The following is a 126,544-nucleotide window of genomic DNA, read 5'->3' on the forward strand; positions in this document are numbered from 1 at the left end:
AATAATGAAAAAAAAAGTTGAGAAATGTTGCTGTAACCCATTTGGAGAGTAGCTAATGAAAGACAGAAACAGAAGTACGAAGTAACATTCAGAAAGTGGAAAAGAGAGGAGTTCCCATTGTGGCTCAGTGGAAACGAATCTGACTAGCATCCATGAGGATGTAGGTTCCATCCCTGGCCTCCCTCAGTGGGTTAAGGATCCAGCATTGCCTTGAGCTGTGGTGTAGGCCAGCAGCTACAGCTCCCATTTGTCCCATAGCCTGGGACCCTCCATATGCCATGGGTGTGGGCCTAAAAAAGATAGACAGAAAGAGAGAAAATGGAAGAGAGGAATTCCTTCTGTGGAGCAAGGATTAAGAATCTGACTGCAGGAGTTCCCAACGTGCCTCAGTAGATTATGAACCCAACTAGTATCCATGAGAATGCGGGTTCAACCCTTGGCCTTACTCAGTGGGTTAAGGATCCTGCATTGCCTTGAGCTATGCTGTAGGTCACAGATGCAGCTCCCATCCAGCATTGTTGTGGCTGTGGCATAGGCCGGCAGGTGCAGCTGTCCTCTGTGTTGAAGAGGTTGATGGTCTGCTGAAGCGTCATATAGTAGCAACAGGTACCTTGAGATGAGTGTGTTTGGGTGATTTTCCCTCTTTCAGAAGGAAATTTGAAGTCGGCTCTGTCCTTTAGGCATGATTGAAGGGGCTCCTTTTCATTTGTGTCAAATGTATGAACATTTCCCTGTTCTCTAGTCTATGGATCCAAGGCAAGTTCTAGCCCAGAAGTGTAGCAGGGGATGGAGCAGAGCATCGTTGTTGCCAGCAGCAGATAGAACTGGGCCACTCAGTGTTTTAGTGATTCTCCAGGTGGCCGCGAGGTGCCACGGGGCACCACTAAACAATTAGCATAAAGGTTTCTTGGCTGGAATTTCGCGCACTGTTTACTTTTCTAAGCAGGTATGGGAAAGGCGGATTGCTAAGCTTGCAGTTTCAGCGTCTAGGGCAGCGGGAGAGAAAGAGCAACTCGTCCTCACCGAGCAATTGTGTGGTGATTTAGTAGTGCAGGAAAAACCTTCTTTTTCGCCGTGCTGAATACTAAGAAGAGAATTTTGTTGCCGCCCCGCCAGCGACATTTTTGCCTGGTAGGAATCACGAAACCTTGCATTTTCTGGGCTTTCCCTTTAGAGTTTTGTGGGTTATTTTCGCTCAGAAATTTTGGCGAGGCCATTTTTACGGAAGAAAAACCGTTTACTGAGATATCTGAGGCGGGGAATTAGAGTAGCTGATTTTACAGATTCGGGCTGGTTGTGGCGCGATTCCGCGAAAGCTCAGAGAAAGGGGGACGCTTCTGCAATGAGACGACTGGGCGGTGTTGGGGACACCTTGCGGGTGCGTGGGGGCGTGAGCACCGCCCGGGCTGAGGATAGAGATGCTGAGCCCCTAGATGCTCTGTGACTTTGTTGGTGTTTTTCAAGGGTACAATGCCAAGTGGAGGAGAAAGTATTGAAAAAAATGTAAAGTAAGGGATTTCTCTTGCGGCACAGCATGTTAAGGATCCCGAGGTTGTTGCTGCTTGGCTCTGGTTACTGCTGTGGCAAGGTTTGATCCGTGTCCTAGGAACTTCCACATACCTGGGGCATGGCCTAAATATATATATAGTAGGAATATATATATATATTATATAGTAGGAATATATATATATAAAAATATATATATAGTAGGAATATATATATATATAAATATATATATATAATATATATATTTTTTGCCTTTTCTAGGGCCTCTCACGGGGCATATGGAGGTTCCCAGGCTAAGGGTCTAATCCGAGCTGTAGCCACCGGCCAATTGCCAGAGCCACAGCAATGCGGGATCAGAGCGGCGTCTGCAACCTACACCACAGCTCACAGCAATTCCGGATCCCCAAACCAATGAGCCAGGCCAGGGATCAACCTGCAACTTTATGGTTCCTAGTCAGATTCGTTAACCACTGAGCCACAACGGGAACTCCAATATATAGTAGGAATATTTTTAAATAGCATTTTATTTTAATGATTTTAAAGTAGATTTATATTTAATTTATGTTTAAGATTTTTAAATGTTTATATTTAAAATATTTTAGGTAATAAGTATAGAATTTTTAAATATACTTGAATATGAATATACAGCATCTTATTAAACTCTATTTAAACTATAGGTTTTTTACGCCAAAATAAGAATTAATATAATTTTACTTTCCAGGCTTTACTGGAGGCTAACTCATTAGTATTTTCAAGAATACTTGGGAGTTCCCATCGTGGCGCAGTGGTTAACGAATCCGACTAGGAACCATGAGGTTGCGGGTTTGGTCCCTGCCCTTGCTCAGTGGGTTAACAATCCGGCGTTGCCGTGAGCTGTGGTGTAGGTTGCAGACGCGGCTCGGATCCCGCGTTGCTGTGGTTCTGGCATAGGCCAGTGGCTACAGCTCCGATTGGACCCCTAGCCTGGGAACCTCCATATGCCACGGGAGCGGCCCAAGAAATAGCAACAACAACAACAACAAAAAAAGACAAAAAAAAAAAAAAGAATACTTCTTGTTTGAGAGAATTGCTTTGCTTGACAATTTCTTGTGACTCTGTGGCAGTCTTTAATAAGTTTTATTTAACTTGAGTTATTGAAACGCCTTTCCCCACCTGGACCCCACCTGACTATATTGTAGAAAAAAGAGTCAGTGTCCTGTGCAAGAAGTTGAGGACATTTACCAGGTCTGATCTTCTCATTTTCTTTGGTGAGGATTTTGTAGACTAAATGCAAATTGCCCAAATTTCATTGGCAACAAAAGCTTTCCCTGTGTAAGACTTAGGGTCATACAAATACAGGGTCTTTATTTAAAATTCTGATATTTTCTTTAGCATGAATGTTTTGGCACTTTCATTTTAAAATATTGAATTAAAGTAGTATTTATCTCGAGTACCTAGATTTGGTGCTTTCTTATATTCAATGCTTGAGGGAAGTCCTCGCTTTCTTTACCCTAATACTAACCCAGGAAATAGCTCTTGAAGTAGTGTTGTGATCGTCTCTGGATGAAAGTATAGGAGTGCTGGAGTTCCGTCATGGCGCAGTGGAAGCAAGTCCGACTTGGAACCATGAGGTTGCAGGTTCGACCCCGGGCCTCGCTCAGTGGGTTAAGGATCTGGTGTTGCCGTGAGCTGTGGTATAGGTCACAGACACGGCTCTCAGATCTGGTGTTATGGCTGTAGCGTAAGCCGGCAGCTGTAGCTCTGATTAGACCCCTAGCGTGGGAACCTCCATATGCCATGGGTGTTGCTCTAAAAAGACAAAAAAAAAAAAAAAAAAAAAAAAACAAAAAACAAAAAAGAAAGAAAGAAAGAAAGTGTCCAATTTCTCATCACCCTCTCCTACATCTATATTTTATAACTGATTCCCTAGTCTCTATAACTTTTAAAAATATCCATTGTTCCCTTAAAATAGTATCACCAGAGGTGGTCTGAGACAAATTGAGGATTTGGGTGGGGAATATTTGTCTCATTTATATTATTCACAGAGAGCCACTTTTGTCAGACAACTTTCCTAATGCTGGTTCTCTGCAAAACATTTCAAGTGCTATAGGATTTATCTCCACAATGTGCCAGGCCCTGCTCTAAGGATAGAAACTTAGGCTCTGATCCCTCATAGTCCTGAAGGCAATCCCTCTCCTAGAGTTTGCATTTGGGACCTCAACCTGCAGACCCTTGACAGTGGGTAAGGGAGCTGCAGTCATAGCTTCTCTGGGCTGGGCTGAGCATGGACTCTACAAGTTACCATGTGTTATATTAACATAAAAGGCAGCTATCATTCACCATGTTCAAATTCTCAGCCTATAGTTTGCAAACTTTATTTCATTTAATCTTTACAGTTCCCTGTGTGCTACTCCTTTAGTTGTCTCCATTTTTTAAAGGAGGAAATGAAAAACTGAGGTCATTGAAAGTCAGGAGCCACAGATTTGGTGATAGTGGATCTTTCTACTGCTCCCGGTCCCTCCTCTTCATCAGCTCTGAGTACTAGCCCTCAGCTTTGCTGAGCATGTGCTGCTTCCTTCTTCTTAATCCTGCCTCTAATATCTGTCCTCCCTGCTCCCTGCAGGGCAGTCACCATTCCTGCCTTACTCTCCTGGAATCCACACTGCCAACCACACTGGCAGATATATGTGCAGTTTTTTGGTAACAGAAAGAATACGGTATGATTTAACCCTTGTTGTTCATCATTATGCTGCTATCATCTGTAGACTATCAGAAAATGAGAGCTATGGTCCTGAAATAATGGTGAAAGAATTCAAATCTTATATATTAGACCCTTAAAAAGGAAATGCAAAGATGTGTAGCTTGATGTATTTTGGTGCAGTTTAAGAAATGTCAAAATGGGAGTTCCTGTCGTGGCACAGTGGGAAAGAATCAGACTAGGAACCATTAGGGTGTGGGTTCGATCCCTGGCTTCGCTCAGTGGGTCAAGGATCCGGTGTTGCTGTGAGCTGTGGTGTAGGCAGGTGACTACAGCTCTGATTTGATCCCTGGCCCGGGAACTCCGTATGCCAAAGGTGCGGCCCTTAAAAAAAAGAAAAAAAAAAGTTAGATTGAGCCTCAGGTTTTAATTTCAACCTGAGTTGACTCATTTACATGAATATACCCTACTGGATTCAGACTTCTGTCACTTTCCATGAATATATTTAATTTCCAGTGTAGTAATATAAAAACATTGAAGTTGTGACATTTTCTGATGCCTGTAAGTATAAGAGAAATTGCAAAAAGAGCAGAAACAAAATTGAGGTAAGTTTAAAAAAATGACAATTCTGGCCTATTTAAGAATCTCATTTGTGGGAAGGTGCAGAGAGGAGCAAAAGGCTGACACAGCTAGACATCTGCATCACTAGGCTCACCAGAAGTCAGCCAACCAACCTCTTAACTGACAACACCAAGGATGATTTTCTCTAGCTCTGTAAAGTGTGAGGGATGGAGCATATCATCCCCATTGCCACCAGCTGAGAGACCACGAATCCCTAGATTCAGAGCCCCACTTGGACCTCTGTGAAACAGGGGAGGGCCACAGCTGAACAATGCGCCCAAAGCTGCCTTCGCTGCGCCCAGCGGCCGGAAGGGGGCACCCGAACTCTTCTTAACGTACTGGCCGGCACCGCCCACCCGGCGGTGGGTACCCGGGTCCAAGACCTGGAACTCAGGCCTCCCGTCCAAAGGGAGAACCGTGCATCGCCGTCAGCAGGAGCCCCGACCTGGGCGAGGCGCTGTCCGGGTCCAGGAAGAGCGTGGGGCCGCGAGAGCTGTGAGTCAACTTCCTTCTCCAGCCTGACTGCCGGGGAAACTCTGCCTCCGCTTCGCTCAGAGCCTTTCACTTTCTACACCTGCCCCTGCGTAGTCCTTCCCTTTCTGGTGGGAGATTTTAGCCAGTTGACACCAGTGCCCACTTATGCAGGGATTGGCGGCTCGAAATCGGAGCATGTTTTGGTTTGTTTTCAGGTTCAGGACTGATTCTGGAAAGAAAGTTGAAACACATCAAAGAAAGGGGAAACACATCTACAATCTGGACACTTTTTAAAAAAATGATTTTATTCAATTTTAATGGCTTATTTCTTCTACAACGTTTTAATAGTTAAAAAACATTGGAAAGTATTAAAAATTCAGATTATTTTTACTTTAAACTTTTTATCCATACCCAAACCAGAATTTGTTATAATTTACTGGGCTTTATTGAAAGCAAATTCAACAATACTTCTGTCAGAATTACTTCCTTGCTTGTCTCATTTTCAATTGAGAGAATTACCATCTTAAATAGCTTAATTTTAGCTTACTGAAATAGTTTTGGAGAAACAGCATATAAATTTCTGATTTATCTGATTTCCTTTCTCGTTAATGCATTTCCAAATTATATACTTCCTGTGCCAAAGTTTGAAAATATGATACTATGGCAGGTCAGTATTTTGATATCTCTTCTATAATTGACAACAATGATAGACATTTGGCTCTTTCTCTTGACAAAATCAAAAATTCATTAAGTGCTTCTGTGTGTATTGAGGCTGAAAAGTGACCAAAACTTTTCATTATAAAAGCTTTAGCATTGCAGATAAGCAAATAAGCACCCCCTCTTTAGCAATATTGTGTGAAAGGTGTTCAATAATTAGCAAGTCAGTATATTTACATTTTTTTCTTTTGGTAAGAAATATATGGAACAAATGGATGGAATTTGTCACAATTTAACTTTGCACCCCTCCCACTTGTACAGCTCTCAGGCTTTTTTAGTTGTGGGGCCAGATCTTGTCTTTATTTATAATTTTTATAGTTTCTTCATCAATGGTTTTTATCATTAGTTTAAATTTTTAAGATATTGCAATAATATATATCACATGTCCATATTACTAAGTCACTTGACACCCACTTTCTGTTTGTAGCTTAGGGAAGTTCCTAACTCACCTAAACCTAAACCCTACACTGGAAAGAGTTTTTGATGTGAAGTGTTGTAATTTTCCTTGGCTGAAAATTATGTCTGAAAATCAAAGAACATCCCCTTCCCCATCCCTCACTGTATTTTTTTTTTTACACGTTATCTTTGTCTTTATGACATTGTTTTACTAGTGCCTTAAACACTATCACCAGAGGTGATAGGAAACTAAGTGAAGATGAGAGTTGAGATCATTTATATCATTTATTTATACATTTCACAGAGTAGCTATGATCTGCCAAATAACTTGCTATGATTCATGTGCTCCCGAAAGAGCTTCAGGTGTGCTGTGTGATTTCTCCTCTGTGCCAGGCATGGCCTTAGCAGTGTAGCCGAAGCTCTGCTTCTTCCCAGTCCTGCGGATAGCCTTTGTCCAGGAGTTCCCATTCAGGAGGCGCTAACTTCCCTGACTCTGTAGCTTAAAAATACCCAAGAAATTTTCAAATAGTCAAACTGTGCAACACCCAAAATACAAAATTAGGGCAATTTATGTAAAATGCCATGGAAAGATTTCTATGATGTATGTTATGTAGAAATATCAAACTGTGATGTCTTTGGTATAATTATATAAAAGCATATCCAGAAAATACTTTGGTTCTACAGAGATAATTTGAGATGCCAAGACCTCAGCTTGAGTGCATGGGGCCACCTTGAGATCTCACTGTCCTCTGTGCCAGTCTTGATATTTCTAGGGCACTGGGACTGGTGGGGGGTAGGTGGAGTCTGGACAGTGTTACTTGTCAGGTCCATGTGGCAACTCTAACAAGACCTTAAATTTGTATAAAGTGCTTACCTCTTTATTCTGTTCTTCATGACTATGTTGGTATGTTTGAATATTCTCCAATCAGTAGATGAGATTTGGGAGTTCAATATCATAACCTTTATTACCGTTATCTTCATGGAACTGCAGCAGAGGAGGTAGGTCCTGACTCCATCAGGCCCAGATCATGAGCAGCCCTGTGAAGACGTGCTGAGGCTAAGGCTGTGCATAGGGGATCTGAGCTTTCAAGTCTTCTCCTGGTGGATCAGCCCCAGAGGCCTCCAGAGCTGATCCTTGCCTGCTAAACAGTGCTGGGGAACTAGGAGAAGGGGACAGGGGACACTGCAGTGTTCCCTAGATGTTCAGAAAGCTGCACCAGAACCTCATCTGTGAGGCTAAATCACCAGCTCTTGTCTTTCAGAAGCCACAGAGGCAGAGCAAGTTTCCTGAAGTGAAACCTGTGGTGGTTTCCAGCAGACAACCTGAAGGGGGTCTTTCTGGCGACTCTGTTCCAAGACGCGCTCTGGGGGCCTCTCTCCAGCTAGCTCTCTCTTTTCTCATTTACTTCCCAAATGGCTCCTGAGTACCAACTAAATGCTAAGCACCTAATGCTGGCAATAAAGCAGTGAGTACCTGTTCTGGAGGAAAATTGATGATTAAGCCAAAAAGTCCCAACACAGACGAAAATGTATGCCTGGAGAAGTAGAAGCGCTTTTCCCAGCTGGAAAAGTAAAAAAAAAGACTACTCCCAGGAAACCTTTTTCACTATGATAGGAGGAGAGGAGGAGAGAGGGGTGGTAAATGTTTTTGAGTTTGGTGATGAAAAGTTCTCTTCTAATAGCTTCTGCTTCCCCTGTGAATATCCAACACATCTGCTGAAGCTGGGGGGAACAGAAGTTTGTCAAAGTGCAGAATGTTTGAAACAGTTTAGTTAAGGATAGGAGAGTTGATGGTGGAACTATCGATATAAGTGCCAAAAAATTAGGGAGCTTTGTCAGTTTTGTCACTTAAGCATCCAGAATGTACATAGAAGTAACTTACCAAATATATGGGGTGAATGAAAGTATGAATTCCTTGCAGCATTGGAGAGACCCATTTTTTGTAGACCACAGAACTATGGTAGCACAAGATACTCATTTGTACAATTATCTAGTAGGTCTCTAGCATTTACTAGAGCTCAGACATGGAAGAGGCAGAGGGTTTGGACTTTTCCCAGACAGGAATGATGCAATAAGAATGAGGTGAGGGTGTTCAGAATGTTGCTTAACTGATGGACCATGAAGTCCACTACTAGTTTGCTAGGGTTCTCCATAATAGAAAACCACAGACCAGATGGCTTAAATAACAGAAATTTACTCTCTCACAGTTCTGGAGGCTAAAAGTCCAAGATCAAGGTGTAGGCAGATATGGTTCCTCCTGAGGCCTTTCTTCTTGGCTTGCAGATGGCTGCTTCTTGCCACCGTCCTCATGTGGTCTTTGTTTCTGTGAGGGCCCATCCTTGGTGTCTCTTCCTCTTGGAAGGACACCAATCTCATTGGATTAGGACTCCACACTAAGGGCCTCAATTTGACTGAATCACCTCTTTATAGACCTTACTTGCAAATACCATTAAATTCTTAGGTACTGGCAACTTCATTATATGAATTTGTTGCGGGGGGCGGTAGGGAGGCACAGTTTAGCCCATAACACTACCACGGAGAGAGAACAAACCAGAGGTTGCTGATGGATAAGGAGAAACTATAAGGACCAGTAGACAATAATTCTGGACTAATAGGCCAGTGGAGGACAATTTGGAAAAACTGAAGGTGTAGGTCAGAGGGCAGGATGCTAGACTGTATTACTGTGTTGCTTCAGAATGCAGAGCAGCTCCTAGGGAAAAGCAAAGATCTGTGAATCAGATGTGACTTGTCAGGTGACCTGTGGCCCGTTTTTGGCACTTCTTAGTCACTGCCTCTCTTTGGATGAGTAATCTTTGGCTATGAGAGCATGAGGAATGTCCCTGTCCTGAGGGTCACCTCGTCTGAGTTGTCTAGTCCCAGGTTTTCTACCTCTGTGGTTACTCATCCTGTCTGAACTTCAGGTTAGGAAAATCAAATTTTTTAAATGAGCAGCATTATTAATTATGTAATACAAAGCAGAGAGTAATTTCCTCTGGGCTTTACTTGCTCTCTAAGTGTGAACCTCTCTAAAGGAGATAAACTTTAATTCTCAAGGCATGTATTTGGGAGCCAAGACAGCTGAAGAGATAGATGTGGAGCTGCATTGACTCTGACCTCCTCTCTCCTCCAGGGGGAGATGGCATAACAGTGACTCCAGTTGTTCTTTTCTCTTTTTCACGGGGACTCTTCCCTTTGGGTAACTCCATGTCTTTGTGGCTCGTCTTTTTCAGCCATAACTCCACATGGCCCTTTAATGGAGTTAACCTAGGCCACATGGATGTAGAAGAATAAGGAGAGTCTTTAGAACATTTGGCTACATTGGCTTCAGTGGGCTGAGTAGTGGTCCAGGGTGAGCCCAGGAAAACTGCACCCTTGTCATAACTGCAGGACCACCTGTGGTGCATGCAATGTGTGTGTCCTGAAGAAGATATCCCATGACTCCACCAAGCATGTAACTAACAATCACAAAGAACACCTCAACCCAATAGGTACCTGTTTGCAGTGGGAATAAGATCCTGCACAATATCAGAAAGAATGTCTGTAAGGAAGGCACTTACCCCCCCCCCCCCAGAAAAGAGTTTGGCAGACCTCAGAACACTTCTGTGGGCATTGTTTTTGTGTTCAACGACAACTCTCCTTCTACTACTACCTGTCCCCAGGACAGGCAAACACGCTCTTGCCAAAATGGCACCAGATCCATTTCACTTGATCAGTGTTCTAGTCAGTTACCAGCAGGTGGTGCTGAGACAATCTCAGTACATTCCCACCCCCTTTGTTAGCTTCCCTCCTTTCCACCCACTCAATGCCTGACTTTTCCTCATTTTCTCCTCATTTTTCTCCAGGCCCTGTGTGGCTGCACTGTGAACATTCCAATCCTTGACGGCCATGGGACTCATTTGCCTTGCGTTCATGTTATCAAGTCAAGCAATATGCAGTCTCAGTGAGGAGTTATTTTCTTCTGCAGGGTAACCAGCCAGCAGGGAGAATTTATTTATTTTGAGTTCAAAGTTTGTTTCATAACAGACGAGTATTGGAGTTCCTGTTGTGGCTCAGCGGGTTAAGGACCAGACTAGTATCCATGAGGATTTAGGTTTGATCTCTGGCCTCCCTCAGTGGGTTAAGGATCTGCCATTGCCATGAGCTGTGGTGTAGTTTGCAGATGTGGCTAGGATTTGATGTCGCTGTGGCTGTGGTATAGGCCAGCAGCTCTAGCTCCAATTCCTCTCCTAGTCTGGGGACTTCCATATGCCAAGGGTGCAGCCCTGGAAAAAAAAAAAAAGAATATCACAGATATAGCAGATCTTTAAGTATTACTTACCATAGTATTAGGCCTTAGCACTTCCATCTCAATATCCAAGTATAGCAGCATGACCCACCCTCCATCAAGTTCTTATCCAGTTCTGTGTCTGCTGTATAATGGATACTTTTCCAAAATCTAACAAAAGCTACTTTTTAAAAGTTAAAAGTCCAGAGTCTGAACCCAAGAGTGGGGCTGCTTGGAGAACAGAAGATGGGGTGACCCAGCTCTCAGGTCAATTTTTAGGTCCCTATCTTTGAATCTAGTTCTGTTCCAGTGGCTAGAGAATGATGTATTACTTAATAGATATATGGAGATTTCTTCCCAAGCCTGTATACAGTGTATTCTCCTTCTCCTCTAGCTCTGCTGAGGCCTTTATGGCTCTGCTTTTCCTTAGCTATGTCCTGTCAGGAGGAGAAGGAGCAGAGGACTTATCCCGCTTTAGCAGCCCCCTCCAGACCCTGGGTCCACAGTGCCCAGCAGTCAGAGAGCAATGACACACATTTCTGCCCTTATACTGCCCACCCGGGGCTTTCTACCACCTCTCTGTGGTAGAGATAGGAAAGGAAGGGAGGTAACCTGGGAACATTTTTCGCATGGGGCAGGAATGTGAATCAGCACCCACAGCAGCCTTGTGGAGAGTTCAATCCCTGCCTCCACCTCGTCCACCACCACTACCACTTACCAAAACACAGAGCCGGGGTTCAGTGTCCCTTACTGGCCCAGAGCATGTCTCCTGGGGAGAGATGAGGAGATATGGTATGACCAGCTGTATGTTTTCGTTAAGGCTGAGAATGGAGTAAGAGTGCCCACCACTCCAGCTTTCATCAGTAAGCAGATGAGATTCATGGTTGTAGAGTTTTTCCTTACCCTTCCAAACTCAGGGCCTCACTACTGCGAAATCTTAAGTTCCTCTTTGGGGACGTATGAAGTTTATTTTCTCTTACTATTTATTCCTTGATGCTCACTGAGAATTAGCCATTCCATGCCATGACTACTTAATGTTCAGGGCAATGAGGAAGCAAGGGAAAGGAATGACTGGTCCAGATACTATGGTGCAGTCTTAGTTACAGTTTCTCACTTTTATAAGCATCAGTTGATTGCTTGGTAGTTACTTGGTTTTCAGTATTATGAAAAAGTAATGAATTTTTCAAGTGGGCTATCTTCTGAAATACAAACAAGGGAAACCCGGATGGTAGTACATCAGCAATGCCATTGTCAACTTTCTGCCCTAACCTTTGTCTCATTTTATAAGCCAAAGCTAGTTCTCAATAAGAGTTGAAGGGACCCTTTCCCTTCCCTAAAATCCAAGCTCATAGGGTACTCTATTTCTCCCAAACACAACAGAGACAGATGGCACCATTCTTCTTTAAAAACAAAAACAAAAAAAACAGGAGTTCCTGTCATGGTGCAGCAGAAACAAATCTGACTAGGAACCGTGAGGTTATGGGTTCGATCCCTAGCCTCACTTAGTGGGTTAATAAGGATCTGGTGTTGCTGTGAGCTGTGATGTAGGTTGCAGACGTGGCCTGGATACTGCGTTGCTGTGGTTGTGGCATAGGCTGGCAGCTGTAGCTCTGATTTGACCCCTAGACTGGGAACCTCCATATGCTGCAAGTGCAGCCCTAAAAAACAAACAAACAAAACAAGTATGGGGAATAATAAGTCTTGCTTATGAAAACCAGAGAATGTAATAAGAACTAATTAATGTTCTCTAAATGTAATAAAACATCTTTGTGAGGGAAAAATTCCTCTAAAAGATTATTGAAGAGTACTTTCTGGCCAATTGGAAGGGTCATCCCTACAGACAAACCTAGAGCAGAGTTAAGGAGAGCCAGGGGCCTGGGATCCATGACCCAGGCTGGTGGGATCTGGCAGGGGACTGGGATTCCCTGGAGAGCATTCAGATGCAGCGCAGTTAGAGGGGGTAGAGCATAGCACTTGCTTCCGCATAGTACTTTGTAGATGCTTTCACGCCTATTCTTTGATTTATATCCTCTTTCTTGTAGCTCAGACAGATGTGAAGATGTGTGAGGCTCAAGAAGGGTGGGGACTTGCCCAAGGGACACACTGGAAGGAGCAAAGTCAGATTTGAGCAGCAGACAGATTGGGGACCTTTATTTTCTCCTCCATTTAACAAATGATGGCAGTAACTGAGGCAGGGTGGGATGTATGTATTAGAGTACCTTACCTCCAGGGGGTCCTGCCCAACCCTTTGAAAGTGGTTGATGCTAAACTTGTATGAAGCCTGAGACTGCCCTTGTCTTGGAACTGAATTTCAGATGCTACCTGAACCCTGAGATTCCTCAAGAGAGCTGGAGATCTCACAGCCTTCTTGCCTGTGATAGAAGAGCTGGTTACTTAGTGGATAATTAGTTACTCAGGCAGATAACATAGGAGGATGAGAGGGGAATTAGAAGGAGATGTGAGGCAGACATAGAGAACAAACTTGTGGTTGCTGAGTGGGGAGAGGGAAGGGGTGGGCGAGGGAAGGATTAGGAGTTTGGGATTAGCAGATGCAAACTAGTATATATAGGACGGATAAACAAGGACCTACTGTATAGCACAGGGAACTGTATTCAGTACCTACAATAAAGCACAATGGAAAAGAATATGGAAAAGAAGAATATATATATATTTACATATATAATATAATTATATATATATGTATATTACAGATATATGTATAACTGAGTAACTTTGTACAGCAGAAGTCAACACAACATTGTAAATCAACTATACTTAGAGAACTAAAAAAAAAAGGAGGCATGAGGCATGGGGTGAGTAGGGCAGAGGCTCTCTGTGAACCCAGGTTCTAGAAAGGGTGACTTGTGGGAACTTGATTTTTCCTGAGAGCCCGCAGCCACCTTGGGGGAGAGGACTGTGGCGACATTTACTCAATGCTGTGAACACACAAACACTTCATCTGGTTTTTAAAGTTACTCTTTCATGGAACCTATAGCCGGAACTGGAGCAAATCGCTCACCGGGATTTCCGCTAATTCCCTGTGCTGGGCAAGGGAACCATTTCTGTAACATGGGGGGACCCAAATTCCTGCATTCCATCTTTAGTACTCTCCTTCAAAGAGTCTCCTAGGCTGTTGTCTCTCCTTAGTAGATAGTGGATTCTTGTTCTGTTTGCTGTCCTTCCCAGTCTAAGGGCTAATTCTGCAAGCCTATGAGGAGAATTAGAGCAGGCCCCTCTCATGGGCATCTGGCCTTTCCCTGCCACAGGTGAGGGTGCAGGGAAAGAGCTACACAGGCTAGGGACAGAATTTCTTGTGATAACGTCTTCTCCCTGATACACTGGAGGGTTTCTTCCAAGGAGCTTTGCAACCTTGGCCATGGAGTTAGTTTTGAACTAACTTTTACTTTCTATTTGTGTCCATCTGGAAACACTTTAAGCCAGAAACCACAACAGAACAGGAAGTAGCTGTGCAAATAGGAAAGGGCAGTGCAGATAAAGGGAGTGAAGGAGGAAGGCTCCCTGGTCTTTTCAACTCTGAAGGAGTAGGAAACTATTGTGATGTGAAAGTGAAGGAATAGATCCAGGAATGCAGGGAAAGGGGCCAGGAAAAGTGAGCCAGTGTGCCAGAATCAGCAAAAGAATACAATATATCTTTCCCATTCTGGTCCAGGAGAGGCCCTCCAATTTCAGACACTGATTTAAGCCATTGTGCTGATTGAATAGAAATCAAACAGGGAGTTCCCGTCGTGGCACAGTGGTTAATGAATCCGACTAGGAACCATGAGGTTGCGGGTTCTGTCCCTGCCCTTGCTCAGTGGGTTAATGATCCGGCATTGCCGTGAGCTGTGGTGTAGGTTGCAGACGCGGCTCGGATCCCGAGTTGCTATGGCTCTGGTGTAGGCTGGTGGCTACAGCTCCGATTCAACCTCTAGCCTGGGAATCTCCATATGCCGCGGCAGCGGCCCAAGAAATAGCAAAAAAGACCAAAAAAAAAAAAAAAAAAAAAAAGAAATCAAACATATCTTTGATACGATCATACCTATTTTTCAGTTGTCAAGGTTCTTATTTCTTTCTTTCTCTTTCTTTCTTTCTTTCTTTTTGTCTTTTGTTTTTTTTTTTTAGGGCCACATCCACGGCATATGGAGGTTCCCACTCTAGGGCTAGGGGTCTAATCGGAACTACAGCTGCCGGCCTACACCAGAGCCACAACAACGCCAGATCCAAGCTGCGTCTGTGACCTACACCACAGTTCATGGCAACACTGGATCCTTAACCCACTGAGCGAGGCCAGGGATCAAACCTAAGTGTTCCTAGTCAGATTCGTTTCCACTGCGCCATGACAGGAACTCAGATTCTTACATTTTCAATTGACTTTGTCAGTGTCAAGTAAAAAAATATGTACACACACACACACAAGAAGTTGAGAGTTAAGTTTTATTTGGGGCAAAATGAGGACTTAAGCCTGGGAGGCAGCATCTCAAGTAACCCTGAAAAAACAGCTCCTAGAGGCGAGGCCGGAGCTAGGATATATAGGAGTTTTGCAACAAAGTGAAATAATACAATAAGAATTAAGGATATATAAAGCATAATTCATAGGGACAATGTAAAACTAGTTAATGTCATAAAATGAAGTAACAAAAGAATTAAAAGGAGCAAAGTAAATGAAAAAGCATTCTACCCAACTGGTATTTAAAAATAGGGAGTTCCCATTGTGGCTTAGTGGTTTAAGAACCCCACTATATCCATGATAATTTGTATTTGATCCCTAGCCTTGCTTGGTGGGTTAAGGATTCAACGTAGCTGTGAGCTGTGGTGTAGGTCGAAGACATGGCTCAGATCCCACGTTGCTGTGGATGTAGCATAGGCTGACAGCGGCAACTCTTGATTTGTCCCCTAGCTGGGAACTTCCATATGTCGCTGGTGCCATCCTAAAAAAATAATAACATTAATACGTTAATTAACAATAAAAATTTAAAAATAAAAATGGTTTAACAATGATGCTTGACATTTTAGCCTATTATATGAGCAGTCATTTAAAAGAAACAATTCTATACATCAGTTCTATATGCTTTGTGCCATTACATCTATTTCTTGAAAACTATCCCTCCAAAAGTTTTGTTAAAAAGTTTTAAAATTACATCCAATAATATAAACATACATTTTTATTGTCCAGGTCCTACCCTTGCTCTCTTCTTTCTTTCGCAGATAAACTCAAAAGAAGTTTCTATCCATTCTGTGAACTTCCGTCTTATTTAACCTTAGTATACTTCAATCTGGATTCTGTAGAATTATCTCTGCCAAACCTGGCCTCATTTCCCCTGAATATAAGACACTGTCTTCTTCCCTGAAACATGAGCTCATCACCATTGTCTTCTGATTATCCTCCTACTGTGTTGCATTCTATTCTGCTGTTCTTTTCAGACTCCTTATTCTCTTCCCTACATTAAAATATGAAGGTCCCTAAGGTTCAGCTTTTGGTCTTCCTATTCTCTGTTCTTTTTCTAAAAGAGCTCATTACTTCCTGGGCATTCAGGGGCCAGGGTAACCCAGCTCCCAGGTTAACACATGTAGCCATTGCACTCTGTAAATTCTAGAACTGTACATCCAATGTCAAGTCTTAGAGTCTGCATCCTCCAGGTTCTGGGATCAGAAGCCACTTTTCTTTTGCCTATGGTGTTAGTATATAATGTAGTTGAAATTAATTAACTGATTTATCAATACTTTTATGTATCCTTCCAGCAAAAAGGTAAGTTTCAAGAGAGTTGGCACTTCATTTCCTTTCTTCACCTTTTTATATAATGAAGGCAGCCATAGAACCTGTGATATAGATATATAACTTGAATAAAATGAATGAATGAAGCAGTGCTATCCTTTAAAGTTGCAAAATTAGTCTTGATATTAATTTATTGAAAATAGGCAAATGTAAAAAGATGAAAATACAACTTTAAATAATAAATACTTTAAAAATATAAAGATTAGGGATTTCTTTCGTGGTCTAGTGGTTAAAGATCTGGCATTATTACTGCTATGGCTTGGTTTTCATCCCTGGCCTGGGAACTTCCACATGCCTAGAACGTGGCCAAAAAAATATGTATATATATATGTGTGTGTGTATATATGTATATATACACACACACATATTTATACACACACACACAGATATGTACATATAAAAATACACACATATAAAGATGAGTACCTTTGTGTAATTAGCACAAACACAAGCAAAATATTGAAATACAATAAATAGCATAAAATAATTAAGTTCATAAGTACACTAATAAGCTTATCTATGATAGTCTGGGCCCCCCTTATGAACTGGATGATTTAACTTATAGTTGTTTAATACTATCAGTAAACGTTTCCGATAAGTTTAATCCATTTATTTCATGATGGAAGCTGAAAAAAAAAACTGTCTTTTAAAATTACTAAACGAGTGGGAGTATGGTGGGTTGTATCTGTTTGTAATAATTGTTTCTTTAAGAGCATACATCTGGGAGTTCTCCTGTGGCTCAGCAGGTTAAGGATCTGGTGTTGTTAATGCAGAAGCTTGAGTCACTGCTGTGGCTTGAGTTTGGTCTCTGGCCAAGGAACATCCACATGCCATGGGCATGGCTGGAAAAAAAAAAAAAAAAAAGCATATCTGTGGTTTCTTAGTTCTTAATCTTTCTTACAAGATTGATAATAAGAAGAAGGATTTCATGGTTTCTTACTTTGACAACTTCCCATGTACAGTAGCTTTATTTGTTCTTTCCCAGAGAGAAACTGATTCCTTGGAAGTACTTTTCCAAGTACATTATGGAGTCTTCACAGCTGTGGGGAGTCCTTCCATTCCCAACTCCTCCACCAAGCAGGTCTCCAGGACTTGCCCAAGCTGATAAATCCAGTAGAATTTCTCCAGGTCAATCCCATTTTAATTAACCTCTTATACTGAACAGTTTGAAGATTTGCTGACGCATTTGATGGAGAACAGTAGTGATCTGAGCCTTCTGGACCTTGCTGCCATCCACCAGAAACAAAAGAAAAACACTGGAACCAGCTAAATGTCCATCAGTAGGGGAATAATCAAATAATGGGAGAAATAAAATATTGCCTGCCAAATCAGTTAACAAAAGCTATTGACCCCAGATAGCTGAAGTGCATATCAAAGGAATGATTTCAGTGAGCCCAGACTCTTGCATCTTCCCATACATACAAAAGAACTAAATTCTTTAACTTGAGATATCTAGTTATTTTTAAAATTTTTTATTTGTTCATTTGTTTGTTTATCTTTTCTAGGGCCGCACCCGCGGCATATGGAGATTTCCAGGCTAGGGGTCTAATCGGAGCTGTAGCCACCAGCCTATGCCAAGAGCCACAGCAACACGGGATCCGAGCTGTGTCTGCAACCTACACCACAGCTCACAGCAACGCCAGATCCTTAACCCACTGAGCGAGGCCATGGGTCAAACCTGCAACCTCATGGTTCCTAGTTGGATTCATTAACCATTAAGCCACAATGGGAACTCCTTTTTTTTTTTTTTTTTTTTTTAAATCAACAGTAATCTTTTGTTCTGATTGTGTGCCCTTTGTTGCACAACTCCTATATATCCAAGCTTGTCCCTTGCCTTCTTCACAACAGTTTTCTAAAGATTACTTGCAGTGTGGCCTCCCAGGCTTGAAGTCTTAAGAATATCTGCAGAATAAAACATAACTCTCAACTTTTAGGTTGTGCTTTTTTTTTTTTTTTTTTAATTTGAAAAATATGTGACACACACTTATTGGGAAACAATACAACTATTTAAAAAGATAAAGAAGAGACTTCCCTGGTGGCTTAGCAGGTTAAGGATCTGGTACTGTCATTGCTGTGGCTGTGGTTACTTCAGTGGCAAGGGTTCCATCCCAGGCCTGGAAACTACTACATGCTGCTGGGGCAGCCAAGAAAAAACAAGATAAAGAAGCTCTCTTTATATGAATGAGAGTATCTCATTAAGTATAGAACAGTGAGTATGGTATGCTATCTTTTAAATAAAAATAGGGAGAGTGTAATATAAGACTATATAGTCATCAATTTGCATATGCATGAATAAAGTGAAAGGATTTAAAAGACAGTAATAACTTCAAACTGGAAAATTTTGGAAGCAGTGTGTCAAAGTATACATTTATTAATATGCTCAAATCTCAATTTCTAGTAATTTTAAAAATGTAAATTCATCAACTATCCTTCAATTTTTTAAAATGTTAAGTTAGTAAAATATCCATAAAGGGAAAGATCAGTAGAGGGGAAATGTGTACTCAAACACTGCTGATGATATTTTGGAAAAAAAAATTTTATATGTCTTCAATCATTATTCTGCTTTTTGGATTTATCCAAAAACAAACATAGTTTTGTGCCCAGATTCTATAAAACAGTGGAGGACAAGAAGGTATATATTTAGGAACAGGTGATGGGTAAAGTAAACCATAGTATGTGTAGTTATCTCACAACTGGATTATCTATTTAAAATTTTCTTTTTTTTGTCTTTTTGCTATTTCTTTGGGCCGCTCCCACGGCATATGGAGGTTCCCAGGCTAGGGGTCGAATCGGAGCTGTAGCCAATGGCCTACACCAGAGCCACAGCAACGCTGGATCCGAGCTGCGTCTGTAACCTACACCACAGCTCACGGCAATGCCGGATCATTAACCCACTGAGCAAGGGCAGGGACAGAACCCGCAACCTCATGGTTCCTAGTCGGATTCGTTAACCACTGCGCCACGACGGGAACTCCTATTTAAAATTTTCTGATTGGAAAACAAGAGCAGGAAAAATTTACTGATAATAGAATTCCATTGGGAGGCAAAAATTCAGACTGTTATTTACATAGCGTGGTCACAATTTGCTATTTAAAAAGAGGCACGTGACGTTTTAAATGATTTAAATCTGAAAATATGAACCAAGGCTATAATTAAAGTGTTCATTAATTGTGTGGGGTAAGAATCATAAAGATTTTTTTTATAGAGGAAGAACTTTAAGATCTTCCCCGTTTGCCACCATTTATCAGGTTTTCTTTCAGTTTCTACTAGAGCCGCATTTCATTGTTATGCAACAGGCAGAAGCCAGGAAGTGTAAATCCCAAAGTGTTCATTTAGGGGGAGCGTTCAGCTGCTTTGAAAGATTTATACCAAACACGATGAACGTGTACCCACTCCGGCTTCTTTAGCCGCTCTAAGTAAACCGAAGAAGCCCCGCCCCTGCCCACACAGCACAGCCCCCCACTTGCACAAAACCCGCCCTTCCAGTCCCCCTTGCCCTTCCTCTCATCCCCCACACTCCCGCCCACTGACAATGTCAGGCAGCCGCGCAGCCGCAGTATTTGCGACGGCCGCTCCTAGCCCGGGGCATCCTGGGACAAGGCCTTTCCGGAAGGAGCGGCTCCGCGTCCCGGGGCTCGGCCCGTTTCCCAGGCCCAGGCCGCTGTTCCAGGCCCCTGCTCAAAGACGGGTCCGTAGCCGTGGCGACGCACCAGGGTTAGTGGAGGGCGAAGCGGGCTGCTCGCTGAGGTGCCCGGCCTCGCCGCCGAGCGAGCCGTGGAACCGCAGGACGTGGCGGCACCTCCCCCTTTGCCGGCAGCGGAACTGCAGGAGGAGCGGCAGCACAGGCCGGACGAGGTGAACCGGGTCACTTAACTGCTTTCAGGTGTTGAATCATCTACATAATAATCAGATTTGAGGTCCACAGCCCTTTGTGGTCCTGCTGCAGAACAATATTCAGTGTATGACTGGTGTGTTCTGAGAGGCGCCACGGCGATTGTTTGCCCTTGTTGATAAGGAACGCGAGCTCTCTTGCTCTTGGGACATCCTCGGTTCCTTTAAAGCTTGCAGGTCGTAACCTCCTTGTCCGGCATACATCTTTGTGCAACAGGAAGGCTTTCACATGAAAGTGTCTCTTGGTAACGGTGAAATGGGCGTCTCTGCCCATTTACAGCCTTGCAAGGCAGGAACCACACGGTTTTTTACCAGCAATACTCACAGTTCGGTGGTATTGCAAGGCTTTGATCAGCTTAGAATAGAAGGATTGCTTTGTGATGTGACTCTGGTACCAGGTGATGGAGATGAAATCTTCCCTGTTCATCGAGCTATGATGGCGTCTGCTAGTGATTATTTCAAGGCTATGTTCACAGGTGGAATGAAAGAACAAGATTTAATGTGCATTAAGCTTCATGGTGTGAACAAAGTTGGTCTGAAGAAAATAATTGATTTTATTTATACTGCAAAACTTTCTCTTAATATGGACAATCTTCAGGACACACTTGAAGCTGCCAGCTTTTTGCAAATTCTACCTGTTTTGGACTTCTGTAAAGTGTTTCTTATTTCAGGAGTCTCTTTAGATAACTGTGTTGAGGTTGGACGAATTGCTAACACCTACAATCTTATAGAAGTAGATAAATATGTCAATAATTTCATCCTGAAGAATTTTCCTGCATTATTGAGTACTGGGGAGTTTCTAAAACTCCCTTTTGAACGGCTTGCCTTTGTGCTTTCCAGCAACAGTCTTAAGCACTGTACTGAACTTGAGCTTTTCAAGGCTGCGTGTCGCTGGCTAAGGTTGGAAGACCCTCGGATGGATTATGCTGCAAAATTAATGAAGAACATTCGATTTCCACTGATGACACCACAGGATCTCATCAATTATGTGCAGACAGTAGATTTCATGAGAACAGACAATACTTGTGTGAATTTGCTTTTGGAAGCTAGCAATTACCAAATGATGCCATATATGCAGCCAGTGATGCAGTCAGATAGAACTGCCATTAGATCTGACTCTACCCACTTGGTTACATTAGGAGGAGTTTTGAGGCAGCAGCTGGTTGTCAGTAAAGAATTACGGATGTATGATGAAAGAGCTCAAGAGTGGAGGTCTTTAGCCCCCATGGATGCTCCTCGTTACCAGCATGGCATTGCTGTCATTGGAAACTTTCTTTATGTTGTTGGTGGTCAAAGTAATTATGATACAAAAGGAAAAACTGCTGTTGATACAGTTTTCAGATTTGATCCCCGGTATAATAAATGGATGCAGGTTGCATCATTAAATGAAAAGCGCACATTTTTCCACTTAAGTGCTCTGAAAGGGCATTTGTATGCTGTTGGTGGGCGAAGTGCAGCTGGTGAACTGGCCACAGTAGAATGTTACAATCCAAGAATGAATGAGTGGAGCTATGTTGCAAAAATGAATGAACCCCACTATGGCCATGCTGGAACAGTATATGGAGGCTTAATGTATATTTCAGGAGGAATTACTCATGACACTTTCCAAAACGAGCTCATGTGTTTTGACCCTGATACGGACAAATGGACACAGAAGGCTCCAATGACTACAGTCAGAGGTCTGCACTGCATGTGTACAGTTGGAGATAAGCTCTATGTCATTGGTGGCAATCACTTCAGAGGAACAAGTGATTATGATGATGTTCTAAGCTGTGAATACTATTCACCAACCCTTGACCAGTGGACACCAATTGCTGCCATGTTAAGAGGCCAGAGTGATGTTGGAGTTGCCGTCTTTGAAAATAAAATCTATGTTGTAGGTGGATATTCTTGGAATAATCGTTGTATGGTGGAAATTGTCCAAAAATACGACCCAGAAAAGGATGAGTGGCATAAAGTTTTTGATCTTCCAGAATCACTTGGTGGCATTCGAGCTTGTACTCTCACAGTTTTTCCACCTGAAGAAAACCCTGGATCACCTTCTAGAGAATCACCTCTATCAGCACCTTCAGATCATTCTTAGGACCAAGCTGTAATACTTTTGCAGTGCATCATGGATGATCCCATACTTCCACTTCAGTTGTATCTTCTTACAGTGATTGGTACAGTTATTAGATTAAAGAGGTAATTGATGTAATTTGTATTGTTTGGCTTAGTATGTTTATCAAATGGTTAACAATGCATTTTAAAAATGTATTCAACATAGCTGTTTTAGCAAATGTAAAAAGATAAGTAGAACAGTGTTTGTTAGATGTCTTTTTGTGGTGTTGTGTAAGTCAAAGTTTAGGTGATGGTAGTAAGTGTATATAATTATGTTTATTATGCTTCAAAGATGCTAAGTTTTCATCTTTTATGTCAAAACATCAAAGGGAGGCTGCTTGCCCTAATCTAAAATAATAAGCAGAAAACGTCTCCAAGTCTTAATAGCTACCTCCCTTTTTTCATGGAGTTTTTGACAGCTGCCAACTCCCCAGATTGTGTAGGTACATTCAGAATACGTGGAGAAGAGTCCCTCTCATAGCTCAGTGGTTAACAAACCTGACTAGCATCCATGAGGGTGCAGGTTTGATCCTTGGCCTTGTTCAGTGGGTCAAGGATCCAGCATTGCTGTGAGCTGTGGTGTAGGTCGCAGATGCAGCTCGGATCCCAAGTTGCTGTGGCTGTGGTGTAGGCCGGTGGCTACAGCTCCAATTCATCCCCTAGCCTGGGAGCTTCCATGTGCTGCAGGTGCAGCCCTAAAAATTCAAAAAAGACAAAAGTATATGTGGAGATTATTAGTAGACTGGAGAAATAATAAATTCAAAAATATTTACTCAAAAAAATATTATAACCCTAAATCAGGGTTTCATATCTCTTTCTAGGGAGAGGGAGAGAAAAAAAATACATGTGCATACATGCACATGCATACACTTATATAATTTTAAATTCGATTGGTACTTCAGTTATAGTGCAGTTGTTTTTAAATTTAAATTCTTTTCTTCTACCCAGCAGCTATTTTTATTCAAATGGGAATTCAGTACTAGAGAATAAATGTCTATATGTAGTCTTAATGAATTGATATAAATAAGGGATACAACATTAAATTGACCACCAAATTTGTCATTTGACTGAATTGTTACTACAGATGAAACTTGTATTATTTTTGCTGTTTGTATATTGTCTTCTGTAGAGTTGCATATATACAGGTTATTCAGCAAAGTTCAGGTCTCAGAGAATTGCTTTTGCTCAGTAAATTTAGGCCCTGCTACTTTCCACCTTTTTGTTCAGTAAAACTTATGATATGAAAAAGGCAAAGATATATGTTGAATAAAGCTATATAGGATTTTAACTTCAGTCTCCCAACTTAGTCTTTCTAACATGACTATCTAATTTGAAGTGATTGCCCTGTGCTGCTCCAGCCCTTGTGCATCCTGAGCTTTGTGTGATCTGCCTCAAGGCTATGTGCTGTTTTGTATCCAATCAGAAAGATGTTTTGGCTATGTCTAAAGCACAGGACCAATTTCAGATTCCTTAAGGAGGCAGCTATAGAAAGTCTAGGCAGCCTTTTCAATACCAAGCACATCCCTACTGGTCGAGAACCACATGAGGAGATCTAATGGGAACTTATCAGCAAATGGAATCACAGCAGTCCTCGAAAGTGAGTGATTCTGAAAAGGTACTTTCCTGGAATAATTGTCTACCTGAAGAAAAAATTATATATGTACATTTACATGCATATATATTTGTATTCCTATACTAGGAGATTGTCATTGTGTAAATCAGGAACAACCTTCTCTTTATTGACAATCTCATAATAAAACTCAGGAACCAGGACAAAAAGGAATTGGTTTCAAGGGATCTGAACCATACTGCCCGTACAGGTGTTGATTCATTTTAATGTTTTTATGATTTCTGCATTGGCAGAAAATTTCACACTTCCTGTTTCTTAATGACTCAATTTATCACCGAAAATAGCACGTTTGAGTATATTTAGGAAATAGAAAAAGTAGAAATTGCTATTTGTGCATTGAATAAGCAAGAAATAGCATCCCAATTATTTCCTTGATTGATGAGGTTAAATATTTGTGGTTTTTGAGTAGCTGTGTTTCCCCTTTAATCAAATGTTATGTCCTTTGCCCTTGTAACACCTATTGGAGTTACTTTCTTTTTCATATCAAGTAACAGGATCTCTTTATATAATAAATGTAATCTAATGGCATTTGTTTGCATTGCTTTTTTTTTCTCAATCTATTAGAGGTTTACAAAGGCGGGGCCATTCAGTTAATTTTTGAGATTTTATTTGTCTTTTGCAGTTTGACCTTTTGGGTATAATTTTGCTATGATTCCTTTATTTTTTTATTTTTTGTCTTTTTGCCATTTCTTGGGCCGCTCCTGTGGCATATGGAGGTTCCCAGGCTAAGGGTCCAGGCGGAGCTATAGCCACCAGCCTATACCAGAGCCACAGCAACGTGGGATCTGAGCTGCGTCTGCAACCTACACAACAGCTCACGGCAATGCTGGATCCTTAACCCACTGAGCAAGGCCAGGGATCAGACCTGCAACCTCATGGTTCCTAGTTGGATTCGTTAACCACTGAGCCACGACGGGAACTCCAAATTCCTTTATTTTTTTACATAGCTTTTTGTTTTGATTTTTTTTTTTTTGACCACACCCATTGCATGTAGAAGTTGCAGCAGATCCTTAACCCTGTTGTGCCACAAAAGAACTTCCTTTTTTTTTTTTTTTTTTTGTTGTTGTTCAGAGTTTGATATATTTAATTTTTGGTGCTGATTCTGACATGCTGAGATGGTATTGTCCTGCTTCTACACTGCACAAGTTTTTTCCTTTATTGAAAAAAGGTTTCTGCCTTCTATGATGTTTGACCCTGTTGCTTTGTAATTAAATACATATTGGTTGGTTTTGATTTTTTTTGGCTGTGCCTATGGCATGTAGAAATTCCTGGGCCAGGGATCCAACCCATGCCATGGTAGTGACCTAAGCCACTACAGTGACAACACCAGATCCTTAACCCACTGTGCCACGAGGGAACTCCCAATAAATATTATTTAGCCAGGTACATTAACTGCTCCATCTATAGCCCCTAGGTTCAGCCTCATACATCCCACCTCCGTCCTTTTACTCTGTAATTCCAGCGTTGACAGGTCTTCTGGTAGTCATAAAACGGCTGACTGATGCTTTGCTATACTACTAATTAAATCTGGAATTCCTTCCGTACAGATATGGAAACTTTAGGTGACTGAAAGGATTGGAAATAGATCTTTATTTCATAACCTGATTTTTTTTTTAAAGGGAAATTTAGACTGTGGAAAAGTATTTAAAAGAGGGTAAAAACTTCACACACATAAGTGTCCTGTTAACATTTTATTTCTTGTTTTAATTTTTTCTGATGAGTTCAAAGATTAACTTTTGTTAGGTTTTCTGAGTATAAAAATAATTCCTGTACATAAGTGTAGGAAAATAAAAATGAATAAAAGGTGTATATTATCAGTGATTCCACATGTCAGTGATTCCACATGTCAAAGTTAACCTCTGTTAATACTAGGTATACTATGCATATATATACCTAATACTAGGTATACTATACATATGTACAGACGTTTGTCAAGTACTTTTTTTTTTTTTTTTTTTTTCTTTGTGGGCTGCACCCACGGCAGATGGAGGTTCCCAGGTTGGAGACTGAATCAGAGCTGCAGCTGCTGGGCTATATCACAGCCACGCAATGCAGGATCCAAGCCATGTCTGTGACCTACACCACAGCTTATGGCATCGCCAGATCCTTAACCCACTGAGCAAGGCCAGGGATTGAACCCACAACCTCATAGTTTCTAGTCGAATTCATATCCTCTGCGCCACAATGGGAACTCCTCAAATACTTTTCAAATATGCCAAACCTTAAGCTAAAATCAGGATGATAAAAGGAGATAACTTCAGTTTCCAAAGACACACACTGCTATCTATCATTATGGTTTTCTCTAAGTTTTCTAAAATGTGTACGTATTAGAATATATAAGGTGCTTTTTCCCTAATTATCAAAAGCATGTGCATTAAGAAAAAGAAATTCTGTTTTTAAACCAGACAAATCCATACTCAATTTTTTTCTTACTTGCAAAGTGTAGAATTTCTGTTGTTTACCTTTAAAGCAAACACATTTAATCATGTTCCAATTTTTCTGGTTTGTAATTTAAATTATCTTTTTCTGATTATAAAGATAAAATATGCTCCTACAGAAAATTTCATTGAAAATTACAGAAACATAGTATCAAGAAATAAAATCAGTGTTCTATCTGCAGCTCCACAACTGAAAGACCTTGGGGTAAGTTACCTCTCTAAGCTTCATTTCTTCATTTGCCTATGGGATTGGTGGTGGATGTTAAGCATATTTATATCACAGTAATAAGGAGATACTATTATAGAATGTGATTAGCATAAAACAGAATTTAGTAAAATGATAGTTGTTACTAATTGGCCATCATAATTTTTTACTTTAGTTTTATCTTAATGATTTTTACAAATTCTTTTATTTGAAAGTGTTGAATGTCTATACAATACTTCATCCATGAATGTGCCTTCATATTTTTTTCATTTCTCTATGGGTATATATTTAGTATCTACCCCTAATTTTTTAATTGTAAACCAAGATTTAATATTCTTTCATAAAATTTTGTCCATCTCTATTACCTTGTGGTAAATTCTGAGGAAAATCTGAGTCAAATAGTGTAGGCTTTTTTAGGCTCTTGGAAAAATATTTTGAGGAGTATGAAGATGCATTTACATCAGAATGTGTTTAGTGACTATTTCAAAGGAAATCTTGGCAGTTCTAGTTTCTTTCTTTTTTTTCTTGGCCACACCTGAAGCATGCAGAAGTTCTGCGCCAGAGATCAAACCTATTCAGCCACAGCAGAGACCCAAAGCCATAGCAGTGACAATGCCAGATTCTTAACCCACTGCACTACACTGGGGAATTTTAGCAGTTCTAATTTCTTATTGTTTGGATTTATATTTCCTTAATTAATGAAAACACTGAATTTTTTGCTTATTGAGCATGTGTACTTTTTCATATGGGAATCACTTTTTCCTATTTAAATGTCTTATTAGCTACAAAGATTTTTTTCCTTAATTTATGTCATTTTTATGAGGGCAGAACTATTCATTTTTTAAAAATTCAATTATAATTGACATAATAGTTTCAGGTGTACAATATAATGACTCAGTATATATGTATATTATGAAATGATCACCCCAAGTCTAGTAGACATCCATTATCACACATTACTACATAATTTTTTTCTTTTAATGAGAACTTTTAAGATTACTTACTTCCTTAGCAACTTACAAATATACATGGTAATACTAATATTCACCATGCTGTGCATTATATCCCCAGGATTTATTTTTTACCTTTTGACCACCTTCACTCTTTCAATTAAATGGTCAAATATGTCTTATCTTTTTTGAATTTTTTTCTTTTTACTTTTTGGGGGTTAGGTGGGTTTTTTGGTTTGTTTTTTGGCCTCACTCATGACACGTGGGAGTTTTCAGTCCAGGGACTGAAACTTCTCCACAATGGCGACCCAAGCCACTGCAGGAACAATGCTGGGTCATTTAACCCACTGAAACTCAAGGGAATTCCACATCTATCTTTTTTTTGCATTTTCACCATAATTTTGTGGTTTTTTACATCATACTGATGTTATATTTCTTGTCCTTTATTCACCTGCTTTATCGGTGCTTGTTCATAACATGCTGAGGTGGCATTTACTGATTGTCTCATGTTCACATAGATTTTATTTTTTCCGGTTGAAATGAAGATGAATTTTTAAAATACATTTATGAATTTTTTTGTTTTTTTTTGTCTTTTCTAGGGCCTCACCCATGGCATATGGACGTTCTCAGGCTAGGGGTCTTTCGGAGCTGTAGCTGCTGGCCTGTGCCACAGCCACAGCAATGCTAGATCCGAACAGCATCTGCGACCTACACCACAGCTTACGGCAACGCTGGATCCTTAACCCACTGAGCAAGGCCAGGGATTGAACCCACAACCTTGTGGTTCCTAGTCAGATTCGTTAACCACTAAGCCACGACTGGAACTCCTTAAAAAGTTTTTTAATATTAAGGATATTCATCTTGAGGAATCCCCTTGTGGCACAGCAGGTTAAGGATCCGGCATTGTTGCTGCAGTGGCTTGATATGCTTGCTGTGGTGTGGGTTTGATCCCTGGCCCAGAAACTTTACATGCCACAGGTTCAGCCAAAAAAATAAAAAGAATATTAATCTTTATTTTCTTTTTCTTTTTTGGTGGCATAGAGAGTTCCCAGGCCAGGGATCAGATCTGCTGAGGCAATTTTGCAGGCCTTGGGATCAAAGCAGCTGTTGGAATATAGATGATTTACAATGTTATATGAGTTTCAGGTGTACTGCAAAGTGATTCAGTTATACATGTATATGTATATACATTCCTTATTTTTTTTCGTTTTTGGCTGCACCCACAGCCTATGGGTGTTCCCAGGTCAGGGAACTGCAGCTGTGACCTACACGATAGCAGCAGTAATGCCAGTTCCTTAACATGTTGCACCACAGTAGGAACTAACATACATGCATTCTTTTTCCAATTTTTTCCCCATATAGGTTATTACAGAATATTGAGTAGAGTTCCCTGTCCTAATATAGCAGCTCCTTTTTGGTTATATATCCATTTTATATATAGTAATGTATATATGATAATCTGAAACTCCTGATTTCTCTCTCCCACCCATGTTTCCCCTTTGGTAACCATAAGTTTGTTTTCAAAGCCTGTGAGTCTGTTTCTATTTTATAAATAAGTTCATTTGTACCATTTTTAAAATTAGATTCCATATAAAAGTGGAATACCATATAATATTTGGCTTTCTCTGTCTTCACTTAGTATGTACTTTCTAGGTCCATCGATGTTGTTGCAAATGGCATTATTTTGTTCTTTTTATGGCTGCATAATATTACATTTTATATATGTACCACATCTTTATCTATTCCTTTGTCAATTGACATTTAGGTTGCTTCCATGTCCTGGCTATTGTGAATAGTGCTGCAGTGCATATATAGTTTTGAATTATGTTCTTTTTCAGATATGTGCCCTGGAGTGGGATTGCTGGATCATATGGTGGTTCCATTTTGTTTTTTTAAGAAACTTCATTACTGTTCTTCATGGTGGTTTTACTAATTTACATTCCCACCAGCAGTGTAGGGGGGTTCTCTTTTTTTCCACACCTCTCAAGAATTTATTGTTGGTAGATTTTTTGATGATGGCCATGCTCATCCAAGTGAGGTGATACCTTATTGAAGTTTTGATTTGCCTTTCTCTAAAAATTATCAGTATTGAACATCTTTTCATGTGTTTTTTAGCCATCTCTGTGTCTTCTTTGGAGAAATGTCTATTTAGATCTTCTGCCCATTTTTTGATTGGGTTTGTTTTTTGATAATGAGCTGTATGAGTTGTTTGTGTAGTTTGGAGATTAATCCCTTGTTGGTCTCTATGTTAGCAAAGATTTTCTCCCATTCTATGGGTCATCTTTTCGTTTTGTTTACAGGTTCCTTTGCTTTGTGAAAATTTTTAGGTTTAATCAGGCCCCATTTGTTTATTTTACTTTCATTAGGAGGTGGATCCAAAAAGATCTGCTGTAATTTGTTTATTTATTTTTATTTTATTTTATTTTTTTGTCTTTTCTAGGGCTGCTCCCATGGTATATGGAGGTTCCCAGGCTAGGGGTCCAGTTGGAGCTGTAGCTGTTGGCCTATACCAGAGCCACAGCAATGCGGGATCCAAGCCGTGTCTGCAACCTACACCACAGCTCACAGCAATGCCGGATCGTTAACCCACTGAGCAAGGGCAGGGAATTGAACCCACAACCTCATGGTTCCTGGTCGGATTTGTTAACCACTGCGCCACGACGGGAACTCCTGCCCATTTTTTTAAAATTTTATTTTATAACGATTTTTATTTTTTCCATTATAGCTGGTTTACAGTGTTCTGTCAGTTTTCTACTGTACATACAGTCACACATATATGTATACATTCTTTTTTCTCACATTATCATGCTCCATCATAAGTGACTAGATATAGTTCCCAGTGCTATACAGCAGGATCTCATTGCTTACCCATTCCAAAGGCAATAGTTTGTGTCTATTAACCCCAAATTCCGAGTCCATCCCACTCCCTCCTCCTCCCCCTTGGCAGCCACAAGTCTGTTCTCCAATCAATGATTTTCTTTTTTGTGGAAAGGTTCATTTGTGTCGTATTTTAGATTCTAGATATAAGTGATATCATATGGTAATTTGTCTTTCTCTGACTTACTTCACTTAGTATAAGAGTCTCTATTTCCATCCATATTGCTGCAAATGGCATTATTTTGTTCTTTTTTTATGGCTGAGTAGTATTCAATTGTGTATGTGTACCACACTTAATCCATTCATCTGTGGATGGACATTTAGGTTGTTTCTATGTCTTGGCTACTGTGAATAGTGCTGCAATGAACATGCGAGTGCATGTGTCTTTTTATGGAAAGTTTTGTCCAGATGTATGCCCAACAGTGGGATTGCTGGGACATATGGTAGTTCTATGTATAGTTTTCTAAGGTACCTCCGTACTGTTTTCCGTAGTGGTTGTACTAATTTACATTCCCACCAACAGTACAGGAGGGTTCCCTTTTCTACACACCCTCTCCAGCATTTGTTATTTTTTAATCAGGTTGTTCATTTTTGTGATGTTGAGTTGGATGTTGATGTTGCTGTTTATATATGTTGGATATTAACCCCTTATAGTTCATTATCACTTGTAAATATCTTCTCTCAATCAGTAGGTTATCTTTTCATTTTGTTGATGGTTTCCTTTGCTGTGCAAAATATTTTGTTTAATTAGGTCCCCCACTTTTTTGCCTTTATTTAATACACAGATTCTCCCCAAAAATATTGCCACAATTTGCCAAAAAGTGTTCTGGCTATGTTTTCCTCTAGGAATTTTATGGTATCCAATCTTACATTTAAGTCTTTTTTTTTTTTTTATATTGGACTTTATTTTGGTTATCTCAGTCTTGAAGCTAAAGACGGTGGGATTCTTTTTTTTTTTTTTTTTTTTTTTTTTCCTGTCTTTTTGCCTTTTCTAGGGCTGCTCCCTAGGCATATGGAGGTTCCCAGGCTAGGGGTCTAATCAGAGCTGTAGCCACTGGCCTACGCCACAGCCACACCAGATCCGAGCTGTGTCTGCAATCTACACCAGAGCTCATGGCAATGCCAGATCCTTAACCCACTGAGCAAGGCCAGGGATTGAACCTGCAACCCCATGGTTCCTTGTCAGATTTGTTAACCACTGCACCACAATGGGAACTCCACATTTAAGTCTTTAATCCACTTTGAGTCTTATTTTTGTATGTGGTGTTAGAGAATGTTGGGGGGGCAGTTATGTTTATTTGTTTTTCTGTTGTTGTTTGCGACACTTATGGCATGTGGAAGTTCCCAGTCCAGGGAATTGAACCTGTGCTGTAGCAGTGACCAGAGCCACAGCATTAACAATGCTGGATCCTAACCCTTGAGCCACTACGGAACTCTGAGAATATTCTAATTTCATTCTTTTATATGTAGCTGTCCAGTTTTCCCAGTATCACTTATTGACTAGACTGTCTTTCTCCATTGTATATTCTTGCTTTGTTTGTCATAGATTAATTGACCATAAGTTTGTTGGTTTATGTCTGGGCTCTCAGTCCTGTTTTATTGATCTATGTGACTGTTTTTGGGCCAATACTGTATTTTTTGATTACCGTGGCTTTGTAATACAGTCTAAATTCAGGAAACATGATTATGCCCGCTCCATTCTTCTTTCTCAAGATTGTTTTGGCTATTCAGGGTCTGCTATGTTTCCTTACAAATTATAAAATTATTTGTTCTAGGTCTTTGAAAAATACCCTTCATATTTAGATAAGGATTGCATTGAATTGTAGATGCCTTGGGTAGTATGATCATCCTAATAATATTAATTCTTCCAGGCCAAGAACATGGTATATTTTTCCATGTATTTGTATTGTCTTCAATTTCTTTCATCAGTGTCTTACAGTTTCTGAGTACAAGTATCCTATTCATTTTGATTTGATGGTAAATGAGATGTTTCCTTAATTTCTCTTTCTGATAGTTCATTATTAGTATGTAGAAATGCAAGAAATTTCTGTGTATTAATTTTGTATCCTGAAACTTTGCCAAATTCATTGATGAGCTGTAGTAGTTTTCTGGTAACATCTTTAGGATTTTCTATATATAGTATCATGTCACCTGCCAGCAGTGACAGTTTCACTTCTTTTCCAACTTAAATTCCTTTTACTTCTTTTTCTTTTCTGATTGTCGTGGCTATTTGAATAAAAGAGGCAAGAGTGGGCATCCTTGTCTTGTTCCTGATCTTAGAGGAAATGCTTTCAGCTTCTCACCATTAAGTATGATGTTAGCTGTGGGTTTGTTATATGGATTTTATTTGTTGAGGTAGGTTCCCTCTATGTTCACTTTCTGGTAAGTTTTTATCATAAATGGGTGTTGAATTTTATCAAGAGCTTTTCCTGCATTTGTTGAGACGATTATGTGGTTTTTATTCTATAATTTGTTAGTGTCACATATTACATTGATTCATGGATTTTTTTTTTTTGTCTTTTTGCTATTTCTTTGAGCCTCTCCTGTGGCATATGGAGGTTCCCAGGCTAGGGGTCCAATCGGAGCTGTAGCCGCCGGCCTACGCCAGAGCCACAGCAACGCGGGATCCTAGCCGCGTCTGCAACCTATATACCACAGCTTATGGCAACGCCAGATCGTTAACGCACTGAGCAAGGGCAGGGATCGAACCCGCAACCTTATGGTTCCTAGTTGGATTCGTTAACCACTGCGCCGTGATGGGAACTCCAATTTTTTTTTTTTTTTTTTTTTAGGATCTATTCTATATCTGTGGTCTTTTTCATTTCTGATTTTATTGATTTAGACCCATTCCCTTTTTTTTTTGAGTCTGGCTAAAGGTTTTTCAATTTTGTTTATCTTTTCAAAGCACCAGCTCTTGTTATTATATTTTTTAATGTGTTCATTCTGTCACACCCATGGCATTTGGAAATTCCAGGTCAGAGATCGAACTAGCATCACATCAGAAGCCCAAACTGCTGCAGTGACAAAGCCAGGTTCTTAAGCCACTGCACCACCAGAAAAGCACAGTAATAATGTCTTTTTTTTTTTTTTTTTTTTTTTTTTTTTCTTTTTTGGCTGCCCTGAGGCATATGGAGTTCCCAGGATAGGGATCAGCTCCAAGCCACAGTTGCAACCTTAACCCACTGTGCCAGGCCAGGGATCGATCCTGTGTCCCAGGGCTCCCAAGATGCTGCCAATCTCCAATCCTGTTGTGCCATAGAAGGAATTCCTGCACCAGCTCTTTCTTTTTTTCTCTTTTCCTTTTTTTTTTTTTTTTTTTGTTGATTTACAGTGTTTTGTCAATTTCTGCTGTACAGCAAAGTGACCCCGTTATACATATATATGTATTCTTTTTTTCATATTATTCTCCATTATGCTCGATCACAAGTGATTATAGTTCCCTGTTGCTATACAGCAGGATCTCATTGGTCATCCACTCCAAATGCAACAGTCTGCATCTACCAACCCCAAACTCCCAGTCCCTCCCATCCCTTCCCCCTCCCCCTTGGCAACCACAAGTCTGTTTTCAATATTTATGAGTCTGTTTCTTTTCTGTAGATAGGTTCATTTGTGCCATATATTAGATTCCAGATAAAAGTGATATCATATGGTATTTGTCTTTCTGACTTACTTCACTTAGTATTAGAGTCTCTGTTCCGTTCATGTAGCTGCAGATGGCATTATTTTGTTCTTTTTTATGGCTGAGTAGTATTCCATTGTGTATATATACCATATCTTCTTAATCCATTCATCTGTTGATTGAGCATTATTTTGTTCTTTTTTATGGCTGAGTAGTATTCCATTGTGTATATATACCATATCTTCTTAATCCATTCATCTGTCGATGGACATTTAGGTTGTTTCCATGTCTTGGCTACTGTGAATAGTGCTGCAAGGAACATAGGGGTGCATGTATCTTTTTCAATGAAAGTTTCGTCTGGATATATGCCCAGGAGTGGGATTGCTGGGTCTTATGGTAGTTTTATACTTAGTTTTCTGAGGTACCTCCATACTGCTTTCCATAGTGTTGTACCAATTTATATTCCCACCAACAGTTTAAGAGAGTTCCCTTTTCTCCACACCTCTCCAACATTTGTTATTTGTTGAATTATAATGATGGCCATTCTGACTGGTGTGAAGTGGTACCTCACTGTAGTTTTGATTTGCATTTCTCTAATAATTACTGATATTGAGCATTTTTTCATGTGCCTGTTTCCCATCTGTATATCTTCTTTAGAGAAATGTCTATTCAGGTCTTCTGCACAATTTTCAATTGGGTTACTAGTTTTTTTGCTTATGAGTTATATAAATTGTTTGTGTATTTTAGAGATTAAGACCTTGTCATTTGCATCTTTTGAAACTATTTTCTCCCATTCAGTAGGTTGTCTTTTTGTTTTTTTGTTACAGTTTTCTTTGCTATACAAAAGCTTTTAAGTTTGATTAAGTCCCATTGGTTTATTTTTTTTTTATTTCTCTTGCCTTGGGAGACCTACCTAAGAAAACGTTTGTATGATGATGTCAGAGAATGTTTTGCCTATGTTCTCTTATAGGAGTCTGATGGTATCTTAAGTCTTTAAGCCATTTTGAGTTTATGTTTGTGCATGGTGTGAGAGTGTGTTCCAGTTTCATTGATTTCTGTGCAGCCATCCAGTTTTCCCAGAACCACTTGCTGAAAAGACTGTCTTTTTCCCATTTTATATGCTTCCTCCTTTGTCAAAGATTAATTGACCATAGGTGTCTGGCTTTATTTCTGGGTTCTCTGTTCTGTTCCATTGGTCTGTATGTCTGTTTTGGTGCCAGTACCACACTGTCTTGATGACTGTGGCTTTGTAATATTGCCTGAAGTCTGGGAGAATTATGCCTCCTGCTTGGTTTTTATTCCTCAGGATTGCTTTGGCAATTCTGGATCTTTTATGGTTCCGTATAGATTTTTGGATTGTTTGTTCTAGTTCTATGAAAAATGTTGTGGATAATTTGATAAGGATTGCATTGAATCTGTAGATTGCTTTGGGTAGTATGGTCATTTGAAGGATGTTAATTCTTCTAATCCAGGATCATGGAATATCTTTTCATTTTCTTGAATCATCTTTACTTTCCTTGATTAATATTTATAGTTCTCAACATATAACTATTTCACCTCTTTAGTCAGGTTTATTCCTAAGTATTTAATTTTTGATGTGAGATTTTTTAAATGTATTATATTTTTATATTCCTTTTCTAATATTTCATTGTTGGTATCAGAAATGCAACCAACTTCTGAATGTTAATCTTATAACCTGCTACTTTGCTGAATTCGTTGATCAGTTCGAGTAGTTTTTCGGTAGAGTCCTTAGGGATTTCTGTATATAGTATTGTGTTGTGTGCACAGAGTGACAATTTTACCTTTTCTCTTCCAAATTAGATAACATTTATTTTTTTTTATTTGTCTGATTGCTGTGGCTAGGACTTTCAATACCATGTTGAGCAAATGTGGTGAGAGTGGTCATCCTTGTCTTGTTCTAGATTTTAGTTGGAAGGCTTTCAGCTTTTCTCCTTTGAGGATTATATTGGCTGTGGGTTTGTCATAAATGGCTTTTATTATGTTAAAGTATGCTCCCTCTATACCCACTTTGGTAAGAGTTTTTATCATGAATGGATGTTGGACTTTGTCAAATGCTTTTTCTGCATCTATTGAGATGATTGTATGGTTTTTGACGTTTTGTTAATTGGTGTCGGACATCGATTGGTTTGCATATGTTGAGCCATCCTTGAACTTGGGATGAATCCCACTTGGTCATGGTGTATAATCTTTTTTATATGCTGTTAGATTTGGTTGGGTGAAATTTTGAGAATTTTTGCATCTATATTCATCAAAAATATTGGCCTGTAATTTTTTTTGGTAGTATCTTTCTGGTTTTGGTCTTAGGGTGATGGTAGTTCTTTGGAAGTGTTCCATCTTCTTCAGTTTTTTGGAAAAGTTTAAGAAGGATGGGTTTAAGTTCTTTGTATGTTTGGTAGAATTCGCCTGTGAAGCCATCTCTCTTTTGTTGGTAGAGAGTGTTTTTTATTAAATATTTAACTTCATTTCTAGTGATAGGTCTGTTCAGTGGATCTATTTGTTCTTGATTCAGTTTTGGCAGGCTATAAAAGTCTCTAGAAAGTTGTCCATTTCTTCTAGGTGGTCAAATTTGTTGGCATATAATTGTTCATGGTATTCTTTTATGTTTTTTGTATTTCTTCAGTATCTGCTAAGATTTTACCTTTTTCTCTTCTTATTTTGAGTTCTATCTCTCCTCTTGTTAAGTCTGGCCAGAGGTTTGTCAATTTTGTTTACCCTTTCAAAGAACCAGCTCTTGGTTTTATTTTTTTCTGTTGATTTTTGAATCTCTATTTTATTGATTTCCTCTCTGATCTTTATGATTTCCTTCCTCCTGCTGACTTTAGGTTTTGTTTGTTTTTCTTTTTCTAATTCTTTTAGGTGATGGATTAGGTTGTCAATTTGAGAGTTTTCTTCTTTTCTGAGGAAGGCCTGTATTGCAAGAACTTACCTCTAAGCACTGCTTTTGTGGTGCTCCATAGATTTTGAATGGTTGTATTTTCATGATCATTTGTCTCAAGGTATTTTTAATTTCCATTTTGATTTCCTTGTTGACCCACTGGTTTTTTAGTAGCATCTTGTTTAGTCTCCATGTGGTCAGTTTTTTCTCATTTCTTTTCCTGTGGTTGATTTCTAGTTTCATGTGATTGTGGTCAGAAAAGATACATGAAATATTTTCTGTACTCTTAAATTTCTTGAGGTTAGTTTTGTGCCCCAGTATGTGGTCAATCCTTGAGACTGTTCCATGTGCACTTGAAAAGGATATATATTTGGATTTTTTTTTTTTGATGTAATGTCTTGAAAATGTAAATTAAGTCTAACTTTTCTATTGTGTCCCTTAGGATCTCTGTTTCCTTATTGATTTTCTGTCTAGAGGATCTGTCCATTGATACGAGTATGGTGTTAAATCTACTATTATTGTATTCCCATCAATTTCTCCTTTTATGTCAGGTAGTATTTGTTGTATGTATATGGGTGTTCCTATGTTAGGGGCATATTTATTGATGAGTGTAATATCCTCTTCTTGAATGGATCTTTTTATCATTAAATAATATCCTTCTTTGTCTTTCTTTATGGCCTTCATTTTAAAGTCTGTCTTGTCTGATATGAGTATTGCAACTCCTGCTTTCCTGTATTTTCCATTCACATGAAATATCTTTTTCCGTCTCATTTTCTATTTATACGTGTCCTTTGCCATAAGGTGAATCTCTTGTAGACATCATATTGTAGGCTCTTGCTTTTTTATCCAGGCTACCACTCTGTCTTTTGATTGGAGCAGTCCATTGACATTTAAGCTAATTTTTTATAAATACGTAATTTATTGCCATTTTACACCTTGTTTTCCAGTTGATTCTGTTTCTCCTTCATTTCTTTCTTTTTTTTTTTCATTGGGTAATTCCTTTTATTTTAAGCTTGTTTCCTCTTTTTATTTTTTGTGAATGTAATGTTTGCTTTTGATTTCTGATTGTCCTGTTTTTCAAGTATGTTAACCCCTTCCTACATCTGCTTGCTTTAGCCTGATAGTCATATAAGCTCAAATACATTCTAAAAAAAAAAAAAAAAAAAAAAATCTTTATTTTGTTATTTTCCTTCCCCACATTTTATGATTTTGATGTTCTTTGGTTGTTCCTTCTGTTTATCATTGGTTTTACAATAGGTTTGTTTTTTTTCCATTTACATCTGTATACTGGCTTAAGTGATTGCTTTCCAATTGTGACTTCCTCCATCCTATTTCTTCTTACTCCTTTTTTATTTAGAGTAGCCCTTTCAGTATTTCTTTTAGCATGGGTTTAGTACTGCTGTCCTCTTTTAGTTTTTGTTTGTTGGAGAAATTATATATCCTATTTTAAATGATATTCTTGCTGTGTAGAGTATTCTAGGCTGCAAATTTTTCCCTTTTAGAACTTTGAATATATCTTGCCACCTCTTCTGGACTGTAGTGCTTTTGTAGAGAAATCAGCTGATAGCCTTATGGGGGTTCTCTTATAATAACTCTTTGTTTTTCCCTTGCTGCCTTTAGAATCCTATTTAACTTCTATCATTTTTATTGTAATATGTGGTGTTGGTGTGGGCCTGTTTGGGTTCAACTTGTTTGGAGCCCTCTGTACTTCCTGTATCTTGATATTTCCTTTAGATTTGAAAAGTTTTCAGACTTAATCTCTTCAAATGTATTTTCAATCCCCTTTTTCTTCTCCTTCTAGAATCCCTATTATGTGTAGATTGGCCTGCTTTATATTATCCCCTAGATCCTCCTGTGTTGCTTTCACATTTTTTCATTGGGTTTTCTGTCTGCTGCCCTGATTGGGTGATTTACATTATTCTACCTTCTAAGTCAGTAATTCGTTCCTCTGAATTATTCATTCTACTCTTCAGTACCTTTAACTCAGCTTGTGTCTCTCCAAATGAATTTTCTAATTTTTCTTGACTCCTCCTTATATTTTCTAGTTCCTTTCTAAAGTGATCTGCATTACTGTTCATATCCACTCTTAATTCCTTCATATTTGCCCTTAATTCCTTCAGTATTTTCACTGTCTCCTTTTTGAACCCAGTGTCTGTAAGAATGCAGAGGTTTATTCATTTTTTCCTCCTTCAGGTGAATTCTATTCTTTTAACTGGGAGTGGTTCCTGAGTTTCTTCATTTTGCTTATATTTTTCTTATTCTGTGAGTTTAGGGAAGACAACTACTGTAGTCTTGGAGGGCTGTTTATGTGTGTGAGCACCCCTGGGTATTTTGTGCCAGTTTACTTTTTATTTTTAGGGTGTTGTGCATGCTTCCATGGAGATGGAGGCAATGGGCAGGGCTAGTAGCTAGTGCTTGGTTGCTGGGCCCTTGACAGTGGCAAGGACCTGCAGGAGTGTGGCACAGGCTGCTCCTAGTTGCAGGGCCCTGGGGAGTAACAGTGATCAGGTAGGTGTAGGTGGTGCCTTTAGTATTTGGCAATGGCAGCAGCACTATGGGTGCATTCCCAAGGGAGTGAGAGCAACAACAGGGTGTGCTCTGTTGCACTGCACTCTTCTTTGCTGACCTATGAGGTGCCTGAGCAGCTGGTGGTGCCTGTTTATAGACCCTAGTGGTGGCATGCCACACCCACCTCTGGTTTCTGAGATGACTGCTGTGGTTTGCCCCTGCCACCTATAGACCACACAGGGGGTGCCACGTTAGCCCCCCCGCAACCTTCAGCCCACACCAGAGGTACCTGGCCACCCATGGCCTGCACAAGAGGCTCCCTGTTGCCCATAGCCCATGCAGGTCTCTCCTTGCCACCTGTAGCCTGTTCCAGAGGTGCCCCATCCTCTGAGAGCCCTTGCCTGTGCAGGGAAAAATATTCTTCCCCCTCTTGCCCTTGCTAACAATGTTGCCTTGCTTCTCCTGCAGGCCCAGACCTCCTCCCCAGGTTCCCTTGGATGTGGCACTCAGCCCCCCAGCCTATGGCGCACCATTCCCTATCCCCTCAGGCTGTCTCCTCATAGCCCACCCTGGTCCCCTCCCTGGAACTGACCTCCGGAGCGTTAAGTCTCAGCACTTAGCCCCTGCCTGAGTATCTCATGTTGTGGTGTTGGGGGCAGTGGTACAGATCATCTGTACGGCTCTCACTCTGCTCTGCCCTCCTCAGTCCAGCTGCTATGCATTTCTCTTCAACTTTGAAGTCCTTCTGTCACAGCTGATCTCCCTATGAGGTAGGTAGCTTCCCAGGTTGTGGGTTCCTTTCCTCTTTAACAGCTCCTGTCAGGAGTGCTAGTCCCATCCTGATTCCTTTTCTTTTTTTTTTCCCCTTTTGTTCTACCCAGTTATGTGGAGGGTTTCTTCCCCTTTTTGGAGGTTTAAGGTCTTCTGCCAGCATTCAGTACATGTTCTGTGCAAATCATTCTACATGTAGATTGTTTTGGGTTTTTTTGATGTGTTTCTGGGAGAAGGTGTGCGCCCATGTCTCACTCCTCTGCCGTCTTGATCCTCCCCTACAATTTTTAAATAATCATGTCACTTCCCTTCTGGCCTATAGATTTCTGCCCAGAAAACCAGCTGAGAGTCTCACAGAATTCCTTTGGATGTTGTTGCTTTTCTCTTGCTGTTTTTAATCCTCTTTATTTTTCCTCATTTTAATTACAATGTGTCTTGGTATGTTCCTTTTGGAGTTAATCCTCTGTGGGACTGTGTGCTTCCTGGACTTGAGTAACTTTTTCCTTTCCCAGGTTAGGAACATTTTCTTTCTCTTTCTCTTCTCATTCTGAGACCCCTGTAATGTGAGTGTTAATGTGCTTATGGTTGTCCCAGAAGTCTCTCTTAACTGTCTTCACTTATTTTCATTTTTCTGTTCCGCTGCAGTGGTTTACAGTACTGTCTTCAGGTCACCGATCCAGTCCTCTGTATCATTTTAGTTTACTGTCTGCTCCCTCAAGTGTATTTTTCATTTCAGTTATTGTATTCTTCCATTCTATACATTTTATAATTTTTGTTAAAAACTTCTAATTCTCTCTCCGTGCATCCATTCTTCTCCCAAGTTCTTTGATCATCATTACCCTCAACTCTTTCTCTGATAGATGTCTGTCTCCACTTCATTCTTCTTCATCTGGAACATGTTCCTCAGTAACCTCATTTTCTCTGTGTCAATGACCTTGGAGAGGTGGCCTTCTGTAGGAAACATCCTATGCCTCCTAGTAGTGCACTTGCCTCTCATCTTCCCTGCTACGTGCTATAGGCATTCCTCCTATGATGGTTGTGTAGGTCCTTCCATTGTATTAGGTTGACTATGTCTGGTAGGTTTGGGTAGCTCCCAGTGTGATTGGTTGCCAGGCCCTGCCTAGTGCAGAGGCTGCCACCTGCTGGTTAGTGGGTCTTTGTCAAGGCAGCTGACTGCAGAATTTCAGGGGGGCAACAGGGCAAGTTCTGGCTCACTGGTAGGTGGAATCAAGGTCCAGAAGACTCGGGGGCTGTTGCCTGCCTGCTGGTGGATGAAGCTAGGTCCTGGGGTTAGTGTTGGACTACTGGCAGCCAGAGGCAGGTCCTAGAGTCTGGGTGCAGGGCCCAGGGATCCCAGAGCTGGTGTCATATGACTAGTGGGTGGTTCCTGACAGTTGGGTACAGGGTCCAAGTTTTCCACAAGCTTGTTTTTGCCTGCTAGTGGGCATGGCTTGGGGCCAACTTGTCCCAGGGAAGGGTGTGCCAGCTGCAGGTAGACTAGGGTTGTTTTTGAGTCTGATATCAGCCCAATGATGGGTGGAGATAGATGGTGGCCCTCTGATGGGTAGAGCCATTTCTAAAGATAGTGTGGGTGGGGGTGGAGATCAGGAAGTCCTTGCATGCCCTGTATGCCAATTGGTGAGATGGCACTCCTAACCAATTAGTTGCTTGGCTTCAAGTGTCCTGGTGCTGGCACCCATGAGCTGATGGTGCCAGGTCATGGCACTAATGAGTTAGAGGATCTCACCATAGTATCCGCCTGCCTTAGTGACCATGCAATAGAAGGAGATCCAAAGTATGGCTGCCACCACTGTCTTATGTTGCCAGGGTTAGTTGCAGCCACCACCTACTCTCTCGGAGACCCTCTAAGACCAGCAGGTATGTCTGGTGCAGGCTCAGCTGAGCCCCATTGCAGATTTTTTGTGCCCTTTTAAAAGGGAAGTCTGTTTCTCCAATCCTTTGGGACCCACAAAATGAAGCACTGACCTTCAAAGCTAAATGCTCTGTGGGCTCAACTACTTGGTGCAGAACTCTCAGGGTGGGGAGACCAAGATGAGGCTGAGAAGTTAGTGAGAGAGACCTCTGCAGTGTAACTCTTTTCTAGCTTATGGGTCATCCACCCTGGGAGTATGAAGTTTGGTTACATCCAAGACCACCTTTTCTACCTCTCTCCCTAGAGGCATCACATCACTGCTACTAACCAATCTTCATCTACAAACAAGTTGGTAGCTGGATGTTCTATTTGAAAAAAAAAAAAATCACTAAAACTGATTGTTCTTTTATGCATAATCTCACTTCCCTGATGCTAGATATCATTTCACTGATGTTGCTGGACAAAGACCTTTCCATTTGGAGAAACGTGCCGTTTGAGAATTTAACCTGAGCGATGCTGTTTTTGAGGTTACTGCAGATGGTGGTCACACAAGAAAAATGTGCAACCTGCTACTCCTAGCTTCTATTTCCACACACAAAGAGTGACTCCTTTTCCTCTAGCATCCTTTATTGTTTCACCATCCACTTCTGGCTTTCTTAAGAGCAGGATCACAAAAATCTCAACAATACTCCAGTTCACCTTTAATGGCAGCTTCTGTCCATCTGCTAGGTATGACCAGACACCACAAACCTTACTTATGCCACAGTCCCAACAGTTCCATTATCATACCCATGTTGGGCATTTAACCTTAAAAACTGCTTTTATTAATACCAAAGAGAATGCTGAGAATTACTGTTCTCTCATAGATGAGTATTTTTCTGATCCATCTCTCATCATCATCTAGGCAGATCTGAGCCACATGGTCACTTTGATATAACAGAGCACCAACCAGATGCAAGAGTGGCTTTTCCTACACTGCCTTCTTGATTTATCCTTGCATTATATTTTGCAGGAAAAACAGGAACATCCTTCTCCTTCGTCCCCTTGCATTGGTAAACACAAGATTATGTTCCTAACAGACCTGTGTAAACCTATGTAAAAATCAGCACAGTGGGGGAGGCTCGATCAAGATGGCAGAGGAGTAGGATGTGGAGCTCGTCTTTTCTCACAAACACATCAAAAACAAACAAAACAATCACCTACATAAAGAATGATTTTCAGAGAACATCTGCTGAACACTGGCAGAAGGCCTCAGACTTCCAAAAAAGCAAGAAATCCTCTGCATGACTGGATAGAACAAAAGTAAAAAAGGGCGAGAAGAGAAAATGAAATTGGGATGGGACTGGCATTCCTGAGATGGAGTGTGAAGGAGGACAGGAACCCACCACCTGGGAGTGATAACTGATGGGGAGATCAGATGGGACAGAAGAGGAGCCTCGAAGCCTCAGAGAAAAAACACTGGAGGAGGGCTACATAGTTGATCAGTGCCAGCACCTTGCCCAATACAGCCTGAGACACTAGGGCAGGGCCTAGATGCTGAGGCTTGGGCAACAGAGGTCAGTTCTGGGGAAAGGACTAGGTTTGACTATATGGAAACAGCCTGAAGAAGCTAGTGAGTGGTGCACCACACACCCAGGGCTTTGGGGAGGAGGGCCTGGGCCCCACAGAGAAGCAAGGCACCAATGCTGGGGAGTGGGAGAGGAGGGGGAGGGGCAGAACCACTGCAGTAACTTCATTCTCTCCATATCTTTGGCTTCAGGTGGCCGGGTGTCTGTTGTGCAGGCTACAGGGGCAAGTACAAACCACCATAGCCATTTTGGACGCAAGAGGTATGCATAATCTGCCAATACTGAAGGTTCTCCCACTAAGCACTGCCTGCTGGCCCAGTCACCCCAGGTTTCCCCATCTCAGAGGGCTCTGCAACAGAGCACCACCCAGTACTTATACTTCCCTGGGAATGCACATTCCCTATCATAGCCACCACCAAGTCCTCGAGGCACTGCTCCCACCTCTCTGAGGGTCACTACCATTGCCAAGGGCCCTGCAACCAGGAGCAGCCTATTGTACCCACCATCCCATGGGTGACCCCCATTGCCAAGGACCCAGTGACCAGTGCTGCCTGCAGGTACTGCCTGTCCTCTCCCTGGAAGCACCTGCAGGCCATACACCTGTACACATCCTATCCAGGAGATAATGGCCTGCACACACTGAAGAAAGAGAAAACATCCAAACTAAAAGCAACCCTTGTGCCAAAAAAAAAATAGTTAACCTTCACAAACCACCCAGGGACGCTTCTGCATATAAATAGCCCTCCAAGAATACAGTAGATAATTGTTTTCCCTAAACGAACAAAGTAAGAAATATATAAGAAAATGAAGAACAGGAGGCATTTCCAGTTAAAAGAATGGGAGAATTCTTTGAAGTAGCAAACAAACAGACCTATGCAGTCTAAGACCAATTTCAAAAAGGAGGTAATGAAAATACTGAAGAAATTAAGAATGGCTAGCTAGCAATTTTGAGAATTTTTGCATCTATATTCATCAAAGATATTTGCCTATAATTTTCTTTTTGGGTAGCATCTTTGGTTTTGGCAATCAGACCAAAAAAAAAGAGAGAAAAAATATATATGAAAATTGGAAGAGAAGAGAGAAAATTGTCAATATATTCAGATGACATGGTACTACATATAGATAACTCTTAAGGACTCTACACAAAAACTATCTGATCAATGAATTCAGCAAGTAGCAGGATACAAGATTAACATTCATAAATTGGATGCATTTCTGTATATTAACAATGAAATTTTAGAAAAGGAACATTAAAAAACAATACCTTTTAAAATATCACCCCGAATAAAATACTTACAAATAAACCTGAACAAGGAGGTGAAAGACTTTTATGCTGAAAACTGAAACCTTAAGGAAATTAAAGCATTTTCAAAGAATGGAAAGTTGTCCCATGTGCCCGGGTAGTAAGAATTAATATTACAATATTGTTAATAATGTTATTGAGACCCAAAGCAATATACAGATTTAATGCAATCCCATCAAATTACCTATTATTTTCCTTTTTCTTTTTTTTCTTTTTATTAGCTGCCCAACAGCATATGGAGTTTCTGGGCCAGGGATCAGATTTAACCACAGTTGCTACCTACATCACAGCTACTGCAGTGCTAGAACCTTAACCTACTGGGCTGGAAGTGAACCTATGTCCCAGTGCTGCAGAGATGCCACTCATCCTGTTGCACCATAGCCAGAACTCTACCCATGACATTTTTCAAAGAACTAGAACAAATAAACAATTTATATGGAACCATAACAGACCCAGAACTGCCTAAGCAATCCTGGGGGAGGGGGAGGAGCAGGAAGCATAATTCTCCCAGAGTTCAGACAGTATTACAAAGCTACAGTAATCAAGACAGTGTGGTAATCGTACAAAGACAGACATATATGAAACAAAAGAACAGAATAGAGAGCCCAGAAATAAACCCAGACGCCTGTGGTGAATTAATCTTAGACAAATATGGCAAGAATGTAAAATGGGAAGAAGTCTCTTCAGGAAGTGGTGCTGGCAAAACCAGACAGCTGCATGTAAATTAATGAACCTAGAACACATCCTCACACCATACTCAAAATGGCTTAAAGACTTAAGCCATTGTTATGTTTAAAGACTTAAACATAAGACATGATACCATGAAAAATGAAAAAACCCACAGAATGGGAGAAAATAATTGCAAACAATGCAACCCCAAATGGCTTAATCTCCAAAATATACAAACAACTCATACAAGTCAACAACAACAAAAAAAAAACAATAAAAAAAATGGGCAGAAGACCTAAGTAGACCGTTCTCCAAAAAACACAATCAGATGACAGTAGGCATCTTGATAAGATCTTTAGCATCTCTGATTATTAGATAAATGCAAATCAGAAGTACAATGAAGTACCACCTCACACCAATCAGAATGGCCATCATTGATAAATCTACAAATAAATTCTAGAGAGGATGTGGAGAGAGAACATCCTACGCTGTTGGTGGGAATGTAAATTGGTATGACCACTACGGAAAGCAGTATGGAGGTTCCTCAGAAAACTAAATACAGAACTACCATATGACCCAGCAATCCCACTCCTGGGCATACATTTGAACAAAACTAATTCGAAAAGATACATGCACCTGTGTGTTCATAGCAGCACTATTTCACAATAGCCAGGACTTGGAAACAACTTAATGTCCATCAACAGATAAATGGGTTAAGATGAAGTGGTACATATATGCAATAGAATACTACTCTGCCATAAAAAGAATGAAAACAATGCCATTGGCAGCAACGAGATTATTATACTAAACGAAGTCAGAAAGAGAACAATATCAGATAATTATCACTTATATGTGGAACCTAAAATATGGCACAATGGACCTATCTACCAAACAAATTCACAGAGATAACATTCTTGTGGTTGCCAAGGGGGAGGAGGAAGGGGGCTGAACAGGATGAACTGGGAGTTTGGGTTTATTGGATGAAAGCAATTACATTTAGAATGGATAAGCAATGAGGTCCTACTGTAGAGCAAAACAAAGTATATCCGGTCACATGGAATAAACCAGGATGGAAGATATTATAAAAAGTGAATGGGAGTTCCTGTCACAGCGCAGTGGAAACAAATCCGACTAGGAACCATGCATGAGGTTGCGGGTTTGATCCCTGGTTTTGCTCAGTGGGTTAAGGATCTGGCGTTGCCGTGAGCTGTGGTGTAGGTTGCAGACATGGCTTGGATCTGGCATGGCTGTTGTGTAGGCTGGCAGCTGCAGCTCCAATTAGACTGTAGCTTGGGAACCTCCATATGCCACAGGTGTGGCCCTTAAAAGACAAAAAAGAAAAAAAAGTGAATGTATTTATATGTATGACTGGGTCATTTTTCTGTACATCAGAAAATAGCACATTCTAAATCAACTATAATATATAAATGTGAAAAAAGGCCAGCAATGTACACAACACTCATACCCAAATCCCATGATTTGTTTTTCTTTCTTTTTTTTTTTTTGTTCTCCCACACCCATCTCTCCCCCGACCCCATAACATTTGGAGTTCCCAGCCCAGGATTCCAGTCCCATTGGGACCAAAGCTGCAGCTGTGGCCATGCTGGATCCTTAACTCACTGTGCTGGATAGAGGATCAAACCTGCATACCAGAGCTCCCATGACACCACGGAGCCCATTGTGCCACAGCTGAAACTCCCTAAATCCCTAGAAATAAGATCATCAAAAGCACTGATTTTTGAAGACTTTTTGGCAGATGAGAAGAACAGATAAGATGGGCTTGGCTTGGTTACTTTTTGGCTGCACTCATGGCATGAGACATTTCCTGGGCTAGGGTGTGCAGGAAACAGATGTGCTATAGAGGCAATGCAGGATTCTTAACTCTCTGCGCCACAAGGGAATACCAGGCTTGGCCTCTAAGAGTAAAAAAATAAACCACTTACAACCAAAGAGCAAGAGAAGCAGGGGGAGACTGACAAGCTTTATCTTCCAAAGATGATCACAAGGCTCTCCCATCCCCTATGAACCTTGAAAACATTGCCATTTCTCATCAAGTTGAATCTGCCTCAACTCTCTTTAAATATGGGAAGATTGGGTTGGGCTGCTTCCCGCAGGTCTCCAAAGCTGCCCTGCCTGGGGGAGAGGGAGAGAGGGGGAGGGGGAAAGGGAGGGGGAGGGGGAGGGGGAGGGAGAGGGGGAGAGAGAGAGAGAGAGAGAGAGAGAGAGAGAGAGAGAGAGAGAGGAGAGAGAGAGAGAGGAGAGAGAGATACCAGCACCTTATTGAACAGGGCACCTTAAGCAAAAGGTCCAGGAGCGCCACCCAGTGGACGGCATGCAGGACATGGCAGCGCTCTGTTACTTGAGGGAGAAGGAGTGAATAGATAGATGTCACATTGGCTCACCAGTTACAGAGCAGAGGCAGGTCCCTCAAACCCCTCAGGTTAAGGGCCAGCCCCAGGACAGATATTTCCCTTTAATGCAACTGTGAGTGGAGCCATTCTGGCCTAAGGAGGAAAACAATCACCTGCTGGGTCAGGGGGCAAGCAGGTTCCTGTGAGTAGGGTAGAGGTGAAGCAGGGCCAGGGGTTACAAAGAGCAAGAGAACAGCCAGCTTGGGTGACCTTAACCACACACCCCACCCCTACCTACCCTGCAGGACCCTTTCCCTCTTGGTCTGTCCCTCTTCTGAGATATCCCTGCGCAAGGTAGGAACACGTGCAGTACAACTAAATAGCACAAATGCAATACAAACAACAGTAGCTAAAAAGGATCTAGACTAAGCCAGGTCCTTGGCATGTGGGACAGAAGAAAGCAAGTCTTTGGTTGTCCCCACATGGTCACAGTGTCAAGTTATTTCCCCATGGCATCTTGCTGCACATCTAGTCAGCAGATTCATTTTGCAGCGATGCACCATTGTGCCCCAGTTACCCAGTCCAGGACCAGATTTCCTCCCCTCAGGCTAAGGGGTGAATCTTCTAGGAGAACATTGCAGGGAGGTCATGGCCATTAAGCAAAATAAACGTGGTACTGGCATTCTGAGATGATACCACCCCTGCCTGTGCTTTTTGTCCTAGCCTGCAGTACCCACCCTCCTGTCCACCCTCAGTCCCCAGAGCAGGTGCCAAATACTGGAGCCTTTCAGTGAGCCTGGCAGCATCAGGCTTGGAGGGCAGGTGGAAATTCCAGAGTTCATAATTTTTACTGGCCTGTTCCTGAACTTTATGGCCAGTAAAGTAGATTCCTTGGTCACTATCGATGTCCCAGTTGAGGCAGTTAGACAACAGTATGGCCTTTCTAAAAAAAGATGAGAGACGGTTCTGGACAAACAGGGCTTACAGGCTACAGAGCAAAGGTCCTGAGGTCCTGAGTTATGGGATAAGTTGTGGGCAAAGAGGTTCTCAGAAATTAGTGTAACCTAATTTCTGTCACAGTAAGGAGTATAACTTCTTGACACAGACCTGAAGCTCAACTATAAATTTTAACCTTCTCTGTTTTTGTGCTTTCTTGCCAAAGACTCTCATGTAATTTCTTTCCCTTAGCAGAAGCACTCCCTAATCCTTAGAGGCACCATGGAGTCTATTGCTATCGATCAAATAATGAGGATTTCAGAAATTATCAGTGATCATGAAACCAGTCCTGTCCTTTGTTATAAAATTAACTTGCCCCTTCTACTCAGGGAGCTGGCTCCTTTCCCCCTCCACCTTCTCCCTTGTGCACAAGCTATCTCTTATAATAAAAAGCTTCACTTGCCTAAGAGTCCTGTGGAAGACATATTCACTTCTGTGGTATTGCTGCCCAAGAGCTGGAAGAAGCCTGGTAACAATGGGAGTCCTGTTGATTGTACACAGCTGTTCTAGACCCTGAATAGTCGTGGGGTTTTGCATTTTTTCTATCACTCATGTAGGCCTTTTGTGATGTCTTCCACCAGTTAGGCTGCATAGATCTGCTGTTCTGTCACGCTGTTTCATCGCTCTGCCCCCCTTCCATAGCTGGGACCAGAAGCTTAAGGGTACTCTTACCATTTTGCCATTGCCACAGGCCCCAGGGATACTCTTTCAGGTAACTGGCCATACCAAGTTCACAAACCTGTCCTGAGTTAATGCCCCTAAAGTCTGTTAATTGTTTAGGGTAGTAGGATGGGGGTATTATTTGACTGGAGAGCACCCAAGTATTTGATAGGAAAGCCAGGTCCTTGCCATTTATCTGCATTCATCAGCCATCCCTGTGTAGTCAGATCAACCAGGAGCACAGGGCTGCTACTTTCAAACTGAAAAGAGTCTCTGAGTTTAACAGGCTATTAGCATCAGTGGCTACTGCCTGTCTATAATTAGGTACGGGAAGACATCCCTCATGGCAGACAGCCTCCACCGGGCCCCACATGCCAGTGGACGACCATCTCAGGATTCCTTCACCCCTATCCCAAACTCCGTTTTCCGGCACCTCAGCACTCAGGGGAGTTTCCTCAACCTCTTGACTGGCTTGCTACTGTTGGGCTGCATCCCATGGGCCTGCAAGGCTTACAGCTGCCCAATTTTAAGACCTAAGAAAAAGCCTGGAGAGAGTGGCAGAGACATCAGTGGTTGATTGGACAGGGGATCTTACACGTCAGAAGCAAAGGTCCTGGAAACAACACCCCATGGTGAGCAGCAACTGGCAGGTGGTACAGGACAGCCATCTTTGCTACTGGGGGGAGGAGACCATTTATAGGGGAAGTGACGTCAGGTAGGCCCACCAGTTAGCTGGGAAGCCAGCAGCTGGGGCACATTACTCACAACTGCTCCTGTTAACAACCACCATGAAGGCAGATGTTTCCCTTTAATGAATCAGCAGGAGGAGCCATTATAGCTTAAGGATTAGAACAATCACCTGCTGGGGCCGGGGGTTGCAAGCCAATGCATGTGAATAGGATAGAGGTGAGACAAGGATGGTGCAAGGAGCAAGAGAACAGCCATCTTGAATGTCCTCACCATACAGCATGCGAGTGGCTTGTAAGAATTTGTTGGCTATAAAGTTCTATGACTTCCAAGGTTAGCTTAGGGCTTACTGACCTTAGCACCACAGACATTTGGTGGCAGATAATTCCTTGCTGTGAGGCACTGTCCTGTGTGCACTGTAGGATCTCTCTCTGTCCATGAGATGACAGTAGCAGCCCTTACCACTGGTTGTAAGAACCAAAATGTCTCCAGACATTGTCCCCCAGAAGTCATCTAGTGGGGTGTGCTCCTGAGGCCCTAGAGATTGTGAAACAGAGATATGCCATTCCTGCTGTGCCCTATACACATCCCTGACTCACAGACTGTGTGAGATAAAATAATTATTATTCAGGGTGAATAGAATTTTTTTTTTTTTTTTTTTTTTGCTATTTAGGGCCACATCCATGGCACACAGAAGTTCCCAGGCGTCGAGTTGGAGCTGCAGCTGCTGGTCTGCACCATAGCCACAGCCATGGGGGATCCAAGCTACATCTGCGACCTATACCAGATCACCAACCCATTGAGCAAGGCCAGGGATCAAACTTGCATCCCCATGAATACTAGTAGGATTAGTTTCCACTGAGCCACGATGGAAACTCCCTTTTTTTCAAAACTATAGTAATGCAGACAGAAATTTTGGATTGTGCGTGGAGTGCTATAAAAAATAAGCTATAAAATAAAATAGTGCTATAAAAAACAAGCTCTATTTATCAGGTCATACTGAGTATGAGAATGTAAAATCCTTTAAGACTTCAGAGAGATCTAGGTGGGGATTTCCTGTTGTGTCTCAGCAGTAATCTGACTAGTATCCATGAGGACTCAGGTTCAATCCCTGGCCCCACTCAGTGGGTTAAGGACATGGCATTGCTATGGCTGTGGTGTAGGCTGTCAGCTGCAGCTCTGATTGACCCCTCACATGGGAACTTCCATGTGCTGTGGATGCAGCCCTAAAAAGACCTCTCCCCCAAAGGAAGATCTAATGATATCTCAGAGACTCTTTCAAAGAAACAAAAGGCCTTCTGAGGGTCTGAGGGAGAGCCTCACAGATTCTCTCCATTAAGCAACAGGGCTCTCTGAAAAACCAAGCTGCTGTCTCATTGCAGACTCATAGGTAGCTCCAAGTGAAAAAGGGTATGTGTAAAGAGATTTGTGGGGGAGACAGTTATCTAACGGCATTCATTATAAATGGATATATAGCAAACCCACTAAATGTTTAAACCAATTATACCAGTTTAGACCGAAAGTAATAGCATACAAAAGAAAGAGGCCTTCCCTTCTTTTCCAGAAAGGACGTGGGCTGAGAAGTCTATGCAATTAAAAACATAAACCACTTCTTGTGGAAAAGGAAGGATAACTTAAAAGGCAGAGCCAAGAAACCAGAAAGGAGAAAAATCAGCCACAAAGAGTAACTCCCAGAGAGTTAGGGCTGAGCTCTAAGCTGAAAATTGACACCACTTGGCCCAAAAGATTCAGAGTTACAACAGGCCAGTGACTGCTATGGGCTGTCTGTTCTCATTTTGAGTGGGACTCTCTCTTGTGTTATCTTCTGCCTGCCTCACCATTGTATGTTGGGACTAAAGGAATAAATAACCTCTCTATTTAGATTCCAGGGCTTCACACTGAGAAGAAGGGCACTCAAGGAGCAGTGCCCAGAAGCTCTATCCACAGCTGGATCTGACAGAGATGGTGAAACTCTGAACTTGGATTTTTGGCAGATGCCATAATAAAAAGAGACTTTGGAAGGTCTTGAGGAGTGGTGAATGTATTTTACACGTGAAAGGGTGTGATGTTTTGTGGACTGTAGCGAATGGTATTTTCCAAAGGTGATAGCAACAAGATTCCTCATTTCACATATCTTTCTAGAATGTTGAAAACCCTCCATTAAGAGATACACAGTCTTGGAGTTCCCGCTGTGGCGCAGTGTGTTAAGCATCCAGCATTGCCACAGCTGTGGGGTAGGTCACAGCTTTGGCTCAGATTTGATCCCTGGTCCAGGAACTTCCATATGCTGCATGTGCGGCCATAAAAAAAGAGAGGGAGAGAGGGAGAGAGGGAGAGAGGGAGAGAGGGAGAGAGGGAGAGAGAGAGAGAGAGAGAGAGAGAGAGAGAGAGAGAGAGAGGTAGCGTTCTTGCTCCTTGAATCTGAATGAATTTGTGACATTGAGAATATGTAAAAGTGACACTGTATTTTCTGAGGTTTGGTCATAAAAGGCAATGCTGCTTCTGCCTTGCTGACTGAGCAGCTATCACTCTGGGGACATGACTCAGTGAATCCCAGGCCTCTCTGGAGAGGCCTGAGGAAGGGCTGCAGTCCACAGCCCCAGCTGACAGATGTCAACGGCCACCAAGCATCTGAGGAAAGAAAAATCCAAATTATTATCCACATTATTCCAACACCTGAGCATCAAAATCACCACAAGCCCTCCAATCTTCTCTGGTGAAATCTAAGACACGGTGGAAAAGACAAGCCCTTTCTACTATGCTCTACCCATATTCCTGGTCCATAAAGCCTGTGAGTGGGAGAAAATGTTTGTTTTAAGCTACTATATTTTAAGATAATTTGCAAGTCAGCAATATTTACCATAACATATCCTATGCTCAGAGTCAACTAATACAGGGAGCAGAAACAAATTATAACAATAATTCCTTCAGGAATTTCAGTTCAAAAAGCAAGATAAGTTGGTTCCTTGCCCCTCCTTTCAGACAGTAGGAAGAACAGCAGAGGCTGTGGCCCCAGCACCACATTCTAAACTGAGTTGCTGATCACCTTGGATTGGCAAGAAAACCAGAAGATGCTACAGGAAAAAAAAAAAAAAAAAAAAAAGAATAATGAGTGATTGTTTTAATTTTTCAGTTAAGGAAGAGACAAAAATGGAAATTACAAATTAGTTAAACAAGGAGTTCCCTTGTGGCTTAGCTGGTTAATCTGGCATTGTCACTGTGGCGGTTCAGGTCCTCGCTGAGGCTCAGGTTTGATCCCTGGCCTGGGAACTTCCACATGCTGTGGGTGTGGCCAAAAAAAATAATGACAAAGAAAGCACTCAGGTCTGGGATTGGAGGAGGTAAGAGAAAGGCAGCTGGAGGCCAGGGTCACTACAGATGGAACAGGAGGGGCAAACATGAAGAGAGGAAGAAGAAATGGCTTATAGATTTTTGGAATAAATACCATTGACCAACTTGTACACTGGCCTATGGTGGTAGGCCACTGTTGCTTCTACTGTTAGTAGGAAGTCTTCTGACAGCCAGTGTAGGTTGGTAACTGTCTAACAAGACCTGATTTTTAAAAAGACAAATAGGAGTTCCTGTTGTGGCACAGGAGAAATGAATTCAACTAGGAACCATGAGGTTGTGGGTTTGATCCCTGCCCTCCATCAGTGAGTTAAGGCTGGCAGCTGTAGCTCCCATTGGACCCCTAGCCTGGGAACCTCCATATGCCATGGGTGTGGCCCTAAAAAGCAAAAAATAAAAATAAAAAGACAGATAGATATGGAGTCCCTGCTGTGGATCCGGCATTGTCTCTGTGGTGGCGTAGGTGTGATCCCTGGCCCAGGTGCAGTGGGTTAAGGATCCAGCATTGCTGCAGCTGTGGCTTGGATTTGATCTATGGCCGAGGAACTGGGGAACTAGGGAACAAGGTATGGCAAAAAAAAAAAAAAAAAAAAAACATAGACATTACAAAGAAGACTATTTGAAATTTGAATGTAAGTATTTTCTTCTAATATTTATTTTCTTATGGCAAAAGACTTAAGTTATCCAGCTTAAAGATAAATTGTTTTTCATAAACAAATTTTCCAAATTTTGCTGAACTTTTCTGTAATGATAATTGGTTGGCAGTGATATGTTACCAAGTTGCTGTTAAAACAAAAAAAAAGCAAAAAAACTTCACAGATTATGTTTTGAAAGTAGAGGTGATGTTTTAACTTACAAACAAGTGAGAATTCACTTTTCAAAAAGAATTTTGCATTACTGAGAAGTCATTTTGGAAATGTATATATGGAAATATTTTCAGCATTGCAAAATTTTGTTGACACTTATGAATCCTTCATATTTATATATAAAAATAAATAGTAAGCTGAACTTTTAACCTATTTTTAAAAATCTACTTAACGAAGTTTCAATAAACATTATGCCTTTTTTCTTTTTTTTTTGTCCTTTGTCTTTTCAGGGCTGCACCTGCAGCATATGGAGGTTCCCAGGATAGGTGTCTAATCAGAGCTGTAGCTGCCAGCCTACACTACAGCCACTGCAATGTGGGATCTGAGCTGCATCTGCAACCTACACCACTGCTCACAGCAATGCTGGGTCCTTAACCCACTGAGCAATGCCAGGGATTGAACATGTATCTTCATAGCTACTAGTTGAGTTCATTAACCACTGAGCCATGACAGGAACTCATTTTGTACTCTAAAAATTACATGAAATATCTTGTGAATAATTTTAAAAATACAGCTATTTGGCACTGAAAAAATGGAAAACGCCTAGTAATGCATCCTAAGAACATTTGCATAACTGGTGGCTGGGGTTTAAAATCAGTACCATGAATTACTAAAATAAAAGAAATTTAGAGATATTTTTTTCTTTGATAATTATCACAATCAAAGGCTGAGTCTTTTTATGTGCATGCACAGGAATATATTGTACCAAGAAAGAGAACCTCAGATTAACATACTACATAGCGTAAACATTTTTAAAAAAGTCACCATTTACTAGGTCCAGATTCACTGATGAATCCTGTCCTTCCTCATCAGCCCTGTCTAGTAGATATTATGCACCCACTCAGACTGAAAGTACAGTGGGGTTTCCAAAGAAACCAGGCAAAATGGCTTACTGCCTAGGAATTCTTCTCCATGAGAGCTTACATTTAAAAAATATTTTCCTTCTGACTTACTCAAAGACAGCAGGAAAACAAATAATATATAAATTACACCGTGGAATCAAGTGGGTTCTTCTTCTTCACTAACGAGTTGACAAGAAAACTCAGGGATTAAGGAAAAATATTTTGGCTCTCAAGATGCAGAATTTCACTGACTTTCAGTAGTCATGAAGTCCAGCAAGATCAGTTATTGAGGAGTTCCCCTCATGGCTCAGCAGTAACGAACCTGACTAGCATCCACGAGGACTCAGGTTCAATCCCTAGCCTCACTCAGTGGGTTAAGGATCTGGTGTTGCCCTGAGCTGTGGTGTAGGTCACAGATGCAGCTCAGATTCAGCGTTGCTGTGGCTGTGGTATAGGCTGGCAGCTGTAGCTCTGGTTGGACCTCTAGCCTGGGAACCTCCATATGCCTCAGGTGCCGCCCTAAAAAGACCAAAAAAAGAAAATTGGTTATTGACTAAAGGAACTGTTGCTGCAAATACTTAGACCAGACCATGGTTAGAATACCATTGGTTAAATGGCCTTCATTTTTTTTTTCAAAAAATAAAGAATAAAGATTATTTTAAAAAATTACTTTGGATTGACCTCTAGAGGGAAACAAGGTCTTAATTTCATTCAAACCATAGATTTGATTCTCTTAATTGTCTATGTTCCAAAGGAAAGAGATTCCAGGTAAGTAAGTAAAAACAAGTGAAACCACAGAATCCTGGCATCCATTAATATATTTGTGTTCAAACCTAGACACTGGTATCCCTGAGAGGACATGATTATTATCCAGACATGATAATACAAGCACATGCATTTTAAGAACACAATTTTTACATCCTCAACATTTTTTTTTTTCTTTTTAGGGCTGCACCTGGGACATATGGAAGTTCTCAGGCTAGGGGTCCAATTGAAGCTGCAGCTGCTGGCCTACACCACAGCCACAGCAATGCCAGATCTGAGCCGTGTCTGTGACTTACAGCTCATGGCAACCCCGGATCCTTAACCCACTGAGTGAGGCCAGGGATCAAACCTTCATCCTCATGGGTACTAGTCAGGTTCGTTACTGCTGAGCCACAATGGGAATTCCTACAACCTCAACACTGATAAACGTCTTTGATGAAACTGGTTAGCTAGAGGAGAGAAATGGAAATTTGGCCCATCTCCATTCTCACTGGCATTCTCTCATTTGGACCTTATACTGAGACCTTATATTCTCTCATTTAGACCTCACTTGGAAAAGAAAGCCTTTACGCATCCTAAGCCTCACCATGGTGCACTTCCCTGGAGTGCAAAACCTCTTTAACACCAGAGGGACAATTGAAGAAGGCTCAGTTTTTCAGAAGGATTCCCTTGGTAGGAGAACAGAGGGGACTTTAGTCAGGTGCTTATGCTTTATCAGTTACTCCCTCTCTCTCCTATATCAACATCTTTCTTTTCTCTAGCTGGTTTCAACCAACATTAAATGTGTTCATTCTTAGCATGACTATTTCTTAGCTCCAAGGGGACCTGTAAGTATCATCTTGCTTCTGTCATTCTGTTCATACCCAAACTTCCTGACCTTTCTCTGCATCATCTGTCCCTATTTCTTCACACACAGCTCATTTCTCTACTCATTAAGACAGGGCTTCAGATTTCCTTGTTCTCTTGGAAGGTCAGAGATCACATATGGATGGCATCTCAGAAGCATCTGGCACTTTTGACCACATCCTCCATCTTAGAGTTTGACCTTCGTCTGGTTTCTGTGTCACCACTATCTTCTTACTTTTCCGCCTCTCCTTCTTTCTTTCCTTTGTTGACTACTTAGGGAATTTTGGTTGTTGTTCAAAATTCTATGCTAATCCCACACTTCATCCTCTCTGTACAAATAGTCTCAACCTCCCAAATAGTCCCAGATGGCATCTCTATGATTGTGAGTTCCATGTGCACATCTTCACCCAGAGTCTTATCTCCAAACATTGGCTCCGTATTTCTACCTACTACCCTAGAATATCTCCACTAACCATCTTCAAAATTCAACACACATTTTCAAACTTTCTTGCCTGTGAGCCCTGCTCTTTCTCCTATGTTCCACGTCTGTGTGAATCAGCCCGTCATTCTGCTGCCCAAGACAGATACATGGACATCATCCTTGAGTCATCAACTTCCTCAAAGTCCATTCCTGATAATTTGCCACAGATTGTCCTTTGACATCTGTAGTATCACCTGTCATTTTCATGGGCACCCAGCATATATAAAACAGCTTTTCTCACTGGGGGATATGTCTACTTGTGAATCTTATTTCTTCAGTTGTACTTGTTTTAAAATATATTCACAAATTGTCTCATATTCTTCCCTGTCCCCTCCCTTGGCTATGTGCTTGATAGAGTGACTCTCCTCTAATGAGTACACAACACGTGCTTGAAGTGATGGCGTGTAACTTATCAGACTATGTCATTAGAGTTCCCATTGTGGCCCAGTGGGTTAATAACCCAAATAGTATCCATGAGGATGCAGGTTTTACCCGTGGCCTCACTCAGTAGGTTAAGGATCAGGCATTACCACGAGGTGTGGTGTAGGTTGCAGGTGCAGCTCAGATCTGGCATTGTTGTGGCTGTGGTATAGGCCAGCAGCGTAGCCCTGATTTGACCCCAAGCCTGGGAACTTCTACATGCCACAGGTGCTGCCCTAAAAAAAAGAAAAGAAAAAAAAAAAACACATCATGAAAGAATGTAGTGCCTTTTCCACTTCAATATCTCATCACTCTCTCTGGTATAAGCCAGGTGCTATGTTGTGAGGACACATCATAGAGTTTGGTAGAGGGGCTTGTGTGACTCTGATGAGGAACTGCGGCTTCCTGACAAGAGTTGTGTGAGTGACCCATGATGGAAGCAACCCAAGTCAAGCCTTCAGGTGACTTCAGGCCAGTTCACATCCTGACTGCCATCTCCTGAGAGACCCTGACTGAGTCCACCAAGTGAGCTCTCCAATTCCTGATTCATAAAAACTGTTAGGTGATACACTGTTGTTTAACACCACTAAAATTTCAGGTTATTATGCACCAAGAGAACACTAATTCGCCAATGTAGGAGACCCAGTGCAAATTTCCAGCCTCATTTGCAGATAGAACACAGATACTTGAGTAAGACTTGCCAATCTGATGAACGGGTGTGAGTTTGATCCTAAAGTGAAAAATGAGAAGATAGAGGCTCTGTGTGGAGACTCCCTGTTGCTGGCTAAGGTGGCGAAGGTGCTGGTTTCCCATGGTGGCAAGACCAAGTGTCTGGCAAGGAAATGGCCTTAAAAATGGCAGAATGGCAGTTCCTTGCAGTTCTTGCTGGAAGATCAGCAAAAATAGAAATAGAACTAATGAAACTATTCATGCGCCTTTTGAATTTTAAGGGCAGTTTGTATTTCTTTAAAAGTAAGACTCAGCATTTAAAATATAGATTTAAGTACCCCCCTCAGCATTTAAAGTATAGATTTAAGGCAAAATGAAACAAGAGGCAAAGCTTGCCATATTGTAATATAAACAGTAAAATTTGCAAACATAGAAATTATCATGAGAAAATAAATACTAATGATTACAAATTAAAATGAAATTTCTTCTATTCAAAACTATAATCCCTTATTATGGGTAAAAATCTGCCAAAATGACTCAATACATTTTTAACTAAAGCAGACAAAAAGTCTTAGACTTGAGTACATATTCATAAGGTTGAGGCCACTAACAAGTGCAGTCAGCCCTTGATACACATGTACTACAGATAAAAAAGCTGTACAGTGGGAAAAAAAAAAAAAAGAGTTGAAAAAAAAATTCCATTTAATTCCAAAAAGCGAAACTGAAATCTGCCATGTGCTGTCAAATATTTACATAGAATTTACATTATATGAGGTATTATAAGTAATCTAGAGGTGATTTAAAGTATACAAGAGATGTGTGTAGGTTATATGCAAATATTATACCATTTTATATAAGGAACTTGAAGACCCACTGTATCCATGGGGTCGTGGGATCCTGGAACCACTGAGGGAGGACTAAAGTTGAGACTCAACTGTTACAGATTGGGTCTAAGTCTCCTTTCCAATTTCCTGAGTTTTCTGATGAGCTTATTAATATAGAGAAAACACTTACTGATTTTCATCTCTTAACATCCAGTATGACAATGTACCAGGCACAGCAGCTCTGTACTTTCCTTCTCAGAGGGAGCTTGATTCTTTGGAAGGAGTTCTTCAAAGTCTGGATGGAATCCTCACTGCTCAAGGTGTCTTTCCATCTCCATTTTCTGCACCAAACAGATCTCCAAAAAATTATAACTGCTAATCGGTCCAATGAGGATTATTAGCCCTTCCTTTTTTCTAAAAAAGTTGAAGATCTGCTGGATCAGAACATGGAGAAAGAGGTGGCCTGAATTTTTGTGAGCTGGCTGTGGTCCAGCTGCTTCTGGGGGAACCTGAAAACATTCCCGTCCTTCAGGCAGGAAAACAAGAAAGACTCTCCCCATTAGGTGCAGAACTGGGATAGTCTCCTGCTTTGGCAGGCCATGGATCTGGGCCAGGTCACAGCTAAGTCTGCAGTCAGGGCTGGAGACCATTGTCCTGTGTGTCACTAGAGAAGAGGCTGGCAAGCCCATAGTGAGCTTGCTGATGCAGATGTCTGGCCATAGGAGATGTTCTCCAGATGCTCTGAGTACCTGCCTGCAAAGGAGAGTCTTAAATAGGCCAGGATTGTTATTTCTCTACTTAGGACAATGTTGTTTCCATGTTGTTCCACTTCTCTTCCATTTGTTTATTACACTAGAAATTAAACACACTCATGGAACATGACAGAGGATAAATCCAAGAGGATGTGTTCATCTAAATGAGACCCAAGGTGAAATAAAAATTTGAGTCTCAACCTATGTCATTTTTAATTATAATAATACCACTTAAGAGATTTTACAGTTTATTTTCACACTTCTTTTTTTTTTTTTTTTGTCTTTTGGCCATTTCTCGGGCCACTCCTGTGGCATATGGAGGTTCCCAGGCTAGGGGTCCAATTGGAGCTGTATCCACCGGCCTACGCCAGAGCCACAGCAACTCTGGATCCCAGCCGTGTCTGCAACCTACACCACAGCTCACGGCAATGCCGGATCCTTAACCCGCTGAGCAAGGCCAGGGATCGAACCCGCAACCTCATGGTTCTTAGTCGGATTTGTTAACCACTGCACCACAATGGGAACTCCTATTTTCACACTTCTTAATGCACCAAAAATACAACTAGCCTGACCTCTCTGCATTTCCCCTTGAAGGGGCTAAGACATTTGGTTTGAATTCCTCCACATTACCTTCAGGAGTCATAACACGTTTCCAAACGATCTATGGATACGAGTTGCGTAAATGTGAACATCAAGGGCTGATTCATACCATTCTTTTCATTCTGTCACCAAAATGTGCTGATTGTACACCCAGGTGACGATGTGCTTGATTCCAGGGAAGTAAAGCACTTGGATGGGGACTGCCTTGCAGGGAACAGGAAGGACAGACATTAGAGGCAGGATTAGGAGGAAGGAAGCAGCACACTGCTCAGTCCAGCTGAGGGTGGGTACTCAGAGCTGATAAAGAGGAGGGACTGGGAGCAGTAGAAAGATCCACTCTCACCAAATCTGTGGCTCCTGACCTCACATGACCTCAGATTTTCATTTCTTCCTTGAAAAAACTTGAGACAACTGGAGAAGTTGTCACACAGGACATTGCACAGATTAAATAAAGTTTGCATGAAATAAAGTTTGCAAATTACAGGCTGAGAATCTGAACACGATGAATGATGGAAGCTTTTATATTGATATAACACATGATGACCTGTAGAGTCAGTCCAGCCCAGAGAAGCTATGACTGCAGCTCCCCTACCCACTGTCAGGGGTCTCCCTGCAGGACTGTGAGGGAACAGAACCCAAGTTTCCACTCTTAGAGCAGTGCCTGGCACATTTTCTTTTTAAATGGTTGCTCTGTGGATAGCATAAATGAGATTAAACAGTTCCTTCCTTCAGTCCTCAGTTAGTTTCAGACCATCTCTGCTGTTATATGTTTAAAGACACACTAAGTTATACTTCAAAAAACAATCTTATACAATTTTGAGATCAGATTTGAGGTTACCAGATGCGAGGAACTGGGAGAAGTGGGAATTAGATGAAGGGCAGTCAAAAAGTATTTTTTTCTTAAAAACAAAACAAAACCCAAACAACACAGATTTTGTTTAAGTTGTGAAAATAGTTTAAAATATGAACATGGGCAGAGGGTGCTGAGAAATTAGACATTCCTAGATTTTTAGATATACAAATCACAACACTAATTTAAAAGCTATTTCCTGAGTTACCATTAGGGTAAAGTAAATGATTACTTCCGTCAAGTACAGAACAGAAGGAGAACCAAATCTAAGAAATTAAGGTAAGTAAATAATGTTTTGATGCAATATTTAAAAATGAAATTAGGCATTCCTGTTGTGGCTCACTGGGCTAAGGATCCAGTGTTGTTGCAGCTGTGGCATAGGTCCCAGCTGTGGCTCAGATTCCATCCCTGGCCCAGGAACTTTCATATGCCTGGGTCAAAAAAAGGAAAAAGAAAGAAAGATAGATAGAAAGAAATTAATGTCCAAACCTACATGGGCAACAAACTGTTAAAACATTAAATAAAGGCAAGAAATGATCCTGCACTTACAAGTCCCTGAGAGGCTTACAAAGGAAGCTGATAAGGCAAACTCCAGCATTGAAATTTTGGCAAATTCTATTCAGTTTATAAAATTCTTACCAAAGAAAAAGAAATGGTCTGACCTCCTCAATGTCCACAACTGCTCGTAAGATGGGATCTGAGAAAGGTGTTTCAATAACATGAGTTAAATAAAAGTTAAGACTGTCACAGAGTCACAAGAAATTGTCAAACACATCAATACTCTCAATTCAAAACAAGTAAATAAGTAATCTTGAATATACTGTTTGTTTCTATTAAATCTAGAAAGTAAAATTATATTAAATTCTTGTTTTAGTATAGAAAAATAGTCTTAAGGTTAATAAATGCTGTGTTTTCTATTAAGAGATATTTTAAATTTCAATGTTTAATACTTAAAAGTGTTTTAAGGAGTGCCCTTGTGGCATGGTGGGTTAAGGATCTGGCATTATCACTGCTGTGACTCAGGTTGCTGCTGTGGTGTGAGTTTCATCCCTGACCCAGGAACTTCCACATGCCATGGGCATGATGAAAAATGTTTTAATAAAAATAGTTTCAAATATTTGGTTTAATTTAAACAATGCAAATTGAAATAAATATAAATTTAACTTAGAAATATTTTAAGTTCCCATTGTGTCTCAGACTGTTAAGAACCTGACTTGGTCTCTGTGAGGATGTGGGTTTCATCCCTGGCCTTGCTCAGTGGATTGAAGATCCCACCGTGCTGCAAGCTGTGGCCTAAATCACAGATGCCTCTTGGATCAGGGGTTGCTTCGGTGTGGTGTAGGCCGCCAGCTGCAGCTCCTACTGAAACTTCCATGAGCTGCAGGTGCAGCACTAAAAAGAAAAAGAAATTTATTTAATGTTGTTGTGAGTTTTTAAATATTCCTACTTTTCATTTTATTCAATACTTTCTCCGCCAACTTTAATGTTGTATCCGTGAAATACACCAGGAAAGTCACAAAGCATCTAGGGTCGCAGCTTTCCTGATCTTGGACCTTGGCCCCGGTGGTGATCGCGCTGGACTCACCCTCAGGGCGTTGCCAACACCGCCCAACTGTCCCATCCCCGCAGCGGCCCCTTTCTCTGAGCTGTCCCTGCATCACACCAGAAATAAGCTCCAATCTGTAAAATCCGCTACATCTCACTCTGAATCCCGAGCCTCAGACCTCTCAGTAAATGCAGTCTTCCCCCCAGATGACCTCGTTAATGTTTTTGTGTGAAAATAACTCAGAAAACTGAGGAGAAAGGGCAGAAAATACAAAGTTCGGTTCTCCCTACCAGATAAAAATGCCGCTGGCGAAACCGCGACAAGGCTCCCTCCTCAGCACTCAACACCGCGAAAACCAAGGTTTTTCCCGCACTGTTAATTACGTCACCACAAAACTGCTCTCTGAGGCCACAACGCTTTTTCGCTCCTGCGGCTGCACCCGCAGAAACCGCAAAACTCGGAATCAGTGTTTCCCAAACCAGAACCTCAGAAAAGACCACTTGGCTTCGGCTGTGGAAGCCCCTGACCAGTTATCTAACGAAATAGGTTTCGCCCTAATTGCTTAGCGGTGGCCCGCGCGCCCCCTGGCGGCCATCTGGTAAATCACCAAATTCTCATTGGTTCAGATCTATTTGCTAGAGCAGGAGTGACGCTCTGCTCATCCCTGCTTGCACTTCTGGGCTGGAAACTTCCTTGGATCCACAGCCCAGAAAACAGGGAAATATTCATGCTTTTGAGACATATGAAAAGGATCCACTACCAGTCATGCCGAAAGGATAGAGTTAATTTCAAGTTTCCTTGGAAAAGAAAGAATATCATCCACATCCAGATGACTCAACGCACCTGTTGCACCCATCTGATGCTCCTCAGATCCTCAAACTCTCTTTTAGGGATTTATAGATAGGGCAAAAGAATTTGTAGTTACTATCATCATTATTTTGAGAATTTTTCTAGTGGGTCTTTGTGATCTTTCTCACAGTAGCATTGTAATATTTAATTAGTAATCAATTCAGTTTTAACATGCCATTGAGAAAATGAAGGCAGCATCAGGGAATGTGTCCTTTAACCTGCAATAAATATTGGGAATGAAAAACATTCTAATGAATCCTTGCCGTACCACAATACCTTGGTGTCATCACCATGTTATAGACTGCAGGTATGTGCCCCAAATTCACATATGGAAGCCTACCTCCAATATGATGGTGGTGAGGTGTATGGAAGGTCATTAGGATTAGATGAGATTATAAGGGTGGAGCCCTCATGAATGGGATTAAGGCCTTCATGAGGCTCACAAGACAGCTTGCTTCTTCTGCTCTCCACTATATGAAGATACAAAGAGAAGCTGGTAGTCTTCAACCCAGATGAGGGCTCTCACCAGTACTCAACCATTCCTTTCATCAGTAATCAATCAGAAAGGGGATCATGAAATTGGCAAATTTTGTGAACTTCGTGTACCAGTGAAAGGCAGTGAATTTCAGTATCTTGAGAGTCAAAACATTTTTCCTTAATTCCCAAGTTTTCTTCTCCAACTGTTAATGAGCCTTTCTTCCATGTTTCGAAGTATTTTTTTAATTAAAAAAAGTTTTTGGCCATGCCTCCAGCATGTGGAAATTCCAGGGCCAGAGACTGAACCTTCACCATAGCAGTGACCTGAGCTACTGCAGTGACAACACCTGACACTTAACCTGCTGTGCCACAAGGGAACTCCTGAAGTATTTTTATTTTATTTTTCTTACTATCCTTGAATATGCCAGAAAGGTTTTTAAATATAATTTGCTCAGGGACAAATATTCTTAAAGCAGGAGGTCATTTTGCCTGATTTTTTTGCAAATCCACATATATTTTAATACAAAAGTGGGCTAATAAAAATTATTTTATTGATGAATCTAGATTCATTAAATGTTTAACATTTTATTTATACTTTAATGTGTTGATTTGAAGATGTTTCTTAGTACAGTATATTTCTGTACATTTAAATTATTAGAAATAATTAGAAATATAAAGATTTAATCAATATGCGATTGTGACAGGTATCAAAGGAAAAATATCTCTCAACTTGTTGTCTGAGTTTACTAATCCATGGTGCTATTATTAAATCCAAGACACCAAATCGGCAAAAATTCTTACATTGATACACATGCTTGCATAGAACACATCTGCCTGAGAAGACGGATGGACATTTGGCCCATCCCCACTCCCGCTTCCATTCCCATATTTAGACCTTACCTTACTTTATAAAAGAAAGTCCTTCTTACTTATCCCAAGCCTCATCACGGTTCACAGCCCCAGGGTACAAACCTTTGTGACGCCACAAGGAGGGACAATTTTAGATGATTTAGATTTGGGAGACATTCCATTGCGGCAAAGTAAAGAAGGCTTTAGTAAGATGCTTAAGCTTTATCAGTTACCTCCTCTCTCTGCTGTATCCACATCTTCCTTTTATTTATTTTTAAAATTCATTTTTATTTATTTATTTTTGGGGTGCACCCATGGCATGCATGTGGAAGTTCCTGAGTCAGGAATTGAACCTGTGCCACAGGTGCAGCCTGTGCCATAGCTGGAGCAACATGAGCGCCTTAACCTGATAAACCAAAAGTGAACGTCCTAAAAGGCTAATTTTGATCAACATTAAATGTGATTCATTTTCATCTTCTTTTCCCCTACCTATGACCATTTCTTAGCCTTCCAGTCACCTGCTTTTTCTTGCTTCTACCATTTTGTTCATACGCAAACTTCTTGAACGTTCTCTCTAATATTTGTCCCCATTCTTCATATGCAACTCTTTTCTCCAACTGCTTCACCCTTCCTGTTCTCTTAAAACTGCTCAGCCAAGGTTTATAATAGGCTGGCTACAACTTACTGAGGTCAGAGATCAATGTGAAGCAGCCTTGGCTGCCATTTCAGAAGCATCAGACACTTGCTACCACATTCTCCACTTAAAAAAATCTAACCTTCATCTTGTTTCTACATCACCACCATCCTGTGCTTTTCTGCTCCTCCTCTTCTCCTTCCTTTGTACTTTACTCCCTCTCATTTTAGGGACCTTTGGTTTTCCTTAAAATTCCACACTAGGCATCACACTTTATCCTCTCTGCAAATAGTCTCAATCTCCAAAATAGTCCCAAATGGCATCTCTATGATTGTGACTTCCATATGTATGTCTTCACTCAGAATCATATCTCCAAGCATTTTGTCATTATCTCCAAGCTCCTATTTCTACTTGCTACCCTAAACTGATTCCACACAACATGTCCAAAATTGACCATCATGCAATATCTGGCTAAATCCTTGGGATGCCAGGATACTAGTTGCTTCCTTTGGAAGCTTCCCTGTTTCATGCGATACCACATGCTACCATTATGCTATACTTTCCTGTCACAGTATTAGCATTCCTTTAATTGAATACTCAGTTATACAAATCTCCACCAGACTGGAAGCTCTGTGACAGCAGGCAACGTGTCTACTCTTCCCATTGTATCTGGCACCCAGCACAATACCAACAAATAGAAGGCATATTCACTACTTATTTGCTGAAATTTAAATTCCATGATTCTATAAAATGTTTCCCTTTAAGTTTCTTGATCATGTAACTGCTGAAACTGAATCAATAGCCAGTAGACATGTTTTCTCCACGAGAATGAATAGTTCCAGCTGCTATGTCACAGTACTCCATATAAGAAAGTGATATCTTTGTTTTATTTACCAATATATTTACAAACACAAGTAAATTACTAGGAACAAAGATTCTTAAAAATATTTTAAGAATCAATGAAATGAGTAAAACATTCTTTTAGGGTTTTAAGGCCGATTAAAGGTTTAAGGATACTTTGCATAACAGTGTGAGTAAGATCTAACACTGTAAAGCAACTATAATGGAAAAAATAAAAATCATAAAATAAAAAAAAATACAGTAAGCAAAGCCTTAAAAAAACAAAGTATGTCTCTTGCACCCCAGTGCAAAGAAAAACAAGATACATAGCAGGGCATAAAATGAAAAAAAAAATTTGTAAATACAAAACTCATAGAGAATTTATCTGTAAATACCACACTAAAAAGTTACTCTCAATTCAAAATTATACTCTCTTTTTAGTATTGAAAAACAATTTGCCGAGATGACTCAATGCATTTACAACCGAAGCAGAAAAGTCTTTGAACTGAGGGAACACTGACACACAAGAGGCACCTATAAGTAGATAAGACTCAGTTGTACATGACTGGGTCCAAGTCTCCTTTCCCACTCCTGGATTTTCTCTGAGGTTGATGCTATAGGGAAAGCACATACTGGTTTTCAGGTCTTAATTTCCAGTCTGACAATGTCCCGTGCACAGCAGCTATGTACTTCCTTTTCAGATGTAACCTGGTCCTTCAAAAGGAGTTATTCAAAGTCAGGCTAGAGTCCTCATCTCCAGGAAGGTCTTTTCTTCCCCAGGCTCCTGCACCAAACTGGTCTGCAGAGCTTCCTCCTGCTGATCAAGCCCAGTGAGGAATTTCAGCTGTTTGTGCCAAACAAGTTGAAGCTCGGCTGGATCATCTCATGGAGAAAGAGGTGGCCTGAGCTTTTTGCAACTGCCTGCTGTTCAGCTTTTGGGGAACCCCAAAGCATTCCTGTCCTTCAGGCAGGAAAACAAGGAGGACTCTCCCCATTAGGTGCAGAACTGTGGGGGTCTCCTGCTTTGGCAGGCCATGGATCTGGGCCAGGTCACAGCTAAGTCTGCAGACGGGGCTGGAGACCATCATCCTCCATGTCACCAGTGAAGAGCCTGGCAGGTCCCCAGTGAGCTTGCTGATGCAGATGTCTGGCCATAGGAGACGTTCTCCAGATGCTCTGAAAACCTGCCTGCAAGGGACAGTGTTATACAGGCCAGGATTGTCATTTCTCTTCCTATCTCAATGTTGTTTCCACGTTTTTCTCAATACCTCTTCCAAGTAATGTGACAACTCCAATGCCTCATTTGTTTATTATGCTGGAAATTAAACACACTCATGGAATTTGACAGAGGATCAGTCCAGTAGCATGTATTCACCTAAATGAGACCCAAGGTTGAAATAAAAATCTGATTCTCAATCTATGTCTTTTTTAATTCTAATAAGAATACTTAGAGATTTGAGATTGCTCTCCATTTCCACACTTCTTAATGCATCAAAATACAACTACTAGCCTGTCTCCATTTCCTTTTTAAGGGGCTATGACATTAGAGTTGAATTCCTCCACATTACTCTCAGGCATCATAGCTCATACATCTGGACATAGTCTACAAACAATTGTGGCACAACTGTTAACATCAAGGGTTAATTCAGGAGTTCCCATTGTGGCTCAGTAGAAACAAACCAGACTACTATCCATGAGGATGTGGGTTTGATCCCTGGCTTCACTCAGTGTGTTAAGAATCCAGCATTGCTGCGAGCTGTGATGTAGGTTGTCGATGCTTCTCAGATCCCCAGTTGCTCTGGCTGTCTTGTAGGCAATCAGGTGCAGCTCCAATTTGACCCCTGGCCTGGGAACTTTCCACTTTTACGCAGGTATTTCTGCACCCCCCTCAAAAAAAGGGAGAGGGTTAATTCAAACCATGCTCTTCTTTCTGTCACCAAAATGTGTTGACTGCACACATACATGACAATGTGCTTGGCAGTGTGGATTCCAGGGAAGTAAGACAGGGATACGGACTGCCTTGTAAGGAGCAGGGAGGACAGACATCAGAAGCAGGATCAGGAGAAGGAAGCAGCACATGCTCAGTACAGATGAGGGCCAGTACTCAGCACTGATGAAGAGGAGGGACTGGGAGAAGCAGAAAGCTCCACTCTCACCAAATCTGTGGCCTCTGACCTCAACTGACATCAGATTTTCATTTCCTCTCTAAAAAACTGACACAACTGAACTAGTGGTCACTCAGGGATTTGTAAAGCTTAAGTAAAATTAAGTGCAAATTCTCACAGGCTGAGAATCTCAATACAGTGAATTATAGCAGCTTTTATATTAGTATAACACATGGTAGAGTCCATGCTCAGCCCAGCCCAGAGAAGCTATGACTGCAGCTCTCTTACCCACAGTCGGGGTCTGCATGTTCAGGGCCCAAATGCAAGCTCCTGGAGAGGAACTGCCAGTCGGACTGTGAGAGATCAGAGCACAAGCTTCCACCCTTAGAGCGGTGCCTGAGGTATTTTGGAGAGAAATCCTACAGCACTTGAAGTGTTTTACAGAGAACAAGTATTTAGGACAATTGTCTGAAAAAATATGGTTGTTCCGTGAATCACAGAAATGAGATGAATAGTCCTTCCCTCATCCTTAGTTAGTCTCAGACCACCTCCAGTGATATTAAGACACAGATTTTTTTAAAAAGTTGTGCAGACCAGGACATGGGTGAAAAACACAGATGGAAGTGAGGGTGATAAGATAGAGGACATTCCTATATTTTCAGCTGCGGAAGATCACCACACTAATTCTAAGTATTTCCCAGGGGAGTATTAGGGTAAAGTAAGCAAATACTTTGCACAAACATGGATTATAAAGAGGCCCCAAATCTATGTAATCAAGGTAAAGTATATTTTAAGGCAATATTAAAAATGAAAATTCTAAAACCTACACATGATGGAAAAAACCCAAAATTTTATAGAAAGACAATATTGGCCCTGCACTTGCAACTCCCTGAGAGTGTTTCAAAGGAAGCTTTCAAGTTGTCAATGACATTTGGGCAAATTCCAGAAAATTAAAAATTCTTACCAAAAAAGTTTAAAACGATCTGACCTACTAAATGTCCCAACAGCTTATATAGGAAATGAACTTCTTTTTCACACAACATAGTCAAGGTGGAGTCCTGGAAACAGTGTTTCAGTAACCTGACTTAAATATCGTTAAAAACTGTCACAGAGCCATGAGAACAGGTCAAACATTGGAATTCTCTCAATTGATAACAAGTAAAAAAAAAATCTTGAAAATATTAACTTAAAACCTTCATTAAAGATTGGAAGGTAAAATTATGTTAAATGATTGTTCTAGTTGAAAATAAGTAAAGTTTTGGAGTTCCTATGTGGCACAGCACCTTAAGGATCCAGCATTGTTACCGCAGTGGCTAGCTAGGGTCACTGCTGTGGCAGGGGTTCCATCCCGGGCCCTGGTCTGGGAACTTCTCCAGGCGAGAGGCTTGGAAAAAATTTAAAAAAAGCAGATTAAAAAAAGTTTGAATAGCAACAACAACAACGACAAAAGACAAAAAGACAAAAAAAAAAAAAAAAAAGTTTGACATAATACTGTGTTTTAATATTCAAATATATTTTAATATTCTATGTTTAATATTTTAAAATACTTCAATAAAATATTAAAATTTAAAAATAATTTAAAAGTATTTAATTTAAATTACAGATATAAATTAAAATAAATTTACTATAAAAATATAAAAAGTAAAATGCTGAGTTTTTAAATATTCCTACTTTTCATTTCTTCAATACTTTCTCCACCACTTTAACGTTGTAGCCTTGAGTGACACCAGGAAAGTCACAGAGAATCTAGGGATACAGCCTCCCCATCCTTAGCCCCATGGTGGCCAAGCTCCAACTCACCCCAGGGCGTCCCCAACATTGCCCAGTCCTCCCATCGCTGCCACGTCCCTCTTTCTCTGAGCTGTACCTGCATCGCGCCCAGAACGAGCCAGAATCTGTAAGATCGGCTACAACTCGCTCTCATTCTGAGCTTCACACCCCTCAGAAAACACATTCTTCCGTAAAAATGGCCTCGCTAAAGTTTCTGTGCGAAAATAACGCAAAAAACTCAGCCAAAATCCCAGAAAATTCAAGATACGGAGATCTTTACCAGACAAAAATGTCACTGGAGAGGCCGGGACTAGCCTCGCTCTTCAGCAGTCAGGGACTCGGAAAGGAAGGTTTTTCGCGCACTATTAAAGCAACACAAACTTGCTCCGTGAAGAGGCTTAGCTTTTTCTTTCACGCTGCCAGACCCGCTGAAACTGCAAATTCTCAAGTAGGTGTTTCCAAAACCAACGCGACATAAGGACATCTTGCGCCCTCTTGCGGCCGTCTAGAGAAGCACGCTGCGCAGGGTTCCGGAAAGGAACATACGGGCTTACAGTTAAGCGGTGCCCTCCCGCCCCCTGGTGGCCATCCCGTGAATCACTGAAATTCTCAATGGCCCACATCTATTTGCTTCTGGAAGGAATGATGCTCTGCTCCATTACTGAGTGCTCTCTTGGCCAGAATTTGTCCGGCATCCATAGGCTAGAGAACAGGGAAATCTTCATGCTTTTGAGACAGATAAAAAGGATCCCCTCTCATTCATGCCTAAAGGACAGAACTGACTTTAAATTTCCTGGGAAAAGAGGGAATGTCACAGAAACACAGACATCTCAAGGCACCTGTTACCATCATCTGATGCTCCAGCAGATCATCAACCTCTTCAACACAGAGGACAGCCATGCTGCTTGTAACAATACCCTCCTCCATCAACTACTCTCCCGTCTTGATCATGGCCTGGAGCAACTAGAGCAGATGGAAGACGACCATCTGGCTTGTCCCTATTTGGGAAGTGTTGTCAGGAAGTATTTCCAAAGAATACATCGCTACCTGAAGGAAAAGGAATACAGCTCCTGAGCCTGGGAGGTTGTCAGAGTTGAAATTGAAGTGTGTCTGTTCCTCATGTAACAATCCTCAAAGAAGGGTCAACAAAGAAAAAAGTCATACTTGTGACATTCCCTAATCAATTGCATTGTTGGATTTGACCCCCAAAACAATCCTGACTCATATTCCTAAACATGCTGAAAAATATTTGAAATGAAAATCATGAATTATCAAAAATATGTTTAGTAAAATACAACTTATTTCATTCAACAAATATTTTTATAGAGTAATTCCTTAAATTTGATTAAGCTATTGGGGGCCATTTGCTATTCCTATGTGGGAAGTTTTTTTTAACGGAAAGGTTTTTAGGATCATCTGTTGTTAAAGACATCTGTCAGTTAATGTTAACTGCTGTAACAAGTAAACAGAAAACTGTCAGCAATCTTATCACAAGAGAAATTTAACTTTCCTTTGTATCAGAGCACAATGCAGGCACTCCTGATCAGATGAATCTTCTGATTGGCGCTCCTCTAAACAGTGATTCAGTGTCATAAATACCTGCTATTTTGTGGCTTTGGCATATTCAACATATGACTTAAAATTTCTCTGTAGTTGTTCAGGTTTTATCTAGTCCACAATAAAGGGAGTAAGTATGGGGATAGCATGGATGTGTTCAAACGCCAGGTCAGTACAGGGCAATGTCACCTCTGCTCACATTACTTGGCCTGAATTTATGCTCATAGGAATCTAAGCCTAGAGAAGTTGGGAAATGACGTGTGACTAAAGGAAGGGGAGAAAAGTTCAGTGAACAAGACCACCCTTCATTTTTATATTATTTATACTGTTGACATTCTGGGTGGGGAAAAAAAAACAACGAATGTTCTTGTTAGCACACAGTTTTTAAAAAACAATCTGAGCCAATTATGGAATAATTATTCCATAATTTCAACTTAGGTATGTTGACTTGGCTGTTACTCGTTAAGAATGCTAGCATCAATGATTCTAAAAGAATGATTCAAGTTGATTCCCAATGGCATAGGCTAATGAGGAAAATATCCACGCATGTAGGCGCATTACAGGTTGTTTCCTTTTTCCCTGAGGGAGGCAAGAAAAATATGATCTGGCAGATCCTTGCAATTTCTTGAGGATCACTGGACTAAAGTGAGATTGAGTCTTCCACTCATATCCAGGCTTGTGATCCTCATTCTGATCTTCTGAATACTGAAAATTCAACCTTGAAGATAATAATCTTGCAAATAATCTTCAAAAAAAAAACCCTCCTATAATATTCCATTAAAACTTGCCTTGTAGAACCACGAATAATTTATGAAGTGTCTTTACATTGTTGTCATCTCACATCACATCTAAATAATGAATATTGGTATTATACTTTCTTCTGTTATTGCCATGATTATTCCCCTCTTGAATATTGACTGAGTTCCTGAAATAAAAAAGGGCTGCACTAGATGTCTAGGAAATAATGTTGGGTCACATGGTTTCTCTGCTTCTAGGTATTTTACAGACTTCTGGGAGGTATTCTGAGGATACAATAGGTCAGGTTAGACTTAAGTCTATTACAGTTTCTTCTACAGAACAGAAAACACTGGGTAGTTTGTAAAGAGCAGAAATGTATTTCTCACAGTTCTAGAGTCTGGAAATCCAATATGAGGGTGTCAGTGTGGTGGGGTTCTGGTGAGAGCCTGCTTCAGGTCTCACACTGCAGAGTCTTCTGCAACCTTCAAAGGGCAGAAGAGTGAGGGGTTTATCTCAGACCTCTTTTATAAGGGCACTAATTCCACTTGTGAGGCCTCCATCCTCATGCCCCAATCAGTTCCCAAAGGGCCAATCATTTAATACCATTATTTTGGGGGTGAGGATTTCAAAAGAGGAATTTTGTGGGGTATCAAATATTCAAAACATAAGGATCTTTAAAGGTTACATACCTGGCATCTAAAATTAAGAATACAGTTATGCTGAGTAAAAAAGAGGAATGAGCAGGGTGGCAGGCAAAAGAAGAAGAGCAAGTACTCAGAATCCAAACTCTTGATTTTTGACCTGAACTAATGCTCTAATTATTATTTGACAGATTTTGAATAAAAGCTTGAAATGGAGCCCATCATCCCAAGCAATGGAATGAAAATACAGAGGGCAAATGGCATTTATCCTCTTTGTGAGGACTCCCCAAAGAATCTCAGGATAAAGGTAGTAATGTTCCCGTCTATAGAACCACCAAGAGTAACCTGGTAAATATCTGGTTGCTGTGAGCTGTGTGAATCAAGGATAGTCTGAGTTTAGAAATGTGGCTCTGTATCTGACACCAGGCTACTTCTTGTCTATTACGACATAGTAGAGAGAAGATTAGAGATGAGGCCATCCTTGGGAGTTTAATATGGACCTAGGCAATGGCTGAAAAATGTTCTGCTCTTGCAACTTGAACTCCCAGAGCCCCATGACACTTAAGAGAAAAAGAATCCTGGTTGAACAATAAACTCAGTAGGTATTATTGATATCAGTAGGAGTAAAGTGGAAATATTAGCCGTTGTCTATTATGATCTCAGCAAATATGGCTGTGATGAAGCAAAATAGTTTGATCATTCACACATGCCTTCCAATAGGATAAGCAAAATCTGAGATACTGCTTTAGTAAACATTATCTGTTGGGTGATTACACTGGGCCTGGTGCTCAGAATACCACAGAGAATAAGACAGCACAGTTACTATAGAGCTTATCTGGCAAAGATGGTCACATAGCTACTGTTTAAAGATTGGAATGTTGAAGATTGAGGCAACATAAAATCTATGCAAAATCAAAAGAATTCAAGAACGGGGTCGAAGGTTCATTCATTCCACAATAAAAATCAGTATTTATTCAGTTCTCAGTTAACTCTCTTGATGGCTTCCTTTGGTTTGAAAAGAATAGACTTCGATTGGAACCTCTGAAAGTCCTTTGGGAAATCTGAAATTTAGTGCAAAAATACACAATAAGACCCAAATGGATGATGATTCCTAAATCATGCCTCCTCTGTGCGCCCATGAATGCAAACATTAGCTTTTTGGGCTATAAAAAAATCTTGTTATTGGAATGTTGTGTGACACTCCAAATTCAACCCTATCCAACAAAAGCCTATTCTTCAGTATTCATTTTTCTCTTTGGGTTTTCTGCTCTATTACAAGAGTGGTACTGACATCGAGTTCACTGAAAATAAACAAATTATACACACCATCAGTGAGGAGTGGTTTTTACTTACTTATGAGCTTCCACTGGCTGTCTTATAGGTGTGGCTTAAGTTTGGGCCTCATTGTGATTCAAGCTACGGGAGTTAAATATAAACAGAAAATTGTATTTGTACATAAAACATAAAAATGATTGTTACTCATTATTTAATTACTCTAAAGTTGTTCAACGCATCTATAATTAGGTCAAGTGCTAAACAGAAAAAGTTTGAAAATATCTGTATGACTATTAGCAAGTGAAGTAAAAAAAAAATTTCTAATATGAAGCAGAACTAAAATTAAAGTACTAAAAATAAATATTAAGAAAATAATTTAAGTCTTTCAATAATTTTTACCAGTTTTGAAGGATTTAAAAATATATTTTGGTATTATTATAAATAATCTATATAAGCATTAAGTATATAATTTAATGCATACTTATTTATGTAAGTCAATATATTACACTAAAAGTCACTCTGCCAACTTAGTTTGCAAGATTTAATTATAAAGGTATTTTAATAGATTTTATATTTCATTTTAGCTTAAACATTTTGTTATTCTTAACTGTGTATTGAATATAAAGAATAAGATATGCACATTCATTTTCTATGGATAAAATAGAGATGTCTGTGGATTACATACACGGTATACCTGTGTTTACCAAAATTCATGGGGGCACAATGAGGAAAAATAATCTGAAAAGGCTCTGCAGGCAGAGGAAAGGAAGGCAATAGTGAAAAAGAAATGGTTGAGAAATGTTGCCCTAACCCATTTGGAGAGTGCAAGGTGAAAAGCAGAAACAAAAGTGGAAAGTAAGAGGGAACATTCAGAAAATGGAAATGAATGTGTTCCTATTTAAGACACAGGCCTGAGGGAAGGTCTTCAGACATCCTAGAGAGTAGGGTCACAGAGTCACCCACCTCAGCCAGGACAGAAGCATCTGCAAGGTCCCCAATGGCCCCAACCTCAGCCTTCCTCACGGCCCTGGTGCTACTCAGCTGCAATGCCATCTACTCTCTGGGCTGTGACCTGCCTCAGACCTACAGCCTGGCTCACACCAGGGCCCTGAGGCCCCTGGCACAAATGAGGAGAATCTCTCCCTTCTCCTGCCTGGACTACAGAAGGGACTTTGGATTGACCCAATAGGCCTTGGGGGGCAACCAGGTCCAGAAGGCTCAAGCCATGGCTCTGGTGCATGAGATGCTCCAGCAGACCTCCCAGCTCTTCAGCACAGAGGGCTCAGCTGCTGCCTGGGATGACAGCCTCCTGCACCAGTTCTGCACTGGACTGGATCAGCAGCTCAGGGACCTGGAAGCCTGTGTCATGCAGGAGGCGGGGCTGGAAGGGACCCCCCTGCTGGAGGAGGACTCCATCCTGGCTGTGAGGAAATACTTCCACAGACTCACCCTCTATCTGCAAGAGAAGAGCTACAGCCCCTGTGCCTGGGAGATCGTCAGGGCAGAAGTCATGAGAGCCTTCTCTTCCTCCACAAACCTGCAAGACAGACTCAGGAAGAAGGAGTGACAGACACCTGGTTCATCTCGGAAATGCTTCTCACTGACTAACAAGCCCATTCTTCCTCCTGTGCTGCCATGTCACGGCCTCTCATTTCTGTATCATCCTGCCATGAAGGTGACTCAATTTGTCAAAGGTTTTCAGGAGTGTTAACAACATCTTGATCTACTCTATAGGCACTGGTTCTGTACAGATGCCCTTGCTGATCTATGTATTTATCTATTTAAATATTTATTTATTTATCTCCCTATAAGAATTAAATTCTTTTTTTGTACATTTAATATTATTTGACCTTATTAAAAAATCTTTGTATTTGGTCTATTTATTATCTTTATTAAAATTTTACTATAGGAAACATCTTATTTTTGTTTATTTGAAAAAAAAGAAATACCAAGCCTGAATGTGCTACCTGATTAAATAATGTTTCCTATGATTTGTTTCCCCATCATTGTGATTTTCAAGTTAGACGTGAATACAAATTTCCTCAAAGACAGCTTGCCCTCAGGATAGAGAGGTGAACAAAAGAATTCCAATTCTGCTTTTCTGTATCTTTGATTTGTGTAGGGAAAGTAACCTGAAAACAGTAACAGTTAATTGAAAATTAAATCCAATTATGTTTATAACCAATGCTAACTAATGTTAGAATTTAACATCAGGTTGGTTTAATGCTATAAGGAAAAGCAGGGAGAAAAATGAAATTCTGTCTGCAGAAGGTGAATCGAGCTATGTGGGGATTTAAAAGCAAAAGCAGAAGTTACTCTCTACATTGACTAGTAGGCATGTAACTGCTAATGTCAATTGGGTACTGGAGCTGGTGATTTTCAAGCAATTCCCTGAACTGTAAAGCATGGGAACAGAAGTGATCCAATTGGAAGAGGGCACAGAATGAGAAAAGGACTTGAAGTTGAATTGTATGACCTTAACCTTAAGAAGGAGGGAAGACCTGCAAAGGAAAATGAGGTGGAATGGTCATAGGTTAACAAGACAAGAACTAAGGGTGATAAGACTGTGTGTAAACGACTGAAACTTCTTAGAAGATGCAATATGTTCATTTAAACTGAAGATGGAAACTGCCCCTCTTTGAGAAAATAGATGGCACTGGCCACCTAAGTGAGAGCTGACTGGGTGGGATTCATCAGCAGAAACCATCCTGGAGAAGCTGGAAGGGTGTTGAGAGAAGAGAACTCCCCCTTTTTTCACCTGGGGAGTCATATTACTCCTTTCACTCTCATCCTGTTCAGATTTGCTTTTGCTTTCCTCTGACCTCAGTGCATCCAAAGGCAATGAGAGCTTTCTAAGAAAGTTGATGGAAGAAAGAAAACAATGACATATTGAAAATTATGGAAACTAATGGTATGGACCATGTAAATTTCCCTTTTTACTTCTCTATTTTGGTTTCTGTTTCAAGAAGAAAGATAAAATAATTCAGAAGCTGCAAGACAACCCTTGACCAGAAAAATACTACTAAAAGGGAACTTATATAAAGTTAAGACTCTGGATCAGTAGCGAAAAGAAGGCTACTGTTTTCTAGCATCATGTGCCTTACGTCTTCCCTGCCCTGCACCTTGACTGTGACATGGAGAATCATGAATCAAGAGGCTCCATAGAAATGTACTCAATGATCTAATGATTATTTGTTACTTCATTATAAGGTTCAGATGGGAAGTTAATAGAAGCTTGTGGTGTGAAGTCTGACAGAAAATATAAGAATATCCTTTGTTAATCATAATTTTGACTAATTATTACAAACTCTGTGCTCATGATACAATGGTGAATAAGATACAGACCTTTCTCCTATATTAGCTTCTTGAAAAAAGGTCTAATAAAGCCATTTTCAAGAAGACCACTCCAGAAGGATGAGGCAGCTTGGCTGACCTGCCTCATCTGCATTTCATAAAGAGGACAGAAACAGAGCTAATGACCAGAGGGAAACAAGGTCAAATTCCTAGCAAATCCTCACCCTAAAGGCCAATTTGCCTCACTCACTTTTACCCTGCATACCATGTTCAACTTTCTTCTTTTTTTTTTCCCCAGGGCCACACCTGCGACATATGGAGGTACACAGGCTAGGGGCTGAATCAGAGCTGTAGCTATGGGCCTATACCACAGCCAGAGCAACATGGGGATCTGGGCCGAGTCTGTGACCTACACCACAGCTTACAGCAATGCCGTATCCTTAACTCACTGAGCAAGGCCAGGGACTGAGCCTACAACCTCGTGGTTACTAGTTGGATTTGTTTCCCCTCCTCCACAACGGGAACTCCCCATGTTCAACTTTCAACAGAAACTTACCACACTGAAAGGCAAAAAACACAGTTTGAAGAGACACAGCAAGTATCGGAACTATACCCAGATAGAGTACAGATTTAGGAATTATCAGACCAGAAGTTTAAAATAACTGTGATTTATGTGCAAAGGGCTCTAAAGTATCCATCTATTTATCTTCTTCATCTCAGTCAGACCATGAATGCTACTTTGTCTTTTGTACATACAACATACAACATCATGTTCGACTTCATAACATATTTAAATCTAACAAACGGGTTTACCTTTATCTTTTATCAAGTTATTTTCTTGGTTAATTTGTGAAATTCTTCCCTAAAAGACATCTTGGTGTTGTTTATTCTTACAAAAAAAATAACTTAAAATTGCAATCACACTAAACATTGGATGATTGTATTCTACTCAATTCTTTCAGTTGATTTTATTTTTAAAACTTCACATTCTTACATCAGATAGGTGATACTTCCAAGAACACAGGGGTGAATAAAGCAAATATTGAACCTCTTCTTTTAGAGTTTCAGTTTGGCAGAGAAAGAGATATAAACCAATAATTATGATAATTATTTCAATTAAGTTGCCTGCTTCAATGAGAATGAGAGAGGCAAAGGGATTCTCTTGCCATAATCTCGAATGAGGCCTCTCAAGAAGGGGAGAAAGCAGATGTGCTCTAGAAAGTGCCCCCCCCCAAAAAAAAACAAGGCAGATTTCCCATTGGTATATAGGTATATGGGTCTGGAATGTGCAACAATGTACATCCTGGAGATATTAATTTGCAACTTAAGTATGTTTAGAAATCAGGACATGGTAGGGAATGTTTTTTCTTACCAGTAGGATGTAGAATGAAAAGATGACCTAAAGCTTATGAGGACCTTGAACTTTTAAGCCTGAGACAGAGAAGGAGACACTGCAAAGGAAACAGAAATGGAGTAGCTCATGCAGTTAGGAGCCAACCAGGGAAGAACAACCTTCAGAAAGCACTGAAGAAGAAAACAAAGGAGAATTGCACAAGATCAAACTTTAATAATTATTTAATGGGGATAGTGGATTCTGTATTGAATCTAGATCATGTATGATTCTGGGGGACCTCTTTACTTCCCCGAGCCTCAGCTTCTTCAAATATAAAGTGAAACTATTCCTAGAGCTGTTGTGAGGAGTAGAAAATATGAAACATTCGAAAGCACTTAGCAGCTTATCATCCCCTGAGTGAAGGCTAAACAGGTAGTGACTATTTTCTTGTTTTCATGTAAAGAGACATGGCAAAAATGAATTCTCCTACCCCTCTCTCTGTAACTGACTGCACAACACTGACAGTCTGCAAAACAGAATGGGAAACAGTGTCTCATCAATCATATAGAATTACATACACAATAATATGATACATATACATATGTGGTACACATACATAAAACATAGACATAATAAAATAAACTACATAAAGTATACCACATATCTATCTGCTGATGCTCATTCCTGGAACACTTTCCTCTTCCTCTCTGCTTTCCTGGATCCCATTCTTGCACTGCAACATCACAATACTTTCCTTCTTCCCAGTATAGAAATCCTCATTCACAGGCTGCATCAAGCTGTACTGCCCATTCGTATAACTGTTTCCTTTCTTATTAGGGTTTCTGGCTGTCAATTTCCCCTTAAGACAAGAAAGTCACCAAGTGCAAGCAGAAGTTGAGGGAAAGTTCTAGGTTTCACTACAGCATGACTCCAGGCTCTCTGCTTGCCAAGCACTGCAGGTCCAGACTGTCCAGTTCCAAGAAACACAGGAAATAGAGGGAACCCCGCCCAACACTGAACTTTAGGGGAACTCAGGAGCTCAGCTGTGCCTCTATTGGGCGCTTCCACATGGATGGCATCAGGAGGGTCTCCCCTGGCTCAGGACTCTCACTGATTCAAAAAGCCCAAAGCCCAGGATTCATGGAGGTGAAAGTCAGCAGCAGCTGGAGAACTTGGAACAGGAACAGAGATGTTTTAAGCTTTCACTGGAACAGCAGCAGATCCTTCGGACAAAAAACAACATGCATGAGCTGCACTGAGGCAACACTGAAGAACATTCCTTTTCAGAAAATGAGAGACTGAAGTGGATGCTGAGAGCACAGGGAGCACACAAACACATGGCCCCTAGCGGTGTCCCCAGCATGGGGGACACTGATACCACAGCAGCTTGCAGAGCATCAGAAGGGATGAGGGTTCCTCCAGTGCCAGCTGAAAACCTGTTTCCTCCTTAGGACCCAGCAAGTCATCACAGAGCAGAGAAGGGTATTCCAGGGGACAATGCCATCCAAGGAATTTCTTTTTTTTTTTTTTTTTTTTGTCTTTTTGCCATTTCTTGGGCCGCTCTCGCGGCATATGGAGGTTCCCAGGCTAGGGGTCTAATCGGAGCTGTAGCCACTGGCCTACGCCAGAGCCACAGCAACGCGGGATCCGAGCCGCGTCTGCGACCTACACCACAGCTCACGGCAACGCCAGATATTTAACCCACTGAGCAAGGGCAGGGATCGAACCCGCAACCTCATGGTTCCTAGTCGGATTCGTTAACCACTGCGCCACCACGGGAACTCCAGGAATTTCTTACTTTGCATCATGATACAGCCTCTTTGAAAGGTGAAAAGAATAAAGCCATGCCGAACAGAAGGCACACAGGCAGGGATTTTGATACATTAGCAACCAGTGGGGTAGAGCCTTCCAAGGAGGACATGCTGTGCTCAGCAACGTGCACAATGGAAGATGACGACTTCTCAAAGCAACAAAGACCTTTCTGGAAACACATTTATGTAATTTAGGCAATTTGAAAAGTGGACATTAATGGATCAGTCTCTTTGCTTTGCATACTGCACTAAGTAGGGACATTTAAAGCCAAAGGAACATTTCAAGTCTTTGAGAGGTTTGAAAACCTTCCTGCGAATTAGCATCCAAACAATAAGCAAAAAAAAAAAAAAAAAAAAGTCCTAAATTACTGGAAAAAATCATCTTATCAAGCAATGCTGTTTTTTTTTTTTTTTTTTTATTTTCCCACTGTACAGCAAGGGGGTCAGGTCATCCTTAGATGTATACATTGCAGTTACAGTTTTTTCCCCACCCTTTCTTCTGTTGCAACATGAGTATCTAGACATAGTTCTCAATGCTATTCAGCAGGATCTCCATATAAATCTATTCTAGGTTGTGTCTGATAAGCCCAAGCTCCCAATCCCTCCCACTCCCTCCCCCTCCCATCAGGCAACCACAAGTCTCTTCTCCAAGTCCATGATTTTCTTTTCTGAGGAGATGTTCATTTGTGCTGGATATTAGATTCCAGTTATAACTGATATCATATGGTATTTGTCTTTGTCTTTCTGGCTCATTTCACTCAGGATGAGATTCTCTAGTTCCATCCATGTTGCTGCAAATGGCATTATGTCATCCTTTTTTATGGCTGAGTAGTATTCCATTGTGTATATATACCACCTCTTCCGAATCCAATCCTCTGTCGATGGACATTTGGATTGTTTCCATGTCCTGGCTATTGTGAATAGGGCTGCAATGAACATGCGGGTGCATGTGTCTCTTTTAAGTAGAGCTTTGTCCGGATAGATGCCCAAGAGTGGGATTGCGGGGTCATATGGAAGTTCTATGTATAGATTTCTAAGGTATCTCCAAACTGTTCTCCATAGTGGCTGTACCAGTTGACATTCCCACCAACAGTGCAGGAGGGTTCCCTTTTCTCCACAGCCCCTCCAGCACTTGTTATTTGTGGATTTATTAATGATGGCCATTCTGACTGGTGTGAGGTGGTATTTCATGGTAGTTTTGATTTGCATTTCTCTTATAATCAGTGATGTTGAGCATTTTTTCATGTGTTTGTTGGCCATCTGTATATCTTCTTTGGAGAAATGTCTATTCAGGTCTTTTGCCCGTTTTTCCATTGATTGATTGGCTTTTTTGCTGTTGAGTTGTATTAAGTTGCTTGTATATTCTAGAGATTAAGCCCTTGTCAGTTGCATCATTTGAAACTATTTTCTCCCATTCTGTAAGTTGTCGTTTTGTTTTCTTTTTGGTTTCCTTTGCTGTGCAAAAGCTTTTCAGTTTGATGAGGTCCCATGGGTTTATTTTTGCTCTAATTTCTATTGCTTTGGGAGACTGACCTGAGAAAATATTCATGATGTTGATGTCAGAGAGTGTTTTGCCTATGTTTTCTTCTAGGAGTTTGATGGTGTCCTGTCGTATATTTAAGTCTTTCAGCCATTTGGAGTTTATTTTTGTGCATGGTGTGAGGGTGTGTTCTAGTTTCATTGCTTTGCATACAGCTGTCCAGGTTTCCCAGCAATGCTTGCTGAATAGACTTTCCTTTTCCCATTTGATGTTCCTGCCTCCCTTGTCAAAGATTAATTGACCATAGGTGTCAGGGTTTATTTCCGGATTCTCTATTCTGTTCCATTGGTCTGTCTGTCTGTTTTGGTACCAGTACCACACTGTTCTGATGACTGTGGCTTTGTAGTATTTCTTGAAGTCTGGGAGAGTTATGCCTCCTGCTTGGTTGTTGTTTCTCAGGATTGCTTTGGTGATTCTGGGTCTTTTGTGGTTCCATATAAATGTTTGGATTGTTTGTTCTAGTTCTGTGAACAATGTCATGGGTAATTTGATAGGGATTGCATTGAATCTGTAGATTGCTTTGGGTAGGATGGCCATTTTCACAATATTGATTTTCCCAGTCCAGGAACATGGAATATCTTTCCATTTCTTTACATCTTCTTTGATTTCTTTGATTAAAGTTTTATAGTTCTCGGCATATAGGTCCTTTACCTCTTTGGTCAGGTGTATTCCGAGGTATTTGATTTTGTGAGGTACAATTTTAAAAGGTATCATTTTTTTGTATTCCTTTTCTAATGCTTCATTGCTGGTATACAGAAATGCAACTGACTTCTGAATGTTAATCTTATATCCTGCCACTTTGCTGAATTTATTAATCAGTTCAAGTAGTTTTGGGGTTGAGTCCTTAGGGTTTTCTAGGTATAGTATCATATCATCTGCATACAGTGACAGTTTGATCTCTGCTCTTCCTATATGGATGCCTTTGATTTCTTTTGTTTGTCTAATTGCTATGGCTAAGACTTCCAAAACTATGTTGAAGAGCAGTGGTGAGAGTGGGCATCCCTGTCTTGTTCCAGATTTGAGTGAGAAGGCTTTCAGTTTTTCTCCATTGAGGATTATATTTGCTGTGGGTTTATCATAAATGGCTTTGATTATATTCAGGAATGTTCCCTCTATACCCACTTTGGCGAGGGTCTTGATCATGAATGGATGTTGAACTTTGTCAAATGCTTTTTCTGCATCTATTGAGATGATCATATTATTTTTGACCTTTTTTTTGTTAATGTGGTGTATGATGCTGATTGATTTGCATATGTTGAACCATCCTTGTGAACCTGGGATGAACCCAACCTGGTCATGGTGTATAATTTTTTTGATATGTTGTTGGATTCGGTTGGCTAAGATTTTGTTGAGAAGTTTTGCATCTATATTCATCAATGATATTGGCCGATAGTTTTCTTTTTTGGTGGTATCTCTGCCTGGTTTTGGAATGAGGGTGATGGTGGCCTCATAGAATGTCTTTGGGAGTATTCCTTCTTCTTAAAACTTTTGAAAGAGTTTAAGGAGGATGGGCACCAATTCCTCTTTATATGTTTGATGAAATTCACCTGTGAAGCCATCTGGTCCTGGACTTTTATTTGTAGGGAGTGATTTTATGACCTCTTCAATTTCATTTCTAGTGATCGGTCTGTTCAGTTGGTCTGTTTCTGCTTGATTCAGTTTTGGCAAGCTGTAAGATTCTAGAAAATTGTCCATTTCTTCCAGATTGTCAAACTTGTTGCCATACAGTTGTTCATAGTATTCTCTTATGGTTTTTTGTATTTCTGCTGTATCCGTTGTGATTTCTCCTTTTTCATTTATAATTTTGGTTATTTGGGTTCTTTCTCTCCTCTTTTTAGTGAGTCTGGCCAGGGGTTTGTCCATTTTGTTCACCTTTTCAAAGAACCAGCTCTTGGTTTTATTAATTTTCTCTATTGATTTTTGAGTCTCTATTTTATTGATTTCTTCTTTGATCTTTATAATTTCCTTCCTTCTGCTGACTTTAGGACTTTTTTGTTCTTCTTTTTCTAATTCGTTTAGGTGGAGGGTTAAGTTGTCAATTTGGGATCTTTCTTCTTTTTTGAGAAAGGCCTGGATTGCTATAAATTTCCCTCTGAGCACTGCTTTCGCAGCATCCCATAGATTTTGAGAGGTTGTGTCTTCATTATCATTTGTTTCAAGGTATTTTTTAATTTCCTTCTTGATTTCCTCATTGACCCATTGGTTTTTTAGTAGCATGTTGTTTAGTCTCCATGGAGTAGGTTTTTTTCTCTTTCCTTTTCCCATGGTCGGTTTCTAATTTCATGGCATTGTGGTCAGAGAATATACTTGAGATAATTTCTATGCTCCGAAATTTACTGAGATTCGCTTTGTGTCCCAATATGTGGTCGATTCTTGAGAATGTTCCATGAGCATTTGAGAAGAATGTGTATTCTGATTTTTTTGGATGTAGTGTCCTGAAGATATCAATTAAGTCTAACTTTTCTATTGTTTCCTTTAGGATCTCTGTTGCTTTATTGGTTTTCTGTCTAGAGGATCTGTCCATTGATGTGAGGGGGGTATTAAGGTCTCCTACTATGATTGTATTCTCATCAATATCTCCCTTTATGTCTGTTAATATTTGTTGTATGTATCTGGGTGCTCCTATGTTTGGGGCATATATGTTGATGATAGCAACATCCTCTCCTTGGATGGATCCCTTAATCATTAAGTAGTGTCCTTCTTTGTCTTTCTTTATGTCTTTTGTTTTAAAGTCTATTTTGTCTGATATGAGTGTTGCGACTCCTGCTTTTCTGTCATGTCTATTGGCGTGAAATACTTTTCCCCACCCTTTCACTTTCAATCTATATGTATCTTTTGTCCTAAGGTGAGTTTCTTGTAGGCAGCATATTGAAGGTTTTTGCCTTTTTATCCACTCAGCCACTCTGTGTCTTTTGATTGGGGCATTCAGTCCATTGACATTTAAGGTGATAATTGATAGATGATTATTTATTGCCATTTGAACCTCGGGTTCCAGTTGATTCTATGGTTCTCCATTCTTCCTTTCGTTTTTTTTTTTTTTTTTTTTTTTGGTTGGATGGTCTCCTGTTATTATCTGCTTGAGTGTGTTTATTATTTTTTCATTTTTTGCAAATGCAATATTTGGTTTTGGCTTGTGGTTGCCCTGTTTTTTAAGTATGCTAACCCCTTCCCATAATTGTGTGTTTTAGCCTGATGGTCCTGTAAGTTCAAACACTTCATTACTATATTAAAATTAAGAAGAGAGACACACACATACAAACAAAAAGGGATGTTACCTCCTAACATCCCTTGCCCACATTTTATGGTTTTGATGACTCTTTTTTATTTTTTTCTTTTTAATTTTATTTTGTTTGAAGCATGTTCATGATTAAATCTGTATGCTGGCTTATTTGAGTGACTGCTCTCTGATTGCGGTTTCCTCAGTCCTAGTTCTTCCTCTTCTTCTTCTTCGTTTTTTTTTTTTTTTCTTTTCTTTCTTCTTCCCTTTCCTTCCTTTCTTTTTGGTTTAGAGAAGCCCTTTCAATATTTCCTTTAACCTGGGTTTTGTGTTGCTGTATTCTTTAAGTTTTTGTTTGTTGGGAAAAATTTTTATTTCCCCTTCTATTTTAAATGATATTCTTGCTGGATAGAGTATTCTAGGTTGCATATTTTTTCCTTTTAGCACTTTAAATATCTCTTGCCATTCCCTCCTGGCCTGTAGTGTTTCTGTAGAGAAATCAGCTGATATTCTTATGGGGGTTCCCTTGTAGGTAACATTCTGTTTTTCTCTTGCTGCCTTGAGGATCCTCTCTTTATCACTAACTTTTGCCATTTTTATTATGATGTGTATTGGTGTGGGTCTGTTTGGGTTCAGTTTGTTTGGGGCCCTCTGTGCTTCTTGTATCTTGAATCCAGTATCCTTTAGATTTGGGAAGTTTCCAGCGATAATTTCTTCAAATATGTTTTCCATTCCCTTATCTTTTTCTACTCCTTCTGGAATTCCTATTATGCATAGATTGGCCCGCTTTATATTATCCCATAGGTCTCTTATATTGCTTTCCAGTTTTTTGATTCGGTTTTCTGTCTGTTGACCGGATTGAGTGATTTCCATTATTCTATCTTCCATATCACTGATTCGTTCTTCTGCATTATTCATTCTGGTTTTTACTGCCCCTAGTTCAGTTTGCATCTCTGCAAATGAATGTTCTAGTTTTTCTTGGCTCCTCCTTATATTTTCCAGTTCCTTTCTGAGGGTATCTGCATTACTGTTCATATCTTCTCTTAATTCCTTCAGTATTTTCACTATTTCTCTTTTGAACTCCAGGTCTGTCTGACTGCAGAGATCTGTTTCATTGCTGACTGTTTTAGGTGAGTTCTCCTGTTGGTTTGACTGGGGGTGGTTTCTCAGCTTCTTCATCTTGCTTGTTGTTTTCTTTCTCCTGAGGGAGTTGTACTCTCCGTGATTGGGCAGTGTTTGCCTTGTCACTGCCGTGGAATATTTCCTGAGGGCTGGCGTTGTTGGTCAATCTTTTTTGAGGCAGTGTGGCTTTTCTGGAGTGTCGATGGGGCTAACAGTGTTTCTTTGAAGCAAAGGAGGACTTCCTGAGGGCAGACAGGACTGAGAGGTCCACACCGTGATGGTAGCAGATTTCACTTGGCCCTGCAGAGCTTGCTCTGGTGTTTTTAGGCTGTGGGGTTCTTGCAGGGGTTTGGCGGTGTTGGGCAGCTGCTCTTCAGGGGTGCATCACCCCCTGGGGGCTGGAGCCGCTATCTGGGGCACTGAGAACCTGAGAGGCTCTTCCCTAGGGCAGCCCAACTCAGAAGGACAGCCTGCGAATGTAGGCGGATCTTTTCACAGTCTGGCTGAGCTTGTTACAGCTTTTCTGGGCTGCAGGGGTTCCTGCCTGGAGCTGGCAGTCCTATGCAGCTGGTCCACTAAAGCATCCCCTGGGGACTTGGGCGGGTAGCAGGGCCGTTGGAAACCGAAGAGGCTCCTCCCCGAAGAGGCTCCTCCCCGGGGAAACCCGACTCAGAAAAACCGTCCGAGAATTAGGCCGATCTATTCACAGCCTGGCTAAGCTTGTTCTAGCTTTTCTAGGCTGCAGGCCTTTTCTCGGGGGCTGGTGCTGTTTGGTGCTGCTCTGCGGAAGTGTAGCCCCTCCAAAGGGCAAGCAGGCCTGTGCAGGGACAGCCCCTGCGGTGGTAGGCTTCAGGCAATTGTTGAGGCCAGCCCTCCTGGATGGCAGGCAGCCCCAGGTCCGTGAGAGCGTAGGGCGTGGCGGGGGTGGGGGGAGGGGATGCACTGGGAAGCGGAGTTTTCAGCTAGCTAGCGGGCCTGTAAGCTTGCTGTGGCGTGGGGGGTATTCTATGGGGACCCACCCCTTCTTCTCTCCCCTCCCCAGCACGGGCGCAGACCAGGCTCTTCTCCCAGATTCCCTCTGATGTGGCTTTCCCCTTCCCCACCCCTGGAGTATTGCTCCCTTCCTCTGCGACAGCTTTGTTTTCTAGTCTCCCAGGCAGTCTCTGCCCCGTCAACTGGTTTCTAGACCTCCCAAGCAGTTTCCGCTCTGCCCCGCCCCCCTAGCCCGGGGACTAATCTCTAGAGCCGAGGTCTCGGTGCCCAGCCCCCACCCAGGTGGCGCCCCCCGGCCCTTTCTCGGGGACTAACCTTCTGCGGCGAGGTCTCGGTGCCCAACCCCCCTCCCAGGCGTCCCCCGGCCCTTTCTCAGGGATTAACTTCTGAGGCGAGGTCTCGGTGTTCAGCCCCCACCCAGGCGTCCCCTGGCCCCCTCTCAGGGACCAACCTTCGGCGGCGAGGTCTCGGTGCCCAGCCCCCACCCAGGCGTCCCCCGGCCCCCTCTCAGGGACTAATGGGCGGCGAGGTCTCGGTGCCCAGCCCCCACCCAGGCGTCCCCCGGCCCTTTCTCAGGGATTAACCTTCGGAGGCGAGGTCTCGGTGTTCAGCCCCCACCCAGGCATCCCCCGGCCCCCTCTCGGGGACTAACCTTCGGCGGCGAGGTCTCGGTGCCCAGCCCCCACCCAGGCGTCCCCCGGCCCCCTCTCGGGGACTAACCTTCAGAGGCGAGGTCTCGGTGCCCAGCCCCCACCCAGGCGTCTCAATTTTTGGTGACTCTGCCCGTAGTTCAGATGGTCCGTTGGGTTCTTGATCTGCTTTTCCGTACTCCAACTTACTGCTACACTCTTCTCTGCATCTGGAGATTCCTCCGGTTCGTTTGATCTTTCGCCCGGTGGGTGAGTTTCCAGGTTGCGGGATCCCTTTCTCCTCCGCAGTTCCCTTTCGGAAGCCCCCGTCTAGCTCGGATTCGCCTTCTCTCACTCTCCTCTTTTCTCCTGTTCTGCCCAATAATGTCAGGAATTTCTTGCCGTTATTGGAGTTTAGGTTCCTCTGCCAGCGATTGGTTGCTCCTCTGTGCGAGTCATTTATTCTGTAGATGTGCTTTTTTTGTTGTATTTGTGGGAGAGGGCGAGCGTGTCTTCCTACTCCTCCGCCATCTTGTCCTCTCTCTCGCAATGCTGTTTTAAATAATATTTTATTTCAATCCTACAGTATTATTTTGTGATGCTTTAATAGGTTGAGAGGAGAAAAATGAATCAGGAAAACTATTCTAAGAATTTTTTCAGGCTGTTAAGTTCAAGCCAGACTCTCCCAGTTTAGCAGTCCCTTATTTTTCTTTTTTTCCTTTTGGGCTGCTCTGGGGTATACGGTGTTCCCCAGGCTAGGGATAAGATCCAAGCTGCCATTCCACCTAAGCTGCAGATGCAGGGCGGGGGATCAAACCTGTATCCTGGCTGATCCAATTGCACCACAGCGGGAAATCCTAAGTACCCTTAAATCCTCCACTGGTTCTGTCTAGGAATCGCACATGCTCTTCCACCTTCATCATTCAAAACCCTCATGAGGATCCACATCTTAAGTATTAGTTGGAACAATAAAGAGAAGAGACTCTTCATTGGGCTCTCAGTAGACAACAGAAGGTCCAGTCTGGGCTGGAGTGAGAGGCAGAATTGTCCTCTTTGGGAATGAAAACAGCAGGTTGACCTGAAGAAGACTCCTGGGAAACCAGTGAGGCCCTTGTGGACTGAACAAACAATGAACATCATGCGAGCTGGGAGTTCAGGTATTTGGGAGGATTTCCTGAGGACTATAGCCTGGAGGACAACTATAAGGATCTGCTCCAGGGAGCTGGGGGTGGGGGGAGGTCAGTATATATATATGATTTTGGCAAGTAGAATGCTTGCCATCAAGGACACATCTTGGCAATGCTGCTGCTCATCAGGAGAAGATGTCTCTGTTCATGACTTTACTGCTTTTCTAGGTGTAAGAAGAGGTAAGAAATTGGGTTCATAAAATTTTCTCCTGAAATGATCTACTACCTGAAGGCCTGATCTGTCAGTTTTCCCAGAGAGAGAGAGTGCCTCCTTCCTGATCCCTACCCTGACCTCCTTTCAGGGTGTATTAAAGTTCAGGGACTCCATTCCTGTGGAACCAGATGGAGAGGGACTTCTTAGTTGTCACCCTGAAGGAGGAACTTCAGAGCTCATATGGGCAAAAACTGTTAGGTGCTTTTTTTTATTCTTAAAGTCATAAGAAATATCCAGTGTTAAAAAAAATCAATGCCTAGTTATAAAACAGAAACAAACTCACAGATTTTAAAACCAATTTTACAGATAAAAATAGGTGAAACCATTGCAGGCAGGGAAGAATTGGGAGGCTGGGAAAAACATACACACTACTGTATAGGATAGATGATTAACAAGAACATACTGAATGGCACAGGAAACTATGCTCAGTAGTTTGTAATAAAGTGTACTGAAAAAATGGATATATTTCTACATATGACTGATTCCCTTTGCTGTACAACTGAAACTAATACAACTTTGTAAGACAACTGACTCCAATAAAATTAAAGATAAATAAATAAATAAACTGCAGGTGTCTGCTGTTGGAGGGGTAATAAAATGGAATGGTAAAAAATTCACTTCAGGAGTTCCCATTGTGGTGCAGCAGGTTAAGACCCAACTACTATCCATGAGGACATGGGTTCAATCCTTGGTCTCTCAGTGGGTTAAGGATCTGGTATTGCAGCAGGTGTGGCTTACGTCGCAGATGCGGCTAGGGATCTGCTGTTGTTGTGGCTGGTGCATGAGCTGGCGGCTACTGTTCTGATTCAACTCCTACCCTGGGAACTTCCATATGCTGTAGACATGGCACTGAAAAGACCAAAAAAAAATTATTTTACTATGTTGCAATGAAGTTATCACTCATGAAAACTTAGATTTTCTTGTATTTTCAAAAATCTACTCACTGCTAACTACTTAATAGAGATAATAGAGATTTTCAATATTTTTCATTAGAACTTAAAGTCACTTCTCTTGACTCAGACCACACTCCCTGTTGCCCTACAAAACAAAAGACAGCAAACATTGGAAACTGAAATGCAATTAACCATCTTTTGTCACCGCATTTTCTTCTTTCTAATTATTTTCTTCATTCCTAAAGATGGTTTTTCCACCCTTCACCTTCTTTAATGGTGTCTTTTGGACAAATCACTGTAAAGCCCCTCACTCAGGTTTGTCCTTAATACATTTAGTACACTTGAAAGAGCCCATTCATCCAGATTTATATTTCCCTCCAGATGTCTAAGTGAATGTGATCAAAAACAGGGCCAATGAGAGGACTGTGGAAACATTTTAAAGCACTTTCAGAGTGGTTAGTCCAGAGTTCCCTTTGTGGCTCAGTGGTTAACGAACCTGACTAGTATGGATGAGGATGCGGGTTCAATCCCCAGCCTTGCTCAGTGGGTTAAGGATTGGTGTTGCCGTGAGCTGTGGTATAGGTTACAGATTCTGCTTGGATCTGGCATTGCTGTGGCTGTGGTGTAGGCCAGTGGCAGTAGCTCCAATTTGGCCCCTAGCCTGGGAACCTCCATATGAAGAGGGTGCTGCTCTAAAACGACAAAAGACCAAAAAAACCAAAACCAACCAAACAAAAAACTCAAAGTGCTTAGTCCATGATAAACAAGTTATAAGGTTCAGTTATTGCTTTTTAGTATCATAATTACTCTTATCCAGATTAAGATCATGATCTTCTGGAATCATCTAAATCCCTTCCTTGTAATTCTAGTTTTCTCTAAGCACTCTTTTCATTGCCTGAGTGGATTTTTCACCTAGACAGATGCTCAGCAAGGCTGATACCCAAGATTCTGCCAGAGAGGGTTAGCCTTCTACCAACTGGGGTTCTGGTTTCCAGCTTATTGTAAGCTGACTTCTTCCTTCTCTCTTCAAAACGGATCGCATGAGGATTAAATTTTAAAAAAAAATTCACGTGGCTCATTCTACAAGTCTGAAGGCAGTCACGTGACCCAAGAAGTGTGTCTTCTTTGAGCCTCTGGCAGAAGCAGCCACATGCCTGCCTTCTTGTTGTACATACTGGCCTCACCCTTCCCCTCTGCATAGCCTTGTCCCCATCTGTGCTGCACTGAAGTTTGCCAACTTAGAATATGCCATTGGGCCAGGGGAAAACCACTTCCCTTCTTTCACAGTCATGACATTCAGACTTATACTTGTTTTCTCTTTGCCCACAAAACAATGCAGATTTTACTTTCTAGGAAAGGTGCAAAGAGAAACAAAAAACTAAAGTCTGGAAAATGAAAGAGACTGTAGTCCCTTTGCCTTTCTTTTACTTCCCTTTATTGCTCTTACCTCATCATGAATCCAAACTACTGTAGCAGCAGCAGGACTAATCTTGCCCAATCAGCCCCTCAGTGAACATACTTTATAAAAACTTTAAGTGAAGAGTCACACACACGTAAAGGAAAGAAGGCAACTTCTCCCAGACACAGAGGACGTGAGAAGCCCAGTGGTTTCCACTGACCGACTGAACAACCGAAGGTCACTGGATTCTGTGCCATGAGCTTCTCAAGAGAGACAAGATCATCATTGAATCTCTTGCCTCAGCTTCAAAACTTTGAGCTTAACAAGTGTTCAGTAGTCTAAGTAACAAACGGAATAATAAAATTTGTATTTGGCAAAATACAAATTATGTGTCTATTCAAGGTAAAATGTTTGCAATTGGATAATGACTCCACTTCCTTAGGGAGAATAAACATTTGCTCTCAGCATCTGAGGACTGCTGACACATTTGATACCTGAGAGAACACAGGTCAGGAGAGGTGGAGGTCACTGCTGAGGACCAGGGTCCTTCAGGCAAACACTCTGGGGCAAGGGAGGTCACGGAGGATAAGTTATTTTGCCAAGAAATAAACAAGCCCCTCTGCAGAGAGGCCCCAAATGCAAACACAGCAGGACTGTGAGAGAGCAGAGCACAAGCTTCCACCCTTAGAGCTGTGCCTTCAGCATTTTAGAGAGAAATCCTGGAGCACTTGAAGGGTTTTGCAGAGAACCAACATTTAGGACAGTTGTCTGAAAAAATATAGTTGTTCTGTGAATCACAGAAACAAGATGAACAGTCCTTCCCTCATCCTTAGTCTCAGACCACCTCTGGTAATATCAAGACACAGATTTTTTAAAAAGTTGTACAGATGAAGACTTGGGTAAAAAATATAAATCCGGGCGAGGGTGATAAACTAGAGGACATTCCTGTACTTTCAGCTGTGGAAGATCACCACACAAATTCTAACTATTTCCTGGGAGAGTATTAGGGTAAAGTAAGCAAATACTTTCCACAAGTATGATTAAGAATTTTTTTTTTTTTTTTTTTTTTTTGCTTTTTAGAGCCACCCTTGTGGCACATGGAAGTTCTCAGGCTATAGCAGAAGCCGAGCTACAGCTGCCGGCCTACAGCCACAGCCAAAGAAATGACAGATCCAAGCCATGTCTGGGACTTACACCACAGCTCACAGTAACGTCAATTCTTTGACCCACTGAGTGAAGCCAGGAATTGAACCTGTATCCTCATGGATCCTAGTTGGGTTAATTAACTGCTGATCCACAATGGGAACTCCCAAGATAAAGAACATTTAAATGCAATGTTTAAAAAAGGAAAATTCTAAACCCACATCATGAAAAAAAATATCAAAATTTTAAAGATGATATTGACCCTGCACTTGCAACTCCCTGAGAATCATTCAAAGGGAGCTTTCTAGTTGCCAGTGACAATATGGCAAATTCCACTGCCTTTAAATTCTTACTAAAAAGTTTTAAAACGGTCTGATCTACTAAATTTCCCAAGAGCTTGTACAGGAAATGAACTCTTTCAAACCATAGAGTGAAGGTGGAGTTCTAGAAACAGTGTTTCAGTAACCTGACTTAAGTATTATTAAAAACTGGCAGAGAGCCAGGAGAACTTGTCAAACATGGCAATTCCCTCAATTAATAACATGTAAAAAAAAGTAATCTTGAAAATATTATATAATAATTTAACACTTCCATTAAAGCCTAGAATGTAAAATTAAAATTATATTAAATGACTGCTTTTGGTTTAAAATAAGCAAAGTTTTGGAGTTCCTTTGTGGAGCAGCAGCTTAAGGATATTGGCATTGTCACTGCCATGGGTTGCATCACAGCTGTGGCTGAGGTTCCATCCCTGGCCCTGGCCTGGAAACTTCCCCTTGCCATGGGCTTGGCAAAAAAAAAAAAAAAAAAAAAAAAAAAAAAGTTTACATAAAGTTTGATTATAATGCTGTGTTTTAGTATTCAAATATTTTTTAATATTTTATTTTTTATATTTTAAAATCATTGAATACAATATTAAAATATAAAAATAATGTAAAGGTAATTCAAATGGATATCAATTAAATTAAAAATAAATTTAATTAAAAAAATAAAAAGTAAAATGCTATGAGTTTTTTTTCTTTTTCTTTTTTTTTTGCCTTTTTGCCTTTTCTAGGGCCACTCCAGGCTAGGGGTTGAATTGGAGCTGTAGCCACCAGCCTATGCCAGAGCCACAGCAACTCGGGATCTGAGCCACAAGTGCAACCTATACCACAGCTCATGGCAACGCCGGATCCTTAACCCAATGAGCAAGGCCAGGGGTCCTCAACCGACTGAGCAAGGCCCGCAACCTCATGGTTCCTAGTCGTATTCATTAATCACTGAGCCACAATGGGAACTCCTGTACTTTCCTTTTCTATCGATAAAATAGAGATATCCATGGATTACATAAATAGATACATAGTATGCCTATGTTTACCAAGTTTCATGGGGGCCCAATGAGGAAAAATAATCTGAAAAGGCTCTGCAGGCAGAGGGAAGGAAGGCAATAATGAAAAAGAAATGGTTGCGAAATGTTGCCCTAACCCATTTGGAAAGTACAAAGTGAAAAGCAGAAACAGAAGTGGAAAGTAAGAGGGAACATTCAGAAAATGGAAATGAATTCATTCCTATTTAAGACACAGGCCTGAGGGAAGGTCTTCAGACATCCTAGAGAGCAGGGTCACAGAGTCACCCACCTCAGCCAGGACAGAAGCATCTGCAAGGTTCCCAATGGCCCCAACCTCAGCCTTCCTCACGGCCCTGGTGCTACTCAGCTGCAATGCCATCTGCTCTCTGGGCTGTGACCTGCCTCAGACCCACAGCCTGGCTCACACCAGGGCCCTGAGGCTCCTGGCACAAATGAGGAGAATCTCTCCCTTCTCCTGCCTGGACCACAGAAGGGACTTTGGATCCCCTCATGAGGCTTTTGGGGGCAACCAGGTCCAGAAGGCTCAAGCCATGGCTCTGGTGCATGAGATGCTCCAGCAGACCTTCCAGCTCTTCAGCACAGAGGGCTCGGCTGCTGCCTGGAATGAGAGCCTCCTGCACCAGTTCTGCACTGGACTGGATCAGCAGCTCAGGGACCTGGAAGCCTGTGTCATGCAGGAGGCGGGGCTGGAAGGGACCCCCCTGCTGGAGGAGGACTCCATCCTGGCTGTGAGGAAATACTTCCACAGACTCACCCTCTATCTGCAAGAGAAGAGCTACAGCCCCTGTGCCTGGGAGATCGTCAGGGCAGAAGTCATGAGATCCTTCTCTTCCTCCAGAAACCTGCAAGACAGACTCAGGAAGAAGGAGTGACAGACACCTGGTTCATCATAGAAATGCTTCTTACAGACTAACAAGCCCATTCTTCCTCCTGTGCTGCCATGTCACGGCCTCTCATTTCTGTATCATCCTGCCGTGAAGGTGACTCAATTTGTCAAAGGTTTTCAGGAGTGTTAACAACATCTTGATCTACTCTATAGGCACTGGTTCTGTACAGATGCCCTTGCTGATCTATGTATTTATCTATTTAAATATTTATTTATTTATCTAAAGATTTATATGGATTCATCCTTATAGATGCCCTTGCTGCCTATTTATTTTTCTATTTAAATACTTATTTATTTACCTATTTATATTATTTAAATTATTTCGGTTCTTAAAGTATTATGTGTACTTTTACATTATTGTTAATAGAAAAAATATGTATTTGTATTTATTTTTTTTCTTTGTTGATGAAATTTTTACTATAGAAAACTTCTTGTGTTTGCTTTTTCTTTAACAAAGAAACAATAAGACTACATGTGTAAGCTGCCTAACACTGGTTGCTATAACTCATCCACCCAGTATAAATAGACTCTCCTTAGAAGTTAAAGTAGACTTCCTCTAAGTCAGGTTGTATGTTATCCTCAAGACACAGAAGTGAACATAATAAATCCAACTCTGCTTTTTTCTATCTTTGATTTTTTTCAAGGAAATAAACCAAAAAACAATAAGTTACAAATATTTAAATATTAATTATTTTTAAATGATACTAATTAGAATTAGACATGAATATCAATTATGCTTAATGCTATAATGAGAAGAAGGGAGGAAACAGAATTTCATCACCAAAAAGGGACCAAGCCATGTGATGATATAAAAATAAAACTATTAGGTATTATCTATCGTTAACTTGTACACATTTGAGTGTATACATCTACTGGAAAATTTAGTAGCAATTTCATGAGCTGTAAAACATGGGGCAGAAGAAGGGATCAAATGAGAAGAGAGTTCAGAACAAGAAAAAGGCTTAAATTTGAGTCCTATGACCTTAACCTTAAAAGGGACGGGATGCCACAAAGGAAATAGGAGGGATGGTCATATGTTAACAGGACAAGAGAGAAGAGTGAGGAGACCATGACTGAAAGACTGAACTGCTTAGAAGACTCTATGCACTCGTGAAAATGTATGTGGAAAGCACCCACTACACTGCAATGGTAGATGGAACTGGTAGCCTTAGTGAGAGCTTGTTCCATGGAATTAATCAGCAGAATCCAGAGTGGGGAAAGTGGAAGGGTGATAAGGTAAAGATAATATTTATAGAAAATAGGTTTGAGACACTTTCCATCTAAATTGGAGGACAGATATAGGGTGGGACCTAGAATAGAATGTGGATGATTTTGTTGTCTGCATTGTTTTCATTTTTGACATGTGTTTGCTTCTGAAGAGAGTTTCATGGATTTGATGAATTGATAACTCATATTGATGTTTAAATTTGATTTACTTAAATCATGACATGTTTAATTGCTTACAATAATAATTTATCATTATTTTGATTAATATGGTGTTGAATGTTCGTAAGCTGCTCTGTACTTGAAACCATCCGCCACATGGGGGACAGATGGACCTGACCTTAGTGAGAGCTGATAGAGGATGATAGGAGTTGACACGACCTCCCATTGGCAGTTTTTCACTTGGGGAGTCACTTCACTACTTTCACTCAGCATAGTCAGATGTGTATTTGTTTTCCTTTTGCCTCAGTGCATCCAAATGCAATGGCAGCTTTCTAAGAAAGTTGAATGGAAAGGGAAAATAAAGGTTCATTCAATATATTAAGGAAAATAAAGTATAGGCCCTTTATGTTCCATTTTTATGTTCCTATTAAACTACTAACCTCAAGATGATAAATTTATTCAGAAATAGCAAGAGAAACTTTGCCCAGAAAAATACCAAATGAAAGCATAAAATAACATAAAGTCTGTGAAATCAGGAAAGCAAAGAAGGCTAATTTTGTCTAGCATCATATGTTGATCATCTTCACTGTGAGATGGAAAATGGTGAACCAAGAGGTCAGGAGAAATGTACTGAATTGTACAGTGATGCTTAAAAATTACTGCCATGTGAGGATCTGATGGGAGGTCAGTGGAGGTTTCTGATGTGAGATCTGATAAAAATCTAAGAATTCTTTGTTAATAATTATTTTGTATAATTATTAGAACTCTGTGCTCATGATACAATAATGAAAAAGATGTAGACCTTTCTCCTATGGTGGGTACTTAGCAAGCAGTTCTAAGGAGGCCATTTTCAAGAAGACCAATCTAGAAAAGTTAAGGCAGCTTGGTTGACATACAGAATAAAAAGAAGAAACAGAGCCCATGACCAGAGCAAAAACAGTCAAAGCTAGCAAGGTAAATGTAAATGCTCATCCTAAAGGCCAATTTACCACAATTCCGTTTACTCTGTACAAAATGTTCAACATTCAGTGGAAACTTAGCATACTAACAGGTGAAAAATACATTTGAATGGACAGAGCAGGGAGTTCCCATTGTGGCTCAGTGGGTTATGAACCTGACTAGTATCCATGAGGATGTGGATTGATCCCTGGCCTGGCTCAGTGGGTTAAGGATCCGGAGTTGCCCTGAACTGTGGTGTATGTAGAAGATGCACTTGGATCTGGCCTTGCTGTGGCTGTTGAATAAGTCAAAGCTGCAGCTTGGATTCAACTCCTGGCCTGGGTGGATTAGACTTCCATTATCCACAGGTGCAGCCCAAAAAGAGCAAGTATCAGTAGACTCAGACAGAGTAGAGAGTTATGAATTAACAGACCAGGAGCTTAAAATAATAGTGATTAATAAGTAAAGCGTTCTAAAGCATTCATTTATTTATTCATCTACTTCATCTCAGTCATAACATGCATGCCATTTAAAATTCTTTTGTTCATGCAACATTATGTTTAAACTTATAATGTGTTCAAATCTAACAAAGTATTTTTACATTATTTTTTATCATATTTTTTTCTTGTTTCATTTATCCAACTCTTCCCCAAAATACATCTTGGTGTTGTTTATTCTTACAAAAAGAAATAGCTAAAATTTACCATTCATAGTAAAAATTGGATGATGAATTGTACTCGTCATTCAATTCTTTGAGCTAATTCAAATTGTACACATTATTCATTTCTTTGAGTTCTTGATTATAATTTAGAACTTCATATTCCTACATTAGATATGTGATAGTTCTGAGAACACAGAGGTGAAAAAAGCAAATGCCAAATATCTTCTTTTGGAGCCTTTACTTTGGAAGAGAAAGAGATACAAAAGCAATTATGCTAAATTATTTCACATGTTAGCCCCCATTACAATGAGAAAAGGAGGCAAAGGGATTCTCTCATCAGAATCTTGAATGACACATCTCAAGAAAGGGAGAAAGCAGATGTGCTATAGAAAGTGCCCAAGAAACATCTAAAGACAGATTTCCCATTGGTAGATGCATATGTGAATCTAGAATCTGCAACAATGAACATCCTGGAGATATTAATTTGCAATTGTTTGTTGCAGTTGCATTATTTGGAAATCAGGACATGGTAAGCAATGTCCTTTCTTACCAGTAGGATGTAGAATGAAAAGATGACCTAAAAGCTTATGAGGACCTTGAACTTTTAAGCCTGAGACAGGAAAGGTGAGCCTGCAAAGGGCACAGAGATGGAGTAATCAGTGCAGTTAGGAGTCAACCAGGGAAGACCAACTTTCAAAAAGCACTGAAAAAGAAAACAAAGGGCTGGAGAATTGCATGAGATGAAACTTAATTATTGACATGTGATAAAGGATCGCATTGCATCTACACTCTGCCAGACACATGTGTGATCCTGTGGGACCACTTAACTTCCCTGAGCCTCAGCTTCCTCAAACATAAAGTAAGTGAAACTATTCCAAGAGGTGTTGTGACAAGTAGGCAATCTAGAACGTTCAAGAGCACTTAGAGTATCACTCACTGAATAAGAGCTAAATAGGTAGTGGTTATTTTCTTGTTTTCAGACAAATATAAAGGGAAATACTGAATTCTCCTATCCCTCTCTTTGTAACTGACTGCAAAACACTGACAGTCAGCAAAACAGGATTGGGAAAGAGTGTCTCATCAATGATATGCAATTATATACAAAATATAATAAATATATATATGGTACATATGCATATAAACAGATACTATAAAATAATACTGCATATATAATAAAGCATATATCTATGTGTTGATTCTGACACCTGGCACACTGCCCTCTCCCTCTCTGCTTTTCTGGATCCCATTCTTTCACTCCATCACCACAATCCTTTTCTTCAGGTAGGAAATCCTCATCCACTCTGCATTAAGCTGTACTGCCCATTCATACAGCTGTTTCCTTTCCCATTAGGGTTTATGGCTGCCAATACCTTCCACCAACTGCAAACAGAAGTTGAGTGAAATTCTAGGTTTGTGAGAAAACCCCCAGATGAATGTCCCAGACTCACCATTGACAACAGAAGGTCCAGTCTGGGCTGGAGGTGAGAGGCAGGCTTGTCCTCTTTGGGAATGACAAGAGCAGGCTGACCTGAAGAGGTCTTGGCCACTGAACAAACAATGGACAACATGAGAGCTTGGAGTTCGGTTATTTGGGAGGACCTTCTGAGGACAGCTTCTCTGATAGCTCTAAGGAACTGCTCCAGGGGGCTGCGGGGTTGGGGGGAGGTCAGTATATATACGATTTTGGTAAATGATGAACCTGCCATCAAAGACACTCTTGGTAGAAGGTTGCTGATCATCATGAGCAGCAGATGTTTTTGTTCATGACTTTACTGCTTTTCAAGGTAAAAGAGGCAAGAAACTGGCTTCATAAAATTTTCTCCTGAAATGATCTACTATCTGAAGGCCTGCACTGTCAGTTTTCCCAGAGCACAGAGTGCCTCCTTCCTGATCCCCACCCTGACCTCCTTTCAGGGTGTAGGAAAGTTCAGTGACTTCATTCCTGTGGAACCAGATGGAGAGTGACACTTATGTTGTCATACTGAAGGAGAAATGTCAGAGTGTATATGGCTAGAAACTGTTAGGTGTTTTTCTTTTTTGTTAAAGTTACAAAAAATAACAAATTTTAAATAGATTTCAGGAATCTGCTCTTGGAGATTAATAAAGTTATTTTTACTATATTTCACTCAAGAAATCAGTCATAAAATCTTCCTTTTTTTTGAATTGGCAGAAAAATCTACTCTCTTCTAACTAATACAGATTTTGTGTATTTTTTTATTACCTTTTTTTTTTATTTTTCCCACTGTACAGCAAGGGGGTCAGGTTATCCTTACATGTATACATTGCAATTACAGTTTTTTCCCCACCCTTTCTTCTGTTGCAACATGAGTATCTAGACATAGTTCTCAATGCTATTCAGCAGGATCTCCTTGTAAATCTATTCTAGGTTATGTCTGATAAGCCCAAGCTCCCGATCCCTCCCACTCCCTCCCCCTCCCATCAGGCAACCTCAAGTCTCTTCTCCAAGTCCATGATTTTCTTTTCTGAGGAGATGTTCATTTGTGCTGGATATTAGATTCCAGTTATAAGTGATATCATATGGTATTTGTCTTTGTCTTTCTGGCTCATTTCACTCAGGATGAGATTCTCTAGTTCCATCCATGTTGCTGCAAATGGCATTATGTCATCCTTTTTTATGGCTGAGTAGTATTCCATTGTGTATATATAACACCTCTTCCGAATCCAATCATCTGTTGATGGACATTTGGATTGTTTCCATGTCCTGGCTATTGTGAATAGTGCTGCAATGAACATGCGGGTGCATGTGTCTCTTTTAAGTAGAGCTTTGTCCGGATAGATGCCCAAGAGTGGGATTGCGGGGTCATATGGAAGTTCTATGTATAGATTTCTAAGGTATCTCCAAACTGTTCTCCATAGTGGCTGTACCAGTTGACATTCCCACCAACAGTGCAGGAGGGTTCCCTTTTCTCCACAGCCCCTCCAGCACTTGCTATTTGTGGATTTATTAATGATGGCCATTCTGACTGGTGTGAGGTGGTATCTCATGGTAGTTTTGATTTGCATTTCTCTTATAATCAGCGATGTTGAGCATTTTTTCATGTGTTTGTTGGCCATCTGTATATCTTCTTTGGAGAAATGTCTATTCAGGTCTTTTGCCCATTTTTCCATTGATTGATTGGTTGTTTTGCTGTTGAGTTGTATTAAGTTGCTTGTATATTCTAGAGATTAAGCCCTTGTCAGTTGCATCATTTGAAACTATTTTCTCCCATTCTGTAAGTTGTCGTTTTGTTTTCTTTTTGGTTTCCTTTGCTGTGCAAAAGCTTTTCAGTTTGATGAGGTCCCATGGGTTTATTTTTGCTCTAATTTCTATTGCTTTGGGAGACTGACCTGAGAAAATATTCATGATGTTGATGTCAGAGAGTGTTTTGCCTATGTTTTCTTCTAGGAGTTTGATGGTGTCCTGTCGTATATTTAAGTCTTTCAGCCATTTGGAGTTTATTTTTGTGCATGGTGTGAGGGTGTGTTCTAGTTTCATTGCTTTGCATACAGCTGTCCAGGTTTCCCAGCAATGCTTGCTGAATAGACTTTCCTTTTCCCATTTGATGTTCCTGCCTCCCTTGTCAAAGATTAATTGACCATAGGTGTCAGGGTTTATTTCCGGATTCTCTATTCTGTTCCATTGGTCTGTCTGTCTGTTTTGGTACCAGTACCACACTGTTCTGATGACTGTGGCTTTGTAGTATTTCTTGAAGTCTGGGAGAGTTATGCCTCCTGCTTGGTTGTTGTTTCTCAGGATTGCTTTGGTGATTCTGGGTCTTTTGTGGTTCCATATAAATGTTTGGATTGTTTGTTCTAGTTCTGTGAACAATGTCATGGGTAATTTGATAGGGATTGCATTGAATCTGTAGATTGCTTTGGGTAGGATGGCCATTTTCACAATATTGATTTTCCCAGTCCAGGAACATGGAATATCTTTCCATTTCTTTACATCTTCTTTGATTTCTTTGATTAAAGTTTTATAGTTCTCGGCATATAGGTCCTTTACCTCTTTGGTCAGGTGTATTCCGAGGTATTTGATTTTGTGAGGTACAATTTTAAAAGGTATCATTTTTTTGTATTCCTTTTCTAATGCTTCATTGCTGGTATACAGAAATGCAACTGACTTCTGAATGTTAATCTTATATCCTGCCACTTTGCTGAATTTATTAATCAGTTCAAGTAGTTTTGGGGTTGAGTCCTTAGGGTTTTCTAGGTATAGTATCATATCATCTGCATACAGTGACAGTTTGATCTCTGCTCTTCCTATATGGATGCCTTTGATTTCTTTTGTTTGTCTAATTGCTATGGCTAAGACTTCCAAAACTATGTTGAAGAGCAGTGGTGAGAGTGGGCATCCCTGTCTTGTTCCAGATTTGAGTGAGAAGGCTTTCAGTTTTTCTCCATTGAGGATTATATTTGCTGTGGGTTTATCATAAATGGCTTTGATTATATTCAGGAATGTTCCCTCTATACCCACTTTGGCGAGGGTCTTGATCATGAATGGATGTTGAACTTTGTCAAATGCTTTTTCTGCATCTATTGAGATGATCATATTATTTTTGACCTTTTTTTTGTTAATGTGGTGTATGATGCTGATTGATTTGCATATGTTGAACCATCCTTGTGAACCTGGGATGAACCCAACCTGGTCATGGTGTATAATTTTTTTGATATGTTGTTGGATTCGGTTGGCTAAGATTTTGTTGAGAAGTTTTGCATCTATATTCATCAATGATATTGGCCGATAGTTTTCTTTTTTGGTGGTATCTCTGCCTGGTTTTGGAATGAGGGTGATGGTGGCCTCATAGAATGTCTTTGGGAGTATTCCTTCTTCTTAAAACTTTTGAAAGAGTTTAAGGAGGATGGGCACCAATTCCTCTTTATATGTTTGATGAAATTCACCTGTGAAGCCATCTGGTCCTGGACTTTTATTTGTAGGGAGTGATTTTATGACCTCTTCAATTTCATTTCTAGTGATCGGTCTGTTCAGTTGGTCTGTTTCTGCTTGATTCAGTTTTGGCAAGCTGTAAGATTCTAGAAAATTGTCCATTTCTTCCAGATTGTCAAACTTGTTGCCATACAGTTGTTCATAGTATTCTCTTATGGTTTTTTGTATTTCTGCTGTATCCGTTGTGATTTCTCCTTTTTCATTTATAATTTTGGTTATTTGGGTTCTTTCTCTCCTCTTTTTAGTGAGTCTGGCCAGGGGTTTGTCCATTTTGTTCACCTTTTCAAAGAACCAGCTCTTGGTTTTATTAATTTTCTCTATTGATTTTTGAGTCTCTATTTTATTGATTTCTTCTTTGATCTTTATAATTTCCTTCCTTCTGCTGACTTTAGGACTTTTTTGTTCTTCTTTTTCTAATTCGTTTAGGTGGAGGGTTAAGTTGTCAATTTGGGATCTTTCTTCTTTTTTGAGAAAGGCCTGGATTGCTATAAATTTCCCTCTGAGCACTGCTTTCGCAGCATCCCATAGATTTTGAGAGGTTGTGTCTTCATTATCATTTGTTTCAAGGTATTTTTTAATTTCCTTCTTGATTTCCTCATTGACCCATTGGTTTTTTAGTAGCATGTTGTTTAGTCTCCATGGAGTAGGTTTTTTTCTCTTTCCTTTTCCCATGGTCGGTTTCTAATTTCATGGCATTGTGGTCAGAGAATATACTTGAGATAATTTCTATGCTCCGAAATTTACTGAGATTCGCTTTGTGTCCCAATATGTGGTCGATTCTTGAGAATGTTCCATGAGCATTTGAGAAGAATGTGTATTCTGATTTTTTTGGATGTAGTGTCCTGAAGATATCAATTAAGTCTAACTTTTCTATTGTTTCCTTTAGGATCTCTGTTGCTTTATTGGTTTTCTGTCTAGAGGATCTGTCCATTGATGTGAGGGGGGTATTAAGGTCTCCTACTATGATTGTATTCTCATCAATATCTCCCTTTATGTCTGTTAATATTTGTTGTATGTATCTGGGTGCTCCTATGTTTGGGGCATATATGTTGATGATAGCAACATCCTCTCCTTGGATGGATCCCTTAATCATTAAGTAGTGTCCTTCTTTGTCTTTCTTTATGTCTTTTGTTTTAAAGTCTATTTTGTCTGATATGAGTGTTGCGACTCCTGCTTTTCTGTCATGTCTATTGGCGTGAAATACTTTTCCCCACCCTTTCACTTTCAATCTATATGTATCTTTTGTCCTAAGGTGAGTTTCTTGTAGGCAGCATATTGAAGGTTTTTGCCTTTTTATCCACTCAGCCACTCTGTGTCTTTTGATTGGGGCATTCAGTCCATTGACATTTAAGGTGATAATTGATAGATGATTATTTATTGCCATTTGAACCTCGGGTTCCAGTTGATTCTATGGTTCTCCATTCTTCCTTTCGTTTTTTTTTTTTTTTTTTTTTGGTTGGATGGTCTCCTGTTATTATCTGCTTGAGTGTGTTTATTATTTTTTCATTTTTTGCAAATGCAATATTTGGTTTTGGCTTGTGGTTGCCCTGTTTTTTAAGTATGCTAACCCCTTCCCATAATTGTGTGTTTTAGCCTGATGGTCCTGTAAGTTCAAACACTTCATTACTATATTAAAATTAAGAAGAGAGACACACACATACAAACAAAAAGGGATGTTACCTCCTAACATCCCTTGCCCACATTTTATGGTTTTGATGACTCTTTTTTATTTTTTTCTTTTTAATTTTATTTTGTTTGAAGCATGTTCATGATTAAATCTGTATGCTGGCTTATTTGAGTGACTGCTCTCTGATTGCGGTTTCCTCAGTCCTAGTTCTTCCTCTTCTTCTTCTTCGTTTTTTTTTTTTTTTCTTTTCTTTCTTCTTCCCTTTCCTTCCTTTCTTTTTGGTTTAGAGAAGCCCTTTCAATATTTCCTTTAACCTGGGTTTTGTGTTGCTGTATTCTTTAAGTTTTTGTTTGTTGGGAAAAATTTTTATTTCCCCTTCTATTTTAAATGATATTCTTGCTGGATAGAGTATTCTAGGTTGCATATTTTTTCCTTTTAGCACTTTAAATATCTCTTGCCATTCCCTCCTGGCCTGTAGTGTTTCTGTAGAGAAATCAGCTGATATTCTTATGGGGGTTCCCTTGTAGGTAACATTCTGTTTTTCTCTTGCTGCCTTGAGGATCCTCTCTTTATCACTAACTTTTGCCATTTTTATTATGATGTGTATTGGTGTGGGTCTGTTTGGGTTCAGTTTGTTTGGGGCCCTCTGTGCTTCTTGTATCTTGAATCCAGTATCCTTTAGATTTGGGAAGTTTCCAGCGATAATTTCTTCAAATATGTTTTCCATTCCCTTATCTTTTTCTACTCCTTCTGGAATTCCTATTATGCATAGATTGGCCCGCTTTATATTATCCCATAGGTCTCTTATATTGCTTTCCAGTTTTTTGATTCGGTTTTCTGTCTGTTGACCGGATTGAGTGATTTCCATTATTCTATCTTCCATATCACTGATTCGTTCTTCTGCATTATTCATTCTGGTTTTTACTGCCCCTAGTTCAGTTTGCATCTCTGCAAATGAATGTTCTAGTTTTTCTTGGCTCCTCCTTATATTTTCCAGTTCCTTTCTGAGGGTATCTGCATTACTGTTCATATCTTCTCTTAATTCCTTCAGTATTTTCACTATTTCTCTTTTGAACTCCAGGTCTGTCTGACTGCAGAGATCTGTTTCATTGCTGACTGTTTTAGGTGAGTTCTCCTGTTGGTTTGACTGGGGGTGGTTTCTCAGCTTCTTCATCTTGCTTGTTGTTTTCTTTCTCCTGAGGGAGTTGTACTCTCCGTGATTGGGCAGTGTTTGCCTTGTCACTGCCGTGGAATATTTCCTGAGGGCTGGCGTTGTTGGTCAATCTTTTTTGAGGCAGTGTGGCTTTTCTGGAGTGTCGATGGGGCTAACAGTGTTTCTTTGAAGCAAAGGAGGACTTCCTGAGGGCAGACAGGACTGGGAGGTCCACACCACGATGGTAGCAGATTTCACTTGGCCCTGCAGAGCTTGCTCTGGTGTTTTTAGGCTGTGGGGTTCTTGCAGGGGTTTGGCGGTGTTGGGCAGCTGCTCTTCAGGGGTGCATCACCCCCTGGGGGCTGGAGAAGCTATCTGGGTCACTGAGAACCTAAGAGGCTCTTCCCTAGGGCAGCCCAACTCAGAAGGATAGCCTGCGAATGTAGGCGGATCTTTTCACAGTCTGGCCAAGCTTGTTGCAGCTTTTCTGGGCTGCAGGGGCTCTTCCAGGGGGCTGGTGGTGCTGAGCAGTTATTTCACGGGAGTGGAGCACCCCCTGGGGGCTTTGGCGGGTAGTAGGGCTGTTGGAGACCCAAGAGGCTGCTCTCCAGGGCAGCCCAACTCAGAAGAACCGTCTGAGATCTTTTCCCGACTCGGCCAGGCTTGTTGCAGCTTTTCTGGGCTTCAGGGGGTCCTGCCTGGAGCTGGCAGTCCTATGCAGCTGGTCCACTAGAGCATCCCCTGGGGGCTTGGGCGGGTAGCAGGGCCGTTGGAAACCGAAGAGGCTCCTCCCTGGGGAAACCCGACTCAGAAAAACCGTCCGAGAATTAGGCCGATCTATTCACTGCCTGGCTAGGCTTGTTCTAGCTTTTCTGGGCTGCAGGCCTTTTCTCAGGGGCTGGTGGTGTTTGGTGCTGCTCTGCAGAAGTGTAGCCCCTCCAAAGGGCAAGCAGGCCTGTGCAGGGACAGCCCCTGCAGTGGTAGGCTTCAGGCAATTGTTGAGGCCAGCCCTCCTGGATGGCAGGCAGCCCCAGGTTCAGCGAGAGCGTAGGGGGTGGCGGGAGTGGGGGGAGGGGATGCACTGGGAAGCACAGCTTTCAGCTAGCTAGCAGGCCTGTAAGCTTGCTGTGGTGTGGGGGGTATTCTATGGGGACCCACCCCTTCTTCTCTCCCCTCCCCAGCAGAGGCGTAGACCAGGCTCTTCTCCCAGGTTCCCTCTGATGCAGCTTTCCACTTCCCCGCTCCTAGAGTATTGTTCCCATCCTCTGGGACAGCTTTGTTTTCTAGTCTCCCAGGCAGTCTCTGCCCCGTCAACTGGTTTCTAGACCTCCCAAGCAGTTTCCGCTCTGCCCCGCCCCCCTAGCCTGGGGACTAACCTCTGGAGCCGAGGTCTCGGTGCCCAACCCCCACCCAGGTGTCCCCTGGCCCTTTCTCAGGGACTAACCTTCGGAAGCGAGGTCTCGTTGCCCAGCCCCCACCCAGGCGTCTCAATTTTTGGTGACTGTGCCCGTAGTTCAGATGGTCTATTGGGCTCTTGATCGGCTTTTCCGTACTCCAACTTACTGCTACACTCTTCTCTGCATCTGGAGATTCCTCCGGTTAGTTTGATCTTTCGCCCGGTAGGTGAGTTTCCAGGGTGAGGGATCCCTTTCTCCTCTGCAGTTCCCTTTCGGGAGCGCCTGTCCCGCTCGGATTCACCTTCTCTCACTCTCCTCTTTTCTCCTGTTCTGCCCAATAATGTCACGAACTTCTTGCCGTTATTGGAGTTTAGGTTCCTCTGCCAGCGATTGGTTGCTCCTCTGTGCGAGTCATTTACTCTGTAGATGTGCTTTTTTTTGTTGTGTTTGTGGGAGAGGGTGAGCGTGTCCCCCTACTCCTCCGCCATCTTGTCCTCTCCTCAGATTTTGTGTATTTTTCATTACAATGTAAAGACACTTCAGACCACACCGCCTGTTGTCCAAACAAAGCAACACATAGCTACACTCTGGCATCTGAAGTGTAAGTAAGCATCTTTTGTCATCATATGCTCTTCCCTCTAATTATTTCATTCATTCCTAAAGATTATATTATTTTCCAACTTTCCCCTTCTTTAATGGGCTCCTCCAGACAAATTATTGGAAACTTCCTCACTCAGGTTTGTCCCTGTATATTAGGTACATCTGTCCGTATTTATATTTTTCTCCAGTTGTATAAGTGAATGTGATCCAAATAGGGTTAATGAGAAAATAGAGTTAATATTTGAAAAAAATTACAAAGTGGTTAGTCCATGATAAAGAAGCAACAAAATTCAGTTATTAGTCCTTAATATCATAATTACTATTATCCAGATTAAGATCAGGATCTTCTGAAATCTACTATTTTCCTTCCTTGTAATTCTAGTTTTTCTCAAAGCACACTTTACATTGCCTGAGTGGATTTATGAACTAGACAGATGCTCAGCAAGGCTGATCTCCAAGATCCTGCCAGAGAGGTTAGCCTTCTAGCAACTGGGGTTCTTGTTTCTAAGCTCTCTTACACACTCTTTTTGTTTAGCCCCCCCCCCCCCCGAGGTATATGTGAGTTCCCAGGCTAGGGGTTATATTGGGGCTACAACGACTGCAACACAGGATCTGAGCCACATCTGCCACCTAAGCCACAGCATGCAGCAACGTGCAGTCCTTACCCCACTGAGCAATACCTGGGATCGAACCTGCATCCTCATGGATACGATTCAGGTCCACTAACCACTGACCCACAATGGGAACTCCTAACTCTTCTTTCTAACAATCTAGTCAAGTTGAGGTTCTGTGAAAGTGGTTTCATTAACCTGACTTGAGTAAAAATTATTTCAGACTGTCACTGAGTCAAGAAAAATTATCAAACATAGTAATTCTCTCAATTAAAAACAAGTAAGGAAATAATTTTGAAAATAGTGGAGTTTGCTCCCATTAAAGCCAGGAAGGAAAAACTAAATTATGCTTTTAGTATACAGAAAGTAAATTTTAAATAGTTTTTTAATAAAATACTGTCATTTTCTTTGTTTAATAATTATTATTTCAAAAAACTATTTTCATTAAAAAAAATTATTTTGGGCCATGCCAGGGATCCAACCTGTGCCACAGCAGCCACTCTGAATCCCAGCAGTGACAAGGCTGGGTCTTTAACCACTAGGGCACCCGGGAACTTGCCATAAAACTATTTGAAAAATAGACATTAAAAAATGTTTACTGTAAAATAAATATAAATTAAAAAAAATATTAATTTTAATATATAAAAAATAAAATGTTTTGGGTTTTTAAGCATTCCTCCTTTTCAGCTCTTCAATATCGTCTCCACCGCTTTAACCACTTTAACCCTGTATCTTTGAAAGACAACAGGAAAGTCACAGACATCTAGGGGCAGAGCTTGCTTGCCCTTGCCCTGGGCGGTGGCGGAGCTCCAACTCACCCCCAGGGCTTTCCCATCACTGCCCAGTCCCCCCATCGCTGCAGCGTCCCAATTTTCTCTTGAGCTGTTTGCATAGCACCGGAAAGGAGTCCTAATCTCTAAAATTGGCTACAATTTATTCCGATTCTGAGCCTCAGATCCCTCAAAAAACGGATTCTTTCCTAAAAAGGCCATACTAAAGATCCTGGGCGAAAACAATGTAAAAACTCAGGAGAAAGTCCAGAAAATCCAAGCTTCCGTTCTCCCTACCAGAGAAAAATGTCGCTGGCAGGACCGCGACAAGGTTCCCTCCTCAGCACTCAGCACCACGAAAAATGCAGGGTCTTTTCTCACTATTAAATCACCACAAAATTGCTCAGTGAGATGGGGATGTCCTTCTCTCTTTCATTCCCCCCCCCACCCCCCCCCACCCCCCCCCACCCCCCCCCCCCCCCCCCCCGGCCAGGGACACTGAAAGCAAAAACTGGGAGTCAGCATTTCCCTAATACCATAAAAAGACATCCTACGCCCTCTGGCGGCCGCCCAGAGAAACACGTTGCCTGGGATTCCAGAGAAGGAACATTTGGGCTAATTATTGAGCGGTGCCCGCTCGCTCCCCGGCGGCCGTTTGAAGAACCACTGAAATTCTCAATGGCCCAGATCTACTTGCTAGTAGCAGGAGTGATGCTCTGCTCCGCCACTACTTGCTCTCTTGGCCAGAACTTGTCTGGGATCCCTAGTCAAGTAAAGGGGAAAATGTCCACATATTTGAGGCTGATGAAAAAGATCCCCTCAGTTATGCCTAAAGGAAAGAACTGATTTCAAATTTTCCTGGAAATGAGAAAATAACACCCCAATCCAGATGACTCAAGCCACCCGTTACCACCATCTGATACTCCAGCAGATCGGCAACCTCCTCAACATAGAGGAGAGCCGAGCTGCTTGGAACAACACCCTCTTTGATCAGCTTCTCTCTCAGCTTCATCACAGCCTGGAACAACTGTGGAAGCAAATGGAAGAAGATAACCTGGCTTGTCCCTATTTGGAAATTGTTGTCCAGAAATATTTTCAAAGAATCTATAGCTATCCGAAAGAAAAGGGATATAGCCTCTGTGGCTGGGAGATTGTCAGAGTCAAAATTGAAGTGTCTTTCCCTCATGTAACAATCCTCAAAGAAAAGTCAAGAGAGAAAAAAGTCATACTTGTGACATGCCCTAATCTGTCATATTATTGCTTGTTTTACCCTCCAAGCAACCTTGACTCATATTTCCACAAATGCTGAAAACTATTTGACATGAAAATCATGAATTTACAAACACATGTTTAAAGAGATGAATATAATCTGTTTCCCTAGATAAATATTTTATAAAGTAATTTCTTAAATCTGATTAGGTTATCGGTGCCATTTGTGATTCCTATGTATGAAGTTTATTTTAATGGAAAGGTTATTAGGATAGTTTGTTGTTAAAGATATTTGTCAAATAACTTCATGCTAGATGTTGTAACATGTAACAGAAGACTGTCAGGATTCTGATCATAACATATATTTATCTTTCCTTTGTATCAGAGCACAATTCTGGCATAACTCATCAGATGACTTTTTTAGTTGGCTCTTTTCCAAACAGTGATTCAGTGACATGGGTACCCTCCATTGTGTGACTTCAGCATTTTTAGCATTTGACCCAAATTTGTCTAGATCATTTCAGTCTATTCTAGTCTGAGGTAAATGGTAAAAGTATGGTGGCTCACACGGAATATTTACAAGGGATGGGACAGTACAGGGCAGTATCACTTCTACTCATATTAGCTGGTCTGAATTGATGCTCATGGGAATACAAGTGGCAAAGAAGCTGGAAGATTATTAGATCACTAATGGAGACTAATGGAGAGGACACAAGTTCAGTGACTAAGACCACCCTATATTTTACATTTTTTGTGCTAATGACATTCTAGGCAGGAATAAAAAAAAAAACCAATGTTCTTGCTTGAACACACTTTTTAAAAATCTATCTGAATCAAAGTCTGATTAAACAGTTTCAGCTTAGGGGAGATGAAGGTAATTCAGAGGTCACAGTATCACTGACTCCGAAAGAAGCATTCAAATTGATTCCCAAAGGCATAGGCTAATGAGGAAAACACCTGCATGTGTGGAGATAATAAAAATTGTTTTCTTCTTACCTGAGGATACAAGAAAAGTATGATCAGGCAGCTCCTTGCAAGTACTTGAGGATCACTGAACTAGAGTGAGAGTGAGTTTTCCATTTATAGCCAGTCCTGTTTCTTATTCTATTTTCTGAATATTGAAAATGCAAAGTTGAAGATAATAGTCCTGCAAATAATCTTAAAAAAAAAACCCTCACAATATTCCATTATAACTTCTCTTATAGAATGAGGAAGAATTTATAAAGTATATTTACCTTATTGTCCTCTCATATCATTTCTACTAATGTATGTTAGTATTATTCCTTCTCCTATTATTACCATGATTGTTCCCTTGATGAACATTGATTGAGGTCCTGAAATGAAAGGGGATGGTCTATAGGTCTAGGAAAGAGGGTTGTGTCAGATGGTTTCTGTGCCTTTGGTTATCTCACAGACTCCTGGGAGATATTCTGAGGATACAATAGGTCAGGTCATGTCTTAGTCTCTTCCTGCTTCTTCAACAGAGTAGCAAAGACTGGGTAGTTTGCAGAGAACAGAAATGTATTGCTCACAGTTCTAGAGTCTGAAAATCCAATATGAGGGTGTCAGTGTGGTGGGGTTCTGGTTGACAGCCTGCTTCAGGTCTCACACTGCAGAGTCTCCTGTAACCTCACAGGGCAGAAGAGTGAGGGGTTTATCTCAGACCTCTTTTATTAGGGCACTGATTCCACTTGTGAGGCCTCTATCCTCATCCTCTAATCAGCTTCCAAAGACCCACCACTTAATACCAACACTTTGGTGGTTTGGACTTCAACATATGAATTTTGTGGGCACTCAAAACTTCAGAGCATAAAGGTCACTAAAAAAAAAATCCTAGCATGTAAAAGCGAGGATATAGTCACGCTGCATAAATAAAGAACAAAGAGCAGGTTGGCATGTCAAAAGAGCAGACCAAGGACTTAGAATTCAACCTCTTGCTTTTCACCTGAAGGAATGCTCTATTTCATGCCAATTTTTGGAAATCAAACTGAAATGGAATGGAATGAAGAAAATACATGAAGCAAGTGATCATTCATCATCTTTGTGAGGAGTCTTCAAAGTAGCTCCCTGATAAAGGTAGTAACTTCCCCATCATTGAAGATCCACCAAGGATTATGCAGTAAATTTTCTCCTGGCTGTGAGCTGTGTGAATCAGTGAGAGTTTGAGTCTAGATATGTGTCCCTTTCTAACACCAGACCAGCGATTTTTTGTTGTGACAAACTGAGGGCAAGCTGGACATAAGGCCATTCTCCTGAGTTTAGTATGATGCTAATCAAAGGCAGAAAATGGTGCTTTTATTACAAAACTGAATCCCCAGAGCCCTATGCATCTTAAAGGAAAGAGAATCCTGGTGGTTTGAGCAATAAACTCAGTGGGTATTATTAATACCAGTAGGAGAAGCATGGAGATATTAGCCATTGTCACAGCAAATATGGCTGTGATAAAAGGAAATAATTTGGTCATTCATAAATGCCTTCCCATAGGAGGAGAAAAATCTTCTGCTTTAGTGAAAATTATTTATTGAGTGAGTACACTGGGCCTGGTGCCAAGGGTACCACAGAGAAAATGGTTAGACATGGTAATTCTCTCAACTAAAAACAAGTAATCTTGGAGTTCCCTGGTGGGTTAATGAGTTAAGGATCCAGCCTTGTCACTGCTGTGGCTCGGGTTCCATCCCTGGCTGGAGAACTTCTGCATGCCTTAGGCATGGCCAAAAAAAATAAAAAATAAATAAAAATATCCCAAACCACAAATAATCTTGAAAATATAAATGAGTTTTGTTTCCATTAAACATAGAAACATAAAATTATATTAAATGCTTTATTTATTTATTTATTACTTTGGCCACACTCCAGACATGCAGAGGATTCTGGCCAGAGATCAAATTCGCACCACAGCAGAGACCTAGGCTGTTGCAGTGACACTGTGAGATCCTTAACCTGCTTTTCCACAAGAGGACTCCTTAAATACTTGTTTTAATATAAAGAAAATAGCGTTTAAACAAAGTTTAACAAAATGCTGTTTTAATATTCAAATAGATTTTAATATTATGTTAAATATTTAATATTTAAATTATTTAAAAATAAATATATTGAAATTTAATATTTAAAATATTTTAACATAAATATACTGAAAAATAGAAGTTAAAATATTAAATTTAATTTTATGTAATATAATATATATATTACTATATAATACATAATATATACTACTATATTGTAATATATAATATATACTATTATATTATGATATATAATATATACTATTATAATATATAATACAATATAATATAATATATTACATATTATATAGTATGAAATTTAAATGTTAATTTAAATTTTAATATTATGCTTAATATTTAAATTATTTTGACATTGAAATTTAATATTTAAAATATTTTAACAAGTATTTTGAAAAATACAAAGGTTAAAACATTAATTTAAATTGATAAAATATGATAAAGATAAAATTAAAAATATAAAGTATAAAATGTTATGACTTTAAAAATATTCGTACCTTTCAGTTATTCAGTACTTTGCCCTCCACTTTAACCTTGTAGCCTTGAAAGACTCCAGGAAAGTCACAGAACATCTAGTAGCACAACTTACCTGTCCTAGGGCCCCAGTGGTGGCCGCACTCAGACTCAAACCAGGGCGTCCCCAACACTGCCCAGTCATCCCGCCGCCGCGGCAGCTGCCTCAGCCGCCGCCGCCACCCCCACGGCAGCAGCTGCGGCCTCCTTTCTCTGGGCTGTCACTGAATCGCACCAAAAACCTGAAGAGCTTGAATCTGTAAAATCGGCTACAACTCACTCTACTTCCAATCCTCAGATTACTCAGTGAACGAATTTTCTTTAGTACAAATGGCCTCGCTGAAGTTTCTGTACTAAAATAACTCACATAACAGAGGAAAGCCAAGAAAACGCGAAGTTCCATTTTCCCTGGAGGAGCCGCCGAAAAATATGTCATGTTTATATTTTTGGCCCATAAAAATGCACCGGAAGAGGAGGGGGAGTTCCCCGTTGTGGCTCAGTGGTTAATGAATCCGCCTAGGAACCATGAGGCTGAGGGTTAGATCCCTGGCCTCGCTGAGGGGGTTAAGGAGCTGGTGTTGCCATGAGCTGTGCAGAACAGAGGTGTCTCTGCGGAGGCTGGCAGCTACAGCTCCGGGTTAGACCCCTAGCCTGGGAACCTCCATATGCCGCGGGTGCGGCCCTAAAAAAGACAAAAAGACCAAAAAAAAAAAAAAAAAAATCCCTGAAGGAACCGTGGAAAAGTGTTTCTTTCACGTTTATATTTTTTGTCCATAAAAATGCCCTGGCTGGGCGGTGATCTCTCAACAATCACAGCCTCAGGAAGGAAGGTTTTCCCCAGCCCCACACTATTAAAGCAGCACAAAGTTGCTCTCCGAGGCCAGGATGCCCTTGCTTTCTCACAGCAGGACCCACTGAAGGTGCAAACGCCCAGGTCTGGAGTGCCCAAACCAACCCCATAAAAAGATATCTTGCGCCCTCTTGCGCTCGCTTGGAGAAGCACGCTGCCCGAAGACCCAGCTAAAGAACCTCTGAGCAAATTGCTTAGTAGTGCCCGTGCGCTCCCTGGCGGCCGTCTGGTGAATCACTGAAATTCTCAATGGCTCAGATTTACTTGGTAATGGCAGGAGTGATGCTCTGCTCCATCTCTGTTTGCTTTCTTGACCAGAACTTGTCTGCTGTCCATTGCGTAGAGAAGAGGGAAATCTTCAAACATTTGCAAGAGATGAAAAAGATCCCTTCTCAGTTATGCGTAAAGGACAGAATCGACTTCAAATTTCCTTGGAAAAGAGAGAGTATCACCCAAATCCAGAAGACTGAAGGCACCTGTTACTGCTATCTGATGCTTCAGCAGATCTCCAGTGTCTTCTCCAAAAAGGACAGCCGTGCTGCTTGGAACACCACCCTCCTCGATCAACTACTCTCTAGCCTTGATCTGGGCCTGAGAAGACTGGAGCATATGAAAAAAGACAATATGGATTGTCCCCATGTAGGATCTGCTCTCCGAAAGTATTTCCAAGGAATCCAACTCTACCTGAAGGAAAAGAAATACAGCCCCTGTGCCTGGGAGATTGTCAGAGTAGAAATCTGAAAGGTGCTTTTCTCTTACGTAAGAATCCTCAAAGAAAAGTCTACATAAAGAAGATTTTTATACTCGTGACACTCTAATCAATCACATTATTATTCGCTTAAGCCTCCAAAGCAACCTGTACTCACATTACCTCATGAGCTGAAAGATTTCTGAACTGACCGGTAACCCTGGTAGCTCAGTGGGTTAAGGATTCAGTATTGTCACTGCTGTGGCTCTCTTTGCAGTTGTGGCTCAGGTTCAGTTCCTGGGCCCAGAATTTCTGCATCCTGCAGGTAGGAACCAAAAAAAAAAAAAAAAAAAAAAAAAAAAGGAAAAAAAATCTGAAATGAAAATGATGATTTTACAAAAAAATATGTTTAGACAGAAGCAATTCCTTTTTGTAAAAAATAATTTTATAACAGTTTAAAAATGTTTTATTTGTGGGGGATTTGATATTTTCAACCTATGAGTTTATTTTTTTATGGGAAGGTTTTTGGAATAGTATGTTGTTAAAGATATTTGCCAGTTAACTTAATGATAGCTGCTGTAACGGGTAAACAGAAAACTGTCAGGAATTTTATCATAAAAGAAATTTGCCTTTCTTCCTTTACGAGCACAATGCAGGCATTTCTGATCACATAAAAATTCTGACCTGCTCTGCCAGAGTCCAGCTCTGGCAGCCAGGGAGTGCACATCCTGAAAGGAGAGGGGTGGCATCAGCGTATGCACACAGAGACAGCCTCTTTGTCCCTTCTTTCAGGGCACTGGATTGCTCAAACTTTATTGGCATAGATGGTTGTTATATAGACAGTTTCTAACTACAGATTACATCATATTGTTAAAAGCACATTGGTTAATTTTTACATTTTGTTTTCCAATCACATGGTACAGTAGCCTTACATCATGTTTTAAAAATCTTTAACTTAACTAAATTTAGCGAGTACAATTCAAAGGCAAACAGGCACAAACACATCATGTGGGAAAGAGGAGACCCAGCACAAACCATCTTATGGCCAGCCAATTTCCCACAAGCTGAAGAGGCTACAGACACAACAAATCTTACCTTCAGACCAGTGCCTATCTTCAAAGTGTTCATGGAAAGGAGACAGTGTGAGAAAATATAAATCAACTTACTAGCTACCGCTTAGAAGCTTCTAAAATCAAAGTGTTCATGGAAGGCAGACAGTGTGAGAAAATATAAATCAACTTAACTTAGAAGCTTCTTTTGATCATGAATAATATATGTCTAACTTCTATAACTTTCATTAAAATCCTAACTCTAAAGTTTACTATATAACTAGTTAGTAGATAAACACTATGTTTTTAATTAATTTGAATAGGGCAAAGTCCTTTAGAATGAAATTTTTATTATATTATTATTGTAATTTTGTTAAATCACAAATCAGCACAGGAAAATAAGAATGGGAAATAAGAATAATAAGTAAATAATCAGAAAACACTGAGGAAAACTGAATAACAAATAAAACAACAGGAAAGACTAAGTCACCTGAGAAACAATCCATGTTCTCCATCACAAACATGGAAATTGTTTTCCCAGGAAAGCCCCAATTCTTCCCCATCAATATCAACATGAGAGCCGTGTAACCTGAGGCCTGCCCTAGGCTTGTACCATACAGGCAGGCCTCAGCCTATTCTCGGTTTTTCACCTTACAGACAGGCTTCTATCCTGACCAGAAGCCCACCTTCGGCCTGCACCATTCAGGTCAGCTCCCTTCCTTGGTTAGGAACCTGCCTTCAGGTTTTTCTGCCATCAGGCAAGGTCCCTTCCTTGGTTCCCTGCATCTCCTCAGCTCTCTGCACTACTCTTCTCTGAAGAGTGATTTAAGGACAGGGGTACCCCCTGTTTGTGGATTTTCCATCATCAACATGTGACTTCAAATGTGTTTGTAGTACTTGAGTTTATTTCACTCAGTGATAAAGGGGAAAAGTCTGGTGGATCACGTGACATATTCCAAAGGGACAGAACTATACCAGATAAAAGCACTTCTGCTCAAATTCCATGGCTTGGATTTATCCTCATGGGGATCTAATGGCAAATATGTGGAGAAAGTATTGGATGATTAAAGGATGAGGAGACAAGTTAGGTGCCTAAGACCTCTTTTCATGGTTAGACTTTTTGTCCTAATAAAGTTCTGGGTGGTGGTTGAGGGGAAAAGCCAATGCTCTTGCTTGCACACACTTTACTTAAAAGCAAGATATGCAAATTCTCATTCCACAATTTATTCTTGGAGAAGATGACAGTGATGTGACTCAGAGTTCACAGTATCAGAGATTGTTTGAAAAAAACATTCAAGTTGATTGCCAAAGGCACATAGGCTAATGAGGAAAATATCCCCAGGTGTAGACACATTAGAAGTTGTTTCCTGATTACCTGAGGGAGACAAAAAAAGAATGACCAGCAACCTCCCTGCATATACGCAAGGATCACTGAACTAAAAGTGGCGAATGAGTCGTCCATTCGCCAGATCTTCCAAATATTGCAAATGCCAACTTGAAGAAACTCCTGCAAATGATCTTTAAAAAATACCTCATACAATAATCCATTATAACTTCCCTCTAGAACCATAAGAATTTACAAAATATCTTTAGACTATCGTCCTTTCACATCACAGCTATCTAATATAGATGGTCTTATTCCTTCACCCTATTATTACCATGACTGTTCCCTTCATGAATATTGATTAAGCTCCCGAAATGATAGACGCTGGACTAGATGTCTAGGAAGTGAGACTGGGTCAGATAGTTTCTCTCCCTGTAGGTATTTTACAGACTCCTGGGAGATAGTCTGAGGATGAAACAGGTCAGGTCACATATTAGTCTACTCCTTCTTCTTCAACAGAATAGCAGAGACTGGGTAGTTTGTAAAGAACAGAAATATATTTCTCACAGTTTTAGAATCTGGAAATCCAAGATCAGGTTGTCAGCATGGTCGGGTTCTGGTTGACAGCCTGGTTCAGATCTCACACTGCAGAGTCTGCTGTAACCTCAAAGAGCAGAAGAATGAGGGATTCATCTCATTCTTTGAGAAGGGCACTCATTCCACCTGCGACTCCTCCATATGCACACCCTCATCAAGTTCCACCTGCGACTCCTCCATATGCACACCTCCTGACACCATCACCTTGGTGGTTGAGACTTCAAAATACAAATTTTGTGAGGACTCAAACATTCAGATCAGAAAGGTCAGTGAAGGCTACATGCCTGGCTTCTAGAAGTAAGAATACAGATGTGCCGAGTAAATAAAGATGAAGGAACATGTAAAGAGGAAAAGGGAACAGAGCAAGGACCCAAAATCCAACCTCTTGATTTTGCACAAAATTTTGGAAATCTATCTGAAATAGAGCATGCTGTCCCAAGAAATGGAATGAAAATACAGAGGGCAAATGATCATTCATCATCTTTCTGAGAAGTCTCCAAAGAAGCTCAGGATTAAGGCAGTAATGGCCCCATCACTGAAAAGCCACAAAGAGTAACTGGGTAAATTATCTGGTTGCTGGAGCTGTGTGAATCAGGAAGAGTCTGAGTTTAGGTACATGGCTCAGTAGCTGACACCAGGCTAGCTCGTGTCTGTTATGACATAGCAGACGGCAAATCAGAGACAAGGCTATCCTCAAGAGTTTAATATGGTACTAGGCAAAGGCTGAAAATTGTGCTGCTCTCCAACTTGAACCCCCAGGACCCTATGCACCTTCAAGGAAAGAGAATTCTGGTGGCTTGAGCAATAAACTCAGTAGGTATTATTGATACCAGTAGGAACAGAGTGGAAACATTAGCTATTGTCTATTATAAACCCAGCAAAATGTCTGTGATGAGGCAAAGTAGCTTGGTCATTCATACATGCCTTCCAGGAGGAGAACACCTAAGAAACTGCTTTAGTAAAAATTACATTTTGGGTGACTACAATGGGCCTTTGTTGAGAATACCTCAGAGAATAAGACAGAGTCCAGTTAGTACAAAACTGGTTTGCCAAAGATGGGCACATATCTATCACTTAAAGATCAGAATGTAGAGGGCTGAGACAACATAAAATCCACTGCAAAATAAAATGAGCCATGATTGGATTTGAAAGTGAATTCTCTCCTTAATAACAATTCAGTTTGGGCAGTTCCCATTGTGGCTCAGTGGGACAAATCTGATTAGCATCCAGGAGGACGCAAGTTCAGTCCCTGGCCTTGCTCCATGGATTAGGGATCCGGCGTTGCCATGAGCTGTGGTGTAGGTTGCAGACTCGGCTTGGGTCCAGCATTGCTGTGGCTGTGGCCTAGGCCAGCAGCTACAGCTCTGATTCAACCCCTAGCCTGGAAACCTCCATATGCCAAGGGTGTGGCCCTAAAAAGACAAAAAAAAAAAGAAAGAAATTTAAAGATTAAAAAAAAAACATTTGTCCAGTTTGGGATTAGTTACAAAGATAGTTTCTTTTTGTTTGAAAAAAAAAATAGACTTGGATTGGAACCTGTGAAAGTCCTCTGAGAAACTGGAAATTTAATGCAAAAACACAGAGAAAGATCCCAGTTGATGATGATCCCTAAATCACACATTGTCAGTGGGCTGAGGTGGCTCCTATAGGTGCAAACATTAGTTCTTAGGGGTATGAACGATTCTTAGCTATTACAATGATTTGTGGCACTCAAGAGCTCAACCCTATCAAACAAACTCTTCTTCCTTTGTATGCATGTTTTCTCTTTGGATCCTCTTGTGGATGTGGATGATATGAGAAGCACTGACATTGACTTTCTGGAAGATAAACATTATGCAGGATCAGTGCTATGACCTAGGCTGACCTGATGGTTCATTAGAGGACTTTCTCACCAGCATATGCTTGATCTCAAAGTCATAATGTCTCTGATTTGCCTTTGCTGACTTCTAAGCTCCACTGTCTCTCTTGCAGGTTTTACTTAGGTTTAAGCCCCAGTGTGATTTGGGTTTTGGGAATTAAGCACAAAGAGGTTACATTTTATTATTTAATCATAATAAATTTATCCAGCCCATTAAAATTATGTCTAGATCTAAAGAGAAAGAATTATGGACCATATCTAGATGAACAACTAGCAGCTAGTGAAGTTAAAAATTATTTTATGAGATGACCCAAATTTAATAATTACCTGAAGTATATATTGAGAAAATAATTTTAATTGAAGTAGTTTTAGCAGTTTCAATGGTTCAATTTCTTTTCTTTTCTTTTTTTGGCCATGCCCCCAGATCAGAATTTCCTAGTGCAGGGTTGAACCTGCACCAGAGCAGATACCTAGGCCACAGCAGTGACAATGTAGATCCTTAACCTGCTGATTGACAAGGGAAATCACAGGATGGACTTTTAAAGATATTTATACATTGATATTCTTACGCAGAATTTATATAAATATTTATTGAATATGTAATTTGACATATTCCTATTTATATAAGTAAATGTGTTACATTAAAAAGTCAATCTGCGGAGTTCCCGTCATGGCGCAGTGGTTAAGGAATCCGACTAGGAACCATGAGGTTGCGGGTTTGGTCCCTGCCCTTGCTCAGTGGGTTAACGATCCGGCATTGCCCTGAGCTGTGGTGTAGGCTGCAGACGCGGCTCGGATCCCGTGTTGCTGTGGCTCTGGCATAGGCCGGTGGCTACAGCTCCGATTCGACCCCTAGCCTGGGAACCTCCATATTCCGCAGGAGCGGCCCAAGAAATAGCAACAACAACAACAACAACAACAACAACAACAAGTCAATCTGCAAACTTAGTTATACATTTAAATTGTCAATATTTATTACATTTAAATTTTATCTTAAATTTTTTGTCATACTTAACCTTGCATTGAGTAAAAAGAATAAAATTTTCACCTTCGTCTAGAAATGTATATGGGATAAATATACATGTACACAGTATATCTCCATATAAAAATTCCATAGGGGGGAAGTTAGGAAAAAGCATCTAAGAAGGCTCTCTGGCAGGGGAAGGGGAGGGAATAATGAAAAAAAAAATGGTTGAGAAAAGCTGCCCTACCCATGGAGAGTGTTAAATGAAAAGCAAAATCAGAAGTAGAAAGTAACATAAAAAATGGATATTAATTTGTTTCCTTTTAAGACACAGGCCTGAGGGAAGGCCTTCAGAGATCCTAGAGAGCAGGGTCAGAGTCACCCACCTCAGCCAGGACAGCAGCATCTGCAAGATCCCCAATGGCCCCAACCTCAGCCTTCCTCACAGCCCTGGTGCTGCTCAGCTGCAATGCCATCTGCTCTCTGGGCTGTGACCTGCCTCAGACCCACAGCCTGGCTCACACCAGGGCCCTGAGGCTCCTGGCACAAATGAGGAGAATCTCTCCCTTCTCCTGCCTGGACCACAGAAGGGACTTTGGACCCCTCATGAGGCCTTTGGGGCAACCAGGTCCAGAAGGCTCAAGCCATGGCTCTGGTGCATGAGATGCTCCAGCAGACCTTCCAGCTCTTCAGCACAGAGGGCTCGGCTGCTGCCTGGAATGAGAGCCTCCTGCACCAGTTCTGCACTGGACTGGATCAGCAGCTCAGGGACCTGGAAGCCTGTGTCATGCAGGAGGTGGGGCTGGAAGGGACCCCCCTGCTGGAGGAGGACTCCATCCTGGCTGTGAGGAAATACTTCCACAGACTCACCCTCTATCTGCAGGAGAAGAACTACAGCCCCTGTGCCTGGGAGATCGTCAGGGCAGAAGTCATGAGAGCCTTCTCTTCCTCCACACACCTGTAAGATGGATTCAGTAGGAAAGAGTGACAGTTAGTTATAAATGTAAATAGTCATCATAGAAATACTTCTCACAGCCTGACAAGCCCTTCTCATGCCAGGGCAGAGCTTCCATTCTGTGTCATCTTGCCACGAAGTGAATCGTTTGTCAAAGATTCTCAGGGGTACTAAGCACCATCATGTTCTGCTCTACAGGCACTGCTCCCTTACAGATGTCCCTGCTGCTCTATGTAATTATCTATTTAAAGATTTTTTTATTTACCTACTTATAGGATTTATGTTTTATACATTTAATATTATATGTACCTTATAAATCATCTTTGTATTTATTATCTTTGTTTATTAATTTTTGACAATAGGAAACTTCTTCTACCTGTTTATTTTTAAAAAAGAAACAACACCAATTCTGAATTTTCAAACTGATTAAAGGATTTATGGTGCCTTTAATTTCCCATTATAACATTCACATTAGAGTGAATATAAAATTGTTCAAGGCCAGGTTGTAGGTTACCCTCAGGATAGAGAGGTGAACATAAGAAATCCAATGCTGCTTTCTTGTATCTTTGATTTTTATAGGGCAAAATCTGAAAAAAGTAATCAGTTAACTGAAAATCAAATATCAATTATGTTTAAAACTAGTATTAGCTAATGTTAGAAATTAACATCAGGTTGTTTTAATGCTGTAAAGAGAAGAAGGGAGAAAAAAAGAAATGCTTTAAGTGGAAGGTGGATTAAGCCATGTGAGGACTCAAAAGTAAAAGTCGAAGTTCTTCTTTACTGTTGACCGGGGGATCTAACTTCCAATGCCCATTGGGTACTGGAGCTGGTGATTTCCAAGCAATTCCCTGAGGTGTAAAGCATGGGAACAGAAGTGATCAAATGGGAAGAGGGCACAGAATGAGAAAAGCCTAAAGTTAAGAGGGGGGGAAGACCTGCAAAGGAAAATGAGGTGGAATGGTCATAGGTTAACAGGTCAAGAGAGAAGGGTGAGAAGACTACATGTAAAAGACTGAGACTGCTTAGAAGATGCAATACGTTCATTTAAACTGAAGATGGAAACTGTCCCTCCTTGAGAAATCAGATGGCACTGGTCACCCTAGTGAGAGCTGACTGGGTGGAATTCATCAGCAGAAACCATCCTGGAGAAGCTGGAAGGGTGAAGAGAGAAGAGAACTCCTCTTGTTTTTTTCACCTGGGGAGTCATATTACTACTTTCACTCTCATCTTGTTCAGATTTACTTTTGCTTTCCTCTGACCTCAGTGCATCCAAAGGCAATGAGAGCTTTCTAAGAAAGTTGAAGGAAGAAAGAAAATCATGACATATTGAAAATTATGGAAACTAATTGTATGGACCTTTTATGTTTCCTTTTTACTTCTCTATTTTGATTTCTGTTTCAAGAAGACTTCAGAAGCTGTAAGACAAAACCTTACCCAGAAAAATACTGAGTGTATGTGTATATCTAACTCTGAAATCAATAGTGAAAAGAAGGCTACCATTTTCTAGCATCGTGTGCCTTACTTCTTCCCTGCCCTGCACCTTGATTGTGGCATGGAGAATCATGAATCAAGAGGCTCCACAGGAATGTACTCAATGGTCTAATGATTATTCACTACTTCAATATAAAGTTCTATCAAAGAGAGCAAGATCAAGATGGAGGAGTAGACGTGGCACTCACCTTCTCCCACAAGCAAATTAAAAAAAAAAAAACTTCATGTAGGATGATTCACACAGAACATCTACTGAACACTACCAGAAGACATTAAACCACCAAAAAGGGCAAGAAACCCTCTACGTAACTAAGTAGAACAAAAGGAGAGAGAGAAAGGAATCAGGATGGTACCAGCACTCCTGAGAGGGAGCTGTGAAAGAGGGCAGGAATCAACACCCTGGGAAGCCACATAACTGACGGGGAGGTCAGCAGAGATGGAGGGACTTTTACACTGCAGAGAAAAGCGCAGCAGTTGGACTGAAAAGGGCAAAGCAGAGAGAGAGAGACACCCTCAGACACCACAGCATGGGATGCTCAGGTGGGGGCTGGGTGCTGAGACTCAGGCTCTGGAGGTCAGTTCTGGGGAGAGGACTAGTGTTAGCTGTGTGGAGACAGCCTGAGGGAGCTAGGGGTGTTGTGTCAAGGGTGGGGGAGCAGATCACCAAAGCCCAGGGAACATGGGCGGAGGTCTGAGGCCTTCAGGAGAAGCAAGGTGCCATTGCTGGGGAAGGTGAGAAAAGAAGAGGCAGACTGCCATAGGAATATCCTTCTCTGCACATGCATGGACTCTTGGGGGGCAGGGCTATAGCCATGGGGGCAAATCACAACAGCTATCTCTGACTCCAGAGGTGGGCCTGGCCTGCTACCACTAGGGGTCAGTGAGCAGGCACCACCTCAGAGACTGGCACAGAGGAGGGCACCGCAACCAAGCACCACCCATTGTTGTTCTCACTTTCCTGGGAATGCACACACCATGCTGAGGCCAAATGCTCAGGGTACCGCCTACACCTGCCTGAGGGTCACTACCACTTCCCGGGCCCTGCAACTAGGAGTAGCCTGTGCTGCCATCCCTCAGTTCCTTGCTACCGTCAAGGGCCCAGCAACCAGGCACTGGTAACTATCCTTCCCCACTGCCTCCATCTGTCTGTAAGCACATGCAACACCCTATCAAGATGATAATAGCCTGCACACAGAGGAAAGAGACAGCAAGCATTCAAACCAAAAGCAACCCCATGCCAAAAATAAGTAGTAAGCCCTCACAAAATACCCAGGGATGCTCTCACATAACAATGAAACAGACCTTTGCAGTCTACCAGACACCAAGTTCAACAAGGAGATAGTGAAAATACGGAAGGGATTAAGGGTGAATATGAAGGAATTAAGAGTGGATATAAACAGTTAGGCAGATGACTTTAGAAAGGAACTAGAAAGTATAAGGAGGAGCCAAGAAAAAGTATAAAATTCATTTGCAGAGACACATACTGAGTTAAAGGCACTGAAGAGCAGAATGAATCGTGCAGAGGAACAAATTAGTCACTTGGAAGATAGAATAATGGAAATCACCCAATCAGGACAGCAGACAGAACACCAACTGAAAAAACATGAAGACAATATAAGAGATCTAGGGGATAATATAAATCAGGGCAATCTATGCATAATAGGGATTCCAGAAGGAGAAGAAAAGAAAAGGGGGTTGAAATTACATTTGAGGAAATTATGGCTGAAAACTTCCCAAATCTAATGGAAATCAATATCAAGATACAGGAAGCACAGAGGGGCCCAAACAATCTGAACTCAAAGAGGCCCACAGAAGACATATTATAATAAAAAAATGGCAAAAACGGAAGATAAAGAGAGAATTCTAAAGGTAGCAAGAGAAGAACAAAGACTTAATTATAAAGGAACTCCCAGAAGGCTGTTGGCTGATTTCCCGACAGAAACACTACCATGCAGAAGAGAGTG

General features: G+C 41.0%; 5 protein-coding genes, 2 long non-coding RNA genes and 2 pseudogenes across 8 annotated transcripts; 8 read left to right on the forward strand and 1 right to left on the reverse strand.

Annotated features, from left to right (window-relative positions):
• The first annotated feature begins 20,012 nt into the window (after window positions 1-20,012).
• Window positions 20,013-24,577, forward strand: KLHL9 (kelch like family member 9). The gene has a single exon (XM_005660068.4). It carries the CDS (start codon window positions 20,549-20,551, stop codon window positions 22,400-22,402), a length of 1,854 nt encoding a protein of 617 aa, XP_005660125.1. The 5' UTR covers window positions 20,013-20,548; the 3' UTR covers window positions 22,403-24,577.
• Window positions 24,578-26,570: 1,993 nt separating this feature from the next.
• On the forward strand, window positions 26,571-52,445 carry LOC146406985 (uncharacterized). 2 transcript variants are annotated; one of them, XR_014820878.1, is made up of 4 exons: window positions 26,571-26,692; window positions 43,199-43,742; window positions 43,946-44,015; window positions 52,303-52,445. It is a non-coding gene; the product is annotated as an uncharacterized LOC146406985 (long non-coding RNA). The 2 variants fall into 2 exon arrangements; XR_014820877.1 differs by lacking the exon at window positions 52,303-52,445 and having other exon boundaries at window positions 43,946-44,819.
• Window positions 52,446-66,903: 14,458 nt separating this feature from the next.
• Window positions 66,904-71,191, reverse strand: LOC146406986 (uncharacterized). The gene is made up of 2 exons (XR_014820875.1): window positions 71,034-71,191; window positions 66,904-68,253 (listed from the first exon to the last, which is right to left on the reverse strand). It is a non-coding gene; the product is annotated as an uncharacterized LOC146406986 (long non-coding RNA).
• A 174-nt stretch (window positions 71,192-71,365) lies between these two features.
• Window positions 71,366-71,827, forward strand: IFN-DELTA-7 (interferon delta 7). The gene has a single exon (NM_001164859.1). It carries the CDS (start codon window positions 71,366-71,368, stop codon window positions 71,825-71,827), a length of 462 nt encoding a protein of 153 aa, NP_001158331.1.
• Window positions 71,828-75,961: 4,134 nt separating this feature from the next.
• On the forward strand, window positions 75,962-76,531 carry IFN-ALPHA-5 (interferon, alpha 5). Its single transcript, NM_001164860.1, is given in 1 exon segment — window positions 75,962-76,531. A coding segment is annotated over 1 exon segment (570 nt).
• An 18,816-nt stretch (window positions 76,532-95,347) lies between these two features.
• On the forward strand, window positions 95,348-95,990 carry IFNA1 (interferon, alpha 1). Its single transcript, NM_214393.1, has one exon. It carries the CDS (start codon window positions 95,387-95,389, stop codon window positions 95,954-95,956), a length of 570 nt encoding a protein of 189 aa, NP_999558.1. The 5' UTR covers window positions 95,348-95,386; the 3' UTR covers window positions 95,957-95,990.
• Window positions 95,991-110,740: 14,750 nt separating this feature from the next.
• Window positions 110,741-111,252, forward strand: LOC110255447 (interferon omega-1-like; annotated as a pseudogene).
• A 4,444-nt stretch (window positions 111,253-115,696) lies between these two features.
• On the forward strand, window positions 115,697-116,799 carry IFN-DELTA-2 (interferon-delta-2). Its single transcript, NM_001166321.3, has one exon. The coding sequence runs from the start codon at window positions 115,904-115,906 to the stop codon at window positions 116,393-116,395; it is 492 nt and encodes a 163-aa protein (NP_001159793.3). The 5' UTR covers window positions 115,697-115,903; the 3' UTR covers window positions 116,396-116,799.
• Window positions 116,800-122,463: 5,664 nt separating this feature from the next.
• Window positions 122,464-123,122, forward strand: LOC110255198 (interferon alpha-1-like; annotated as a pseudogene).
• The last annotated feature ends 3,422 nt before the right edge of the window (window positions 123,123-126,544 follow it).

Source organism: Sus scrofa, chromosome 1 (genome assembly GCF_054392235.1).
Source record: "Sus scrofa isolate SSC_HxYL_T2T_F1_AM1 chromosome 1, Sscrofa_HxYL_maternal_Yorkshire_Landrace_v2.0, whole genome shotgun sequence".
NCBI classification, from domain to species: Eukaryota; Metazoa; Chordata; class Mammalia; order Artiodactyla; family Suidae; genus Sus; species Sus scrofa.

Coding starts and splice junctions, on each gene's coding strand:
- IFN-DELTA-2 (NM_001166321.3), top strand. CDS start 115,904: ATGGCTCAGATTTACTTGGTAATGGCAGGAGTGATGCTCTGCTCCATC.
- IFN-DELTA-7 (NM_001164859.1), top strand. CDS start 71,366: ATGGCCCACATCTATTTGCTTCTGGAAGGAATGATGCTCTGCTCCATT.
- KLHL9 (XM_005660068.4), top strand. CDS start 20,549: ATGAAAGTGTCTCTTGGTAACGGTGAAATGGGCGTCTCTGCCCATTTA.
- IFNA1 (NM_214393.1), top strand. CDS start 95,387: ATGGCCCCAACCTCAGCCTTCCTCACGGCCCTGGTGCTACTCAGCTGC.